General features: G+C 46.3%; 3 protein-coding genes across 5 annotated transcripts in view; 1 reads left to right on the forward strand and 2 right to left on the reverse strand.

Annotated features, from left to right (window-relative positions):
• Positions 1-18,119: 18,119 nt before the first annotated feature.
• Positions 18,120-26,378, reverse strand: FIS1 (fission, mitochondrial 1). Of its 2 annotated transcripts, none has more exons than XM_073547126.1 (5): positions 26,189-26,378; positions 21,135-21,267; positions 20,804-20,880; positions 20,585-20,690; positions 18,120-19,976 (listed from the first exon to the last, which is right to left on the reverse strand). In XM_073547126.1, the coding sequence occupies exons 1-5, from the start codon at positions 26,231-26,233 to the stop codon at positions 19,882-19,884; spliced, it is 456 nt and encodes a 151-aa protein (XP_073403227.1). In that variant the 5' UTR covers positions 26,234-26,378; the 3' UTR covers positions 18,120-19,881. The 2 variants fall into 2 exon arrangements, with proteins under 2 accessions (XP_073403227.1, XP_073403229.1); XM_073547128.1 differs by lacking the exon at positions 26,189-26,378 and adding an exon at positions 24,322-24,577.
• A 12,845-nt stretch (positions 26,379-39,223) lies between these two features.
• Positions 39,224-79,815, forward strand: LOC141050254 (phospholipid scramblase 3-like). 2 transcript variants are annotated; one of them, XM_073547130.1, is made up of 7 exons: positions 39,224-39,375; positions 54,235-54,356; positions 54,525-54,552; positions 62,825-62,982; positions 63,269-63,418; positions 63,628-63,768; positions 79,275-79,815. In XM_073547130.1, exons 1-7 carry the CDS (start codon positions 39,357-39,359, stop codon positions 79,533-79,535), a joined length of 879 nt encoding a protein of 292 aa, XP_073403231.1. In that variant the 5' UTR covers positions 39,224-39,356; the 3' UTR covers positions 79,536-79,815. The 2 variants fall into 2 exon arrangements, with proteins under 2 accessions (XP_073403231.1, XP_073403230.1); XM_073547129.1 differs by lacking the exon at positions 39,224-39,375 and adding an exon at positions 46,288-46,639.
• A 51,983-nt stretch (positions 79,816-131,798) lies between these two features.
• Positions 131,799-144,179, reverse strand: part of LOC141050255 (NACHT, LRR and PYD domains-containing protein 3-like) — a 183,265-nt gene continuing 170,884 nt past the window's right edge. The window contains exon 20 of the mRNA XM_073547131.1: positions 131,799-133,369. Coding sequence (XP_073403232.1) covers positions 133,071-133,369 — 299 coding nt within the window. The 3' untranslated portion in view covers positions 131,799-133,070. The remainder of the gene's footprint in view (positions 133,370-144,179) is intronic.

The following is a 144,179-nucleotide window of genomic DNA, read 5'->3' on the forward strand; positions in this document are numbered from 1 at the left end:
GACTTTACCAAACATATACACAATGGCTGAGCCACGAGTATCCAATCATGGTGACTGTACCAAACATATACACAATGGCTGAGCCACGAGTAACCAATCATGGTGACTGTACCAAACATATACACAATGGCTGAGCCACGAGTATCCAATCATGGTGACTGTACCAAACATATAAACAATGGCTGAGCCACGAGTATCCAATCATGGTGACTGTACCAAACATATACACAATGGCTGAGCCACGAGTATCCAATCATGGTGACTGTACCAAACATATACACAATGGCTAAGCCACGAGTATCCAATCATGGAGACTGTACCAAACATATACACAATAGCAGAGCCATAAGTATCCAATCACAACTGCACAAAACCTGTATAGGCAGATGGCTGAGCCACGAGTATCCAATCACAACAACTGTACCAAACATATACACTATGGCTGAGCCACGAGTATCCTATCATGGTGACTGTACCAAACATATACACAATGGCTGAGCCACGAGTATCCAATCATGGTGACTGCACCAAACATATACACAATAGCTGAGCCACGAGTATCCAATCACAACAACTGTACCAAACATATACACTATGGCTGAGCCACGAGTATCCAATCACAACAACTGTAACAAACATATACACTATGGCTGAGTCACGAGTATCCAATCATGGTGACTGTACCATACATATACACAATAGCTGAGCCATGAGAATCCAATCAGGGTGACTGTACCAAACAAACACTATGGCTGAGCCACGAGTATACAATCATGGTGACTGTACCAAACATATACACTATTGCTGAGCCAAGAGTATCCAATCATGGTGAATGTACCAAACATATACACTATGGCTGAGCCATAAGTATCCAATCACAACTGCACCAAACCTGTATAGACAGATGGCTGAGCCACGAGTATCCAATCATGGTGACTGTACCAAACATATACACTATGGCTGAGCCATGAGTATCCAATCATGGTGACTGTACCAAACATAAACACTATGGCTGAGCCACGAGTATCAAATCATGGTGACTGTACCAAACATAGACACTATGGCTGAGCCACGAGTATCCAATCATGGTGAAAGTACCAAACATAAACACTATGGCTGAGCCACGAATATCCAATCATGGTGAATGCACCAAACATATACACAATAGCTGAGCCATAAGTATCCAATCACAACTGCACCAAACCTGTATAGACAGATGGCTGAGCCACGAGTATCCAATCATGGTGACTGTACCAAACATATTCACTATGGCTGAGCCACGAGTATCCAATCATGGTGACTGTACCAAACATATACACAATAGCTGAGTCATAAGTATAGAATCATTGAATCGTAGAGTTGGAAGGGACCTCCTGGGCCATCTGGTCCAACCCCCTGCTCAAAGCAGGATTCTCTAAATCATCCCATTCAGATGTCTGTCCAGCCTCTGTTTGAAGACTTCCATTGAAGGAGAACTCACCACTTCTCGTGGCAGCCTGTTCCACTCATTGATCACTCTAACTGTCAAAAAGTTTTTTCTAATATCTAATCTGTGTCTCCTCCCAATCAGTTTCATCCCATTGCTTCTAGTCTTTCCTTGTGCAAATGAGAATAAAGTTGATCCTTCTACAATGTGACAGCCCTTTAGATATTTGTAGACAGCTATTAAGTCTCCTCTCAGTCTTCTCTTTTGCAAACTAAACATTCCCAAATCCTGCAACCTTTCCTCATAAGACAGGGTTTGCAGACCGGTCACCATTCTGGTCGCTTTTTTCTGAACTTGCTCCAGTTTGTTGATGTCTTTTTTAAAATGTGGCGCCCAAAACTGGACACAATATTCCAGATGAGGTCTGACCAAAGAGGAGTAGAGGGAAATAATTACTTCACGTGATCTAGACTGTATGCTTCTGTTAATACATCCTAGAATTGCATTTGCCTTTTTTGCTGCTGCATCACACTGTTGACTCATATTCAGTCTGTGATCTATTAGTATACCCAAGTCTTTTTCACATGTGCTGTCACTTAGCCCTATTCCTCCCATTCTATATATGCTTTTTTCATTTTTATTGCCCAGATGTAGTACTTTGCATTTCTCCCTGTTAAAAACCATTCTGTTAGTTGCTGCCCACTTCTCCAGTTTATTTAAATCTTTTTGAATCCTCTCTCTCTCTTCTCTAGTATTAGCTATCCCTCCTAGCTTTGTGTCATCAGCAAATTTAATCAGTTTACCCTCAATTCCTTCATCTAAATCGTTGATAAAGATGTTGAACAATACAGGGCCCAGGACAGAGCCCTGTGGTACCCCACTTGAGACATTCTTCCAACTGGATGTGCAGCCATTTACGACTACTCTTTGGGTCCGATCACTAAGTCAGTTATGAATCCACCTAACAGTTGACTTGTCCATTCCATACTTAGTCATTTTTCAATAAGGATTGTATGAGAGACTTTGTCAAATGCTTTGCTGAAGTCAAGATATACTATATCTACAGCATTTCCTTGATCCACCCAATCAGTGATTCCGTCATAGAAGGAAATTAAGTTAGTCTGACATGACTTATTAGTTACAAACCCATGCTGACTCTGTTTAATCACTTCATTCTTATCCAGGTATTGACATACATGTTGTTTAATAATTTGTTCAAAGATCTTTCCTGGTATAGAAGTCAGACTCACCGGCCTATAGTTGCCTGGGTCCACCTTCTTCCCCTTTTTGAAGATAGGAACAACATTTGCTCTTCTCCAGTCTTCTGGCACTTCTCCTGTTCTCCAAGAATTTTCAAAGATTATGGAGAGGGGTTCAAAAATTTCTTCTGCTATCTCCTTCAGTACTCTGGGGTGTAATTCATCTGGACATGGAGACTTGAATTCATTTAGGTTAGCTAAGTGTTTCCTCACTATCTTTCTGTTTATAGATATCCTGGATTCTACTATTCCCTTAATAGGACAGTGAATAACAGTTGATGTTACATTTCCTTTCTGAGAGAAAACAGATGCAAAATAGGAATTTAAAAGTTCAGCCTTCTCAACATCCTGTCTTACCATTTCATCATTTTCATCCTGTAAAAATCCTATAGCATCTTTGACTTTTCTTTTACTTTTGACATATCCCCAAAATCCTTTATTATTGCTTTTGACATCTCTTGCAAGCCTCAATTCATTTTCAGCTTTAGCTAATCTGATTTGTGCCCTGCAGGTTCTACAAACAGCATTATATTCTTCTTTAGATATGCCTCCCTCTTTCCATTTTATAAACATTTTTTTCTTCCTTTTTAGCATGTGCTTAAGTTCTGTGTTCATCCATCCTGGTTTCCTTAAATGCTTCCTATTCTTCCCTCTTTTCGGAATTGTTAACAACTGTGCTTTGAGAATTTCATTTTTCAAGATTTCCCATCCTTCCTGGACATTTTTGTCTTTAAGGATATCCAGCCATTGGATCCCTCCAATTCTTTCTGAATCCCTTAAAATCTGCCTTTCTGAAATCTAACCTTGACGTCTGAGTCTTCACAGGTCTTCCGCCTCTAGTTATCCAAAATTCTAAAATAGCATGGTCGCTACCTCCTAGGGTCCCAGCCACTTTTACCTCCTCAACCATTTCCTCCCTGTTTATAAGGATTAGATCCAAGGTAGCAGTTCCCCTTGTTTTCTCCCTTACCTTTTGGAAGATAAAGTTGTCAGCAAGAGAGGATAAGAATATCCTTGACCTGTTAGTTTTGCCTGAGAGAGATTCCCAACAAATGTCTGGATAGTTGAAATCTCCCATGACAACTATGTCATATTTTTTGGAGAACTTGGCCAATGACATCATATTTCTTTTCCTGTGTTAGTAGTTCCAATTCTGCTTGTTTGTTGCCCATGCTTTGTGCATTAGTATAGAAACATTTTAGTTTGTGATTGGTTTCTCTTTCTCCAATATTTGTATTAATTAGATTCTTTCGTCTTTGTTCTTCCTTTCCACTTCTAATAGCAGAGTTCTCAATAGCATTTGTCAGATGTATGGCTTTTTCTGGTCTTTTGCTTCCCTTCCCATGTTGTTCTAGTTTAAAGCTCTCCTTACAAGTGTAGCAAGGCGACTTCCAAATACATGCTTTCCAGTCTTCGTAAGGTGCACCCTATCTCTAGCAAGTAGTCCATCGTATAAGTAGTTCACTCCGTGATCCAGAAATCCAAATCGTTGCTGACGGCACCATCGACGTAGCCAGTTGTTCACCTGCAGAATCTTATTCCACCTCCTTGTTCCATGGCCATCCACTGGGAGGATGGAAGAGAAGACCACCTGCGCTCCCAGGTCTTTCACTTTCTTTCCTAAGTCTTCAAAGTCTCTGCAGATGGTTTCCAGGTCGTTTCTTGCGGTGTCATTTGTCAGGAATGGGTAGTCATCTGTAGGTCTGAAGAGTCCTGATATCCTGATATCCAATCACAACTGCACCAAACCTGTATAGACAGATGGCTGAGCCACGAGTATCCAATCATGGTGACTGTACCAAACATAAACACTATGGCTGAGCCACGAGTATCCAATCATGGTGACTGCACCAAACATATACACTATGGCTGAGCCACGAGTATCCAATCATGGTGACTGCACCAAACATATACACTATGGCTGAGCAACGAGTATCCAATCATGGCGACTGTACCAAACATATACACAATGGCTGAGCCACGAGTATCCAATCATGGTGACTGTACCAAACATATACACAATGGCTGAGCCACGAGTATCCAATCATGGTGACTGTACCAAACATATACACAATGGCTGAGCCACGAGTATCTAATCATGGTGACTGTACCAAACATATACACAATGGCTGAGCCACGAGTATCCAATCATGGTGACTGTACCAAACATATACACAATGGCTGAGCCACGAGTATCCAATCACGGTGATTGTACCAAACATATACACTATGGCTGAGCCATGAGTATCCAATCATGGTGATTGTACCAAACATATACACTATGGCCGAGCCACGAGTATCCAATCATGGTGATTGTACCAAAGATATACACTATGGCCGAGCCACGAGTATCCAATCATAGTGACTGTACCAAACATATACACAATGGCTGAGCCACGAGTATCTAATCATGGTGACTGTACCAAACATATACACTATGGTTGAGCCACGAGTATCCAATCATGGTGATTGTACCAAACATATACACAATGGCTGAGCCACGAGTATTCAATCACAACAACTGTACCAAACATATACACTATGGCTGAGCCACGAGTATCCAATCACAAAAACTGTATCAAACATATATACAATGGCTGAGCCACGAGTATCCTATCATGGTGACTGTACCAAACATATACACAATGGCTGAGCCACGAGTATCCAATCATGGTGACTGTACCAAGCATATATACAATGGCTGAGCCACGAGTATCCAATCATGGTGACTGTACCAAACATATACACAATAGCTGAGCCACGAGTATCCAATCACAACTGCACCGAACTTGTATAGACAGATGACTGAGCCACGAGTATCCAATCATGGTGACTGGACCAAACATATACACAATGGCTGAGCCATGAGTATCTAATTGTCGTGACTGTACCAAACATATACACTATGGCCGAGCCACGAGTATCCAATCATGGTGATTGTACCAAAGATATACACTATGGCCGAGCCACGAGTATCCAATCATAGTGACTGTACCAAACATATACACTATGGCTGAGCCACGAGTATCCAATCATGGTGACTGTACCAAGCATATATACAATGGCTGGGCCACGGGTATCCAATCATGGTGACTGTACCAAGCATATACACAATGGCTGAGCCACGAGTATCCAATCACAACAACTGTACCAAACATATACACTATGGCTGAGCCACGAGTATCCAATCATGGTGTTTGTACCAAACATATACACAATGGCTGAGCCATGAGTATCCAATCACAACAACTGTACCAAACATATACACTATGGCTGAGCCACGAGTATCCAATCACAACAACTGTATCAAACATATATACAATGGCTGAGCCACGAGTATCCTATCATGGTGACTGTACCAAACATATACACAATGGCTGAGCCACGAGTATCCAATCATGGTGACTGTACCAAGCATATATACAATGGCTGAGCCACGGGTATCCAATCATGGTGACCGTACCAAACATATACACAATAGCTGAGCCACGAGTATCCAATCACAACTGCACCAAACTTGTATAGACAGATGACTGAGCCACGAGTATCCAATCATGGTGACTGTACCAAACATATACACAATGGCTGAGCCACGAGTATCCAATCACAACTGTACCAAACATATACACAATGGCTGAGCCACGAGTATCCAATCATGGTGACTGTACCAAATCTACAATATATAGACAGATGGCTGAGCCACGAGTATCCAATCATGGTGATTGTACCAAACATATACACTATGGCTGAGCCACAAGTATCCAATCATGATGACTGTACCAAACATATACACAATGGCTGAGCCACGAGTATCTAATCATGGTAACTGTACGAAACATATACACAATGGCTAAACCACGAGTATCCAATCACAACAACTGTATCAAACATATACACAATGGCTGAGCCACGAGTATCCAATCATGGTGACTGCACCAAACATATACACAATGGCTGAGCCACGAGTATCCAATCATGGTGACTGTACCAAACATATACACAATAGCTGAGCCACGAGTATCCAATCATGGTGACTGTACCAAACATATACACAATGGCTGAACCACGAGTATCCAATCATGGTGACTGCACCAAACATAAACACTATGGCTGAGCCACGAGTATCGAATCATGGTGACTGTACCAAACATATACACAATGGCTGAGCCACGAGTATCCAATCACAACAACTGTACCAAACATATACACAATGGCTGAGCCACGAGTATCCAATCATGGTGACTGTACCAAATCTACAATATATAGACAGATGGCTGAGCCACGAGTATCCAATCATGGTGATTGTACCAAACATATACACTATGGCTGAGCCACAAGTATCCAATCATGATGACTGTACCAAACATATACACAATGGCTGAGCCACGAGTATCTAATCATGGTAACTGTACGAAACATATACACAATGGCTAAACCACGAGTATCCAATCACAACAACTGTATCAAACATATACACAATGGCTGAGCCACGAGTATCCAATCATGGTGACTGCACCAAACATATACACAATGGCTGAGCCACGAGTATCCAATCATGGTGACTGTACCAAACATATACACAATAGCTGAGCCACGAGTATCCAATCATGGTGACTGTACCAAACATATACACAATGGCTGAACCACGAGTATCCAATCATGGTGACTGTATCAAACATAAACACTATGGCTGAGCCACGAGTATCGAATCATGGTGACTGCACCAAACATATACACTATGGCTGAGCAACGAGTATCCAATCATGGTGACTGTACCAAACATATACACAATGGCTGAGCCACGAGTATCTAATCATGGTGACTGTACCAAACATATACACAATGGCTGAGTCACGAGTATCCAATCATGGTGACTGTACCAAACATATACACAATGGCTGAGCCACGAGTATCCAATCATGGTGACTGTACCAAACATAAACACTATGGCTGAGCCACGAGTATCGAATCATGGTGACTGCACCAAACATATACACAATGGCTGAGCAACGAGTATCCAATCATGGTGACTGTACGAAACATATACACAATGGCTGAGCCACGAGTATGTAATCATGGTGACTGTACCAAACATATACACAATGGCTGAGCCACGAGTATCCAATCATGGTGACTGTACCAAACATATACACAATGGCTGAGCCACGAGTATCCAATCATGGTGATTGTACCAAAGATATACACTATGGCCGAGCCACGAGTATCCAATCATAGTGACTGTACCAAACATATACACAATGGCTGAGCCACGAGTATCTAATCATGGTGACTGTACCAAACATATACACTATGGCTGAGCCACGAGTATCCAATCATGGTGATTGTACCAAACATATACACAATGGCTGAGCCACGAGTATCCAATCACAACAACTGTACCAAACATATACACTATGGCTGAGCCACAAGTATCCAATCACAAAAACTGTATCAAACATATATACAATGGCTGAGCCACGAGTATCCTATCATGGTGACTGTACCAAACATATACACAATGGCTGAGCCACGAGTATCCAATCATGGTGACTGTACCAAGCATATATACAATGGCTGAGCCACGAGTATCCAATCATGGTGACTGTACCAAACATATACACAATAGCTGAGCCACGAGTATCCAATCACAACTGCACCAAACTTGTATAGACAGATTACTGAGCCACGAGTATCCAATCATGGTGACTGTACCAAACATATACACAATGGCTGAGCCACGAGTATCTAATTGTCGTGACTGTACCAAACATATACACTATGGCCGAGCCACGAGTATCCAATCATGGTGATTGTACCAAAGATATACACTATGGCCGAGCCACGAGTATCCAATCATAATGACTGTACCAAACATATACACTATGGCTGAGCCACGAGTATCCAATCATGGTGATTGTACCAAACATATACACAATGGCTGAGCCACGAGTATCCAATCACAACAACTGTGCCAAACATATACACTGTGGCTGAGCCACGAGTATCCAATCACAACAACTGTATCAAACATATATACAATGGCTGAGCCACGAGTATCCTATCATGGTGACTGTACCAAACATATACACAATGGCTGAGCCACGAGTATCCAATAATGGTGACTGTACCAAGCATATATACAATGGCTGAGCCACGGGTATCCAATCATGGTGACTGTACCAAGCATATACACAATGGCTGAGCCATGAGTATCCAATCACAACAACTGTACCAAACATATACACTATGGCAGAGCCACGAATATCCAATCATGGTGATTGTACCAAACATATACACAATGGCTGAGCCACGAGTATCCAATCACAACAACTGTACCAAACATATACACTATGGCTGAGCCACGAGTATCCAATCACAACAACTGTATCAAACATATATACAATGGCTGAGCCACGAGTATCCAATCATGGTGACTGTACCAAGCATATATACAATGGCTGAGCCACGGGTATCCAATCATGGTGACTGTACCAAACATATACACAATAGCTGAGCCACGAGTATCCAATCACAACTGCACCAAACTTGTATAGACAGATGACTGAGCCACGAGTATCCAATCATGGTGACTGTACCAAACATATACACAATGGCTGAGCCACGAGTATCCAATCACAACAACTGTACCAAACATATACACAATGGCTGAGCCACGAGTATCCAATCATGGTGACTGTACCAAACATATACACAATGGCTGAGCCACGAGTATCCAATCATGGTGACTGTACCAAATCTACAATATATAGACAGATGGCTGAGCCACGAGTATCCAATCATGGTGATTGTACCAAACATATACACTATGGCTGAGCCACAAGTATCCAATCATGATGACTGTACCAAACATATACACAATGGCTGAGCCACGAGTATCTAATTATGGTAACTGTACGAAACATATACACAATGGCTAAACCACGAGTATCCAATCACAACAACTGTACCAAACATATACACAATGGCTGAGCCACGAGTATCCAATCATGGTGACTGCACCAAACATATACACAATGGCTGAGCCACGAGTATCCAATCATGGTGACTGTACCAAACATACACACAATAGGTGAGCCACGAGTATCCAATCATGGTGACTGTACCAAACATATACACAATGGCTGAACCACGAGTATCCAATCATGGTGACTGTACCAAACATACACACAATAGCTGAGCCACGAGTATCCAATCATGGTGACTGTACCAAACATATACACAATAGCTGAGCCACGAGTATCCAATCATGGTGACTGTACCAAACATATACACAATGGCTGACCCACGAGAATCCAATCATGGTGACTGTACCAAACATATACACAATGGCTGAGTCATGATTATCCAATCATGGTGACTGTAACAAACATATACACAATGGCTGAGTCACGAGTATCCAATCATGGTGACTGTACCAAACATATACACTATGGCTGAGCCACGAGTATCCAATCATGGTGACTGTACCAAACATATACACAATGGCTGAGCCACGAGTATCCAATCATGTTGACTGTAACAAACATATACAAAATAGCTGAGCCACGAGTATCCAATCACAACAACTGAACCAAACATATACACAATGGCTGAGCCACGAGTATCCAATCATGTTGACTGTAACAAACATATACAAAATAGTTGAGCCATGAGTATCCAATCATGGTGACTGTACCAAACATATACACAATGGCTGAGCCACGAGTATCCAATCATGTTCACTCTACCAAACATATACACAATGGCTGAGCCACGAGTATCCAATCACAACTGTACCAAAAATAAACACAAGGGCTGAGCCACGAATATCCAATCATGATGACTGTACCAAATATATACACAATGGCTGATCCATGAGTATCCAATCACAACAACTGAACCAAACATATACACTATGGCTGAGCCATGAGTATCTAATCATGGTGACTGTACCAAACATATACTCAATGGCTGAGCCACGAGTATCCAATCATGGTGACTGTACCATACATATACACTATGGCTGAGCCATGAGTATCCAATCACAACTGCACCAAACCTATACACCAATGACTGAGCCACGAGTATCCTATCACAATTGCAAAAAAATCTATACATCGATTATTGATCCACTAGTGTCTAACCGTGGTGACTGCACGAAACCTTACGCTCCTCACAACAGCCACAGGCTTATGCGGACTTGTGTAACGAGCATTTATCGTCTATCGGCTTTTCTGCACCAGATCTTATGCACTCGATCATTCTGCCGTTTCTGCACACTGATGGCAGGCCTGGGAAGAACGTGTGGGCCGCGGGTCTACTTGGCAGTCATCGGTTGACATTTCAAGCTCTTTGATCTACAGTTGTGGTTTGGGCTCGGTCCAGCCATAACATTACCAGATCCTGTTGAGGTGGAAAGCAAGGTGTCGGATGACACAATCAAGGATGAGAAGCCGGTAAGTTGGGTTTATACACATAAATTAATGAATCACGTGCGGAACGGAATCTGTGTTCTCTGTTATCGCAGAAATCTGCAGAAAGTAAATGTGTTCCTCTGAAAACGAACCTCCCTAACAAATACCTGGATGCCAGGATCCTTCCCAACCTCGAAGATTAATAGTCAATGTGGCAACAGTGAAAGCTAATAAGAAGATAAACAGGAGAGCTCCACCGGGTCTCTGCTTCTCCCGCACACGTATCTATACACAAAGGGAGGTCCAGAAATATTTGGACAGTGACGCAGGTTTTGGCATTTTAGGTGTTTACCAAAACATATTCAAGACACAGTTATATAATCACTATGGGCCTTGTGCAGACTCTCAGCTTTGAGGGTATTCATACTCCTTCAGGAGTAAGAGATTAGGAATTACAGCTCTTTAATATGTAGCTGCTTCTTTTAAAAGGGATGAAAAGTAATTGGACAATTATTTCCAAAGCTCTTTAATGGGCTGCATGGACTTTAACCTCCTTATTCCATCATCAGTAGTGATGGACGAGCATGCTCTGCACTGCTCGATACTTGATTATCTATCAAGCATCACCGAGTAACACGTGGTGATAGAGAATTTTTACGTCCTCTGGAAAAAAAATGCTGAAGTTTGCCATTCACTTCCATTATGCTCGCTACTTGAGTCGAGTACGTCTGAGCGTCCAACGTACTCAATTACAGTACTGAGCATTCGAGCATTTCAGTGCCTGATCAACAATAATTGTCAGTTACGCAGAGAAAAGGTCTTGGTCTGATTTCAGGTGTGGCATTTGCAAGCTGTTGCTGTGAACCCACAACATACGGTCAAAAGAGTTTTCAGTATAAGAGAAACATCATCATTAGGCTGAAAATAAAGAAATCCATGAGAAATAAAGCAGAAGTGTTAGGAATGGCCTAATTAACAGTTTGATCCTCTGTGCTCAGTACTGATCCTTGTGGTCCCCAGTGCTCCCAGTACAGATCACGATGGTCCCCACTGCTCCAAGTACTGATCCCATTTACGACAACTCTTTGTTTCCTGTCATTTAGCCAGTTCCTTACCCATCTGCATATACACTGCTCAAAAAATAAAGGGAACACTATAATGCCACATCCTAGATATCACTGCATGAAATATTCCAGTTGGAAATCTTAATTCATTACATAGTGGAATGCATTGACAACAATAAAATATAAAAATGATCAATGCAAATCAAAATAAATATCCCATGAAGGCCACGGTTTGGAATGATACTCAAAGTCAAAGGGTAAAATCACACTACAGACCAATCCAACTTCAGTGGAAATGCCTCAAGACAAGGTAATGATGCTCAGTAGTGTGTGTGGCCTCTATGTGCCCATATGACCTTCTTACAACTTGGGCATGCTCCTGATGAGGTAGCGGATGTTCTCCTGAGGGATCTCCTCCCAGACCTGGATTAAAGCATCATTCATCTCTTGGATAATCTGTGGTGCAACATGGCGTTGGTGGATGGAACTAGACATGATGTTCCAGATGTGTTCGATGGAATCAGGTCTGGGTAACGGCCAGGCCATAGCATCAATGTCGTCATCATACAGGAACTGCTGACACACTTCAGGCACATGAGGCCTAGCATTGTCATGCACCTACATATGGTCTCACAATGGGTCTGATGATCTCATCCCGGTATCGAATGGCAGCCAGCATACCTCTGGCTAGCACATGGAGGCCTGTGTAGCCCTCTAACAAAATGTCTCCCCACACCATTACTGACCCACTGTCACGTTCAATGTGTGCAGTAAAATGCTGGAAATGTTTTACCAGTCCGTTGTGGCAAGCGCCATCTTTTTTGCTATCACATGCAGTAGTGTGCGAGTAGCTGATGCTAATAAGCTCAACAAACTTATCAAGAAGGCAAGCGCGGCTGTTGGCCTCCATCTTGAGTCTTTTGAGGAGGTAGTGGAAGACAGGATTCAGAAGTTGTTCAGGGCTATAATGAACAATAATACACACCCACTATACGAGCTGTTCTTGAATCAGAAGAGCACATTCAGCAGCCGTCTAATCCTACTAAGGTGCAAGGAGAAATTCAGGAAATCGTTTGTACCTATTGCTATGTGGATGTATAATAATTTCCTAAGGGTGGTAGACAACAATGACTGATTGCAGGTGTACTAATGTCAATTAACAGTGACTTATACACCCGACCTACCCACATTTATTTGTTACGTAATGTTGGCATACTTGTGCAAGATTTGTGTCCTAATATTTTATGTACTGCTGTTTGTATTGCTGCTGTAATACCGTAATTTCCCCCGGGATCAATAAAGTGTATCGTATCGTAAACCGGTCATGCTGGAGGAAACTGCAGGCAGAACGTTCCCCACGGCATCTCCAGATGTTTGTTACATGTGCTCAGTGTGAACCTGCTCTCATCTGTGAAAAGTAGGGGGCGTCAGTGTCGAATCTGCCAATCTTGGTGCACTCTGACAAATGCCAATCACCCTTCAGTGTTGGGCTGTAAGCCCAACACCCACTTGTGGACATCGGGCCCTCATACCACCCTCATGGAGTCTGTTTCTGACAGTTTGAGCAGACACATGGATGTTAGTGGCCTGCTGGAGGTAATTTGGCAGTGCTATGGCACTGCTCCTCCTTGCACAAAGGAGGAGGTAGCGGTCCTGCTGCTGGGTTGTTGCCCTTTTATGACCCCCTCCATGTTTCCTGGTATCTGCTCTATGCTCTGGACACTGTGCTGACAGACACAGCTACCCTTCTTGCCACAGCTTGAATTGATGTGCCATCCTGGATGAGCTGCATTATCTGAGCAATTTGTGGGTTGCAGACACCACCTCATGCTACTGTACAGTACCTCTAGCTGTGAGAGCATTTACACTACTGAGCATCATTTCCTTGTCTTGAGGCATTTCCACTGTACTTAGATCAGCCTGTAATTTGATTTTCCACTTTGATTTTGCACATCATTCCAAATCCAGACCTCCGTGGGATATTAATTTTGACTCACATTGATCATTTTTATGATTTATTGTTCACAACACATTCCAATATATAATGAATAAAGATTTGATACTGGAATATTTCATTCAGTGATATCTAGGTTGTGAGATTTTAGTGTTCCCTTTATTTTTTTGAGTAGTGTAGTGTCACCCAGTCCTGGTTTCTGGAGCTTCAGTATAAGCATAGGCATTCTCTCTCCCGTCTGACTCCTAGTGGCTCCAGATGGTGGAGAAATTTTTTCTGGTGCTGGGTAATATATTCGACAACCCCAACCGCATCTCCCTGGCTGAGTCTGCACTACGTCAGAATCAGCAGGGAGACCAGTCGGCGGAGTAGCACTTTCGAAGGTGGTCCACTGACATTAAGTGGAATGACCCTGCCCTCTGTAGCCTGTTCTGTGAAGGGCTATCAGTAATGGTGAAGGATGCCTTAACTCTGTATTGGACTTTAGTTTCCCTTGAGGCAGCCAGGTCTCTATCCGGGTGGATCAACGTCTTTACAAGAGATATAAAGAGACCCCAATGTGCGGGAGGTCAGGGGCCAAGGTAAACCTGGTCTGAATCATCTGAGGAACCTATGCAGTTGAGTGGGGAGACTCGTTCTTGAAATCAATCTGTAGTTCAGCGCAAATGGAGAATTACTGTGGTAGAAAGGGCCTGTGTCCTTCCCTATCTCACTCTAAAGAGCCTTCGGAAAACTAAGGAGCTCGGTTTGCGGGGAGGTTAGCAGCCTAGGTGTACATACTGTATCTCCTCTGTGGGTAGGACACAATTTTTTCTGCTGGCTGAAATCCATCTGTGCAAAAATAAGGTGGTTATTTCTGCCTTTCTGGACAGTGGGGCAGGGTTTAACTTGATCAACACTAGGTTTGCCCAGGTCTACGGCCTCAATCCACATACACTGCCCAGACCTACACCCAAAATTACCATCGATTCCGCATGCTTGAGACGGGTATTTTACTCAAGCCATCCAGGTGTTACATCTACAGGTAGGAGCCATGCACTCAGAAGGTATTGATTGTTATTCACTTGAGGGTCTGCCCTCTCCTGTGGTTCTTGGACTTCCTTAGCTCAATCTGCACAACCCTGTGATAGATAATCAGACTCGGGAGGTGGTAAAGTGGAGTGAGTAATGTCAAGGACACTGGGCATCTGGCTTGCAAGGGTGGATACCCAGTCTGTGCCTAAATACCTTTCTGACTTTGAGGATGAGTTTTCGGAATAGGGGTGCGAAGAACTTCCTCTCCATCGTCCTTATTACTGCACCGTTAATCTTGTCCCTGTGGCCAATATTCCTAAGAGCAGACTATGTAATATCTCTGGTCCAGAGAGGCAGACCATGAAGGACTATGTTGTTGAAAATTTGTCAAAAGGTCATATCAGACCATCCTCAGTTCAGCTCATTTAATAGGAATTGTTCTTTTGGAATACCTGAAAAACGGTTTTCATCATCAATTACATCTGTGTGGCAAAGGGTTATTGAGAATTTGAAGATGAGGTCCAAATATAGGAGTGTGGCTGGTAGATGTGTGGTGGGTCTACTTTGGACCTATGTGTTGGTAACTGGGTGTGGTTGCACACAAGGAAAATTAAGTTAAAGGTTCGCACTTGGAAACTGGGTACCAGGTTCATCAGTAATTATAAAAATATTCAGGATTGAGAGTCCTCAGTAGTTGATACCTTTTAATGGCTAACTGAAAAGATGGTAATACATTGCAAGCTTTCGAGACTACTCAGGTCTCTTCATCAGGCTAGACTAATACAAAATCTGAAGTCACATATTTATGCACAATACAGCCTAGAAAAAATGCAATAGATAAGACAAGTGACGTGAAGCAGAACTATCTATATGGGAGAGGGAGAAACATAAATATAAACATTGGACCAGTTCATAGATAATGTTTATATTTATGTTTCTCCCTCTCCCATATTGATAGTTCTGCTTCACGTCACTTGTCTCATCTATTGCATTTTTTCTAGGCTGTATTGTGCATAAATATGTGACTTCAGATGTTGTATTAGTCAATGCCTGATGAAGAGACCTGAGTTGTCTCGAAAGCTTGCAATGTGTTACCATCTTTTCAGTTAGCCATTAAAAGGTATCAACCACTGAGGACTCTCAATCCTGAATATTTTTCTATCCACTGGCTAACACGGTACAAAGATATACATCTTTCCTGTATCAGTAATTATAAGACACTGGCCGTCCTCAATCCCGTAGCATTCCACCTTGCTTTGCCGCCAACATTTAAGATCCAAAATGTGTTTTATCGATCTCTACTCAAGAAATACTGTACCATCACCGCTACCGTCAGTCATTGTGGATAGTAATTTGGAATTTGAGATAGCAAAGATAGTTGATTATCGCTTAGTTCGTCGGTCTCTTCATCTGGTACACTGGAAGGGATATGGTCCTGAAGAGAGGATGTGGGTACCAGCATCTGACGTCCATGCGGCCAAGCTGATCCGATCTTTTCATGTGGCACACCCACTCATAGAAGGAGGGGGTACTGTCAAGGGTTTACCACAACAGAGAGGAGTCAGAAGTCTCTAGCATCTGATTTCTCCTACTCCTGCACAGATGAGAAGCACTTAGCGTTCATATTAAATGGTGCAGGTTTCTTTTAGCAGTGCAGGGGTTAAGCTGCTCAGGTGAGAGCTCCTGGAAGCTTTCCTGCATTAAGCATCTCAGCTGTGCACTGTTAGCCACTCCCATATAATCTGGACCCTGGCAAGCACTCATTGTCAGAGATAGATTATGCTGCATGGCTGGAGATTGGTGATGGTTATTATTGTAGGCGGTTGGTGGGTTTATCTGGGACTGTTGCTTGGCTTTGAGTGTATGATAAATCCCTTTCTTCTCCTACTTTGATTTAACCCTATCCTCCACTCCCTGGTGTTTACCTCTGTTATGTGTGAGTATATTTGTATGATTGGTATTTCCCTTTATCCCTGTTCGTATTAGCTTGCTAGTCTGGTTGGTGTATTACGGTACACTACTACCTCCCCTCTTCCCTGGGTGGGTGAAGGGTACAGACTGAGGGCAGATTCAGGGGCTAAGGCAAGGTACTTGGCCCAGCTTCTTCACCATCAGAAGTAATAAAGAGAACAGGGTGTGCTAGGGCACCACCTAGCGTTAGGGACAGGAAAGGTGCCCCTGGTCCCAGGACACCTTACAACAGAGTCGTGACACTATGGATGAATTATTGTAAGAGTAGGGAGACCATGGATTTTTTACTGTACAAGCAGAGATTATGGAATGCTTTACCACATGACATGGTAATGGTCAATTCCCAAACGAGCTGAAGGAGGCCCAGATGCCTTTCTTGATAAATATATTACAGGTTATGGGCACTAGATCCTGTGATGGGACGTTGATCCCGGAAACTAGTCTGATTGCTGCAAGTCGAGTTAGAAAGGAATTTTTGTGCCCTAACATGGGACATTTAGCATCTGCCTCCTGGGGTATTTTCCATCCCATGGGTGAACACATTAGGATAATTGGCTCAAGTCAATGGATTTGTGTCTTTTTCAACCTTAACGACTTGGAATCCCTTAGCTATGGGACTAGCTGAGACTAGACCCCCTCATACCATCTTATATTGTCGAAGTCTTCATGAGTACAAATGGATTTTCTCTTCATATTTCAAGCTTTTCAGCCATCGAGCAGTTATTTGTACTCCCTTTTACCTGTAAACCCCCCCCACACTTTGTACTCCCTCGTCCACCCCCAAGTCTCTACCTTACTTCCATGTCCTTATTCATTAACATTTCCTCCTAATTTTTCCATGTGACAAAGTCTGGGTGACAATCAGCAAATGTCGAAAACCCGACAACCCCACAGTGATGTTCTTCCATGTTCTGTGTTCCGGAGGCTACAAAGCCTGCAACGCGGAGAGAGACAAGGGAAGAAAAAGACAGTCGCCCCTCATCATCCCCCACCGCCACAGAAGAAAGGAGGCTTCCATCTGCTGAAATATCATTTTATTTACATTAGCTGTAAAGCAAATCTCCTATAAATACAATATGAGCATTATCGCAGCTGAAAAACCGGGTCTTCACCCCGGGGAGAAGACTTACGACTAACGCGCTTTATAAAAAAAAAACCAAAAAAAAACCAAACCACACATTAAAGTTTTTTTTAAAAAAATTGCCACCTCGCGTCTGCATGTCCAGATTATGTAGGCACCCCTTGGTTAATTACATAAATGTGGGAAGTTACATTTTTGGGACAGAACAGTGCAGGAACAGAAGACACCAAAAATCACATCTAAACATGGCGGCGCTTAGCTGCAGCGAGGCACTCGCCAACGACCATAAATCATGTTCTCTTTTGGTAGTTTCCAACCCCTTCCCTACCAGGGATGTTTCTTTTTTGTTCTTTGGTTTTATCCTCTACTGCTACCAAGTACCCTAATTTTAATTTTCTTATTTCAGTCCACGTCGCCGGATCAGTTGCAGTTTTAAATGCCAAATTTATTTTACCACATTATGTACTGAAAAAATTCCAAATTTTGTGCAATGGATAAAAACAAAAAATTTTGTGGATTGGACCTCGACATCTGAGGGTTTAACAGCAGCCAATGAGACAGATGCTGGCTGTACAAGACAGCCGGTATCTGCTGAAGTAAGCTGTGGGATCGGCTCCTCAGCCAACTCCATACACTGGCCCCCATCCTATGTCGGAAAGGGCTAGGAATGCCTATCGGGATTAATCTTGGAGCCATGGACGCTTCTTCCCTTTTTAACTTCATACAGTAAAGTAGATTGGCTTGGGCGGCAGAATTTCGGCCTTTGGTATGGCACACAACTTACAACAGGCCAAAACTCAGAGAGCCGCCATGTCATGGGATGAACCAACAATATCCAGTCGACTCAGGAGCAGCGATCGTCTACTAAACTGCGAGTCATAAATACGTAGCTGACAACCCCATCCAAACAAAACAGTCTCTACTTCGGACAGGTTTACGATCTTCATCTACCTCTCAGCCAAAAATGTTCTCGCTGAACAAACAGAATTACTGGGTTGTGCTCCGCCATTGTCTCCTCACACAACACCACCAGGTCCCCTAACAACCTGCGATCAACAAGTCTCAAAATATTTATCTGGGGTCCAGTGACTTAATGAATAGTCTGGACAAAACCCTCATTGTCCGGCCCTTTACGAAGGATTAATCAAGGAGACGACTGTCGAAAATCATTGTCGCCACCCCCGAAAGTAAAATAAAGTGTTGTGTAAAGAGTGGTGCTATTCGGATGAGGATTTCCCTGCGAAGGTGTAAAGACGTGTGGATGACAGCCTGAAAAACAAGTCTCATGATGCCCATTACTAATTGTGATCCAAGACAAACGAACCACCTGAGAAGCGGAGGAAAAACAACAATGATTATTGGCAAAATTGATTTTGCACTTGACACTAAAGCTGAGTGTACATGGGGACATCGGGAGGAGATCGGATGAGGAGGACGAGAGTCTCTGACACAAACATGGAAGAAGAATTACACGTAGATTCCATTTATTCAGCGGATGCAACATAAACTGGAGAGGAGAGTGGCCGGCGGACAAGGAGAGAGGACTCGGGCACCAGCTGGTTATCAGTGCAGGATCCGAGTCATTGATGTTAGATGATAAGTTCAGCTTCGAGGTCCAGTGACTATAAATTCTGGTATAATTATGGGCGTGATTAGTGTGCAGGGTAACGAGGACTCAGGAGCCACTTTTTCCCCCCTTTATTTAGATTTGGAAATGGCCAAACCAATGAGGCCAGCGAGACCGGCAACGCCCAAAGCCACTCCACCAACGATGGCCATGCCGACTAGACCCTCTGAAAGAGAAGCAGAAGACAAGTGAGCGTCGGCTGTGTGTCCTAACCTGGCAAGCTCTTGCCCCGAATCCTTACTCTTCTCTGTACTCCATATATTCATGCCCTTCATCTCTAAAACCCAGCACAATCACTCCTTTCCTTTACTTCTTCTTAAATCCTTGCCCTTCTTTAACTCTTTTGTTCACTAGATACATAAAATCTTTTTACTCAACTCCAGAAGATTGTTTTAAGAATCCAAGTCTGGGGTTCACCCGTACCAGGCAGGCCGCAGCAGTGTTCAATTCTCCGCCGGCAACCTTCTGCCTGGCATCCTCTATCAGTAACTGGACCTCAGAGACGTCGCAAAGGGCTAGTAAGGAACAGAGGTGCCCAAGATGCCGGGCAGAGGTTTGCTGCCCTGGTCCAGTTGCTGCTGAGGTCTTTACTAGACGTTGGACCTCTACAATTCTTTGTTACATGTCTTGACCAGACACGTTTACATCTAACCGTCATTACGCTTTACACCAAACACCTGTGCCCTCCGCTTTACCTTTTCTGTACCAAACACAGTCACAACTTTCCGATCCCCGGCTCCGTTCCAGAGGCATTTCTGTACCTCGCACTATTACCTTTTTGCATCTTCTTATCGATGATCTTCTGCAGCTCTAGGGCTTGTGTGTTCTTTGGTTCATTATTGAGAAGAGTCTTCACGTACTTCAGCGCCTTCTCATATTCCTAAGGACAGAGCTACAGTCATCACCTATCAGACATTACTCCACCAGTAGCCAAAAGTGGCGAGAAACCCCTAAAGTTCCTGGAGGTCAGGAGGAGGCCGCCGTTTCACTCACCTTTAATCTGTGGTGAGCCACGGCCAGGTAGAACAGGTAGTCTCGCTGCTCATCTTTATTGCCCTTGGGTAAGAGATCTTAAAAAGGAAACAAAGCCAGAGATTCAGGATGTTTATGGCTTGAGAAGTGTTGAAACATTGCAAATTTCAGAAAACCCACCCACCATCTACCATCTGGCAGATACAACACAACATTGCCATGTGTGTGGCTTCCTGCACGGTGTCTTACACTAGATCTCATGAATCTCTACAAGCCTGAACCTAAAACCCAAAATATATCGGCCGACCAGGATGCTTGAAAATAAACAGAAAAGTGCCAGCTGGTGGCTCACCTTCCAGAAGCAAAGCCCCTTTCTGGATGTCGGCCGTGTACTTGCTGCGGATCAAGCACCAGGCGTACTCGAACTGTGTGCTCTTGCTCAGCGATCCGGCGGACAGTTCGGCCAGATACTTCTTCTCAAACCTCTGCAAAACGCAAAAGACACAAGGAGCGAGCGTGAGGAGGCAAACAAATGAAAAAGAAGGAAAGGCGGTCGCTCTTCTTCCTAACCGTTGTTTCGCCTTCTTACAGCGGTCACTAACACAGGCTTTAGTGTAAATCGTGGTGGTTTTTATGCCGCTCTGTTAGAACGGCTGCACTGGCGGACACATTTTACAATTCCTGCCTTCACCATCTTCCTATACATGTAGGACGGAGGAAGCGAGAATCCCCAGTTATCAAATTACCGGTCACACGACAAAACTGCTGGGCACGACGACACATCGCACTTGTCCAGACTGCAGTACCCTACACGCTATGTGCCCCTACAATGTCACCTCCAGTTATAGAGAACAGACGCAAGAAAAAGAAATCAGTACGAGAAAAATAACCCAAGTTCTTGCCTCTGACGCCGTGACGTTATCCAGGGCACGTCAGATCAAAAGCCCCCATGCGGAATGGTGGAAACAGGTTTTTCTTCCGCACAATTAAACTCCAATAATACGTTAAGAAAAAAATAAAACCAAGCACTTCATAGTAAGAACGTCAAAATAACGACATAAAAAAGCTGGAAACGCCTCGCTGATTCCTAACACCTAGAAGTCATATTAAATATTTTACAGCAGAGTAAAAATACATTTTGAGGCAAATGTTTGACCAAGGAGAACTGAATGTGTCATTTTTACGGCTTCGCTCAGACGTCCGATGTTCACAGATCGGAACACGCACCCCCTTACAGTCCACGAGGCATTTCACGCACCCCAAACACTGGGGGGGTGCGGCTTTTTGTGTGTACATGAAAAACACTGAGATCTGAATGAGGCATTCGAGTTGTGCAAAAAGATTTGCAGGACCCTGCTTGAGTGGCTACATGGGTGGGCCGTGGCAGAGCCCTGCGGACCACCTCCTGCTCCCTGCGGACCACCTCCTGCTCCCTGCCGGCATCCTTTTGGCCTCTTTTCTGATCAGTAGATACGTTCTGTACGTCACACTGCTGGGCCGGCTAATCAAAAAACAGATGTCGGGGACACCGGGAGGGAGGAGGATTGCCGGACTCTGGTCCAGTAGACGCCCGATCAGGGTCATCTCCACTAAACACAAAAGATGCCAATAGTTTGTGCAGGGAGACATGGTTATCAGATCTGGTGATGTTTCCATACAGCGGCATGTCTTCACCGACCACACCCCATCACATGACCCCTGCGGGAGATTACTGGCTTCACCGGCCATGTGCATGTTGCGCCCTACAAAAACAGAACTTTACAAACCACTTGGGACAAGAGCGACCCGACCAATGCAATAGTTCTTCACGGGCAGCAAAATTCAAGGTCAGCCCCACCACAAACACCTTTGTAATTTGGTACCTTCCAGGACACTGGCACCACACTCCGAGGGCACCATAACAGCCAACCTACCACAAGCAGCTGGTAAGATCTCTGGCATGTATTGTTTCTAAACACTCAGACGGGTGAACGCCAACAACAACCAGAAGTCCCGACACCACAGCACCGTCCACGTCTCCCATATCCAGGCCAATGCTACAAGCTTCGGCTTGGTCACACGTCAATAATACATCAAGGCTAGAGAACCAGGAGGCTGCAGATGCCAGGAAACGTGCGGATCAGGTGGCTCCTACGGGTGGGCTAAACAACCAAGGAACCGCCAAAGTTACCCAGCGTTGGGCCTTGTTGTCCGGTCTGGCCCCTAAGGAAGAAGCGTCATATGTGGTCAGAAGATTAGAGATATGACATAGCTCGATTTTGTTATCTCCAGCCCCTTGATGACCCTGGTTATTACAGAGGACAATGGATGGAGGCTGCTAGCTTGAGTCTGGCTACGGTTCAGCCTCTTAGTCCATGACCAATAATGCCTGAGAAATTGTCCCTGAGTTATGGAAGATCCACACTATCGGCTCCTTGTACCCAATCTACTGAGCTACATGTATCTGATGATAACTGACTAGAGCAAAAAATGTAATCAGTGATAGGAAATCAAACAAACCACGAAACTCCATCAGACAGTGAGAGAACGCGAGAGACATTGCCAGCATGAGACAGACATCTGTCACAAGGCAACATCTCCGTGTACCCAAATCAGAGACAGGAGGCAGCCAGAGGGAGGTCCACCTGTACATGTGCCAGCCAACGGCATCATGAGGCAGGAACGATCACTGGTCCACTGTCAGATCATCTACGGGCATGTAAAGGAGGGAGCTGCTCAGATCTCGCTGTAAACCTGCAGAAATCCCACCAAGAAAACCAAGAGACATATCTGCAGGCTCTCACAACTGTACAGGGTGAAGGGTCGGCGGGCATCAATGGAAAGCCTAGGACGCCCCTTTCACAGAATGTGGGACCCTCAAGTGCTGATATTTTTTGTGCTTCTAATCAAAAAGTGCAGGATGAGGGCAGTGAACACCCGGCTGAGCCCCATCCTTGAGGGTCCCACATACACAACCGGCGGTCAGTGTAAGTGATGACAACGTGGGGGGTGGTGGTGTACAAAAAGTAGATAGGGGGGCCAGGAGAGAAGGAGCAGGAGAAATGAAAGGTCAAAAAGGTCCAAGAAGGGAAGGACAAATCCTGTATCCACGGCCCAGAGTGAGCGTGTGCACCACACGTCCCAGAAGACACGGAGCCCAGGAAACGGCTGAACGCAGCTCTCGCTGTGACTGGAGTAGACGCCGTGGTATCCACATGACGTAATGCCGAGCGCTTGCTTTGTATGTCTGTACGGGGGCTCGTTACACGGCCGCTCCCGGGGGATATCGCGGCACAAGCACGTGTACAGTCTGGCAACAAGCGCCCACAGACACAGAGACAAACCGGGGACCTCCATTCAGCCCCCTTAAATCCAAAGGCTGACAATCTATCATCCCCACACTGCTGAGGGTTTGTTACAATGTATCAGTGTAGAAAATATTGATCTCGCTCTTGACCTGACGCAACACGGAGCCACTAGATCCTACAGCTGTGTGAGGACATGGAGAAACAAGGAGCCCTCAGACATTACCGACACGCTGACGCCACCTGCTGCCTCACCATAGGAGCTGCACTCCGATGTAACCCCGCCACCACGAGGACATGAGCGCTGCTCTGCTCCGGGATAAGGGAGAGCTGCTTCTACCAGAAGGGAAAGACGAGCGGAAAATCCTCCATCCTAAGCGTCCACATCACCGGGAGCAGAGGACGAGCAAGGAAAGATCAGCGACGCTGGGATAGGTGGGAGCGCGACACCTGTCAGGAAACACCACACAGACCCCAGAGCATAGGAGCCCCCCACACTGCCGAGACACCACCAGCTCCACAGTGTCATGCTGCAGAGAGCAGGAACTGATGGGAGCCACCGGGGGGCGCTGCAGCTGTATCATCACACATGGTGGGGGTAGATGGAGGTCACAGTCAGTACGGGGGGGGGGGCGGAGGTCACACAGCCAGTACGGGGGGGCGGAGGTCACACAGCCAGTACGGGGGGGCGGAGGTCACACAGCCAGTACAGGGGGGCGGAGGTCACACAGCCAGTACAGGGGGGCGGAGGTCACACAGCCAGTACAGGGGGGGGGGGCGGAGGTCACACAGCCAGTACGGGGGGGCGGGCGGAGGTCACACAGCCAGTACGGGGGGGCGGAGGTCACACAGCCAGTACAGGGGGGCGGAGGTCACACAGCCAGTACAGGGGGGGGGGGCGGAGGTCACACAGCCAGTACAGGGGGGCGGAGGTCACACAGCCAGTACAGGGGGGCGGAGGTCACACAGCCAGTACAGGGGGGGCGGAGGTCACACAGCCAGTACGGGGGGGCGGAGGTCACACAGCCAGTACGGGGGGGCGGAGGTCACACAGCCAGTACAGGGGGGCGGAGGTCACACAGCCAGTACAGGGGGGCGGAGGTCACACAGCCAGTACAGGGGGGGGGGGGGGGGCGGAGGTCACACAGCCAGTACAGGGGGGGGGGGCGGAGGTCACACAGCCAGTACAGGGGGGCGGAGGTCACACAGCCAGTACGGGGGGGCGGAGGTCACACAGCCAGTACGGGGGGGCGGAGGTCACACAGCCAGTACGGGGGGGCGGAGGTCACACAGCCAGTACGGGGGGGCGGAGGTCACACAGCCAGTACGGGGGGGCGGAGGTCACACAGCCAGTACGGGGGGGCGGAGGTCACACAGCCAGTACGGGGGGGGGCGGAGGTCACACAGCCAGTACGGGGGGGGGCGGAGGTCACACAGCCAGTACGGGGGGGGGCGGAGGTCACACAGCCAGTACGGGGGGGGCGGAGGTCACACAGCCAGTACGGGGGGGGCGGAGGTCACACAGCCAGTACGGGGGGGGCGGAGGTCACACAGCCAGTACGGGGGGGGCGGAGGTCACACAGCCAGTACGGGGGGGGCGGAGGTCACACAGCCAGTACGGGGGGGGCGGAGGTCACACAGCCAGTACGGGGGGGCGGAGGTCACACAGCCAGTACGGGGGGGCGGAGGTCACACAGCCAGTACGGGGGGGCGGAGGTCACACAGCCAGTACAGGGGGGCGGAGGTCACACAGCCAGTACAGGGGGGGGGGGGGGGCGGAGGTCACACAGTCAGTACAGGGGGGGGGGGGGCGGAGGTCACACAGTCAGTACAGGGGGGGGGGGGGGCGGAGGTCACACAGTCAGTACGGGGGGGGAGGTCACACAGCCAGTACAGGGGGGGGGGGAGGTCACTTTCTGGTGGGGGCGCACTCGCTCTGATATCGGGTGGAGTCGCTCTCTGTTGGGGTCTGTGTAGGGCGCTCGGCGGTGATGACGCGCTGTGTGATCAGTGTCCGGCGGTTCTCTTGCCATTACTCCTCCCCCCGCAGTGACATCAGACAGACTGTGACGTCACTTCTCCACATTAAGTGAGGCGCCGCCATGACGTTATCTCCTCTCACCATCAGATCGTCCACGGCCACCAGATCGTCCAGCACGGCCTCCATCCTGCGCGGACTGCCGCAGCCCCACAACCGTCACTTCCCGTCACGAGTGTCCCCTCCTCACGGCTAAGGCGCCGCCATCTTTGCTGTGGGCAGCTCTATACGATACAGCAGCGCGGTGCTGGCAGCCTGACGGTCGGAGAACAATGACGTCACCAGAACGCGTCAGATTTAAAGGGTAATTTCCATAATGAGCGCACGAGAGACAGACGTCATTATTAACCCTCTTCTGCCCGCGCCGCCGTCCCACGCCCTCACCTGCGCCCATCTCCTCCCCGGTCAGTGTGACTCCGGATCCGCGCTGCATTTACTGCATTAGATTTCACTTTACTGTTATTTCTGTCAGATGTCGGGATTTATCCTCCATGTTCCGTGCGATGACCGGATATCGGCAACACTGTAATAAACCGAAAGATTATATTACTATTATTAACATTGTCTGCTGCCCCCCGGTGGTGACTGATATATATACACATCCGCTGCCCCCCGGTGGTGACTGTTATATATACACATCTGCTGCCCCCGGTGGTGACTGTTATATATACACATCTGGTGCCCCCCGGTGGTGACTGATATATATACACATCTGGTGCCCCCCGGTGGTGACTGATATATATACACATCCGCTGCCCCCCCCCGTGGTGACTGTTATATATACACATCTGCTGCCCCCGGTGGTGACTGTTATATATAAACATCTGGTGCCCCCCGGTGGTGACTGATATATATACACATCTGGTGCCCCCCGGTGGTGACTGATATATATACACATCCGCTGCCCCCCCCCCGGTGGTGACTGTTATATATACACATCTGCTGCCCCCGGTGGTGACTGTTATATATAAACATCTGGTGCCCCCCGGTGGTGACTGTTATATATACACATCTGGTGCCCCCCGGTGGTGACTGATATATATACACATCTGCTGCCCCCCGGTGGTGACTGATATATATACACATCCGCTGCCCCCCGGTGGTGACTGTTATATATACACATCTGCTGCCCCCGGTGGTGACTGTTATATATACACATCTGGTGCCCCCCGGTGGTGACTGTTATATTTACACATCTGCTGCCCTCCGGTGGTTACTGTTATATATACACATCTGGTGCCCCCGCTGGTGACTGTTATATATACACATCTGCTGCCCCCGGTGGTGACTGTTATATATACACATCTGCTGCCCCCGGTGGTGACTGTTATATATACACATCTGCTGCCCCCCCGGTGGTGACTGTTATATATATACACATCTGGTGCCCCCCGGTGGTGACTGTTATATATACACATCTGGTGCCCCCGGTGGTGACTGTTATATATAAACATCTGGTGCCCCCCGGTGGTGACTGTTATATATACACATCTGCTGCCCCCGGTGGTGACTGTTATATATACACATCTGCTGCCCCCCGGTGGTGACTGTTATATATATACACATCTGCTGCCACCCGGTTGTGACTGTTATATATACACATCTGCTGCCCCCCGGTGGTGACTGTTATATATACACATCTGGTGCCCCCCGGTGGTGACTGTTATATATACACATCTGCTGCCCCCCGGTGGTGACTGTTATATATACACATCTGGTGCCCCCCGGTGGTGACTGTTATATATACACATCTGCTGCCCCCCGGTGGTGACTGTTATATATACACATCTGCTGCCCCCCGGTGGTGACTGTTATATATACACATCTGGTGCCCCCCGGTGGTGACTGTTATATATACATATCTGGTGCCCCCCGATGGTGACTGTTATATATACACATCTGCTGCCCCCCGGTGGTGACTGTTATATATACACATCTGGTGCCCCCGGTGGTGACTGTTATATATACACATCTGCTGCCCCCGGTGGTGACTGTTATATACACACATCTGGTGCCCCCCGGTGGTGACTGTTATATATACACATCTGCTGCCCCCGGTGGTGACTGTTATATACACACATCTGGTGCCCCCCGGTGGTGACTGTTATATATACACATCTGCTGCCCCCCAGTGGTGACTGCTATATATACACATCTGCTGCCCCCGGTGGTGACTGTTATATACACACATCTGCTGCCCCCCGGTGGTGACTGTTATATACACACATCTGGTGCCCCCCCGGTGGTGACTGTTATATACACACATCTGCTGCCTCCCGGTGGTGACTGTTATATTTACACATCTGCTGCCCCCCGGTGGTGACTGTTATATATACACATCTGGTGCCCCCGGTGGTGACTGTTATATATAAACATCTGGTGCCCCCCGGTGGTGACTGTTATATATACACATCTGGTGCCCCCCTGTGGTGACTGTTATATATAAACATCTGGTGCCCTCCGGTGGTGACTGTTATATATACACATCTGCTGCCCCCGGTGGTGACTGTTATATATACACATCTGGTGCCCCCCGGTGGTTACTGTTATATATACACATCTGGTGCCCCCCGGTGGTGACTGTTATATATACACATCTGGTGCCCCCCGGTGGTGACTGTTATATATACACATCTGGTGCCCCCCGGTGGTGACTGTTATATACACACATCTGCTGCCCCCCGGTGGTGACTGTTATATACACACATCTGCTGCCCCCCCGGTGGTGACTGTTATATATACACATCTGCTGCCCCCCCCGGTGGTGACTGTTATATATACACATCTGGTGCCCCCCGGTGGTGACTGTTATATATACACATCTGCTGCCCCCCGGTGGTGAATGTTATATATACACATCTGGTGCCCCCCGGTGGTGACTGTTATATATACACATCTGGTGCCCCCCGGTGGTGACTGTTATATATACACATCTGCTGCCCCCCCCGGTGGTGACTGTTATATATACACATCTGCTGCCCCCTGGTTGTGACTGTTATATATACACATCTGGTGCCCCCCGGTGGTGACTGTTATATATACACATCTGGTGCCCCCCGGTGGTGACTGTTATATATACACATCTGGTGCCCCCCGGTGGTGACTGTTATATATACACATCTGGTGCCCCCCAGGGGGGGAGACTGTTATATATACACATCTGCTGCCCCCGGTGGTGACTGTTATATATACACATCTGGTGCCCCACGGTGGTTACTGTTATATATACACATCTGGTGCCCCCCGGTGGTGACTGTTATATATACACATCTGGTGCCCCCCGGTGGTGACTGTTATATATACACATCTGGTGCCCCCCGGTGGTGACTGTTATATACACACATCTGCTGCCCCCCGGTGGTGACTGTTATATACACACATCTGCTGCCCCCCCGGTGGTGACTGTTATATATACACATCTGCTGCCCCCCGGTGGTGACTGTTATATATACCCATCTGGTGCCCCCCGGTGGTGACTGTTATATATACCCATCTGGTGCCCCCCGGTGGTGACTGTTATATATACACATCTGGTGCCCCCGGTGGTGACTGTTATATATACACATCTGGTGCCCCCGGTGGTGACTGTTATATATACACATCTGCTGCCCCCGGTGGTGACTGTTATATATACACATCTGGTGCCCCCCGGTGGTGACTGTTATATATACCCATCTGGTGCCCTCCGGTGGTGACTGTGATATATACACATCTGCTGCCCCCCGGTGGTGACTGTTATATATACACATCTAGTGCCCCCCGGTGGTGACTGTTATATATACACATCTGGTGCCCCCCGATGGTGACTGTTATATACACACATCTGGTGCCCCCTGGTGGTGACTGTTATATATACACATCTGCTGCCCCCCCGGTGGTGACTGTTATATATACACATCTGCTGCCCCCCGGTGGTGACTATTATATATACACATCTGGTGCCCCCCCCGGTGGTGACTGTTATATATACACATCTGGTGCCCCCGGTGGTGACTGTTATATATACACATCTGCTGCCCCCGGTGGTGACTGTTATATACACACATCTGGTGCCCCCCGGTGGTGACTGTTATATATACACATCTGCTGCCCCCGGTGGTGACTGTTATATACACACATCTGGTGCCCCCCGGTGGTGACTGTTATATATACACATCTGCTGCCCCCCAGTGGTGACTGCTATATATACACATCTGCTGCCCCCGGTGGTGACTGTTATATACACACATCTGCTGCCCCCCGGTGGTGACTGTTATATACACACATCTGGTGCCCCCCCGGTGGTGACTGTTATATACACACATCTGCTGCCTCCCGGTGGTGACTGTTATATTTACACATCTGCTGCCCCCCGGTGGTGACTGTTATATATACACATCTGGTGCCCCCGGTGGTGACTGTTATATATAAACATCTGGTGCCCCCCGGTGGTGACTGTTATATATACACATCTGGTGCCCCCCTGTGGTGACTGTTATATATAAACATCTGGTGCCCTCCGGTGGTGACTGTTATATATACACATCTGCTGCCCCCGGTGGTGACTGTTATATATACACATCTGGTGCCCCCCGGTGGTTACTGTTATATATACACATCTGGTGCCCCCCGGTGGTGACTGTTATATATACACATCTGGTGCCCCCCGGTGGTGACTGTTATATATACACATCTGGTGCCCCCCGGTGGTGACTGTTATATACACACATCTGCTGCCCCCCGGTGGTGACTGTTATATACACACATCTGCTGCCCCCCCGGTGGTGACTGTTATATATACACATCTGCTGCCCCCCCCGGTGGTGACTGTTATATATACACATCTGGTGCCCCCCGGTGGTGACTGTTATATATACACATCTGGTGCCCCCCGGTGGTGACTGTTATATATACACATCTGCTGCCCCCCGGTGGTGAATGTTATATATACACATCTGGTGCCCCCCGGTGGTGACTGTTATATATACACATCTGGTGCCCCCCGGTGGTGACTGTTATATATACACATCTGCTGCCCCCCCCGGTGGTGACTGTTATATATACACATCTGCTGCCCCCTGGTTGTGACTGTTATATATACACATCTGGTGCCCCCCGGTGGTGACTGTTATATATACACATCTGGTGCCCCCCGGTGGTGACTGTTATATATACACATCTGGTGCCCCCCGGTGGTGACTGTTATATATACACATCTGGTGCCCCCCGGTGGTGACTGTTATATATACACATCTGCTGGCCCCGGTGGTGACTGTTATATATACACATCTGGTGCCCCCCGGTGGTTACTGTTATATATACACATCTGGTGCCCCCCGGTGGTGACTGTTATATATACACATCTGGTGCCCCCCGGTGGTGACTGTTATATATACACATCTGGTGCCCCCCGGTGGTGACTGTTATATACACACATCTGCTGCCCCCCGGTGGTGACTGTTATATACACACATCTGCTGCCCCCCCGGTGGTGACTGTTATATATACACATCTGCTGCCCCCCGGTGGTGACTGTTATATATACCCATCTGGTGCCCCCCGGTGGTGACTGTTATATATACCCATCTGGTGCCCCCTGGTGGTGACTGTTATATATACACATCTGGTGCCCCCGGTGGTGACTGTTATATATACACATCTGGTGCCCCCGGTGGTGACTGTTATATATACACATCTGCTGCCCCCGGTGGTGACTGTTATATATACACATCTGGTGCCCCCCGGTGGTGACTGTTATATATACCCATCTGGTGCCCTCCGGTGGTGACTGTGATATATACACATCTGCTGCCCCCCGGTGGTGACTGTTATATATACACATCTAGTGCCCCCCGGTGGTGACTGTTATATATACACATCTGGTGCCCCCCGATGGTGACTGTTATATACACACATCTGGTGCCCCCTGGTGGTGACTGTTATATACACATCTGGTGCCCCCGGTGGTGACTGTTATATATACACATCTGCTGCCCCCCCGGTGGTGACTGTTATATATACACATCTGCTGCCCCCCGGTGGTGACTATTATATATACACATCTGGTGCCCCCCCCGGTGGTGACTGTTACATATACCCATCTGGTGCCCCCCGGTGGTGACTGTTATATACACACATCTGCTGCCCCCCGGTGGTGACTGTTATATACACACATCTGGTGCCCCCCCCCGGTGGTGACTGTTATATGCACACATCTGCTGCCCCCTGGTGGTTACTGTTATATATACACATCTGCTGCCCCCCGGTGGTGACTGCTGTATATACACATCTGCTGCCCCCCGGTGGTGACTGTTATGTACACACATCTGCTGCCCCCCGGTGGTGACTGTTATATACACACATCTGGTGCCCCCCCGGTGGTGACTGTTATATACACACATCTGCTGCCCCCCCGGTGGTGACTGTTATATATACACATCTGGTGCCCCCGGTGGTGACTGTTATATATAAACATCTGGTGCCCCCCGGTGGTGACTGTTATATATACACATCTGGTGCCCCCCGGTGGTGACTGTTATATATACCCATCTGGTGCCCTCCGGTGGTGACTGTTATATATACACATCTGCTGCCCCCCGGTGGTGACTGTTATATATACACATCTGGTGCCCCCCGGCGGTGACTGTTATATATACACATCTGGTGCCCCCCGGTGGTGACTGTTATATATACACATCTGCTGCCCCCCCGGTGGTGACTGTTATATATACACATCTGCTGCCCCCGGTGGTGACTGTTATATATACACATCTGGTGCCCTCCGGTGGTGACTGTTATATATACACATCTGCTGCCCCCCGGTGGTGACTGTTATATACACACATCTGGTGCCCCCCGGTGGTGACTGTTATATACACACATCTGCTGCCCCCCGGTGGTGACTGTTATATACACACATCTGGTGCCCCCCCGGTGGTGACTGTTATATACACACATCTGGTGCCCCCCGGTGGTGACTGTTATATACACACATCTGGTGCCCCCCGGTGGTGACTGTTATATACACACATCTGCTGCCCCCCGGTGGTGACTGTTATATACACACATCTGCTGCCCTCCGGTGGTGACTGTTATATACACACATCTGCTGCCCCCCGGTGGTGACTGTTATATATACACATCTGCTGCCCCCCGGTGGTGACTGTTATATACACACATCTGCTGCCCCCCGGTGGTGACTATTATATATACACATCTGGTGCCCCCTCCGGTGGTGACTGTTATATATACACATCTGCTGCCCCCCGGTGGTGACTGTTATATACACACATCTGGTGCCCCCCGGTGGTGACTGTTATATACACACATCTGCTGCCCCCCGGTGGTGACTGTTATATACACACATCTGCTGCCTCCCGGTGGTGACTGTTATATTTACACATCTGCTGCCCCCCGGTGGTGACTGTTATATATACACATCTGGTGCCCCCGGTGGTGACTGTTATATATACACATCTGCTGCCCCCCAGTGGTGACTGTTAAATACACACATCTGCTGCCCCCCGGTGGTGACTATTATATATACACATCTCGTGGCCCCCCCGTTGGTGACCATTATATATACACATCTGCTGCCCCCCGGTGGTGACTGTTATATATACACATCTGCTGCCCCCCGGTGGTGACTGTTTTATATACACATCTGGTGCCCCCCGCTGGTGACTGTTATATATACACATCTGGTGCCCCCCGGTGGTGACTGTTATATATACCCATCTGGTGCCCTCCGGTGGTGACTGTTATATATACACATCTGCTGCCCCCCGGTGGTGACCGTTATATATACACATCTGGTGCCCCCCGGTGGTGACTGTTATATATACACATCTGGTGCCCCCCGGTGGTGACTGTTATATATACACATCTGCTGTCCCCCTGGTGGTGACTGTTATATATACCCATCAGGTGCACTCCGGTGGTGACTGTTATTTATAGACATCTGCTGCCCCCCGGTGGTGACTGTTATATATACACATCTGGTGCCCCCCCGGTGGTGACTGTTATATATACCCATCTGGTGCCCCCCGATGGTGACTGTTATATACACACATCTGCTGCCCCCCGGTGGTGACTGTTATATACACACATCTGGTGCCCCCCGGTGGTGACTGTTATATACACACATCTGCTGCCCCCCCGGTGGTGACTGTTATATATACACATCTGCTGCCCCCCGGCGGTGACTGTTATATACACCTATCTGGTGCCCCCCGGTGGTGACTGTTATATACACAAATCTGCTGCCCCCCGGTGGTGACTATTATATATACACATCTGGTGCCCCCCCCGGTGGTAACTGTTATATATACCCATCTGGTGCCCCCCGGTGATGACTGTTATATACATACATCTGCTGCCCACCGGTGGAGACTGTTATATACACACATCTGGTGCCCCCCGGTGGTGACTGTTATATATAAATATCTGGTGCCCCCAGTGGTGACTGTTTTATATACACATCTGGTGCCCCCCGGTGGTGACTGTTATATATAAACATCTGGTGCCCCCCGGTGGTGACTGTTATATATACACATCTGGTGCCCCCCGGTGGTGACTGTTATATATACACATCTGGTTCCCCCCGGTGGTGACTGTTATATATACACATCTGCTGCCCCCCCGGTGGTGACTGTTATATATACACATCTGGTGCCCCCCGGTGGTGACTGTTATATATACACATCTGGTGCCCCCCGGTGGTGACTGTTATATATACCCATCAGGTGCCCTCCGGTGGTGACTGTTATATATACACATCTGCTGCCCCCCGGTGGTGACTGTTATATATACACATCTGGTGCCCCCCCCGGTGGTGACTGTTATATATACCCATCTGGTGCCCCCCGGTGGTGACTGTTATATACACACATCTGCTGCCCCCCCGGTGGTGACTGTAATATATACACATCTGGTGCCCCCCGGTGGTGACTGTTATATACACACATCTGCTGCCCCCCGGTGGTGACTGTTATATACACACATCTGGTGCCCCCCGGTGGTGACTGTTATATATACACATCTGCTGCCCCCCAGTGGTGACTGGTATATACACACATCTGCTGCCCCCCGATGGTGACTGTTAGGGCAGTTTCACACGTCAGTGTCTCCGGTACGTGTAGTGACAGTTTTCTCACGTACCGGAGACACAGACACACGTAGACACATTCTAAGGGCAGTTTCACACGTCCAGATAATTCCGTACCGTGTCCGTGTGCATACGGAGGCCATCTGTGTGACATCCGTGTGCTATCCGTATGTCCGTGTTTACCATCCGTGTGCTGTCCGTGTGTCCGTGTCCGTGTATTTGAAAAATTAGTTTCAATGTTATCCCTTTGACTTTAAAAAATGCACACGGATCGCACACTGACAGCACACAGACAGCATCCGTGTGCGGTACGTGTTTACACGGACCCATTGACGGTCCGTGAAAACACGCTGACATCTGCATAGACACATTCATTTGAATGTGTCTACGTGTGTCAGTGTCTCCGATGCGTGAGAAAACTGTCACTACACGTACCGGAGACACTGACGTGTGAAACTGCCCTAATGAATGTGTCTATGCAGATGTCAGCGTGTTTTCACGGACCGTGTGTCCGTGTGCAAAACATGTCGACATGTCCGTTTTTGTGCAACAGCTGTTCGGACGGGAAGGTAAAGGAATTACGGAAGTGGAATTGAACCCGGAAGAACCCCAATACTGGCCCGGGGTATCCTCGTGGGTCCGAAACCTCCGGCACCGGCTGCAGACCCTCCACCGTATCGTCCATACAAAGCTCCAGGATCTCACTGCCCACACCCATTGACTTTCAGACTGGGGATCGGGTACTCGTGCTTGATCAATGCCCCCAAAACAAGTTAGAACCACGGTGGGAAGTGAACCCATACTGAGTGTTGCGCCGAATAAGCCCAGACGGGCCTGTGTACGAAATACAATCCGAAGGAAACAACGCACCTCTCACTCGGGTTGTGCACCGTAACATGTTACGACCCTGTACGTCTACCAACCCCCTGCCCCCGGTCTGGGACCTGGATGATGAAGAGGACTTCTCCGTCGCATCTGCGGGCTGCCCTAGTAGTGGCACTACAGTAGACCCGGGCATCCCACCAGAACCAACTATTCGACCACCCTCCACCACCCCAGAAGTCTCCACTACACCCAAGCTTCGACGCTCCAAGCGGTCAACAGCTGGCAAACCCCTGAACGTTACAAACAGGACCAGTTCGTATGGCGACAAAGACTGTCGTCCCAAAAAACTAACCCGAATCTACAAAAACCCTCGCCCGAGGACAGGCGAGCATACAGGGAGGGGGAGTGTGGGAGGAACGGCTCCCGTTGAGTATCCGGGCCGGAACCAAGGGAGCTGTCATCTGGGATCCGAGGGAAACTGTCCCCGGGGGCATAATTCGGGGACGGACCATTGTGACAGACAGATGTGTTGGGGGAGGGACCAGTATAAAGGAAGCAGGGAATTCCCGGGACGATGAGTTAGCAGACCGACACAGAGACAGCCGGAGACGGTGGGAGTGGCTGAAAGCGAGAGTGACTCACCAGTGCCAGGGAGGACGCTCACCGAGGACTCCAGAAGGACGGTACCGAGGTGATTATCTGGGACTTGCTGCCCCGCTCCAGCCCGCGGCCACTGCGGCCCCAGTTCGACCCGCGGCCGCTGCCGCCTCCCCCCAGCCCGCGGCTGCGGCCTACCCGCAGTCACCCGCGGCCGCTGCCGTCTCGCTCCAGCCCGCAGCTGCGGCCTGTTCCCCGCCACCTGCAGCCGCCCTGTTCTCACCAGTGGCCGCTGCAAGTACAGTACCGTCGGCGGCCACCACTGTCCCGCTCCGGTCCGCAGCAGGGGCCAGGCCTTTGCTGACCGCGGACTCCCCGTCGCAGCCGTTAGCTGTGCAGGTGGCCTGTCCTTTGCCATCACACTTCGCTGCTGCTTGCCCCAGGCCAGGGGCTGCGGCCCAACCGTCCAAGGACTCCGCCTGAGCCTGTGGGGCTCCAGTGTCATCAGCGCGCCGGAGTGCGCAACGACTTCATCAACGCCTCAGCAACTGGGCCCAGCAACTACTACGCCGAAAGACCACCAACCCGAACGGCGAAGGACGTCTGGACGGCTAAGTTGACTTTATAATTAAGGACCCGTAGTTGGCCATACCGCGGCCCTACAGTTGTGGCCAAAAGTATTGACACCCCTGCAATTTTGCCAGATAATACTCAGTTTCTTCCTGAAAATAATTGCAATCACAAATTCTTTGTTATTATTATCTTCATTTAATTCGTCTTAAATGAAAAAATACAAAAAAAATTGTCCTGAAGCCAAATTGGATATAATTCCACACCAAACATAAAAAAGAGGGTGGACAAAAGTATTGGCACTGTTCGAAAAATCATGTGATGCTTCTCTAATTTGTGTAATTAGCAGCACCTGTAACTTACCTGTGGCACCTAACAGGTGTTGGCAATAACTAAATCACACTTGCAGCCAGTTGACATGGATTATAGTTGACTCAACCTCTGTCCTGTGTCCTTGTGTGTACCACATTGAGCATGGAGAAAAGAAAGAAGACCAAAGAACTGTCTGAGGACTTGAGAAACCAAATTGTGAGGAAGCATGAGCAATCTCAAGGCTTCAAGTCAATCTCCAAAGACCTGAATGTTCCTGTGTCTACCGTGCGCAGTGTCATCAAGAAGTGTAAAGCCCATGGCACTGTGGCTAACCTCCCTAGATGTGGACGGAAAAGAAAAATTGACAAGAGATTTCAACGCAAGATTGTGCGGATGTTGGATAAAGAACCTCGACTAACATCCAAACAAGTTCAAGCTGCCCTGCAGTCCGAGGGTACAACAGTGTCAACCCGTACTATCCGTCGGCGTCTGAATGAAAAGGGACTGTATGGTAGGAGACCCAGGAAGACCCCACTTCTTACCCCGAGACATAAAAAAGCCAGGCTGGAGTTTGCCAAAACTTACCTGAAAAAGCCTAAAACGTTTTGGAAGAATGTTCTCTGGTCAGATTAGACAAAAGTAGAGCTTTTTGGGCAAAGGCATCAACATAGAGTTTACAGGAGAAAAAAAGAGGCATTCAAAGAAAAGAACACGGTCCCTACAGTCAAACATTGTGGAGGTTCCTTGATGTTTTGGGGTTGCTTTGCTGCCTCTGGCACTGGACTGCTTGACCGTGTGCATGGCATTATGAAGTCTGAAGACTACCAACAAATTTTGCAGCATAATGTAGGGCCCAGTGTGAGAAAGCTGGGTCTACCTCAGAGGTCATGGGTCTTCCAGCAGGACAATGACCCAAAACACACTTCAAAAAGCACTAGAAAATGGTTTAAGAGAAAGCACTGGAGACTTCTAAGGTGGCCAGCAATGAGTCCAGACCTGAATCCCATAGAACACCTGTGGAGAGATCTAAAAATGGCAGTTTGGAGAAGGCACCCTTCTAATATCAGGGACCTGGAGCAGTTTGCCAAAGAAGAATGGTCTAAAATTCCAGCAGAGCATTGTAAGAAACTCATTGATGGTTACCGGAAGCGGTTGGTCGCAGTTATTTTGGCCAAAGGTTGTGCAACCAAGTATTAGGCTGAGGGTGCCAATACTTTTGTCCAGCCCATTTTTGGAGTTTAGTGTGAAATGATCAATGTTTTGCTTTTTGCTTCATTCTCTTTTGTGTTAGATAATAATACCAAAGAATTTGTGTTTTCAATCATTTTCAGGAAGAAACTGAGTATTATCTGACAGTATTGCAGGGGTGTCAATACTTTTGGCCACGACTGTATAGTGACCGGCTGTTGCCGGGCATAGTCGTGTTCTACCCGTTTGTGTGTGTTTGTATAGAGCCCCTGCGAGGGCAGCCCGTGTTACCCCTTTGGTGATCCGGCCGGGACTGAGGAAAGTTCCCTCTAGTCTTATGAACGTTATTCTAGAAAGCACCTAATTGTCTCGCAACTCGTCACTGCATCCCGCGCACCTGCAAGCACCACACCCTCTCCCCAGGCAGGCAGGGAGCAAGTGTAGCCAGTTATGTCAGCATTCCTGAAGCCTCCCAATCCAAGGTTTCTGGGTCCGGGGCCTTTGTTAGCAGTCCTGCCGGGGACACATCCTGGTTACACAATCAGACGTCCTCCATGAGCAGGAAATAATCACAGAGTGAGAAGTCTCAGGGAGGGGTAAGAGCAGCATGTAGTGCAGCATTGGCTCCGAGCGCTCCTTCTCAACTAGAAGCAGGTCCGGGAGCAGCATCTTCATATGGATCCACATCCAGCAGGTAGGTAGCGGTATCCCTTCACATACCGGGTCACTTGCTACTTACCCTGTGAGGATCATTTCCAGCAACTGTCACTAACATCAGCAGCATGACGGCGATGGCTGTAGAATCTCAAAAGAATACGTACCAGGCCTTGTTACTAATGAGATTAACCCCGTCTTCTCCGTCGCACGGGATCTGCCTTGTGTCCCTTAGGGAGTAGACGTCATTTTAACTTTGTGCAATATATTTTATCAGAAAAACCTTCTTCTCTTCCTGGACTGATCATTTACTCTCCATGTAAAATGTGCCGTCATTGCAGACAGATTTTCGCTCCCACGTGCGACTAAATCGGACGAATGCAATCCTATTAAAAACAGCATTCGGACCAATGTTATTCTATGATTGTGTGTTCGAATCGGATCACGACCGAACTGGAAAAAAAAAAATCATAGCCTGCTGCGGTCTTATGCCGAAATCGTATCACATTCACCAATGGAAGTCAATGGGTGCGAGAAAAAAATCTCACAGCAATCGAACAATGTGAGCGCCGTCCGATTTTTACACATCGATGTCCCTGAAAAACCGACATTTCATCTACCGCATACAGTAAAATCACAGCGGGACCCAACAGGATAGAATACATATATACACATGCAATAGATGGATATAAAGATGTCAGTGACATATAGAATCAGCGCAGTGCCTGTGTCGCTTCCATGTATTGAATGAATAAATCTGTGAAAGAAATGGCATAGGATTCCCCAACATTTTATTACGCAGCAGCAGGAAAGCCGACGGCTGGGGGCAGATGTGTAAACCCTGGGAATGGGGTATGTTATGAACTCATTTTCTGCTCCACCAGTTGAGAGTTCTCCTTCCGTTCTCCCTCTGGTGGTGACAGGAGGTAGTGAGGTTGGTTTAAGTGGTAGTGATCTGCCACCTGATGAGGAGGATAACGATTGGATCTCTGGAGTATCAGACTGGATATAAGACAGCCGGTGCCCTATCCGGGTGCTGGTGATTCAGTCTGCTTCTCAGGTCTTGGACTTCAGCTCTCTTCCAGTTTTCTCAAGTTAAGTTTGTTTTTTTGCTAATGTTCACACTTGCTCTTGTTGGTCAGCTCAGTTTTTGTGTGGTCAGCCGGCCCGGCTGGGGTTATGCTGAACTTCCACTCCTATTTATCTGTATTTGCCAATTTGCCTTTTTTGTCCCTTATTAGATTGGCCTCTTTTTGCGCTGTTTCAGAATATTTCAGAGTGCTGATATAGTGGGAGAAGTCTAGTGACTTCAGGGTTAATTTTGCTATCAGAAGTGTTGGACATTATTTTGGTAGGTTTTTTGGCAGATTGCAGACAGTGGCTTTCCTTTCCTGTCCTTTCTAGTTAGTTTGGCCCCATCGTTTGCTCAGCCTATTTTCCTGCCTTTGTTTGTGTTTTCATCTTGTTTCACCGTCAATACATGTGGGGGGCTGTCTTTCCTTTGGGGTCTGCTCTGGGGCAGTTAGTTTTCCTCTTTCCCTGCTTTAGGCTTATGTAGCTCTCCGGTTGTGACGAGGCGTCTAGGACCATCGTAGGAACGCTCCGCGACTGCTGCTAGTTGTGTGGTTAAGATCAGGGATCTGCAATCTGCATAGTTACTAACCTCTCTGGTTTTCTGAGACTTAGCTTTTTGTTTTTTTTCCTCCTCGGTGACCCATTCATAACAGGGGTAATAGTATTGAGGGCATCTTATAGACGATGTCAGCTGACAATACAAAAGTGACATCAGCGCCCCAACCATCACACCGCTTGCCACCGCCACACGGCAAGTGGGAAGAGTGAGGCTAAGTGACAGATTTGGCGCATCTTAAGGCTGTGTTCACACGTAGCTTTTTTTGTGTTTTCACAGCGTTTTTAAGCGCCCCATTTTGCTGCGAAAATGCAAAAAAGCATCCCATGCATTCCTATGGCATTCCACACATGCTGTGCAAATGGAATTGCATCGGGGAAAAATACGCAGCATGTTCATTCTTTGTGCAGAATCGCGGGAAAATCCGCACACATAGGTATGCATTGTTCCGCTCACTTTCCGCATGTGGCTATGCCCACCATGCTCAAAGTAAATGGAAAATGTGCGGATGGTACCCACGGTCTGGGGGAGAGGAGACTGTCCTCCAGACTCTGGGTACCATATCCCTGTAAAAAATAGAATTCAAATAAAAAAATGGTCATATTCTCACCTTCCGATGTCCCTCGCAGCGTCACCAGGCCTCAGCGATGCTCCCGGCAAGTCCCGTTCCCAGTGATGCATTGCGACAATGACCTTTGATAACGTCAAGGTCTCACGATATCGCGACGTCATCAAAGGTCATTGTCGCAAGGTATCCCTGGAGCGGGACTTGCCGGGAGCATCGCGATGATCGGAAGCGCTGGAAGGTGAGAAAAACACGATTTTTTAATTTTTTAAATTATTTTAAACTTTATAACTTTTTACTACTGAAGCTGCATAGGCAGCCTCAATAGTAAAAAGTTTGTCACACTGGTCAAACACTATGTTTGACGAGTGTGACCAACCTGTCAATCAGTTCTCCAAGCAATGCTACAGATAGCTTGGAAAACGCTAGTATTCTGCAAGCTAATTATGCTTGCAAATTGCTAGTTTTTCTGTGGGAAATAGGCGGAAATTTAAAATGCAGTTTTCTTGCATATTTCCCGCAGAATGGAATCCCGGAATGCCTGCGGAAATTTCCGTGGGAATTCCACACTTGTGCACATAGCCTTAGGATGCACCATTTCTGGGGCATCTGAGAGCTGATGTTTTCAGTCTGGAGAGGGCCAATATCCATGGCCCTTTCATAGCTTATTAACATCAGCCCGCTGCTGTCTGCCTAACCTTTACTGGTTATTAATTATAGGTGGACCCTACGTCATTTTTTTGGGGAGTCCCCCATTTTAATAACCAGTAAAGGCTAAGTATACAGTTGTGAGCTGATATTAATAGCAGGGGAAGCTTCAGGGTATTAACCCTTTCCTAGACTATAAACATCTGCCCCAAGCTGTCTGCTTTCCCTCTGCTGGTTAAGAAAATTTCTGGGGCTCCCACGCCATTTTTTTCAGAAAATATTTTAGTAAAAAAAACATCTACAGTGAGCTACACACACAAAACACTGATTATACTATCTCGCTCATATATATATATATATATATATATATATATATATTGAAGAATATTTCCTTTGAAAACTATGTATAAATTACAGAGAATTTCTCTATGTAAAAGATCATGTTAAAATCACATTGCAGTCAGATTGCATTTGCATGTAAATCAGATGTCATTCAAGTGCTAGGTCTTAAAAATCAGATTGTACTGGCATGAAAAACACATGACTCTCATCCCACTTTTCTGGAACAAAATTGGACTGAATTTAAAATCGTTAGTGTGTCTCCCGACTTAATGAGGTAGGACAGTTGATGCTTTTAAAATTCTATAGAGGAAGAAGCTAAAGGCACAGATATTCCACTGCGAGTTCTCCAGAAACAGTAGTTACACTTCTCCATAGAACTTTATGAGCACTAACTGTCATCTCCTATCTCAGGAATGGGAAAATCTGTATTCACTGAAGATACATTTTACCTGAAGAATTTGAGAATGAATGATCAGTCAATGAGGAAGACGGATTTCTCTAACAAAATATATTATTTTTTTTTTATTCCAGTGTACTATTAATTAAAGAAAAACAAAAATATAACGACGGTTACTCTTTAAAGAGAGTTGTGATGAAGGAGCGGTCGCCATCTTAGATGTGGGGCCACATATCTGAGCTTGGCATCCATTTTGGTCTAAGTTCAGAAATTACAGGCAGCTAAAGGCTTCTATATCCCCAGGCACTGTGTACTTAGTGAATACAAGCAGGATTTAGTGTTCCAATGCTAAATCACCAGGGCATTGGTGTGATAATGAGGATAGGCCCAAAACAGAGCTTCAAAGCTCAGGTACAGAGCCGTGCCAGCAGGGGGCCAGATAAAGCCTGAAGGCTTCAATTAGAATGTATCTGCTAGCAGACACAGGAATATGCATCCTTTGTGTGTCCCAGACACTGTGGCTCCATCCTATGAACATGAATTATGAACTCATCTTTCGAGTTATGGACACATGAAAATATCCGAGTGACCCTGAGGGAATCGTGCATCTGGCAGTGTGACTCCCGAGTCGATTAGAGCACTGATTCCTGAGATATAGAGATTGGCCCTCTACAGTGACCCAATAGGGCCATGTTTGCACTCCACACGACCGGCAAAGCAAACCGCATTCACTCGTACCTCTCATGTTCTGATCCGATCATGCTGTAGAAAGTTATCCCCTTTCTTAGATATTGGAAATAAGTTCTGCAAAGAGCTAAAGGGTGGAGATTATTAGCCCACCCTCTGACACAGGGGGAGGAACCCAGCGTGTTTAAGGGCTGGCAGCCCCTGGCATTCATTCTTTCACACAGAAGATCCAGACGATGATGAGCTAAGAAGGACCTGGGGACAGACCTGCCGAGGGGAGCAGCGGCCCATGCTTTGGGGGTCTGTCCAGCAACTAAGATTCTTGTACCTGTGGACTGCAGAGCTCCCTGGCAACCGCATGCACCCTACAATACAATCTGGTAAATTGACCTCCAGCTTAATATCTCTAAGCCTTGTACCCTTATTGTTATATCTTTTCTCTGACTGCAAATTTACTGTATATTTCTGTAATTATCTAGTGCGCCCTTAAGGCAATTAAACTATAAACTTAATCTTGGGCTGATGCTTTTACTCTGATCACGAATCTTAGAACCCCCAGCAGGTAACAGGACCTCCTCCCCGGCGACCATTTGCTCTAGGTGCAGTTCCCTTACTGACCTGAGAGACAAAGGGGGGCGCCGGAGAGCTGTGCCTGTGTAGTTACGTCACGGTGGTGATGTGGGAGGAACGGGTCCGCGTGTGTGTTCCTCCACAAGAGTTCTGCTAAAAAACCTATTTATGTCAGTCATTACCAATGTTCAGAAAACCCTGGCACTCACCACGACATGTAGAAAATGTCTTTGATTACATAAAGGACACAAGAACATTTGACATAAGTGTATGTCTGAGTGGCTGTTTTGTTTAATGCAACGTCTTTGCAGCGACAGGGCCATGTCCTTCTGATCTTTGGTATAGTGTGTGGACTTATAAACTTTCATAAAGCCACCAAGCATTCCTATGAAGAGGTCAGGAAACTCGTGAGTGATTTAGGACTTCTAACTCTTAGAGATAAACTGGTGCCAGCCTTCCTTCTTCTGTTCTGTTTAAGAGTTATCTTCGGCTAGGTTCAGATTTGCGGATGTGAGAGCTGCGGAGGGCTGCGTAGCTCCTCCGTGAAGCTCCGCCCACTGCCACACCTCCTCTATTCAACTCTTCCTACATCTGCATGCGGCCTGCGTACCTATCGTTAACATTGGGCACGCAAGCTATGCGGATGTATGCGGATGCGTCCGCATGCGTCGTTTTGACACTGCGGCGACCGCAACAAAATGCAACATGTTGCGTTTGCAGGTCTCCACAGCATCAAAACGACGCATGCAGATGCATCCGCATACATCCGCATGGCCTGCGTACCCAATGTTAAAGATAAATATGCAGGCCGCATGCAGACATAGGCAGAGCTGAACGGAGGAGGTGCAGCAGTAGGCGGAGCTTCACAGTGGAACTACACAGCCCTCCGCGGCTCTCACATCCGCAAATCTGAAACCAGCCTTAGTTGTTGCTTCTTACCCCCCTCACCCGTTTCTCCATAGTGCCTAGGAATTCATCTTATATTACATTTTAATTCATGCTGGATGTAGAGTTGAGCGAAACGGGTAGGGCAAATTCAAAAATCGCCGACTTTCGCCAAAGTCGGGTTTCATGAAACAAAACCCGAGCATAGCGTGAGGTCAGCCATGAGGTCGTCGACCCGAGCGCCAAAGTCGCGTTTCAAATGATGCTTCCAGCGCCTTTTTTCAGCCAATGATGGAGGACGCACACTGTGGGCAACGCGATGACATGGGCAGCGGCCACCACCATCTTTGAGAAGCTCATGGCCTACGCTGTCTCATGCTATGACCTACCCAGTCGGCACTTCTTTTCTCGAAAAGCCATCCCAGCCCTCCACCTGCATGTGAAAGACAGCATTGTCCATGCACTCAAGCAATCAGTGAGTGGAAAGGTGCACCTCACAACAGATGCATGGTCCAGTAGGCATGGCCAGGGCCGTTACGTGTCCATCACTGCCCACTGGGTTAATGTGGTGGATGCAGGCTTCACAGGTGACAGCGGCGGTGGAGCACTGCTGCCTAGCCCACGGTATAGAAAAGTTGCCTGTAGGCTTTCGACCCTCCTCCTTAAGCGAAAGCTCGTCCACAGAGCCCAGTCGCACGAGCACTCCATCCGCAGCTGGCAGTGTTGCACACGAGGTGTCCCACTATCGAACAGCTAGTGGTAAGCGTCAGCAGACTGTGTGAAAGATGATGTCTTTGGGCGACAACAGACACACCGCGGAGGTACTGGCAGACTACTTGCAATGACAAACTGAGTCATGGCTGGGCAGTCTACATCTTGAGCCAGGCAAGGTAGTCAGAGATAACGGCCGTAATTTTGTGGTAGGCATAGGCCTTGCAAAACTCACATACCTTGCCTGGCTCACACTTTGAACCTGGTGGTGCAGTGCTTCCTTAATTATCCGGAGTTAACATCCCTGCTCCATAAGGTGCGAAGACTGTGCTCGCACATCCGTCGCTCGCCCGTACACTCCAGTCGTATGCAGAAGCTGCAGCGATTGCTCCACCTCCCCAAGCACCGCCTAGTTATAGACGTTGCAACAAGGTGGAACTCCACCCTGCACATGGTTGAGAGGCTGTGCAAACAGAGGCAGGTTGTAATGCATTTGTGGGAGGATACACGGGCAGGCAGTTTGAGGGCAGACATGGAATTGTCGGGTGTGCAGTGGTCAAAGCTGAAAGACCTCTGTAAAGTCCTTCAGTGTTTTGAGGTATGCACATGGCTGGTAAGCGCTGATGACACCATCATAAGCATGAGCATGCCACTTATGCGTCTGCTCATGCAAAGTTTGACGCACATTAAGGAACAGGCATCTGCAGCGGAGGAGGAGGAGGGAAGCCTTGCTGACAGTCAGCCATTGTCTGGTCAGGGAACTGTCCTTGACGAGGTGGAGGAAGAAGAGGAAGAGGAGGAGGATGATTATTTTGGGCAGGAGGATGCTTCTCAGGGGGCAAGAGAAAATGTTGGCGTTCCAAGATCAGGTACAGGGTTTGTGCGTGACTGTAGAGATGAGGATTTGCCAGAAAGTGCTCCTCCACCCAGCACTCGCAGTGCATTATTGACACCTGGTACATTGGCCCACATGTGCGATTATGCCTTGCGGATCCTAAAAAGGGACCCCCGCATTGCCAAAATGATGAAGGATGACGACTACTGGCTGGCCAGCTTCCTCGATCCACACTATAAAGGCAAATTACACAACATCATGCCACAGGAGAACCTAGAGCTAATATTGGCTAACAAACAAGCAACTCTGGTAAATCGTTTGTTTGAGGCTTTGCCAGCACACAGCAGCAGTGCTGTTTCTCCCACGAGCCGTAGCGGGCACAATGGAAGTGTCATGGTTTGCTCAGCTTGTGGGATTAGGTAGTGCAGAGGTTAATGTGGACGGCCTCACTCTGAGATTCTGGGAGGCTTTTTATAGCCTCATTGTGGGCTCATTCCTCGTCACTTATACTCAGACCCTTGGCCGAGTGTGTGACCCTGGTGTGCTTTGTGACTGTGATACTTTGTGCTTGCTTGGTTTTGATCCGGTTCTGTCCCTGTTACGAGTGCTGCCTGTTCCTTTTGTACTGCTCTGCTATTCCTGTTATATGACTCTTTTGCCTTGGACCTGACTACTCTCTGACTGCCTCCCTTGTACTGCATTGCTATCTCTGTGTATGATTCATTGCTTACGTTTTGACTATTCTCTGCTTGTCCCTCTGGTACCGCGCCGTCCTCCCCTTGTATGACCCCCGTTTGTCTGACCTGAGTTTTTCCTAGCCTTTGCTCCAGGATTCCTGTAATAGAACCCTATCCTGCAGCAGGATGCTAAGCCACGCCCCCTGTGGTCACATGATCGTAGGTCCTTGTACTGCTAAACTACTTTCAGTGTCGCAGGTCCTGTTGTCTGAACACTCCCTGCAGTATCGGACTCCGGGCCCTCCCGTAGTCTGGGTGAGTTACCCTGTTCAGCCGCAGCAGTCCGCCGGCGCTGACAGGATCCTGATAGGAAGAGGTGTTCATGGTGCACACAGCAGAAGTGGCATTGGAGACAGGGGTTTCATGACCATGTTGAGGACTGATCTCTCAAGTACCGCTCACACGACTGCTAATACTGCATCTATTAAAAGTGACAGGAGATAGCAGTTGTCAACTATGGTTACAAACTACTTTTCCTCCCATATTGATGTTCTCCCTCACAGCTCATTCCCCTTTGACTATTGGGCCTCTAAACTGGACACCTGGCCTGATTTGGCACAATATGCCTTACAGGAGCTCGCTTGTCCTGCTGCTAGTGTGTTTTCTGAAAGAGTCTTCAGTGCTGCTGGATCAATCCTGACAGAAAAAAGGACCCGTCTGTCGACCCAAAATGTGGATGATCTAACCTTCATTAAAATGAACCATGCATGGGTTTCAAAGGATTTTGTCCCACCTTCCCCTAATGACACATAGGTTGCCAGAAAACTGCCTCGCTTTTGTTCTCCTCTTCCTCGGACTTGCCCAATTCTGCCATTTGCAGGTGCTGAATGTCCAGCCTACACATCAACATATGCCATTTTTTAAACCTCTCTAACTGGGCTGCCCCCCCCCAAGGGCTGGGGTCAACACCTGGCGCACCCGGGCAAGTGCTGTTGCTCTGAACAGGTGGATGGGCCCACTGATGGCCGACTGCACTGGCACAGGGCCCCTCATAGTACAACACAGTGTCTCTGACGGTGGGGGGGCCCACTCGCCGTCAGACACGCCAGCGTACTATGAGGGGCCCTGTGCCAGTGCAGTCACCCACGATTGTGCCCCCTGCTTGGTCATGGCCACAGCACTTGCAAGTTGCAATACTTACCTCTCCGTGCTCCACCGCTGTGTAGTCTGGGCAGTTAAATCCTTCACAGGAACAGCCACCATAAATTTGGTGTATTGATCGATGATGGTTAAGATGTAGCTATGGCCTGTCCTGCTGGCCTCTACCTTCAGATGATCAATGACTACCATTTGTAATGGACGTCAGCTTACAAGCAGATGCAGTGGTGCTTTATGATCACCTTTCACAGTTGTGATAGTCACAGACATGTGACATTCCTGCAACCATTTTTCAATGTCTCCTCTCATGCCAATCCAATAGAATCGCCTACGGCCTGTGGCTTCTGTCTTTTGCCCTCAAAAATGACCAGACACATCATGATAGGCAGTGAGGACCATGTCTACATCTCTCCCTGTGATCACAATTTGATGTAGACGAGTAACGGTGATGTGATCCACGCTACTGCGATAAAGCAATCCTTTCTTCACAAAGAACCTTTTTCGCTGTCTCCACAGACACAGTAATTGATGGTCTGCATCGCCTCTGCAACATCTTCCGGGAGGTTTTCACGCGATGACTAATTCCCAAATGTCTGCAAACACAACTTTCTGTCTGTACTTTTATCCATGTACTTTCCAGTAGTGGAGAGTCTGGACTGGCTTACTGAGATTGAAATATATACGAAGATTTAAAAGCACCACAACACTGTATACTGATGAATGCTTCAAATACCTTTCCCTTTTTCTACTTTTTAAATTCTGGTGTAATACATAATGAGCCTGTGATTGTCTGTGTCTGACTCCGGAAGTGTAGACAGAAATTTTCAATTACCCTTAGACTGGATACACCTGCTCTGTGCTGATACAGTACCTTTGTTCCAAATTTTTTAGTAAGGTATCATCCATAGTGAGTGAGCATGTGTGGTTTACGCCTTCTATATGTACGGTGAATCGGAGATACCAATTTTTACCCTATACTCTATACAGCTTGTATCTTGTTATACAGTACCATTGGTCGACATTTAGTGTTACGGTCAAATCCATACTGAGTAAGCGTATGAGAGTGACTACGGGACTATGTATACAGAGATTTCAATTGTACCCTATAATATATATACTTGCTATCTTGTTATCCAGTACCTTTTTAACAACATTTTTATTATGGTCAAACCCAGACTGAGTGAGCGTCTGAGGGTGACTACGGAAATATATACCAAGATTTCAAATTTGGCCAACACTGTATACAGCAGTACGCTTCTGATACAGTAACCTTTTTTGCTATTTAGATTCAGGTGTAATCCATAATGAGCCTGTGAATGTCTGTCTGTTACTCCGGAAATATATTTGGAGATTTAAGATTACCCCAACACTGTATACAGCTGTCCGCTTGTGTTACATCACTCATTTACAGTTTTTCATATTGTTGTGTAATCCATGCTGGGCCTGAGAGCATTTGTGTATGCCTCCTGAAATACGGAGATTCAGAATGTTTACACTATACTATATATACCTTGTATCTGGTGATATTGTACCCTTTTGTAAATTTATATTTTATTGAGCCTGTGAGCGTCTGTGTATGACTCATGAAATATATACAGAGATTTACTGTTATCCGTAGACTGCATAGAGCTGTACGCTTCTGATATAGTACCAGATATCTGCTGGTATTTTGGGTCCATTTTTCAAAACATGAGGAAGTATGGTGGAAGAGGACGCGGGCGTGGGGGGCCACCTGTTAGTGATGGTGGTGCATCTGCTGGTAGTGCCAAAAACACAATACTAACTAGGGCAGGAGGTGTTGAGCCTGCGTCATGGTGTAGCTCCAGAAGGCCTGTAAGGCTCCCTTTTCTGTGAGTAGGTAGACTGCTTTTAAAGCCGGAACATCAGGTACTGTTTTTGGCTTACATTGCTGAAACAGCCTCCAGCTCTATTGCCTCCTCTTCAGAAGTTTAAAAAAATGCAAGCACTGAGTCGTCAGTGCAGGCTTCTTGACAGGAGCAATCCCTTTCCTTGTGTCCTTCACCCACACCAAAAAGGAAGGATGCGGAAGCACACACTTCAGATAACTCCATGGACCTCTTTTCACATACCATGCCTCGGTTCATTAAAAATGAGTCCCATCATATACTGGAGCATTCCAAATGGGGGACATCAGACACTGGAGCAGCATTTACAGGGCCCATTATACACTGGAGCATTAGGAATGGAGCCCATTGTACATGGAGCATTATTAGGGCCCATCATACACTGGAGCATCATCCATGAGGCCCATCATATACTGGAGCATTCCAAATGGGGGACATCAGACACTGGAGCAGCATTTACAGGGCCCATTATACACTGGAGCATTAGAAATGGAGCCCATTGTACATGGAGCATTATTAGGGCCCATCATACACTGGAGCATCGTCCATAGGGACCATCATATACTGTAGCATTATGTGGAGCTCATCATATACTGTATGGAACATTATATGTGACCAATTATTCTGTATGGAGAAATATATGGGGCTCATTATTCTGTATGGCGCACAATATGGTGGCCATAATACTGTGGAGTAATATACTGTCCTTTTTTTGAGCTATTGTAGGATTTAAAATAGATCAGTCATGTCATGTCATGTAAGCAGTGAAGTATTTGTCATTGTACTATACCTATATTTCTGTGCCGTATCGGAGCATCATGAGTTGTGCTATGTGTTAAAGGGGCTTGCATTTGGTTTGGTTTTTCAGTCGGACCCCGACATTTTCCTATAGTCTGACGATTTCGTTCGACCCGACTTTTGTGAAAGTCGGGTTTCATGAAACCCGACTCGACCCTAAAAAAGGCAAAGTCGCTCATCTCTAGCTGGATGACATCATATAAAATCTCAGTTCATATCTGCTGTAAGCATGGTCTTACCCCTGTGCACAGCTCTGATCAGTGACTTCTTATCTTACCTGCAAACAGCAACTTGAGCTAAGATAGGACCTGCAGCTTTTAACTTTTGCCGATAGAGAAGGTTTCTCCACCTATTATTTCAATTGTTCAGTAAGTGGACATTGTGCTTAATAGAAAAATTTGTCCAGGTTTTGGACATTGCCCTTTACAGAATATTTTGTGTGGTATGTGGATATTCCCCTTTACAGAATACTTTGTGTGGGATGTGGACATTGCCCTAAATAGATTAATTTGTCCTGAATGTGGACATTCCCCTTATCAGAATATTTTGTCTGGGTTGTAGACATTGTTTTTAGTGGATTGTCTGATCAGGTACATCGATGACGAATTTATGGGCTGTACCATTACTGTCTGATCTGTAGGGGTGGGGGTTTAACCTCATGTCTCCTCTTTTGGGTGGAGGGCATATTTTCTTGGACTATTGTCATATTTTATGGTTACGGGCTTCCTTGCAGGTGACTTGCCTCTGTATTATTACATCAAAATTGCAGATCTGTATAAAAGACAGACAAAACCGAAGATAAAATCATAATAAGCAAATACCCTGCAGTAAATAGACTGCAGCAGTGCATGAAAATAATATGGAGTGCTATGTTAACATAATTTTGATTAAAAAAATGTAAAAGCCATCCCACCATATCAAGGTGACCAAATTCAGGACAGTCTTAACCTCTAGTATTAAAACCTTACCATTTGTCAAGTGACGTATATGTGGATAAGGGCTGAGAAGGACAGTCCCGGCTGATGCAGACTCATTCCAGTTCACTTCTTTAGTTTTTCTTTATTTCAGTTTCTTTGCAGTCTATATAAGTAAGGCTAAGTGCACACGTACCGGAACTCTCGCGGAAATTACCGCGAGAATTCCGGAATTCCATTCCACGGGAAAATCGCATTTTAAATTCCCGCGATTTTCCCACGGAAAAACTAGCATTTTGCAAGCGTATTTAGCTTGCAAAATGCTAGCGTTTTCCAGGTGATCTGTAGCATCGCTTGGAGAACTGATTGACAGGTTGGTCACACTCGTCAAACATAGTGTTTGACGAGTGTGACCAACTTTTTACTACTGAGGCCGCCTTATGCAGCATCAGTAGTAAAAGATAGAATGTAAAAAAAAAAATAAAAAATAGTGTTATTCTTACCTTCCGACGTCCCGCGCATCCGTTCCCAGTAATCCTTTGCGAAAATGCCCGCGATGGCGTCCGTTCTCGCGGGATCGCGATGTCTCGCGGTAATTCGCGACGACGTTGCGCAAATGACCGCGAGACTTCGCGATCCCGCGAGAACGGACGCCATCGCGGGCATTTTTGCAAAGGATTACTGGGAACGGAAGCGTGGAGAGAGGCAGGAATGCTGCGCGGGATGCCGGAAGGTGAGAATAACAATATTTTTTATTTTAAATTCTATTTTTTACAGGGATATGGTACCCAGAGCCCGGAGGACAGTCGCCTCTCCTCCGGACCATGGGTACCATCCGCAATTGTTCTGCTTACTTTCCGCATGGTGTGCACAGCCACATGCGGAAAGTAAGCGGAACAATGCATTCCAATGGGTGCGGGATCGCTGCGATTCCGCAAATTAATGAGCATGCTGCGTTTTTTACCGCGAAGCGATTCCGCCGCGGTAACAACTGCAGCATTAGCACAGCATTGCGGAATCCCATAGGAATGCATGGGATGCTTATTTTTCGCGTTTTCGCGGCAAAATCGCGCGGTTAAAACCGCCGCGGAAACGCGAAAAAAACGCCACGTGTGAACTCAGCCTAAAGGTGTGACATGCATCTTCTTTGAGCTGGACATTACATTCATGTAGTTCCCCATGCCTGGTTGCCCTTCTCAGCCCTTATCCACATGTTCATCACCTGACAAATGGTAAGGTTTTAATACTAGAGGTTAGGACCATCCTGAGTTTGGTCACCTTGACGTGGTGGGATGGCATTTACATTTTATCAAAATTATATTAACTAAGTACCCTATATTATTTTCATGCACTACAGGGTGTTTGCTTATTATGTTTTTATTTTGAGTTTAGTGGCCAGTATGAACGTGCGCCTACACATTGAATGTACAATAACTCGTAATCCAGTTCATCTCTTTAGGTTTTCTGTATAATGGACACCTGTACAGTTTCCTTACTACCGAATTACAGCTCACATGTGACTCTTGTGCCATTTTCCATTCTCCCACACACGTGACATTTCACACAACACAAATGAGGTTTTATAATTACCTGGCATACTACAGCATTTCCGGGGTTAAGCATAGACAAGTGTTGTAATCTAAGGTTGTAAAATGTGGTAATAATCATATAACACAATTGCTTCTCTATTGCTTTCTGGTATTAGCCATTTCAGACTGATGAGAATCTGACTATAGGACAATGCATTGTTCTCTGCCGTCAGCCAGTTCAGGTCTGAGGGAGCTCACTGCAGGCTTGGAGACAAATAAATTCAATCTACTGTTATCTGTTATCACCCAGTGTGGGCTGGGGAGAGGCTGATTACAGTCTACTGTTCCTTGGTATCTGCCATTTTAAAAGTGTGGAGAAGCTGACAATTGGCTGGGTAAATACAATGCATATCTTTTGTTGTCAGCCCAACCCGGACCCTACCGACACATTCCCCAATTACCAACCACCTCTCCCAAAATGACATTAAGTATGGTGATGCCATCAGTCTCTCTGCTACAAGTGATGGCTGGGGGAAGAGACATCACACCTTGGCTCTTCCTTTATCTCTAGCAGCTCCAGCATTAAAGTTTTTGCTCTCAGGCCTCTCTAGATTCTGTGTAAAGTCCAGAGCTCCATATCTTGTGTTTATGACCTGATGTAACTTTCTGTATGTGATCCTTCATGCAGGACAACCCCGGAACAATCATTATGCTCTTGTCCAGACCCAACCTCAATGGCAGAACGCACGCTCCCTACAGGTGTATAACCCTCGGGCGGTGGTGCCCCCGGGACTCACGTGTCTTGTAGAGGTAGGACATCATCCAAATCATTGAAGGCTGTAAGTTAATGGCCTCATATACAATGTAACAGCGGAATATGCCTAAGAATATATCGTCATGTGATCAGCTATGTTGGCTTTGGATTACTTTTCTGCATTATTGGTGTGGTGAATAATTCATCTGTTTCTTTACGTCTAGGTAGAAGAGGTCACCCTGCATAAAAAAGGTGAGAGGTGCAATCATAAGGGCTTTATCACTACCCCTTGAACGGGTTATCCAGGTATTTTGTTTTACTTTTTTTGCCATTTGCCACAGAGCTTACAGGCATGTAGTTGGGAACTTCCTGCCTGTTCTGCCCTGCACCGATCTTTTCCATCTTAGTCAGCAATTCTCCCGCTTCTAGTGATGTCATATTGACACAGCAGCTTCTTCTTTTCAGGTCTTCTCTGTCAATGGGGCATCACTGCTTAACTGCAGGAAGCTAGCTGTCAAATAGCATGACAATGGCAGTAATGTCCTCTCAACAGAACTGCCCATAAGAGAACAGCATAAGGTCAAAGGAAGCTGGAGAAATCGGCAGAAAAGATCATCGCAGGACAGAACAGGCAGGAACCTGCTGGTAAGTTCTGAGCCCCGTAGCCAAAAAATCCCCAAAGTCCCAGAAAAACTCCTTAAAGTGAGTTATTACAGATCCCCTGCCTAGGCACAAAGTTAAAGTATACCTTTCATTTCAGGGGATTTTATAGTATAAATTGTCATTACGAATAAACCTGTTTCTGGTCTCTATATGACCTGTTGTCTCTGAGCTAGTGGGTTAGAAACTAGTTTCAAAGATGCCTCCTATACACAGCACACACACAGGAATAAGGGATTCCTGCTCTACCTGCATGCAATGTAGCGTATGACTTGAAGCAGGAACAGCATGAAGAACAATTTTCATCAGTACTGATTAGTGTGGTGAGATGAAACACTTACTAGAAAGCCGTGATCCTGTGTCTTTGCCTCTCGCTCTGACTCTGCCACTCCCACTCTCCATAGACATCACTAGACAGCTGTAATCTGATTCCTCGGAGAGGTGGCAGTCCAGATTGGAGCAGTTTTTAGAGTAAATTCAGGCTGCAGGGAAAGAACTAGAAGGATACAACTTATTTGCAAGAAACAGACTTGATAAACGAGGAGGGGGTGTCGTATTGTATGTTAGAAACGCGTATATCTGCACAGAGATTGAAGCTTCAGAGACGGGGAGTTCTGTGGAAACTGTTTGGGTAAGAATACAAGGACAGAACAATGGAAAGGACACCATTGTAGGCATTTACTACAGGCCGCCTGTGCAAGCTGAAGATATGGATGAATTCTTTATGCATCAAATGGCCAAGTTCTCCAAAAAATATGACATAGTTGTCATGGGAGATTTCAACTATCCAGACATTTGTTGGGAATCTCTCTCAGGCAAAACTAACAGGTCAAGGAAATTCTTATCCTCTCTTGCTGACAACTTTATCTTCCAAAAGGTAAGGGAGAAAACAAGGGGAACTGCTACCTTGGATCTAATCCTTATAAACAGGGAGGAAATGGTTGAGGAGGTAAAAGTGGCTGGGACCCTAGGAGGTAGCGACCATGCTATTTTAGAATTTTGGATAACTAGAGGCGGAAGACCTGTGAAGACTCAGACATCAAGGTTAGATTTCAGAAAGGCAGATTTTAAGGGATTCAGAAAGAGAATTGGAGGGATCCAATGGCTGGATATCCTTAAAGACAAAAATGTCCAGGAAGGATGGGAAATCTTGAAAAATGAAATTCTCAAAGCACAGTTGTTAACAATTCCGAAAAGAGGGAAGAATAGGAAGCATTTAAGGAAACCAGGATGGATGAACACAGAACTTAAGCACATGCTAAAAAGGAAGAAAAAAAATGTTTATAAAATGGAAAGAGGGAGGCATATCTAAAGAAGAATATAATGCGGTCTGCAGAACCTGCAGGGCACAAATCAGATTAGCTAAAGCTGAAAATGAATTGAGGCTTGCAAGAGATGTCAAAAGCAATAATAAAGGATTTTGGGGATATGTCAAAAGTAAAAGAAAAGTCAAAGATGCTATAGGATTTTTACAGGATGAAAATGATGAAATGGTAAGACAGGATGTTGAGAAGGCTGAACTTTTAAATTCCTATTTTGCATCTGTTTTCTCTCAGAAAGGAAATGTAACATCAACTGTTATTCACTGTCCTATTAAGGGAATAGAAGAATCCAGGATATCTATAAACAGAAAGATAGTGAGGAAACACTTAGCTAACCTAAATGAATTCAAGTCTCCATGTCCAGATGAATTACACCCCAGAGTACTGAAGGAGATAGCAGAAGAAATTTTTGAACCCCTCTCCATAATCTTTGAAAATTCTTGGAGAACAGGAGAAGTGCCAGTAGACTGGAGAAGAGCAAATGTTGTTCCTATCTTCAAAAAGGGGAAGAAGGTGGACCCAAGCAACTATAGGCCGGTGAGTCTGACTTCTATACCAGGAAAGATCTTTGAACAAATTATTAAACAACATGTATGTCAGTACCTGGATAAGAATGAAGTGATTAAACAGAGTCAGCATGGGTTTGTAACTAATAAGTCATGTCAGACTAACTTAATTTCCTTCTATGACGGTATCACTGATTGGGTGGATCAAGGAAATGCTGTAGATATAGTATATCTTGACTTCAGCAAAGCATTTGACAAAGTCTCTCATACAATCCTTATTGAAAAAATGACTAAGTATGGAATGGACAAGGCAACTGTTAGGTGGATTCATAACTGGCTTAGTGATCGGACCCAAAGAGTGGTCGTAAATGGCTGCACATCCAGTTGGAAGAATGTCTCAAGTGGGGTACCACAGGGCTCTGTCCTGGGCCCTGTATTGTTCAACATCTTTATCAACGATTTAGATGAAGGAATTGAGGGTAAACTGATTAAATTTGCTGATGACACAAAGCTAGGAGGGATAGCTAATACTAGAGAAGAGAGAGAGAGGATTCAAAAAGATTTAAATAAACTGGAGAAGTGGGCAGCAACTAACACAATGGTTTTTAACAGGGAGAAATGCAAAGTACTACATCTGGGCAATAAAAATGAAAAAAGCATATATAGAATGGGAGGAATAGGGCTAAGTGACAGCACATGTGAAAAAGACTTGGGTATACTAATAGATCACAGACTGAATATGAGTCAACAGTGTGATGCAGCAGCAAAAAAGGCAAATGCAATTCTAGGATGTATTAACAGAAGCATACAGTCTAGATCACGTGAAGTCATTATTTCCCTCTACTCCTCTTTGGTCAGACCTCATCTGGAATATTGTGTCCAGTTTTGGGCACCACATTTTAAAAAAGACATCAACAAACTGGAGCAAGTTCAGAAAAGAGCGACCAGAATGGTGACCGGTCTGCAAACCCTGTCTTATGAGGAAAGGTTGCAGGATTTGGGAATGTTTAGTTTGCAAAAGAGAAGACTGAGAGGAGACTTAATAGCTGTCTACAAATATCTAAAGGGCTGTCACATTGTAGAAGGATCAACTTTATTCTCATTTGCACAAGGAAAGACTAGAAGCAATGGGATGAAACTGAATGGGAGGAGACACAGATTAGATATTAGAAAAAACTTTTTGACAGTTAGAGTGATCAATGAGTGGAACAGGCTGCCACAAGAAGTGGTGAGTTCTCCTTCAATGGAAGTGTTCAAACAGAGGCTGGACAGACATCTGACTGGGATGATTTAGCGAATCCTGCTTTGAGCAGGGGGTTGGACCAGATGGCCCAGGAGGTCCCTTCCAAATCTACGATTCTATGATTCTATGATTCTATGAACAATTGGCTCATAAGTGGCTCTGATAATATATATAGCAAAGTTTTATATAGATTTACTTAGATTACAGATTCATGCAAAGTTTGCTAAAATGAGCTTGACCATTAAAAAAGTATAAGTGCATTTTTTTTAAACATTTCGTAGTGAAAATGAACTTGTTATCTGATTTCAGAAAACTTTCTTCTTTAGGCTATGATCCGATTTTGATCTATCATCTTAGTATGATCTGATTCTCTTGAATGAAAAAATCTTAGAACTGGTGAGGAGAAGACAAGAGAAAAAAATTTCTCCATCTTCTCCATTGTATGAGTCCTCCGGATGTCATCCGAGCGCAGTCCCATGATTTCCATGCACCTATAGACTTGAATGGGCATGTGCCATTGGATTGGCATGACAAAACAATCGGGTGTCAGCACTGCCCCATTGAATAAAATTGGTGTCATGATTCTGTTGTTTGGTGTCCCGGGACCAGGGGCTCCTTCCCTGTCCCTAATGCTAGGGGCACCCTAACTCACCCTGCTCACCAGATTACTTTTGATGATGAAGACGCCGGGGCCACGTACCTTGTCTTAGCTCCTGAATCCGATCTCAATCTGTACCCTGGAAAGAAAGTAGTAGTAGTGTACCATAATACACCAACCAGACTAACAAGATAATGCAAACAGGGATAACGAAAAATACCAGTCATACAAATATAGACACAAACAACATGTCACGGAGTGACTGACCCAGTGTGACACGACCCAACAGTTGGTTGGTCACCAAACGGCACAACACACAAGGGAACACCAAGGAAACTATAACAGCGGTGGGCCCTGCCGATAGGGAATGGACACCTCCTGCACTCATCTGAGGTTGTGCCCTGATCTCACTATCATCCCTAAATCCTCGTTAACACCAACAGTCAGCTGATGCATCAGGTGACCTCTTGAAGGATGGTGGGTGTGACGAGCGTCAGCTTACCCTGAGTCGTTTTTTCCTTTTTAAAGTGGACCCTCTGGGCTGTGGCACCCACCCACCTAGGACGAGCTGACCTAGTGAGAATCGACCCCCTATACAGGGAGTGTCAGGGGCAAGACCAAGGGGGTGAGCCACCACAGCAGCTGGACCAGACGGCCAGCTCAGGAAGACACTATTGAGTGTCTGGCAACAGGACGGACAGGATACGAAACACAAAGCGAAGTCACAGGGTTTCCTCTGCACAACGTGGTTACACACTTTATTCAGGTGCAAGGCATAAACAGGGAATCAGGTGCAGGCACGCCAAATGTTCCTGACATAACACGTGCAGGAAACATACCAGGGTCCAGGGCAGGGTGCGTGTTAGGGGACACACCAGAGTTCCTAGGAAGGATGCGTGCTAGGACACGCTAGAGCCCAAGACAAGGTGCGTGCTCGGAGACACGCCAGAGTCCAAGGCAGAGTGCGTGCAAGGAGACACGCCAAGATCCAAGACATCGGACTCCGGACCTCTGGCAACGATCGACATGATCAGGGCATCAGGCTGCGGACATCAGCTCCGGACATCAGGCCGCAGTCATCAGGCTTTTGATCTCTGGCAGCGATCGGCAGGTTCCGGGCATCCAGCAGGCAAACCAAGGTTCCATGCAAGGAGACAAGACAAGTTAGCAACACGATGCGTGTTAAGGAACACGCCAGGGTCAGACTCAAGGACGGAGGCCTGCGCGTGCAGAGAGACACGCCAGGGTCAGGCAAGACAGAGTCCTGCGCATGCAGAGAGGCACGCCAGGGTCAGGCGAGGCAGAGTCTTGCGCGTGCAGAGAGGCACGCCAGGGTCAGGCGTGGCAGAGTCCTGCGCGTGCAGAAAGGCACGCCAGGGTCAGGTGAAGGCAGAGGCCTGCGCATGCAGAGAGGCACGCCAGGGTCAGGCGAGGCAGAGACCTACACGTGCAGAGAGGCACGCCAGGGTCAGGGTTCAAGGACAGGGTTAGGACCTGTGCGTGCAAGAGGGCACGACAAGGTACATGGCAAGACCTGCGTGTACTTTTACAGAAGCACGGAGAGGTATGCCAAGGAGCAGGCGAGGGCCTGCGCGTGCTTTAGAGAGCACGTAGAGCACAGTGCAGAAACAGCATGAGGTGCAAGGGAGCACAGAGAGCACGGCTGAGGCACTGGCTAGCTGATCGGGCTGCGGCAATGACAGACGGGCAAGACTCCAGCGAACCCGGCTGAGGCATGGCGGGCGACACAGCTGTCACTGACCGATGAGCACGGCTGAGGCACAAGCAGGCGGGCACGGCTAGGGCGGGCACGGCTGAGGCACAAACAGGAGGCTAGGAAGGCCAGGCGCATGCAAAGAGCACACAAAGCAACAAGGCAAGGCGAGACGAGAAACAAGACAGAGCTTAGGCACAGTACGGAACCAGGAATGGAAGCATAGGCAGAAACACGAAATCAGGTCAGAGCAAGAACAGAGCTAGCAGCGGAGCGTAGGCCGAAGCCCAGAGCCAGGCCAAGGCAGAGCCTTGGGACTAGACATGGAAAAGAGCACCAAAAGTAAGAGAGGAGGAATGATGCGTGTGCCAGGGAGCACTACAGAGCATCATTGGAGAGAGCGAGGCAGAGCAAGCAAAGACAGAGACCATAGGGAGGAACCAGGCAGAGCAAGACAAGGTACGGAACAAGGAACGGGAGCTAGACTGGAGCACAGAACGGAATCAGAGCAAAGAAGGACTACAAGGCAAAGCAGAGCAGAGTCAAAACATGGCACGAAGGACAAACACTAGACAAGGCACAGGACAAGAGACGGAGTACAAGTACAGAGCGTGTGCAGAAACGCACGACAGAGCAAAGTGCAGGGGCACAGAATAGAGGGAGCGACCCAGCAGACCAAGCAGCCATGCAGGGAAGCAACACAATACTCAGGCCCTGAGCATAGGAAGGGGCGGTCTGATATAGGGCATTAGCACCTCCACTTCCGAGTCAGGACCAGGGGAGAACTTCCAGTTCAGCTCCTCCAGGATCACAGAGAGCGGTCACATGATCAGGGGTTTCAGACATGCAGAGATGATCACAGAAGACAGATCAGAAATGCAGGCATCTTGCAGGCCAACAGTCATGAGGTGAGTGTGCACACTGCTCTAGAGAACATGCAGAATAGCAGACATGGGATGCGCGTGCACACCGCTCCAGGGGTCATGAGGCAAAACAGACATGGCGGACATAACAGACATGGCGAGCATGACAGTGGGAGTGGTCACCACACACATCAGCAGACCCAACAGCTATGCAATTACACCAGCAGGCCAGTGGGGGAAAAACTGACATTAACCCCCGATGGCCTGAAAGGAAAAAAGTTTTAATCTGAGAAACCAGATCTGCCACAGATCCAAAAATGGATTGTGACAACAGAGGAAAACACTGGGGAGAGAAGAATGGGGTAAAACACCCAAACACACACCCAAAACCTAGCAACAGTCACAGATAAATCCGACAAATGCTTTCTCCTATAACCACCAACAATCTCCAGCCATGCAGCATAATCTAGCTCTGACAATGAGTGCTTGCCAGGGCCCAGATTATTTAGAAGATGGGAGTGGCTAACAGTAGGCAGCGGAGAACCTTAAAGCAGGAAAGCTTCCAGGAGCTCTCAAGTGAGCAGATTAACCCCTGCAATGCTGAATGAAACCTGCACCGTTTAATATGAAGGTGAAGTGCTTCTAATCAGTGCAGGAGTAGGAGAAATCAGACACTGCGGTGTTCTGGCTCCTCTCTGTTGTGGTAAACCCGTGACATTTGGTCCAAGTGCTATTTGATATTTTATGGAAATGCTTGTGAGTGAGCCCATGAAGTGAGTACTATGTACAGGTGCTTCTCACAAAATTATATCACCAAAAAGTTAATATATTTCAGCTCTTCAATACAAAAAGTGAATCTCCTATATTCTATAGAGTCATTACACACAGAGTGATCTATTTCATGTGTTTATTTCTGTTAATGTTGATGATTATGGCTTACAGCCAATGAAAACCCAAAAGTCATTATCTCAGTAAATTAGAATAATTAACAAAAAACACCTGCAAAGGCTTCCTAAGCGTTTATAAAGGTCCCTTAGTCTGTTTCAGTAGGCTCCACAATCATGGGGAAGACTTTTACCATTAAATCTATGGCTTGGAGCCTTAGTGGCAATGCTTCATTGGAAACGTACTCAAATTATCTGTTCTCTTGAATAAAATATATCTGTATCTCACTAGTGTCACTTATTGGAGTTAACTACACAATAAGTCAGTCTCCGACTCTTAATAAGTCTTGCAACGTGTCTTGGATAATTAACTAAGCCAGCCACAATCTACGTCCATTTGTTAGGGCTCGGACCCTCATCAGTGTAGAGTTCACGTTCACCAATTGAATCAAACTTTGTATTGTATCTTATGAGTAATGGCTGTTACTCTCTAACCTGTAAATCCCGGACAATATGAAGCAGTAGAAGATATTGATAAAAGTTTTTTTTAAAAAGTTGGCTGAGAAACAAGAGGTGGGCTTTAGTTTTTGGCAGGGGTGGGAGATCCTTGATAAAACTTGTTCTCTTGCTCTTCTCCCATACAACCAAACCCATCAAATGTCAATCCAGTATTGTGCTGACCACTTGAGGAATTGTTCTTCACATTTCCAAGCCTTACTAAGAATATTGTTCAGCTTTCTTCACCAGATCGAAGCAAACTCTCTTCACGATACGTCGGGAGTCAGAGTGTTGTGGACCAGCCTTCAATCTGATCTTGCAAGATCCTAAAAAGAGAGATGTGGTTTCATTATGTACTAACTCCGGGGAAGGATGTTGCGGAGGAGACACTCACGTAAGCTCCAAGTACACCAACCCAGACCACATTAAGCCTGGTCCCGGAGGTGATCGGGGTAATACTGTATACAAATGCTCTAGCTTGAGAAAGATGTCTAATTTCTAAATAAAACATTCTCAAATCTAGTGAATAGTTGTCATATAAAGCTCGATTTCTTAGGACATTCTAGGAGGCAGGACCTCAGATATCAGCTGATCACAAGGGCAAATACGTAAAAATTATCTGTAGACAAAATCTGTCACAAGATGCCAATGTTTGAACAGAATTTCTTCTCATTCCTTAGCTGAACATCATGGTTCTCCCTTCGCATATGATTGGTTTTGTCCAAATAGTAAATTCCTCTCGGAAAATGCGCGTCTCAATCCAGATGAAGTTTGGAGAGCCGGCCTTCACTGCCGAGTTGCCCTTATCCGGCTCAGAAAACACCATTGAGGTGAGATATAAAACCTGAAGGACACATGTAGCAGAGCATTGTTTTCTTCAGTCAGTAGTTGTGATTCTCTCACATTTCTTGGTTGCATCATCCAAGCTGTATAATGCATGTTGAGGTCCATGAATGCAGAGACAGGGGCCATTGTATGGGTATGTGGTTAACTTCTCCTGATTGTCCTTCAGCAATTGCATCCATATCCTTTTCCCCAGATACTCAGTGTAAATGGGTCTTGTCCTGTGGCCAAAATAATCAAACAAGGAAAAAGGGAGTCGTCCAAAGTCATCTTCCAGTTCCCAATGGACATGGAGGCAACACTGAAAACTATAATTTTGTCTGCATTCCTCTACATGGTGAGTCCTAGATATAAGAGATAAACATTTACATCTCGCTTAGGTAAGACTCCCTGCCTTACGGGAAAAAAGATGGGTGAGAGAGACAATGCGCCAGAGACAATGTACGAAAGAAAATGTACGAAAGAAAATGTACGAGAGACAATGAGAAAGACAGTGTGTGAGAGACAATGTGCGAGAGACCATGTACGAGAGACAATGAGAAAGACAATATACGAGAGACAATGTACAAGAGACAATGTAGACAATGTGTGAGAGGCAATGTGTGAGTGACAATGCGTAAGAGACAATGCACGAGAGACAATGTGTGAGAGACAATGTGTGCGTGACAATCTGAGAGACAATTTGAGAGAATGTGCGAGAGACAATATACGAGAGACAATGCACAAGAGACAATGCGCAACAGACAATACAAGAGACACAATGTGCGAGAGACAATGTATGAGAGACATTGTGAGAGACATTGCGCGAGAGGCAATGTACTAAAGACAATTTGTGAGAGTCAATGTGTGAGAGTCGAGACAGTGTACGAGAGACAATGCGCGAGAGACAGTATGGAAGAGACAATGTAGAAGAGGCAATATTCGAGAGACAATACACGAAAGACAATGTGCTAGATACATTATTCGAGAGACAATGTACGAGAGACAATATTCGAGAATATTCGAGAGACAATGGACGAGAGACAATATTCGAGAATATTCAAGAGAATTTTAAAGGGACAGGATTAGAGAGAGAGAGACTTTTCAGTGCCAGAACGGCTTTTGGGGTTAAATTAAATGAAGAGAAATTGTTCTGGGCATGCTCAGTTTGAAAAAACAGAATCTGGCGATGGATTACGTCATATGATGGACGGCGACGGATCCATCACCCATAGGCATTCATTCCAGCAGACGACGGACGGCGACGGATCCGTCACTGTCAGACTTTTCAATGGAGACAAAAAACCTTCATATGTACGTTTTTTCCAGCTGACGGACACCTATTTGCCGACGGATCCGTCACACAACGGACTAAACTGATGGCCATCCGTCACAATCCGTCGCTAATACAAGTCTATGGGGAAAAAGATGGATCCGCCAGGAAAATCCGTTTTTTTCTGCAAACGACGGATTTTGACTGATGCCAGGAAACTCAAGTGTGAAACAGGCCTAAGAGGGAGAACTGTGTTAACATCAGGAGAGCACTAGGACCCTGCGGGGTTTGCCTGCTGGAGCTAAGAGCAGGTTATGCCCAGGAGATTGCCATGTGAGATGCAGCGTGAGGCAGCTGATGAGAAGTGAGAAGTCTGGACTCTGTAAAGACTGTTTGCTGCCAGCGTTTTGTGAAGGTGCTAACTCCTTTTGCTTGTGAACCTGTGGTTCTGCTGTGAAACAAGGACAGAGCATTTCTGAGAGCTGTGTGACTGTGGAGCTCTGTGGAATCCCTGCTCTGCTGAGCTGAAAAAGGACTGAAAACATCGTTCCTGTGCAGATTCAGGCGATCTGCTCCCAGGGGAAACTGGAAAAATTGAGTCACCAATTGCTGCATAAATAGACACAATTTTATTAATTACAAAAGGACATATATTGGGACGAGACAAACTTCATAAAAATAGTCACATAATAAGTGCAAAATGATGGGAGAATAATGACCATTACCCGGAAAAGAAAGGCTGGTATAGCCCTATTGTCAGTAACCTCTGGGTAGAGGCATGCTGAGGCTGGTCAGATTGCCAGACGGATAGGCGACTTGCAACCAGAAATGACAGGTAGTAATGCATGTGTAAGGGGATAGGCACCCTGCCATACCAATTAGATATCGACCACTAGAAGTCAAAGAAAGGCCAGGCTCAGCACACAAATGAACAGCTAGTAGCCACCGAAGGGTTACACAAAATAACATATGAAGTGGGGCAGAAAAAGCCTCTATATAATAAAGCAATGTTGGAAAATTCCCCGATAAAAAAAGAGACTTGACCGCACAACCCCCAGGAAAATCATAAACACCAGCCACTTTGGAGTTTCTTTGTCCCAGGGGAAACTGGTAGCGACTGTTAAAGGAGAGATGGTATCCTGTATCATCCACATTGAGAGGGATCCCCACAAGCCCCGTTGAAGTGCTGTCCTGGATCGTATCTTGAGGCTTCAGAACTGTTAGGCTACTTTCACACATCAGGTTTTCGGCATCAGGCGCGATCCGGCGTCGTGCCGGAACGCCGGATCCGGCAAATGTTTAGTAAAACCGGATGTGACGGATCCGGTTTTCTGCCGGATCCGTCTTTTTCTTGACAGACAAAACCGGATCCGTCTCATCCGGTTCATCCGTTTTTCTATCCGTTTTTCTATCCGTTTTTCGACGGATTACGCCGGATCCGGTTTTTAAAATTGACCCTTGTGGCCTTCCGAACGGGATTGGCTACTGGAAAACTAGATATAGCATGTTCCCACAGCCCTTCTTTGACAGGTTGTAGAGAAGAAAGTGCAGGTTGGAGAGAAGAGCAAGTTACTGGCGAAGATGGATGTTGTCATTGGAAATATTACCACTAGAAGTTCTGTGACGGTTTCAGGGACAATTTTGCACTATACTTTATGTCACCTCAAGGCAGAGTACACTGGCAGGATGACAGAGTGTGAAAGATTTGTGCCCTAAACTTGTGTACCTTCTGGACCAACAGTATATACCTTTGCCAACCAAAGTTGGCTATCTTGTCATGGTCTCTATTTTTAGCTTTAGGCCACAGGTGTGTACCTGGTTGTGTTTTATGCAAAGTATTTCACCTTTTAACAAAAGTTGTGTACATTGTTAGGAAATCACCAACAATAAACACAACTTTTTAGGTGAAATACTTTGCTTCAAACACAACCAGGAACACAACTGTGGCAAAAAGCTAAAATTTAGCCACAGTTATATACCTGGTTTTGAATACCTTTTTACCTTTGAAATACCCTGTATTTAACCTTTTTTTAAAACATAGTTCGCCGCAGAAAGAAATGACAGACAACCATTGTGAAACGATAATTTAACTTTTATTTAAATTTTTTTTTTTTTATGTTTTTAAAGTGCAAAAAACTTTTTTAATAAAGGTTTTAAACCCAATGGGCATTTTTATTACACAAAAAAAAAATTACAAATCTGTGTACTGTGGGGTGGAAATACTGCTGGAGGGGCTGCGGGACACTTCGACACTGGGTGTGTGGAGAGAGGACTGGGATCGTGGTGGGGAAGGAACAGTTAGAGGTGAAGGTGTGGAAAAAGCTACAGAATGGGTGGACATGTGGGAGGCAGAAGAGGTGGTGGGCAGGGGAGTGGAGGGTTGGGCAGGGACTGTAGGAGCAGATGATGTTGATGGAAAGTTGTATGGGGAAGGAGTTTGGTACGGGGAAGGAGTTTGGTATGGGGCAGGTTGCTGGAAGTGGGGAGATGTCTGGTACTGGTGAGGTTGCTGGTATGTAATAGGAGGGGGAGGATGGAAAGTGGCTGGAGGGGGTGCAGATGTAATAGGAGGGGGAGGATGGAAAGTGACTGGAGGGGGTGCAGATGTAATAGGAGGGGGAGGATGGAAAGTGACTGGAGGGGGTGCAGATGTAATAGGAGGGGGAGGATGGAAAGTGGCTGGAGGGGGTGCAGGTGGAGGAACTACAGTGGTGGGAGGTGGAGGTTGGGAGGTAACCTGCTGTAGAGCACCGTGGCACGAATGCATTACATGCATCTGCTGGGTAGGAGATAGTGTTGCCATGCGCTCCACAACAGACCTGAAAAAGGTGTGGTTTGGCGAAGATCTTGCTTCTGAATGCATGGTTTGCAGAAGTGTCTTCACCTCCAGAATGCTGGAGTTGATCTGCTGAAAGCCTGCGGAGATTTGCTCTGACAAGACTTTTAGACAGTTCTGGAAAGATGCATTCAGATGCAAGAACTCTTGCGCATAACTCTTTTCCTGACCCCTCTGCCGCTGCCGCCCAGTACCCGCAGGTGTACTAGAGGTGGCAGGGGCAGAAGGGTGGGGTAAAGGGAAAGCGATCTCCTCACCAGCAGCTTCATGTAATGTAGGCGGCCACGATGCTCCTGTGCTGGTGGATGGGACAGATGGGTCGAATGTGTGGGAAGGCTGGGAAGGTGCAGATGTACCGGGGCGGTCGAAGTGTCCCTCGGTGCCGGTCTCCTCAGGGATCGCCTCAGAAGGGTCCAATCGTGCAGGCTTCCGAGTGCTGCTCACCATGCTGTGGAATAAAGAGAAAAAAAAACAATTAAAATACTGACATGGTATGGCCCTGGCTGAAAAAAAAAAGTTACATCTAACATTTTTTTCACATGTGGTGTGTAATATTTACCTTCTAGTGACCATTGTTTCCCGGAGGAACGACAGGGCTTGTGCGTACTTGTACTTGCTCCTGCGTCCTCCAGATCCACTCGGGGCCCGCATCTCTTTATTGAACTCCTTCTTGAAACGATCCCTCACAGACCGCCACCGATTACAATTCTGTTCCCTGAAACGAGAAAGGAGTGGTTAGTATACAACATCAGTGTTTCACAAACTCCAGTCCTCATGGTCCCCAGGGGTCATGTTTTCAGGATTTCCATAGTAAATAGAAATCCTGAACACATGATCCGTGGGGACCACGAGGACTGGAGTTCGGGAAACACTGGTTTACATCAAGCAACCGGTACTGTATATACTTACGCTCTTTAATCTGGGCCCGAGCTTCGAGGTCCTCCCAGCGGCCCACAAGGAGAGAACAGATTTCCTCCCAGAGTCGTCGGGTAACGATAAGGTCAGCGTGGCGGCGGTCAGCCATATTCCAGAGCGGCTCCCTTTCTCTGACGAAATCGATGAGGTGGTCCACATCAAGTCCTCCATCCTCACCGTCAGAGTCGGGAGCACGCTGTGAAGGCTGTTAAAGAAATAGACAAAAATAACATAATTAGCCTCCACAAAAGAAATGAAATAAAAAGTGCAAAAAAACAAAGCAAAAATATTTATACTTACACGCTGGTGACCGCCGCGTTGCTGTCGCCGACGACCCTGGGAGGCACTGCGAGGACCTCTTGGCCGAGCACCAGATTGGGAAGACTAGAGAAGAAAACAAAAAATGTTATGTCTTTGGATGTAGGCATTTGTTTGCTGTGTGTGGTCTGCAGAACATTGTTTTCTATGTGTTGTGTGTAGTGTGATGTTGTGTTTCTGCGTTTGATGCAAAAAACTTACCAATTGTGAGCCCACTCCAGGTGTCTGTCCACCCCTTCCTTCTTCTTCTGGGAGCTCCTCTTCATCTTGTGATTCCTGTTTTGAAATAAAAGGCAATGAATAGACATATATTACAGAGATGATGGATTTTGGAAATAAAAACTTACCGTCAAACGCTGACGATGCGAGGGAGGGCTCCCAGAAGAAGATGTGCTGTCCTGTTGATGGCCAGACTCCATGGCTGTGGGTATTGCTGCTGCCAGTGATGCCATTTCTGCTGCTGCTGCTGCTGCTGCATCTCTTTGGCGGCTGTTGAATAAAGAGAAACAAAGGGCCAATGAATATCTTGATATTCCATGGCCCTAGTTTGGAGGAATGGGGGATTTGATAATTACCGTCTCTCATCTGCTGCTGGCCTCCCCTCCTCAGCATGTTCTATTTGCTGCTCCATTTGGGGTGGTGGTGGTGCTGATGGTGCTGCAGTGGTCTCCTACCTTCTCCTGCTTCGCTTGGTTGCTTTCTTGGGTGGTATGTTGGGTGTGGCTGTGGGTCCCACTGTCTTGCTTTTATATATGTCTTGTGGGCAGAGCTACTGAGCATGCTCAGACCAAAAAAACCGGATCCGGCCACCGGATCCGGCTTTCGCCGGATCCGGCGCATTGCGGCGCTCATAGGCTTTCATTGTGTGAAAAAGCCGGACGCGCCGGATCCGGCGTGTCCGGCTTTTTCGCCGGAGACAAAAAACGTTACAGTAGACGTTTTTTCCAGACGCCGGATCGCGACACATTGCGACACATTGCCGGATCCGGCGAAAACCGGATGAAACGCATGGCCATCTGGCGCGATCCGGCGCAAATGCAAGTCAATGGGGGGGAAACCGGATCCGGCATTGCATTTCGCCGGATCCGGTTTCTGTCAAAAGCGCCGGATCGCGCCTGACGGCGAAAACCTGATGTGTGAAAGAGGCCTAAGTCCCCGGCGTGTGGGCTCGGCAACGGCTGTCAAGACACAGAGCTTTGTTTTGCTGTAACTGTTTAGCACCGAAGATTTTGAGACTGGCTTTACATATATATTCATATTGTTGGTATTTGATAAGTTATAGTCAGTGTGCCATGCCAGAGTCTCCCATAACACCTCTCCATCAGATTTACACCTGCCTTTCAGATAGTTTACTAAAAGACTTTGTTTAACCTAGTGGTTAGGTAAATTACTTCAGTGTAATGCTCATAATTTGGAGATTTTGTGATTGGCACGTTGATTTCATTCCTATCTGATTGAGTGTAAATAATTGTGAAATCTCAGACTGTTTCAGATAATCTTGAATTTCATCTCAATTCCTATTCCAGTAAAGGGAGTGTTGATATTTCCATCTCCGCCTCAGTTTGTGACCCACTGGATCATATTAAGACCTCTGGTCATTACATTTTTGGCATAGTCGGCAGGATCCAGGGTTTGTCATGGATGGAGGCGAGGAAAGAAATGACCCCGCTGCACCAGCATCCCCCTCAGTGGTTGCGGATCCCTGGCAGCCGCAGCAATTCCGGGAGGGTATGTGTCGGTAGGAGCTTTACTCCAGCACATGCCGAAATACGACAGGTGTATCATGTCATTGCAGGATTGGGCTATGAGGGTTTGGAGTATTCTGTGTATGTGTAATCTGGCCCCCCCCGCGTTACGCACTGAGCTGGCATTAAATGCACTAGAGGGTGACGCTAGGCAAATGGTACGTCCAGAATCAAAGAGAGATACGCTAGAAAAGATTTTGGAACTGTTAGAGGGGAGTTCAGGAGGCCAAGCTCGTGTGGCCCAGCTTTGGTCCCTGTTCTTTAATCGCCCCCAAAATAAATGTGAGTCTCTGAAGCAGTACTCTAATATCTTGCTGGAGACATTGAATGAGGTGCAGCAACTAGACCCAGGGGCTATGGGGCCTTCCGAGATGTAGACCGCTTGCTCCGGGATCAATTCATCACCGGGTTAGCTAATAGACTTCTCCGAGACAAACTGATGGAGATGTCCCAGTCTGCACCGGAACTATCTTTCTGGCAGATTTATCAAGCTGCAGTGGAAAGGGAGGAGGAGTCTGCGCTGGTGGCCGAGGGGTCAGTGAACAGTGCACAGCTGGACGGAAACCAGCTGTCAGTGTCAGGAGAGGAAGGGGTGGTAAACGTGGTACAAGCTCTGCATGCCTAGCTGTAGGAACTGAAGCTTGAGGTATCTAAACTTAGAGCTGGGCCGGTCTCTACCTCTGCAGAGGGGCCATCTGCCACGTCCACTGGAATGGTGATTCCTCAGGCGGCCAGGTTGACCTTCTTGAATGAGTCAAGTCCTCGTCCACGAGGAGCAGTCACCTGCTGGAAGTGTGGACGCCGGGGACACATCTCTCGTTACTGTCAGACACCTGCAGCCCCAGAGGTCCCTTAGCTGGCTTTAAACTTCCAGACACTGCCATGAGAGGGAGAACAGCAGCAGCCCACCCCCCACAAAGCCCTCAAGATTTGTGTGCATGCAATCCAGTGTTGGAAGCAGAGTTTGAAGGACGGACGATGAGGTGCTTGGTCGACACAGGATCCGAATGTACCATAATGCCTTTAGAAGTGTATGAGAAATACTTCAGTCAACTAGTGGCACCTGAAGATGGTCGAGTGATACGACTTACCGCCGCTAACAATGGCCAACTGACAGTTAAGGGGATCGTGTGAATGCAAGTGAAAATGTTTGGTCAAGAGCTGGGTCAGAAAGGGATAGTGCTGGTGGACCACCCCGCTAGAAGAGGGATGGAAGTGACGCTCAGAATGAATGTGCTGTGAGATTTGAATCACCAGATGTATGCCAGTGAGGGACCCTGATACTGGACCTGTGCTACAAGCCACTGACCCACACAGAGAATGTTACACCATCTAGTGCTGAGCTGCGACCTACTGAAGAGTGCGATCACAGGGGGCCGAGTGGGCCTGGTTCGAGTACAATCGCGGACCACAATCGTGCTGGCACCCAGACAAGAGGAACTATTAATGCTGCCAGTGGGGACTGCGCAGAGATTGAATGGGCTTGAAGTACTTTTCGAGCCAGCTCCAGAGAAGTCCTCATTTGCCAAGGTACACGTGGCCCGGTCTCTGACGATAGAGAAGAATGGATGGGTGCCGGTCTGATGCATCAATGTTTTAGATGAGGCTGTTACAATTGCTGCTAGGACCATTCTGGCTGAACTGTTTGTGTCGGTGGTGAAGGTACCCGACAAGGCAGGATTTGAACTGTGCCCAGACCAACAGTCATCCTGGACATATGCGGTCAAGGTAGGCCAGACCGAACCCCCTACCGAAGATTGGAATAGACGTGTGATCATGAATCAGATGGGAGTGGATTGGGAGAAACTGACCTCCGTGCAGTTGGAGAAAGCTTTGTGGGAGCATCAAGAGACCTTTTCACGACATGGGGAGGACTTTGGATGTACTCGGACGATTGAGCATGAGATTCCAACGGGGGTTACTCCTCCCATTAGCGAATGATATCGTCAAATTCCCCCAGCACTCTATCAAGAGGTGAAAGGCATGGTGTCCAATATGCTTGACAATCAAGTGATCTGAGAGAACCAGAGCCTCTGGGCAGCTCCCGTAGTCTTGGTCCGAAAGAAGGATGGGACCCATTGATTTTGTGTGGACTATCGAAAATTGAATGTCCACACGGTATGAGACGCATACTCTTTACCTCGTATTGAAGAATCCCTTTCGGCATTGGGTCTGGGAAGTATTTCTCGACATTGGATTTGGCAAGTGTCTACTGGCAGGTACCAATGGCCAAAAAAGATCGGGCCAAGACGGCATTTATTTTACCAATGGGGTACTTTGAATTCAAACGGATGCCCTTCAGGCTCACTAAAGCCCCGGGAACCTTCCAATGTCTGATGGAACATTGCTTAGTCAATCTGAATTTTTTCTCAGTCCTGATATGTCTAGATGACATCGTGGTGTTCGGGACCTCATTTGAAGATCATTTTGAGAAGCTGCGTCAAGTTCTCCGGCGGCTCAGTCGCTACGGCGTGAAAATAAAGCCAAAAAAGTCAACTGTTACAGAGCCAGATTAAGTAATTGGGACATGTGGTGACCCCGGATGGAGTTCTACCTGCGGCCAGTAAGGTTAAGGCTGTACAGGATTGTCCGCCTCCCTGCGACCTGCAAGAGTTGCAGGCCTTCTTAGGTTTAGTGGGGTACTATCAGCGATTTGTGCCTAAAGTCTCACAAGTGGTGGGTCCCCTGAATTAACTTTTAAGGGGTACAGCGCTGGGTCCTCAAAATTGCCCTATTCAATAGGGACCCCATTTGATGTCGTGAAAACCACCCTAACGAGTGCCCCGTTGTTGGCATATGCCCGGTTTGACACCCCTTTTCTGTTGTACACAGATGGTAGCCTTCATGGGTTGGGGGCGGTACTAGCACAGGTCCAGGATGGCCGGGAGCGAGTGATTGCCTATGGCAGCAAGTCTTTAAGAGATAGCGAGCGTAATCTGGCTAACTACAGCTCATTTCGGCTGGAATTACTGGTTCTGGTGTGGGCAATGACAGAACGCTTTGCTGAGTATCTAACAGGAGCTGAGGTGCTAGTCATGACAGATAACAACCCGCTGGCTCACTTAGAGAATGCAAAACTGGGAGCGTTGGAGCAGCAGTGGGTCACCCGCCTTGCCAAATTTAATTATCGCATTGTTTCACTCTGGCCGAGAAAATGGAAATGCAGATGCATTGTCAAGGGTATCCCTTGAGTCCTTGGGGGAAAATGTTGATAACCAACTTGACAATGAAACTCTGGCCTTGGGGCAGGTACCTATTTTCCGAAGTGTGGTACACTTAAGTGGGGTGGCATTAGGGATGCCTTGTGTCCTGGGTAAAACGATCTCAGATTGGGCAAAAGACCAGGACGAGTGCCCAGACATTGCACTTGTGTGCTGTTGGGTACAAAATGGGGTCTGGCCCTGTGCAGCAGACAAAGCTCAACTGTCCACTGAAGGAATGAAACTACTGCGACAGTGGGACAAATTGTGTGTGGAACAGGGCCTTTTGTATCGTAAGGTGAACCTGCTATCCGAGCTACCACACCGGTACCAATTGGTAATCCCTGGACGGATAGGTCCAGTGGTCACTCGTGAGGTACATGAGAAGGGAGCCCACTGTGGAAGTGAAAAGACACTTCAGTGGTTACCGCGCATCCTCTATTGCCCTGAGTAGGGAGGGATAGTGGCAGATGCTTGTCGGCAGTGTTGGGTCTGTTGACTTAGTAAAAGCACTGAGCAGCGGGCTCCCACACAGTCTTTTAAAGCTTCCGCTCTATTAGAGCTACTCATGATTGACTATGTTTTGATAGGGTACTCTACGGCTGGGTACTCCTATTGCCTGGTAATGACAGATCAATTTACCAAGTATGCTGTAGCGGTGCCAATAAGAGATCAAATGGCAAAGGCAGTGGCTGAGGCCATGTGTCAACATTTTCTCCAAGTGTTCAGGTGTCTGCAGAGAATACACTCGGATCAAGGAGCATACTTTCAGGGAACGCTGAAGAAGGAGTTACACCAGTTGTATGGTATCGAACAGTCGATAAAAACACCTTATCACCCTCAGGGTAACGGGGGCATGTGGACCCTGTTGCAGATGTCAAGGACAATAGAGGATCAACAGCAGGTACGCTGGCCTGAGTATCTCCCCGAATTGATGAGGACCTACAATAATAGAGTGCACAGCACTACTGGCTATTCACCACATAAGCTGATGTTTGGGAAGCCCGGCAAGGACATTGAGGACTTCAGCATGCTGGATCCCTCCCTCAATCCCCCTCGGACTGCATCCGAATGGGTACAAGAGCACCGGCGGTGATTGAGGGTGGTGCATCAAGTGGTGGGTGATCGCCTTTGTCAGGTGGCCAATAGGGACTCGCGACCCATTCAAAGAGAGCTGTTTTCTCCAGGGGATAGAGTGTTGGTGAGAGTCAAAAGACAGCCAGGGATGCTGAGTGACTGGTGGGAAGCAACTCCGTACCTGATAAAAAAAACAGGAGAACCCTGAGATTTCAGTCTACTAGGTCGAGCCGGGGGGACAGGGGGACCAACCCGTAATCTGCACCGTAACATGCTAAAACGGTGCTGGTTTGAAGATTTGGTCCCCATTCCCACAGAGCCAGAGGCCGCGTCAAATGGGGTGGGTACTCCTAGTGATCTTCAATTTGATGGTGTGCCTTCTCCCGCACTTGCTTTCTTGCCATCTGTGGTCAATCTGTCCCCATGTGGAGAGAGTGTTCAGAATGTGGTATGTCCTGCTGAGGAGGGAGAGTCAAGTCAGTCACTTGACCCGGGAGCTGTGTCACAGGGCACCGCACCTCAGGAGGAAGCAACCTCATTTTCTCGTCTGGATGATGTCATGGAAGAGGCTCCCACTCTCTTTGGGACTGAGCCTGTTGGAGTAGGTCTCAGGAGAACTATCCGATCTATGGCGGGACTACTGCCTCAGCGCTATGCTCAGTACGATTTTGAGTGGGAAGGTATGTAGGGAACGCCAACCTCTAGCGGGGTGGCATGTAAGAGGGTGAACTTACATAGTTCCTGTGCTGATTCAGGCGATCTGCTCCCAGGGGAAACTGGTAGTGACTGTTAAAGGAGAGACGGTATCCTGTATCATCCACATTGAGAGGGATCCCCACAAGCCCTGTTGATGTGCTGTCCTGGATCGTATCTTGAGGCTTCAGAACTGTAAGTCCCCGGCATGTGGGCTCGGCAATGGCTGACAAGACGCAGAGCTTTGTTTTGCTGTAACTGTTTGTCGCTGAAGATTTTGGGACTGGCTGCAAGCCGATGCAAGACTCACCTCAGGTTAACGGTATCTTAGTAATAGATACCCAGGTATCCCTTGATTAACTTGTAAGGTAGCGCTTGTTATTCAGATAGGGGATACTCGCTAGGCAGCTGATAAATCAGGTCCGGCACAGGTTTCTCAACATAAACTCAGTCCATTCGGTTTATTATGCAGCATAAACCTTCAACAGCAGCGGAAAGTTCATATCACATCAGCATAGCCTCCATGACAGAGCTCTGCTCTGTTATCCTGTGGTCACACAGGCTCTCGTTATGTCCAGTACACAGGCTCTCTAGCCTCAAAGTTATATCCCCTCTCCGGGTTACCTTCTCATAGCTGCTTCTCAGTCCTGACGTTCATTCCCCCTCCTGGGAACTCTCAGACATATGCAGCCATTATACACAGCCTCTCCACGTGCTGTCAGGAAGGCAGCCACATCAGCCAGACGAGACCTTCCATATGGACCAATCGGGTCCTAGCATTCACTCATGTGACCTACCCTTGCCATCTTATATGGTCCGTAGCTACACCCACCGGATCACATGGCTATGACCTCATCCTTCAATAATTCACACACATATACTTTACTATGGCGTTCTATACACCCACCACTAGGTGGGCTTGTAGGTGATTGATCCCACCTGTCTCACCAATCACCTGAAGGCTTCTCCCTAACACATTGAAATGGAACATCAGCTCGGCTGATCATCACATAATCAAGCCTTCATCCCAAGGCTACCCACCTTGGGATACATAACGGTCATTTAGGACCCTGCTCCTGTTACCCCTCTGGACATGGCTATCTGTCTGTCCTGGGACACCCACACAGCGCCCCCTAGTGGACACAGTGGTCACTACACCACAAACTGTATAAGAACGGTTGTTATATTTACATATATATTCATATTGTTGATATTTCATAAGTTGTAGTCAGTGTGACATCCCAGAGTCTTCCATAACACCTTTCCATCAGATTTACATCTGCTTATCAGATAGTTCACTAAAAGACTTTGTTTAACCTAGTGGTTAGGTAAATTACTTCTGTCAATTCAGTGTAATCCACTATAATTTGAAGATTTTGGGATTGCCACGTTGATTTCAGTCCTGTCTGATTGAGTGTAAATAATTGGGGAATCTCAGACAGACTGCTTCAGATAATCTTGAATTTCATCTCAATTCCTATTCCAGTAAGGGACTGTTGGTATTTCCATCTCCGCCTCAATTTGTGACCCACTGGATCTTATTAGGACCTCTGGTCATTACACAATGTACGAGAGATATGCACAAGAGACACTGTGCCAGAGACAATGTACGACAGGCAATGTGTGAGAGACAATGCACGAGAGACAATGTATGAGAGACAATGCGTGAAACAATGTACAAGAGACAGTGTGCGAAACACAATGTATGAGAGAAAATATTCGAGAGAAAATGTACAAGAGACAATATATGAGGGACAATGTAGACAATGTGCGAAAGACGGTATGCAAGAGACAATGTTCGAGTGACAATATGCAGGAGACATGCGCGAGAGACAATGTGCGAGACCATGCACGAGAGAGAATGCGCAAGAGACAATATGCAGAAGACAATGTATGAGAGACAATATGAGAGAGACAATTTGCAAGAGACAATGGAAAATGTTAATCTGACCATTGGAACAATAGTTTTGTTTAAACTGGGAGATACTCTTCGATATTGACTGCCACTGCTTGCACCAACATCAGTATTATACGATCTTGACACCTGGGGTACAGAATAATGACACTGACACTTGGGGTGCAGGATAATGACACTGACACTCGGGGTAAAGGATAATGACACTGACACTTGGGGCACAGGATAATGACGTAAATAATGTCTTCGCCCTATCTTGGATAGCGTCATACCTAACAGACCAGACATTCAGTGTCTCCCACTCGCACACCACCTCTTCACCTCCCCCCTATCTGTCGGAGTTACGCAAGATTCAGTCCAACGGCCCCTGCTCTTCTCCATTTACACCTTCAGCCTTGGACAACTCATAGAGTCCTACGGCTTTCAGTATCACCTCTATGCTGATGACACTCAGATCTACCTCTCTGGACCAGATATCACCTTCCTACTAGAGTTGAGCGAATTTGTTTGGGTCCCAGCTTATTCGGCAAGTTATAGTGCTTACCAGATAATCTACAGCGGGAACCCGGATACATGGATCGCTCCGGCTGATCGGCGCCGCAAGCTGCATGTGTCGAGGCTGTGTCACATTCACAGCACATGCATGTAGAGCCCAACACACAGGCTCTTCATACATGTGCTGTGACTGTGACACAGCCTCGACACATGCAGCTGTGGCACTGATCAGCTGGAGCGATCCATGTATCCGGGTTCCCGCTGAAGCTTATTCGGTAAACACTATAACTTGCTAAATAAGCTGGGACCCAAACAAATTGCTCAACTCTCCTCCCTACTAACCAGAATCCCAGTGTCTGTCCGCTAGTTCACTCTTCTTCTCCGCTAGATTTCTAAAACTTAATATGGACAAAACAGAATTCATCATCTTTCCCCATCTCACTCGACACCCCCAACAGACATATCCATTAAAGTAAATGGCTGCTCACTCTCCCCAGTCCCACAAGCTCGCTGCCTTGGGGTAATCCTTGACTCTGATCTCTCCTTCAAACCACACATCCAAGTCCTCTCCACTTTGTGCCGACTTCAACTCAAAAATATTTTTTGGTCCGTACATTCTTCAACCAAGAATCTGCAAAAACCCTAGTCCATGCCCTCATTATCTCCCGCTCCGACTATTGCAACCTCCTGCTCTGTGGCCTCCCCTCAAACACTCTCGCACACCTCCAATCTATTCTAAACTCCGCTGTCCGACTAATGCACCTGTCCCCCAACTATTCCCCGGCCTCTCCCCTCTGTCAATCCCTGCACTGACTCCCCATTACCCAGAGACTCCAGTTCGAAACCCCAACCATACCATACAAAGCCATCCACAACCTGTGTCCTCCATACATCTGTGACCTCGTCTCCCAGTACTTACCTATACGCAACCTGCGATCCTCAAAAGATCTCCTCTACTCTCCTCTTTCCACAATCACATACAAGATTTCTTCCATGCTTCCCCCCTACTCTGGCACTGTGAACCCCAACATATCAGACTCTCGCCTACAATGGAAACCTTCAAATGGAACCTGAAGACACCACTTCTGACAAGCCAGTAACCAACAGTAACCACCAATCCACCGAACCACCAGCTCTACCCTCACCTACTGTATCCTCACTCAGCCCTTGTAGATTGTGAGTCCTCGCGGGCAGAGTCCTCTCTCCTCCTATTCCAGTCTTGACTTCTTGACTTGTATTATTTAAGATTATTGTACTTTTTTATGTATACCCCTCCTCACATGTAAAGTGCCATGGAATAATTGGCTCTGTAATAATAAATAATAATATGTAGGACACTGGTTACTTTATGTTCTTGTTTTAATCATACCTTTTCATGTCTTTTTTTTCCTAAACAGAGATACCAACTGAATAAGGCATCTGACAGCAGCTCCTCGGATTATGACAGTGGGTGGAACGATGCAGGTGGAGTTCTCTTCTTTAGCGATGACCATGGTGGATTTTCAGATCATGGAGGTGGAGGAGGAGACTGGGGAGGTGGAGGAGGAGACTGGGGAGGTGGCGGAGGAGATTGCGGTGGAGGAGGTGGAGATTGCGGTGGAGGAGGTGGAGATTGCGGTGGAGGAGGAGGGGATTGCGGTGGAGGAGGAGGGGATTGAGGTGGAGGCTGTGACTAGTTGTAACTCTTTATCTATTATGATCACAGTTTCTTGAAACTGTTTTTCTCATGTTATGATTTTCGTCCAGTCCTACTTTGACATCACCAAAGTGCTCGTCTTACACCAAGGTTTTCAGAAGATTTTCGGTAACTCTTGAATATGATAATGTAATATTCTTAAATTTCAGTATTAAAGGTTATGTTCTTAACTAAATCAAGCCTAAAAAAGCTTTATCCAGCTCAAAGGATGAAAAGAAATAAAACTTCTTTGAGTTTTGTGACTTTTTTTGCTTTATGGCTTTTGAGTCGGTTTATTCCAAGGTATAGCTGCAGGTAATTAGAGACGTCTACGTGTTTAGAGCAGGTGTAAATGAGCGGCACTGTTTCCTGGAATTTAACCTTGGAATGAAGTTTTAAAAAAGAATTCAATAAAGTTATATTGCATCAAATCCTACAACCTGTAAACCGAGCAAAATCAAAGTCAAGTCGTGAGCACAAGACTCAGAACACATAAACAATGGTCCTGGTCACCAGAGTCTATGGACTTTTGTCATAAAGGCAGAATGTACAAGCTCCTGCCATACTGCTGCTGCCATACTGCTGCTGCCATACCGCTCATTCCATACCGCTCCTGCCATACCACTCATTCCATACCGCTCCTGTCATACCGCTCCTGCCATACCACTCCAGCCATAGTACTCTTGGCATACTGCTCCTGCCATACCGCTACTATCATAAAGCTCCTGCCAGGCATTTGGAGACAAGAAGCTCGGCCTTCATTGGTCTTATACTCATTAAAATGGGACCCTGCCTTGGAACTCAAGGTCAAGGAAAAAGCTGTAGACATGGACACAAATAAATATGGCCATTCCTTGTTTGCATATCCTGGCATAATGAAAGGCCTGGTTTGATCTTTTCTTTAGGGCTTTCTCACTTCAATATCTGCATCTTACTTCATATAGTCCTTTTCTACTACAGCTTTGGTAGCCAGTGCTGCTTCTTGATGTCTTAGTCATGTTGTCCCACTGCAAAGTCTTCATGTGTGTCACCCTGGATGAGGAAGAAGTAAAGTGTACAACAATGGGGAGAGGGAAGGGGGAGCCCAAACACTAAGGACAGAGGGAGTGGAAACATCTAACCACACCCTGTCTCTTCTGATGTGCCTAAATAGGTTCCACACCCATAGCCAAGCAGGAACCTTATCCATGCCTGAACCTAGCAATAGGCCCTGGATAGGGAGGGGATGGGGTATGCACTAGTCAGCCCCCTACAACTAAAGACAAAGAGGATCGATGAGCGAGGGCATACATTTAGCTTGAGAAGACCACGCCAGCATTCCTCCAGGAGTTCTATGAGAAGTCACTAGACGACTGCTTGTACTTCCAACAAACAGAGAGGGAAATTGATCTAACACCAGCACCATGCTGCAGAAATTGAATGTATTTAAACCATCAGCAAAGGTGTGTAATTAGCAGCAGAAGGTAATGGTAACTGTTGGGTCCTTGAGGCAGAAAGATATTGCTCCATAACAGAGGCGCAAAAATCAAGAAGGTGCTTGAGCTAATGGCAATGACCTTCTACAGCCGGATCCAGGATGACTGTCTGTGACACCTGACACACCGTGACAATGTGTCCAAGTGGCCTTCCACCATGTTAACCAAAATTTGTGAAAAAAGGGCAGTAGTGGATGAAAATGAAATCAGTGGTATGTATGTAGAGATGGGGACCACATCTGGGAGGAGTATGTCTGCGTAACGGGGCCAGGGTGGTAGCCAAATTATAGAATAAACGAGAGTTGAGGATGTGTGTGTATGCCAGCAGTGTTGCTTTGGGTACCTTCACCTTCAAGCTGGTCCTGTTCCACTTCTCACCAGGTTTATTAGAATCACCAGGCGCATGCATAAAAACAAGGCACTTTTTACTTGGCATCACACTTAGTTACACAAGGCAAAAGTAAGTACACTTGACAACTTGTTCTGTCTCATACAGAGGTAGGTTCTTATCGGTTTTCGGCAATGGCACTTAACATGTGGATGGTAAACAAGCAGAGCACATCAGATAAACTTCCATGTTTCCGGTGCAGGGACACGCGGATCTATATATTACGCTTTGAACCCTGCACTCAAACACCAGTATGTGATCTGTTAATGAGGGCCCCTCTTAGGCTAGGTTCACATTAGCGTTCAGGGGCTTTGCGGAGGGCTGCGTACTTCCTCTGTTAAGCCCCACCTACTTCCGCATGCATCCTGCGTACCTATCTTTAACATTGGGTACACAGGACATCTGGATGTATGTGGATGTACGCGGATGCGTTGTTTTGACGCGCCCGCTAACCGCACGGGAATGCAACAAGTTGCGTTTTGCACAGACAACGGGCTCGTCAAAACAACGCATCCGCATACATCCGCATGTCCTGCTTACCCAATATTAAAGATAGGTACGCAGAGCACATGCAGAAGTAGGCGGGGCTTAATGGAGGAAGTACGCAGCCCTGCGCAAAGCCCCCGAACACTAATGGGAACCTAGTCTTAGAGCGGCTTCCCTCTACCGTGTCCTCAGCTGGGCAAGACCCTTCTCTTCAGGGCCTCCCACATATGGCCAACACTAGACTCACTTCTTCCTTTAATTCTCCAACAAATAGGTTTCACCCAATTGCCTGCTGAGTTGGATCTCAGTCATCACTAAAGTTCCTATATGGTCTTTTTGCCTTGTGCCTCCCATCTAACACTGTACTAGTTCTCTTCCTACCTAGATCTCTGCATGCTCTCCTCCCCTACATCACTACCTTCTAACAGGAACACAATCACCTTTTCCTGCAGGGTACCTTCCAAACATTAAGGCCGGGGTCACACATGCAAGAAACACGGACAGGTCTCCCATTTTAACACCCAGCACTGCCGCCAGCACTCGGGAGCGGAGCGTGTGGCTGCATAGAAATACCTGCAGCCGCACGCTCCTATTAAGATGCAAGAATCGTCTGCATTTCTCGCAAGTGTGACCCCGGCCTGTCTGCCCCAGCAGTCTGTTGCTGGACAGACTTAACCTTTCACCTACATTCTAACACCCAACTTGCATTACTTTCCTACTTTAACATTACATTACATCTTACAGTGGCATTGATGTCTTCTGGTGGGAACATGGCAGCTGGTCCAACTCCGCACATCTGGGTAGCAGCACGAAACACCGCTGATGACATCGCGCTCACGTGAGAGTGACGTCATCTCCGGCCAATCTTGCTAAACATTACTGGGACCGGAAGATGCCGGGAGTGTGGTGAGAGGCGGGACAGAGTCCGGGGGCCGTCGGAAGGTGAGGTTATAACTATTTTTTATTTTAACAGAGACTCTAGAATACCCGATGCGATAGAATCGGGCCACCATCTAGTGTATTATACTCCTGTTACACCTGGAGCTGCTGTCACTGTTCTGCTGTTACCTAATGTATTGTACTCCAGTTACAGCCAGAGCTGCAGTCACTGTTCTGCTGTTACCTAATGTATTGTACTCCAGTTACACCCAGAGCTGCTGTCACTGTTCTGCTGTTATCTAATATATTGTACTCCAGTTACAGCCAGAGCTGCACTCACTGTTCTGCTGTTACCTAATGTATTGTACTCCAGTTACACCCAGAGCTGCTGTCACTGTTCTGCTGCTATCTAATGTATTGTACTCCAGTTACTCCCAGAGCTGCAGTTACTGTTCTGCTTTTACCTAATGTATTGTAGTCCAGTTACAGCCAGAGCTGCAGTCACCGTTCTGCTCTTACCTAATGTATTATACTCCTCTTACAGCCAGAGCTGCAGTCACTGTTCAGATCTTACCAAATGTATTGTACTGAAGTTACACCCAGAGCTAACTGCCTCGACCAATCAGCAAGGCGGGATTTCCATTACAGACAGACAGACAGAATTAGACAATTATATAGTAGATACAGTATATATATATGTATACTGCTCAAAAAAATAAAGGGAACACTTAAACCACGAAATGTAACCCCAAGTCAGTCACACTTCTGTGAAATCAACACTGATTGTTATTCAATTTCTTCTGCTCTTGTGCCAATGGAATAAACAGGTATAAATGATAGAAAGGTCATTAACATCCATGTGTCTGCTCAGTAAGAGTGTCTAGTGTTCCCTTTATATTTTTGAGCGGTATATATATCTATATATAGTGGGGCAAAAAAGTATTTAGTCAGTCAGCAATAGTGCAAGTTCCACCACTTAAAAAGATGAGAGGCGTCTGTAATTTACATCATAGGTAGACCTCAACTATGGGAGACAAACTGAGAAAAAAAAATCCAGAAAATCACATTGTCTGTTTTTTTTTCATTTTATTTGCATATTATCATAGAATCATAGAATCATAGAATCGTAGAGTTGGAAGGGACCTCCTGGGCCATCTGGTCCAACCCCCTGCTCAAAGCAGGATTCGCTAAATCATCCCAGTTAGATGTCTGTCCAGCCTCTGTTTGAAGACTTCCATTGAAGGAGAACTCACCACTTCTTGTGGCAGCCTGTTCCACTCATTGATCACTCTAACTGTCAAAAAGTTTTTTCTAATATCTAATCTGTGTCTCCTCCCATTCAGCTTCATCCCATTGCTTCTAGTCTTTCCTTGTGCAAATGAGAATAAAGTTGATCCTTCTACAATGTGACAGCCCTTTAGATATTTGTAGACAGCTATTAAGTCTCCTCTCAGTCTTCTCTTTTGCAAACTAAACATTCCCAAATCCTGCAACCTTTCCTCATAAGACAGGGTTTGCAGACCGGTCACCATTCTGGTCGCTCTTTTCTGAACTTGCTCCAGTTTGTTGATGTCTTTTTTAAAATGTGGTGCCCAAAATTGGACACAATATTCCAGATGAGGTCTGACCAAAGAGGAGTAGAGGGAAATAATTACTTCACGTGATCTAGACTGTATGCTTCTGTTAATACATCCTAGAATTGCATTTGCCTTTTTTGCTGCTGCATCACACTGTTGACTCATATTCAGTCTGTGATCTATTAGTATACCCAAGTCTTTTTCACATGGGCTGTCACTTAGCCCTATTCCTCCCATTCTATATATGCTTTTTTCATTTTTATTGCCCAGATGTAGTACTTTGCATTTCTCCCTGTTAAAAACCATTGTGTTAGTTGCTGCCCACTTCTCCAGTTTATTTAAATCTTTTTGAATCCTCTCTCTCTCTTCTCTAGTATTAGCTATCCCTCCTAGCTTTGTGTCATCAGCAAATTTAATCAGTTTACCCTCAATTCCTTCATCTAAATCGTTGATAAAGATGTTGAACAATACAGGGCCCAGGACAGAGCCCTGTGGTACCCCACTTGAGACATTCTTCCAACTGGATGTGCAGCCATTTACGACCACTCTTTGGGTCCGATCACTAAGCCAGTTATGAATCCACCTAACAGTTGCCTTGTCCATTCCATGCTTAGTCATTTTTTCAATAAGGATTGTATGAGAGACTTTGTCAAATGCTTTGCTGAAGTCAAGATATACTATATCTACAGCATTTCCTTGATCCACCCAATCAGTAATACCATCATAGAAGGAAATTAAATTAGTCTGACATGACTTATTAGTTACAAACCCATGCTGACTCTGTTTAATCACTTCATTCTTATCCAGGTATTGACATACATGTTGTTTAATAATTTGTTCAAAGATCTTTCCTGGTATAGAAGTCAGACTCACCGGCCTATAGTTGCCTGGGTCCACCTTCTTCCCCTTTTTGAAGATAGGAACAACATTTGCTCTTCTCCAGTCTTCTGGCACTTCTCCTGTTCTCCAAGAATTTTCAAAGATTATGGAGAGGGGTTCAAAAATTTCTTCTGCTATCTCCTTCAGTACTCTGGGGTGTAATTCATCTGGACCTGGAGACTTGAATACATTTAGGTTAGCTAAGTGTTTCCTCACTATCTTTCTGTTTATAGATATCCTGGATTCTTCTATTCCCTTAATAGGACAGTGAATAACAGTTGATGTTACATTTCCTTTCTGAGAGAAAACAGATGCAAAATAGGAATTTAAAAGTTCAGCCTTCTCAACATCCTGTCTTACCATTTCATCATTTTCATCCTGTAAAAATCCTATAGCATCTTTGACTTTTCTTTTACTTTTGACATATCCCCAAAATCCTTTATTATTGCTTTTGACATCTCTTGCAAGCCTCAATTCATTTTCAGCTTTAGCTAATCTGATTTGTGCCTTGCAGGTTCTGCAGACAGCATTATATTCTTCTTTAGATATGCCTCCTTCTTTCCATTTTATAAACATTTTTTGCTTCCTTTTTAGCATGTGCTTAAGTTCTGTGTTCATCCATCCTGGTTTCCTTAAATGCTTCCTATTCTTCCCTCTTTTCGGAATTGTTAACAACTGTGCTTTGAGAATTTCATTTTTCAAGATTTCCCATCCTTCCTGGACATTTTTGTCTTTAAGGATATCCAGCCATTGGATCCCTCCAATTCTCTTTCTGAATCCCTTAAAATCTGCCTTTCTGAAATCTAACCTTGACGTCTGAGTCTTCACAGGTCTTCCGCCTCTAGTTATCCAAAATTCTAAAATAGCATGGTCGCTACCTCCTAGGGTCCCAGCCACTTTTACCTCCTCAACCATTTCCTCCCTGTTTATAAGGATTAGATCCAAGGTAGCAGTTCCCCTTGTTTTCTCCTTTACCTTTTGGAAGATAAAGTTGTCAGCAAGAGAGGATAAGAATTTCCTTGACCTGTTAGTTTTGCCTGAGAGAGATTCCCAACAAATGTCTGGATAGTTGAAATCTCCCATGACAACTATGTCATATTTTTTGGAGAACTTGGCCATTTGATGCATAAAGAGTTCATCCATATCTTCAGCTTGCACAGGCGGCCTGTAGTAAATGCCTACAATGGTGTCCTTTCCATTGTTCTGTCCTTGTATTCTTACCCAAACAGTTTCCACAGAACTCCCCGTCTCTGAAGCTTCAATCTCTGTGCAGATATACGCGTTTCTAACATACAATGCGACACCCCCTCCTCGTTTATCAAGTCTGTTTCTTGCAAATAAGTTGTATCCTTCTAGTCTTGTATTCCAATCATGTGTATTGTCCCACCAAGTTTCAGTGATTCCAATGACATCATATTTCTTTTCCTGTGTTAGTAGTTCCAATTCTCCTTGTTTGTTGCCCATGCTTTGTGCATTAGTATAGAAACATTTTAGTTTGTGATTGGTTTCTCTTTCTCCAATATTTTTTTTAATTAGATTCTTTCGTCTTTGTTCTTCCTTTCCACTTCTAATAGCAGAGTTCTCAGTAGCATTTGTCAGGTGTATGGCTTTTTCTGGTCTTTTGCTTCCCTTCCCATGTTGTTCTAGTTTAAAGCTCTCCTTACAAGTGTAGCAAGGCGACTTCCAAATACCTGCTTTCCAGTCTTCGTAAGGTGCACCCCATCTCTAGCAAGTAGTCCATCGTATAAGTAGTTCACTCCGTGATCCAGAAATCCAAATCGTTGCTGACGGCACCATCGACGTAGCCAGTTGTTCACCTGCAGAATCTTATTCCACCTCCTTGTTCCATGGCCATCCACTGGGAGGATGGAAGAGAAGACCACCTGCGCTCCCAGTTCTTTCACTTTCTTGCCTAAGTCTTCAAAGTCTCTGCATATGGTTTCCAGGTCGTTTCTTGCGGTGTCATTTGTCCCCACATGTAGTAGCAGGAAAATAAGTATTTGGTCAGAAACAAAATTTCATCTCAATACTTTGTGATATATCCTTTGTTGGCAATGACAGAGGTCAAACGTTTTCTGTAAGTCTTCACAAGGTTGCCACACACTGTTGTTGGTATGTTGACCCATTCCTCCATGCAGATCTCCTCTAGAGCAGTGATGTTTTTGGCTTTTCGCTTGGCAACACGGACTTTCAACTCCCTCCAAAGGTTTTCTATAGGGTTGAGATCTGGAGACTGGCTAGGCCACTCCAGGACCTTGAAATGCTTCTTACGAAGCCACTCCTTCGTTGCCCTGGCGGTGTGCTTTGGATCATTGTCATGTTGAAAGACCCAGCCACGTTTCATCATCAATGCCCTTGCTGATGGAAGGAGGTTTGCACTCAAAATCTCACGATACATGGCCCCATTCATTCTTTCATGTACCCGGATCAGTCGTCCTGGCCCCTTTGCAGAGAAACAGCCCCAAAGCATGATGTTTCCACCACCATGCTTTACAGTAGGTATGGTGTTTGATGGATGCAACTCAGTATTCTTTTTCCTCCAAACACGACAAGTTGTGTTTCTACCAAACAGTTCCAGTTTGGTTTCATCAGACCATAGGACATTCTCCCAAATCTCCTCTGGATCATCCAAATGCTCTCTAGCAAACTTCAGACGGGCCCAAACATGTACAGGCTTAAGCAGTGGGACAAAAACCAGGGGAAGAGTCTTGAGGAGATCATTTGCATATTCCCAGTGCCTTCTGGGATAAGTGAAGAGTCTCCGCGAGCTCTACGATCACTGGGTTTTGGCCGTTGCAGCTGAAAAGAGGAAATCGGAAAACCAGGGGAAGAGTCTTGAGGAGATCATTTGCATATTCCCAGTGCCTTCTGGGATAAGTGAAGAGTCTCCGCGAGCTCTACGATCACTGGGTTTTGGCCGTTGCAGCTGAAAAGAGGAAATCGGAAAACCAGGGGAAGAGTCTTTCATCGTTTTTAAGAAATCTCAAGATGGAAGAGGCCAGGAGCCATTTGGTGAGCTGCATTTCTTGCTACATGTTCACAGACTTACCAGTGGAAAAGCCAAATTTCACATGCCACAAATGCAAGCTTGTGTCCCTGTTGGAGGAAAAGTTGCAAAATCTCGAAGAGAGGTTGGCTACGTTGAAGATCATTAAGGAAGGTGAAGAGTTCTTGGACAGAGCAGAATTATCTCTTCATGTTACAGAAAGAGAAGAAATTCGAAGTGCACCTGAAGAAACAGAGGAATGGAGACATGTGACCCAGAGAAGCAGGAGGATCAGGAGGCAGTCAGCACCCATACTGCTCAGAAACCAGTACCAGGCTCTCACGCAGGAAAATGATGAAGAAATACATCAGGATAAGACTTTGCCAACAAACAGCAACCTTGTACGCCTTCAGAGTCCTCCTGGATGGAGAAAGAAAAATGTTGTGAAGAAGAAACGGAGAGTGGTGGTCATGGGGGATTCCCTGTTGAGAGGAACAGAGGCCGCTATCTGCAGACCGGATATAACTTCAAGAGAAATGTGCTGTCTTCCAGGTGCAAAAATTAAAGATGTGTCTGACAGGATATCAGGACTCTTCAGACCTACAGATGACTACCCATTCCTGCTACTACATGTGGGGACAAATGACACCGCAAGAAACGACCTGGAAACCATCTGCAGAGACTTTGAAGACTTAGGCAAGAAAGTGAAAGAACTGGGAGCGCAGGTGGTCTTCTCTTCCATCCTCCCAGTGGATGGCCATGGAACAAGGAGGTGGAATAAGATTCTGCAGGTGAACAACTGGCTACGTCGATGGTGCCGTCAGCAACGATTTGGATTTCTGGATCACGGAGTGAACTACTTATACGATGGACTACTTGCTAGAGATGGGGTGCACCTTACGAAGACTGGAAAGCATGTATTTGGAAGTCGCCTTGCTACACTTGTAAGGAGAGCTTTAAACTAGAACAACATGGGAAGGGAAGCAAAAGACCAGAAAAAGCCATACACCTGACAAATGCTATTGAGAACTCTGCTAATAGAAGTGGAAAGGAAGAACAAAGACGAAAGAATCTAATTAATAAAAATATTGGAGAAAGAGAAACCAATCACAAGCTAAAATGTTTCTATACTAATGCACAAAGCATGGGCAACAAACAAGGAGAATTGGAACTACTAACACAGGAAAAGAAATATGATGTCATTGGAATCACTGAAACTTGGTGGGACAATACACATGATTGGAATACAAGACTAGAAGGATACAACTTATTTGCAAGAAACAGACTTGATAAACGAGGAGGAGGTGTTGCATTGTATGTTAGAAACGCGTATATCTGCACAGAGATTGAAGCTTCAGAGACTGGGAGTTCTGTGGAAACTGTTTGGGTAAGAATACAAGGACAGAACAATGGAAAGGACACCATTGTAGGCATTTACTACAGGCCGCCTGTGCAAGCTGAAGATATGGATGAACTCTTTATGCATCAAATGGCCAAGTTCTCCAAAAAATATGACATAGTTGTCATGGGAGATTTCAACTATCCAGACATTTGTTGGGAATCTCTCTCAGGCAAAACTAACAGGTCAAGAAAATTCTTATCCTCTCTTGCTGACAACTTTATCTTCCAAAAGGTAGGGGAGAAAACAAGGGGAACTGCTACCTTGGATCTAATCCTTATAAACAGGGAGGAAATGGTTGAGGAGGTAAAAGTGGCTGGAACCCTAGGAGGTAGCGACCATGCTATTTTAGAATTTTGGATAACTAGAGGCGGAAGACCTGTGAAGACTCAGACGTCAAGGTTAGATTTCAGAAAGGCAGATTTTAAGGGATTCAGAAAGATAATTGGAGGGATCCAATGGCTGGATATCCTTAAAGACAAAAATGTCCAGGAAGGATGGGAAATCTTGAAAAATGAAATTCTCAAAGCACAGTTGTTAACAATTCCGAAAAGAGGGAAGAATAGGAAGCATTTAAGGAAACCAGGATGGGTGAACACAGAACTTAAGCACATGCTAAAAAGGAAGAAAAAAATGTTTATAAAATGGAAAGAGGGAGGCATATCTAAAGAAGAATATAATGCTGTCTGCAGAATCTGCAGGGCACAAATCAGATTAGCTAAAGCTGAAAATGAATTGAGGCTTGCAAGAGATGTCAAAAGCAATAATAAAGGATTTTGGGGATATGTCAAAAGTAAAAGAAAAGTCAAAGATGCTATAGGATTTTTACAGGATGAAAATAATGAAATGGTAAGACAGGATGTTGAGAAGGCTGAACTTTTAAATTCCTATTTTGCATCTGTTTTCTCTCAGAAAGGAAATGTAACACCAACTGTTATTCACTGTCCTATTAAGGGAATAGAAGAATCCAGGATATCTATAAACAGAAAGATAGTGAGGAAACACTTAGCTAACCTAAATGAATTCAAGTCTCCAGGTCCAGATGAATTACACCCCAGAGTACTGAAGGAGATAGCAGAAGAAATTTCTGAACCACTCTCCATAATCTTTGAAAATTCTTGGAGAACAGGAGAAGTGCCAGAAGACTGGAGAAGAGCAAATGTTGTTCCTATCTTCAAAAAGGGGAAGAAGGTGGACCCAGGCAACTATAGGCCGGTGAGTCTGACTTCTATACCAGGAAAGATCTTTGAACAAATTATTAAACAACATGTAAGTCAATACCTGGATAAGAATGAAGTGATCAAACAGAGTCAGCATGGGTTTGTAACTAATAAGTCATGTCAGACTAACTTAATTTCCTTCTATGACGGTATCACTGATTGGGTGGATCAAGGAAATGCTGTAGATATAGTATATCTTGACTTCAGCAAAGCATTTGACAAAGTCTCTCATACAATCCTTATTGAAAAAATGACTAAGTATGGAATGGACAAGGCAACTGTTAGGTGGATTCATAGCTGGCTTAGTGATCGGACCCAAAGAGTGGTCGTAAATGGCTGCACATCCAGTTGGAAGAATGTCTCAAGTGGGGTACCACAGGGCTCTGTCCTGGGCCCTGTATTGTTCAACATCTTTATCAACGATTTAGATGAAGGAATTGAGGGAAAACTGATTAAATTTGCTGATGACACAAAGCTAGGAGGGATAGCTAATACTAGAGAAGAGAGAGAGAGGATTCAAAAAGATTTAAATAAACTGGAGAAGTGGGCAGTAACTAACAGAATGGTTTTTAACAGGGAGAAATGCAAAGTACTACATCTGGGCAATAAAAATGAAAAAAGCATATATAGAATGGGAGGAATAGGGCTAAGTGACAGCACATGTGAAAAAGACTTGGGTATACTAATAGATCACAGACTGAATATGAGTCAACAGTGTGATGCAGCAGCAAAAAAGGCAAATGCAGTTCTAGGATGTATTAACAGAAGCATACAGTCTAGATCACGTGAAGTCATTATTTCCCTCTACTCCTCTTTGGTCAGACCTCATCTGGAATATTGTGTCCAGTTTTGGGCACCACATTTTAAAAAAGACATCAACAAACTGGAGCAAGTTCAGAAAAGAGCGACCAGAATGGTGACTGGTCTGCAAACCCTGTCTTATGAGGAAAGGTTGCAGGATTTGGGAATGTTTAGTTTGCAAAAGAGAAGACTGAGAGGAGACTTAATTGCTGTCTACAAATATCTAAAGGGCTGTCACATTGTAGAAGGATCAACTTTATTCTCATTTGCACAAGGAAAGACTAGAAGCAATGGGATGAAACTGAATGGGAGGAGACACAGATTAGATATTAGAAAAAACTTTTTGACAGTTAGAGTGATCAATGAGTGGAACAGGCTGCCACGAGAAGTGGTGAGTTCTCCTTCAATGGAAGTCTTCAAACAGAGGCTGGACAGACATCTGACTGGGATGATTTAGCGAATCCTGCTTTGAGCAGGGGGTTGGACCAGATGGCCCAGGAGGTCCCTTCCAACTCTACGATTCTATGATTCTATGATTCTACGTCTGGCACTGCAGGATCTGAGTCCATGGTGGCGTAGTGTGTTACTTATGGTAGGCCTTGTTACATTGGTCCCAGCTCTCTGCAGTTCATTCACTAGGTCCCCCCGCGTGGTTCTGGGATTTTTGCTCACCGTTCTTGTGATCATTCTGACCCCACGGGGTGGGATTTTGCGTGGAGCACCAGATCGAGGGAGATTATCAGTGGTCTTGTATGTCTTCCATTTTCTAATTATTGCTCCCACAGTTGATTTCTTCACTCCAAGCTGGTTGGCTATTGCAGATTCAGTCTCCCCAGCCTGGTGCAGGGCTACAATTTTGTTTCTGGTGTCCTTTGACAGCTCTTTGGTCTTCACCATAGTGGAGTTTGGAGTCAGACTGTTTGAGGGTGTGCACAGGTATCTTTTTATACTGATAACAAGTTTAAACAGGTGCCATTACTACAGGTAATGAGTGGAGGAAAGAGGAGACTCTTAAAGAAGAAGTTACAGGTCTGTGAGAGCCAGAAATCTTGATTGCTTGTTTCTGACCAAATACTTATTTTCCACCATAATATGCAAATAAAATGAAAAAAAAACAGACAATGTGATTTTCTGGATTTTTTTTTCTCAGTTTGTCTCCCATAGTTGAGGTCTACCTATGATGTAAATTACAGACGCCTCTCATCTTTTTAAGTGGTGGAACTTGCACTATTGCTGACTGACTAAATACTTTTTTGCCCCACTGTATATACTAGCTTAAGAGCCCGGCGCTGCCCGGGCATAGTAACTAACTGTGATTAGTTATAACAAATTATAATTATCCTCCATCCCATAGTCCTGTGCCCATATATTCATCATACATATCCACGATCCCATAGTCCTGTGCCCATATACCCATCATACATATTCGCCATCCCATAGTCGAGTGCCCATACACCCATCACACATCCTCCATAATAATAATAATAATAATAATCTTTATTTATATAGCGCCAACATATTCCGCAGCGCTTTACAGTTGAACAGTTTCAAACACAACAGTCATAAGTAACAACGTTAACAATACAATAATTAAAGCGAAATAAGACGACCCTGCTCGTGGAGCTTACAATCTACAATGAGGTGGGGGGGATACAAAGCACAGGTTTGTATTTACAATGATGTATTTACAATGACGGTCCAGCCATCTTCAGGGGGTGGGGGTTAGATGGAGATAGTGAATGGGCTACACACACACAAACATGACTTTGATTACTGAATGTGATAGGCCGCTCTGAACAAATGTGTTTTGAGCGAGCGCCTAAAACTATGCAAATTGTCCATCCCATAGTCCCGTGCCCATATACCCATCATACATATCCTCCATCCCATAGTCCCGTGCCCATATACCCATCATACATATTCACCATCCCAGAGTCCCGTGCCCATATACCCATCATACATATCCTCCATCCCATAGTCCCGTGCCCATATACCCATCATACATATTCGCCATTCCATAGTCCCGTGCCCATATACCCATCACACATCCTACATCCCTTAGGCCCGTGCCCATATACCCATCACACATCATCCATCCCATAGTCCCGTGCCCATATACACATCATACATATCCTCCATCCCATAGTCCCGTGCCCATATACCCATCATACATATTCACCATCCCATAGTCCCGTGCCCGTATACCCGTCATACATATCCTCCATCCCATAGTCCAGGGCCATATACTCATCACACATCCTCCATCCCATAGGCCCGTGCCCATATACCCGTCATACATATCCTCCATCCCATAATCCAGTGCCCATATACCCATCACACATCCTCCATCCCATAGTCAACCATTATGACATCATAATGAGCGGCGGGGCTTGCATCCTATGATGACATCAGTGTCGCCATGGCAACCATTATGACATCATAATGAGGGGCGGGGCTTGATACACACACACTTTTTCCCCATTATGTAGATAGGGGCAAAATTGTTTGGTGAATTGGAATGCGCGGGGTTAAAATTTCACCTCACAACATAGCTTAGAACACTCTCGGGGTCCAGACGTGTGACTGTGCCAAATTTTGTGGCTGTAGCTGTGACGGTGCGGATGCCTATTCCAGACATACACACACACACACATACATACACACACACATACATGCATACACACACTTGAGCTATTAGATTGTGAGGTAGCGCTGTTATTCAAGTAGGGGATACTCGCTTAGCCGCCACAAAACCAGATCCGGCACGGGTTTTCCATAAACAAACATAGTCCATGCGGTTTATTCAGCATCATAAACCATCAAAGCAACAGGAAACAGCATATAGTCAGCATAGCGTCCATTACAGAGCTCAGCTCTGTTATCCTGTAGTCATATAAGTTATGCACTGTTCAATGCGCATGCTTCCTAGCCCCAAGTTATCTCACCCTGTCAGGGTTTCCTCATGCTGCTTCACCATGCTGCACATGTTCATTCCCTCCAGGGAACTAACAGGCACACCTCGCCATTACTCACAGCCACTTCACAGGCTGTTAGCCACGATGCCCCATGCCCGCGGGACCTTCCACACTGGACCAACCGGGTCCCAGCATTCACCACATGTGACCTACCCTGGCCACCATATATGGTCCGTAGCCACGCTCACAGGGTCACATGGCTATGACCTCATCACAGGTCCTTGAACCATTCTCAGACACTTTTATCACAATGTTGTTATGGATGAGTCACCGAAGGAGGAAAAAACAAAAATACAAGTAAAGTCCAGAAAACCAGAGAAGTTGGAAGCTATCGGATTGCAGACCCCTGAACCTATCCACAACAACTAGCAGTAGCCGTGGGGGGTTCCTACGGTGCCCTAGACCCCTCTATCACAGCCGGCGAACTAAATTAGCCTAAAGACAGAAAGGGGAAATCTAAACTGCCCCAGAGCAGACCCCAAAGCAATAGGCAGCCCCCAACATATAATGACTGTGAAGCAAGATGAAAAACACTAACACAGATAGAAAGATAGGTTGAGCAAATGATGGGGCCCAAGCTAACTAAATAGGACAGGATAGAAAAGCTGCTGTCTGCAATTCGCAAAAACCCTATCCAAAAATGAACCAACAGACTGATAGGAAAAACAGGCCCTGAAGTCGCTAGGCTTCAAAAAGACTATATCAGCACTCAGGTATATTCTGAAGACAGAGTCAGAGATCAACAGATCAGAGACAAAAATGCAATTCAGCTCACCCCCGGCCAGGGATGGCTGAGCTCCAAAAAACAAGGCAAACAAAACAGAACTAAAGTGTACAAAAGGCAAAGGAAAACTTAGCTTTGAGAAGCAGAAATCAGACTGGTCTCCAAGAATCCAGCAGGAAGATCACCAGCAAGGCAGCAGGGCGTCGGCTGCCTTATATCCAGTCATCAGTTCCTGTGACCCAGTCATCATCTACCTGCTCAGCTGTTTGGTAATCAGCCTCACTACCTTCCTTCGCCAGAAGAGGGAGTTCATCAGACCTCACTGGTGAAGGGAAAAATGAACTCACAACAGTACCTCCCCCTTGAGGAGGGGTCACCGAACCCTCATCCATGCCACCAGGGCGATCAGGGTGAGCCCGATGAAAGTCACGCACCAATCTTTCGGCATGAATATCAGAGGCAGAGACCCAGGAATTATCCTCCTGCCCATAACCCTTCCACTTAACCAAATACTGGAGTCTCCGTCTAGCCAGACGGGAATCCAGTATCTTCTCTACCTCATACTCCATGTTACCTTCAACCAATACAGGGTCAGGAGGTGCCACCCCAGGAACTACTGGTTCAACAAACCTCTTCAACAAGGACTTATGGAACACATTATGAATCTTAAACGTGACAGGAAGAGCCAACCGAAAAGAGACCGGATTAATAATCTCCAAAATCTTGAAAGGTCCAATAAATCTAGGCTTAAACTTAGGAGAAGCCACCCTCATAGCGATATTTTTTGATGACAACCAAACCATATCACCCACCTTAAACTGGGGACCAATGGTCCTATGCCGGTTGGAAAACCGCTGGGCCTTTTCCTGGGAGAGAGACAACTTATCCACCACTTGGTCCCAGATCTGGTGCATTCTCTCCACCACAGTGTCAACACCTGGGCAGGCAGACGGCTCCACCTGCCCTGAAGAAAATCGAGGATGAAACCCAAAGTTACAAAAAAAAGGTGACATCAAAGTGGCAGAACTAGCTCTATTATTTAAAGCAAATTCGGCCAAGGGCAAAAATGAAACCCAATCATCCTAATCAGCCGAAATAAAACATCTCAAATACGACTCCTTAATATAGGATCGCATAGCCTCGTGCTCGGGTACAGATAAATTGAAAAGCCGACCCTTGGGAAATTTACACTCTGGGCTCAGCTCAATTGCACAGTCATAACTCCTATGAGGAGGCAAAGACGCAGACTCATTGTCATGATCCCAATGCAGGTTTTTGAGCTGCACACCGGGGGTTAATGTCTGGAGCTCTGTGCAGGTTTTGACCTGCACACTTGGGGTTAATGATTGTGGCCTCTTTCTGGTTCTGGGAGAGCTTCATAAACCTCTGGGTAGCTTCAATCCCTGCCAGTTATACTTTTGCCTTTGGCCTAGTGTGCTGACCCCCGTGTGCCTGTTTGTTGCTATTGCTTGTTTATATGGTTCTGACCCGGCTCTGTTTTCCATTGTGAGTTTGCCTGTTGATTTTGTACTGCGTTATTATCTGTGTATGACTCATTGCCTGTGACCTGACTACTCTCTGCTCGCCCCCTTTGGTACCTTGCAGCTATCTCTGTGTGTGACTCATTGGCTACGTCCTGACTATTCTCACTGTCTATGCCCCTGGGTAACTTTGTCTCGCAGTTACTCTGCTAGGAATTGTCTTGCAGCTCCTAGCTCTGTGGAGTTTAGGCCACGCCTCTAGCAGTCACGTGCTTCAGGTCCTGCAGCTCTGAAGTACGCATCTATTCGGTTGCTGCCCGCTCCACAGGTAGCTTTGAGCACACTTTCGCTTACTCGGGGCACGCACACTTGCTCTGTGAGCAAGTTCAGTGCGGTGTCTCTGACATTATAACTGGCCTGCAATTTTTTTTTCTCTCCTCACTTCTGCAGCATGGACCCAATATGTGCTTTATCTGAGCAGGTGAGAAGCTTGACTCAGTCACTGCAGAAGCTTAGTTTGGAACACCAAGCTCTGGCCCAGTCCCAACGGCGGGTTGAGGACTCAGTTCAGGGGGTGCTTTCCGCAGGCTTCCAGCAGGTGGGGAATAGAGATGTCATTTTAGTCCCACCTGAATCCCCGGTTAAATTGCCAGATATATTTTAACTGGTAACAAGGATGATTTCAGGGCATTTAAGGAGGGCTGTAAGCTTTTTTTTTTCTTTGAGACCCTGCTCCTCTGGGGATGAGAAACAGAGGGTGGGGGTGGTGATGTCCCTGCTTAGGGGGTCCCCACAAGACTGGGCATTCTCGCTTTCCTCTTCTGCCCCTGAGAGAATGTCTGTGGATGCATTTTTTGAAGCCTTAGGGCTTATTTATGATGAGTGCGGTTGGCTGAGGACAAAGTAATGAGTGTCTGTCAGGGGGAGCACTCGGCCGAATGGTTCTGTACTGAATTCAGACGTTGGGCAGCAGAGATTTACTGGAGTGACGCCGCCCTGCGGGGGCTGTTCCACAGAGGCCTGTGTGAACGTCTGAAGGATGCTTTGGCACTTCATCCTCCGCCTGACTCCCTGGAGGATGCCATGGTCCAAGCGGTTCGCATGGATCGCAGGCTGCGGGCTAGAGGCATTATGCAATGGGAAACGCCCTTATTCTTCAGTGGAGATGAGACCCAGACTCTTCCTATGGCTATGGAGGTGAACGCTGTCACCTGTGAGGGAAAGGAAAGAAGACGCCGTCGGGAAAAGCAGTTGTGCTTCTATTGCGGGAAATCTGGACATTGGAAGAAGGACTGCCCCTCCTGTCCGTCATCCTCCAAGATGACGGGAAACGACTAGGTCTGGGTAGTAATCGAGGAGGCTACCCAGACCTTCAGGTACAATTTTCCTCATGTGCAAAAATGGTGCTGCAGGTGGAACTGGAACTTGGTTATGGTCCTGTTCAGACTACTGCTTTTATTGACTGCGGTTCGGCTGTGAACCTGATTGATACCAAGGTTATGACTCTTTATAAGATAGGGACAGTCAGGCTTCACGATCCTGTTAAACTTGTGGCAAATGACTCATCTCCTCTTACCCAAGATGGTATCTGTTGCAGGTCTGAACTTTTTTCTCTAAAAGTGGGTTCCACTCATGTGGAGAAACTAAGTTGTCTGGTGGTAGATAACTTGCCTGCAGGACTGGTACTGGGGATTCCTTGGCTTCAACGCCATAATCCTACCATTGATTGGGTTACAGGGGAAATCACTCAATGGGGATGCAATAGTAAATGTGGTAACCGGGGACATCTTGTTAACACTGTTAAATCAGTGTCTGTGTCGTCTGTCGATCTGGAAGGTATTCCAGAGTACCTGAAAGATTTCGAAGACGTTTTTTCCGAAAGTGAGGCTGAGGCGCTGCCACCACATAGACCCTATGATTGTGCCATTGATTTGGTACCCGGAGCCAAGTTACCTAAGGCTCGATTGTTCAATTTGTCTGGGCCTGAGCGCCAAGCCATGAAGGAGTACATAGCTGAGAGTCTCCGCAAAGGGCATATCAGGCCTTCTGTGTCACCTGTGGCAGCGGGGTTCTTCTTTGTGAAGAAAAGAGATGGTGGTTTGCAGCCGTGCCTCGACTTTCGGGAACTGAACAAGATAACGGTTAGGAACTCTTACCCACTTCCCCTCATCCCAGACTTATGTAACCAGTTAGCTGGGGCCCAATGGTTCTCCAAGTTGGATCTGTGGGGGGCCTACAATCTGATAAGGGTTCGGGAAGGGGACGAGTGGAAAATGGCATTCCTCACATCAGAGGGACTCTTCGAGAACCTGGTAATGCCATTTGGGTTAACTAATGCACCCGCTATTTTCCAAAATTTCATCAATGTTGTGTTTTCTGATCTGATAGGCCGTTTTGTTATTATTTATTTGGATGATATTTTGGTGTATTCCCCGGACAGTCAATCTCACTTGCAACATCTAAAGACTGTTCTCCAGAGACTCAGGGAGAACCAATTGTTCGCCAAACTGGAAAAATGTTCGTTTTTTGTACAGGAGTTGTCTTTTTTGGGGTTGATTGTGTCCTGTGAGGGGTTTCGTATGGATCCTAAGAAGGTGCTGGCGATCGCTGACTGGGTTCAGCCTCGAGATCTCAAGGGGCTCCAGCGCTTCTTAGGATTTGCGAACTATTACCGGAGATTCATTAAAGGTTTCTCACAAGTGGTTAAACCACTCACGGATCTTACTCAGAAGGGAGCTGATGTAAAAAATTGGTCTGTACTCACTAAGGAATCCTTCTCAGCAATTAAGAAATGTTTTATGTCTGCCCCGGTGTTGGTGCAACCTGACCCGTCCAAACCATTCATTGTGGAGGTGGATGCTTTTGAAGTGGGGGTGGGGGCTGTGCTGTCCCAGGGTCCGGCCACCCTTACCAATCTTAAACCCTGTGCCTTCTTCTCCAAGAAGTTCTCTTCAGCTGAGAAAAACTATGATGTAGGCAATAGAGAACTTCTTGCGGTCAAGCTGGCATTTGAGGAATGGAGGCACTTTTTGGAAGGGGCGGCTCACCCTATCACGGTTGTCACGGATCACAAAAATTTGGCATACCTTGAATCTGCTAAGAGGCTTACTCCTAGACAGGCCCGTTGGTCACTTTTTTTTTCACGATTTCAGTTCTCAATTACTTTTTGACCAGGATCCAAAAATGTTAAAGCGGATGCCCTGTCCAGAAGTTTTGATCCAATGTCTCCCCCTGAGCCGCCGTCCTCCATTCTTGGCGGGGGTCTCAACTGAGTTGGAACAAGAAATCCTAAGGGCTCAGGCACTAGCTCCGGCAACCAGGCCAAGCGATAAACTGTTTGTTCCAGATTCATTGCGGCCTAGACTTCTGCAGGAGTTTCATGATTCTAGGCTGAGTGCTCATCCAGGTATCACGGCCACTAGAGAGGCAGTAACCAGGGGTTTTTGGTGGCCTTCATTAAGGGCCGATGTCAAGGAATTTGTTTCTGCTTGTGGCATGTCTGCCCGTTCCAAAAGCTCGCATAACCGACCGGCTGGGGAACTCATACCTTTACCGGTTCCTGATAGGCCATGGACTCATCTTTCCATGGATTTTATTACCGGTCTTCCACCTTCCAGGGGCAATACCGTGATCTGGGTGGTGGTGGACAGGTTTTCTAAACAGGCCCATTTCATTCCCTTGGCAGCATTACCTTCAGCAGAAACATTGTCAAGGTTGTTTGTGCAGCATGTGGTCCGATTGCATGGGGTACCCCTGAATGTTGTGTCTGACAGAGGTGTGCAGTTTGTGGCCAAATTTTGGAGGGCGTTCTGTATGAAATTGGGCATCTCACTCTCCTTCTCGTTGGCATATCACCCGGAGAGCAATGGTCAGACGGAACGCACCAATCAATCCCTGGAACAAATTCTCAGGTGTCTGACCTCCGCCAGACAGGAGGATTGGTGTGATGCGTTACCGTTGGCTGAATTTGCTTTTAACAACCGGGTGAGTCAGTCCACCAACATGTCTCCATTCCTGATTAACTATGGCTTTAATCCGCATTTTGGGGAGTTTTCTCGGGTGGATTCCGGTTGTCCAGGAGCAGAGGGGTCTGTTCAACGGTTAAAAAACCTCTGGGCTGAAGTCCGGCGTAATATGTCTCGGGCCCAGGGGAGATACAAATATTTTGCGGACAAAAAGAGAGCCTCGGGAGACATGTTTCAGGTGGGAGAGAAGGTTTGGCTCTCCACGCGTAACATCAACTTGAAGGTACCATCAGTTAAGTTGGGACCAAAGTTCCTTGGTCCGTACGAGATTATGGAGATAGTCAACCCTGTGGCATATAGGTTGCGTCTCCCCGCCTCCTTAAAAATATCTAATGTGTTCCATAAGTCTCTGTTGAAACCAGCAGGATCTGTCAAAGAGAACTCTGAGACTGTTGTTCCTCCAGTGCTGGTGGAGGGTCAATTGGAGTATGAGGTCGGACATATTGTCGACTCTCGGCGGGTGCGCAGTACCTGGTCCACTGAAAGGGATATGGACCAGAAGAGCGCTCATGGGTCCCTGCTCATTCGGTACATGCGGATCGCCTGGTTCGGGCGTTCCATGCCAAGTACCCGGGAAAGCCTGGGGGTCCAGAGGCCCCCCGTTGAGAGGGGGGTACTGTCATGATCCCAATGCAGGTTTTTGAGCTGCACACCGGGGGTTAATGTCTGGAGCTCTGTGCAGGTTTTGACCTGCACACTTGGGGTTAATGATTGTGGCCTCTTTCTGGTTCTGGGAGAGCTTCATAAACCTCTGGGTAGCTTCAATCCCTGCCAGTTATACTTTTGCCTTTGGTCTAGTGTGCAGACCCCCGTGTGCCTGTTTATTGCTATAGCTTGTTTATATGGTTCTGACCCGATTCTGTTTCCCGTTGTGAGTTTGCCTGTTGATTTTGTACTGCTTTATTATCTGTGTATGACCCATTGCCTGTGACCTGATTACTCTCTGCTCGCCCCTCTTGTACCTTGCAGCTATCTGTGTATGACTCATTGCCTGTGACCTGACCACTCTCTGCTCACCCCTCTGGTACCTTGCAGCTATCTCTGTGTGTGACTCATTGGCTACGTCCTGACTATTCTCTCTGTCTATGCCCCTTGGTAACTTTGTCTCACAGTTACTCTGCTAGGAATTGTCTTGCGGCTCCTAGCTCTGTGGAGTTTAAGCCACGCCTCTAGCAGTCACGTGCTTCAGGTCCTGCAGCTCTGAAGTACGCATCTATTCGGTTGCTGCCCGCTCCACAGGTAGCTTTGAGCGCACTTTCGCTTATTCGGGGCACGCGCACTGGCTCAGTGAGCAAGTTCAGTGCGGTGTCTCTGACACTCATTCTCACTAAATACATCATACAAGTCAGCCAAATAGTCAGGAACATCATGCGACTGGGGAGAGGTGGAGAAAACAGGAGCATCACTAAGGGAACACCGACAACCCCAACTCACCACAGACACAGATTTCCAATCCAAAACTGGATTATGGTGTCATGGTCACGTGTGTCCGGTCGCAGATGATGCCGCAAGGCGAACCCATAACATACGTGACCCTGGATACACCGCCTCCAGTGGGGCGAATTTAAATAATAGAACGTGCAGGTGGATACGCCGCCTCCAACTGGCGAATTTAGGCACTACACGTCATACATATACATTTCTGGAAACACCGCCTCCAGTACGGCGAATTTAAATAATAAGGGGGGAACCTGGGTAACTTTAACAATGGTGGGCCCTGCGATAGGGAATGGGGACATGGAGACCTCCTAAGCTCCCCTGAGCCAGTGTCCCTGCACTCCTAACATTCCCTATACAGGCTCCGCGCCTGTCGCCGCACGCGTGCCTCAAAACCCTGGCTCGCCCTGCGCCTAAACCCTCACTAGGGAATAGGTCGGTGCGGAGACTAATCCCACCACTGCACTAATAACACACATGAGGAAAGAGACAATACAGGGGAAACACCACTTATCTTTGCTCTGTTGCGTACGCTCCTAGCAACAGAGCCCACCACCTGTGTGCATCTTCTCCTCCACCCTGATCCATCACCATAACCGGATCCATCACCATCGTGCAGCCTGGGAGCAGAGTCCATCACCACTTGGTCCAGTACACAGAGTCCCAAGATGAGTCCAGCCTCTGCCAAGAATCCAAGCATGCTCGAGTCCAGTTCTCAGCAACCAAGTCGAACATGCTGAGTGCAACTCTCTTCCAAGTCGCCACTCCTCTAAGCCATGCCCGCACTTCCCGCCGACACCATAAACTGCGACTCCACCAGGCCATGCCAGTCCTTCCTGCAGACACCAATAGCTGGCACTCGTTCTCTCTGGCTGACTGCGCAGGACTCCTATCCAGCTCCATCCTTCCACCAGGCTCTCCAACAACCCAGCAAGGAATATCACCAGCCGTGAGTGAACACCCTGAGACCCATTTATAGAGCCCCACACCTGAACCATAATTAAGTGCAACCTAACCTAAGGTGCAATACCACTAACCACCACCGGGGACAGTCAAAACACCTATGAACTTAACCAAAGTAAAAAAAGTTCACTTTGTGCTTTTAATACCGCCAGATCCAACACTGGATCATGACATATGGATTTGCAACCAGGGAAACCCCAGAACAATGGTATCATGCAAATTATGCAACACCAAAAATCTGCAATTTTCTTGATGGTCTGGGGCGACCCGCATTACCACCTGGGTCCAAAACTGAGGTTTATTTTTCACCAAAAAGTCGCATCAATACCCCTCAAAGGGATAGGCGTCCGCAAAGGCGTCATAGGAAATCCACAACGTTTAGCAAAATCCAAGTCCATCAGGTTCAGAGCTGCTCCCGAATCCACAAAAGCCTTGGCGGAAAATGTGGACAGGGAGCAGATCAGAGTAATTGCCAGAAGAAACTTAGGTTTAACACCACCAACAGAAAACGTGTGACCACAACGTTTCTCTCGTTTAGGGCAGACAGAAATAATATGCGAGGTATCTCCACAAAAAAAACACAGCTTATTATGCCTTCTGAACTCCTGACGTTGCGCCCTGGACAAAACTATCACATTGCATAGGTTCAGACATTTGTTCAACAGGTGGCAACACCTCTCGTGCAGTCTTGCGTTCACGCAAACGCCGATCAACCTGAATGGCTAATGACATAGAATCGTCAAGACCAGAGGGAACAGGAAATCCCACCATAGTATCTTTTACAGTTTCTGACAAACCTTTCCGAAAGAGAGCTGCCAAGGCATCATCATTCCAGGTAGTAAGGACCGCCCACTTTTAGAATTTTTGACAGTACAACTCTGCAGAATCCTGACCCTGGCTCAATGCCAACAGGGCCTTTTCAGCCTGATCAATAGCATTAGGTTCATCATACAACAACCCCAAGGCTTGAAAAAATGCATCCACATTATTTAGAATAGGATCATCAGGTTTCAAAGAAAACGCCCAATCCTGGGGATCGCCGTGCAGCAAAAAGATGACAATTTTAACCCGCTGCGCGGAGCTCCCCGACGAGTTAGGCTTCAAGGCAAAAAATAATTTACAATTATTCTTGAAATTCAAAAATTTAGATCGATCCCCAAAAAACACATTAGGAATGGGGATCTTTGGTTCAGCAGCATGTGAATGAGTAAGATAGGCGGAAATTCCCCGCACTTCCGCAGCGAGCTGCTCCACACGATCAGACAATTGCTTCATCTCCATTGAGAGAGAAAAAAAAATTCCCCCTACGGCCTCAGAGACCTAGAGGAAAAAATATACACAAAGAAATTCTGACACCTTTTTTTTTTTTTTTTTTACAATTCTTCCCTGCTATTGAGTAGCCTAGGATCTGCGGTATGGCTGGTGATTCTGTTATGGATGAGTCACCGAAGGAGGAAAAAGCAAAAATACAAGCTAAGTCCAGAAAACCAGAGAAGTTGGAAGCTATCGGATTGCAGACCCCTGAACCTATCCACAACAACTAGCAGTAGCCGTGGGGGGTTCCTACGGTGCCCTAGACCCCTCTATCACAGCCGGCGAACTAAATTAGCCTAAAGACAGAAATGGGAAATCTAAACTGCCCCAGAGCATACCCCAAAGCAATAGGCAGCCCCCAACATATAATGACTGTGAAGCAAGATGAAAAACACTAACACAGATAGAAAGATAGGTTGAGCAAATGATGGGGCCCAAGATAACTAAATAGGACAGGATAGAAAAGCTGCTGTCTGCAATCCGCAAAAACCCTATCCAAAAATGAACCAACAGACTGATAGGAAAAACAGGCCCTGAAGCCGCTAGGCTTCAAAAAGACTATATCAGCACTCAGGTATATTCTGAAGACAGAGTCAGAGATCAACAGATCAGAGACAAAAATGGAATTCAGCTCACCCCCAGCCAGGGATGGCTGAGCTCCAAAAAACAAGGCAAACAAAACAGAACTAAAGTGTACAAAAGGCAGAGCAAAACTTAGCTTTGAGAAGCAGAAATCAGACTGGTCTCCAAGAATCCAGCAGGATGATCACCAGCAAGGCAGCAGGGCGTCGGCTGCCTTATATCCAGTCATCAGTTCCTGTGACCCAGTCATCATCTACCTGCTCAGCTGTTTGGTAATCAGCCTCACTACCTTCCTTCGCCAGAAGAGGGAGTTCATCAGACCTCACTGGTGAAGGGAAAAATGAACTCACAACACAATGTTCTCCAACACACCCCCCCGGGTGGGTTTGTAGGTAACTGGGACCCCCGTCTCCCCAGTTACCTGGAGACTTCTCCCTGACACATTGAAACAACACCTCAGCAATATCATTGCTGATCAACACACACACATAAGTCTCCATCTCAAGGCCACCCACCTTGAGATACATAACGGTCCTTCAGGATTCTGCCACTCTTCCTCTCTCTTGGGACATCCACACAGCGCCCCCTAGCGGACACAGTGGTCACTACACCACTATATATATATATATATATATATATATATATATATACTGTGTGCATATATATATATATATATATATATATATATATACAGTGGGGCAAAAAAGTATTTAGTCAGTCAGCAATAGTGCAAGTTCCACCACTTAAAAAGATGAGAGGCGTCTGTAATTTACATCATAGGTAGACCTCAACTATGGGAGACAAACTGAGAAAAAAAAATCCAGAAAATCACATTGTCTGTTTTTTTTTCATTTTATTTGCATATTATGGTGGAAAATAAGTATTTGGTCAGAAACAAAATTTAATCTCAATACTTTGTGATATATCCTTTGTTGGCAATGACAGAGGTCAAACGTTTTCTGTAAGTCTTCACAAGGTTGCCACACACTGTTGCTGGTATGTTGGCCCATTCCTCCATGCAGATCTCCTCTAGAGCAGTGATGTTTTTGGCTTTTCGCTTGGCAACACGGACTTTCAACTCCCTCCAAAGGTTTTCTATAGGGTTGAGATCTGGAGACTGGCTAGGCCACTCCAGGACCTTGAAATGCTTCTTACGAAGCCACTCCTTCGTTGCCCTGGCGGTGTGCTTTGGATCATTGTCATGTTGAAAGACCCAGCCATGTTTCATCATCAATGCCCTTGCTGATGGAAGGAGGTTTGCACTCAAAATCTCACGATACATGGCCCCATTCATTCTTTCATGTACCCGGATCAGTCGTCCTGGCCCCTTTGCAGAGAAACAGCCCCAAAGCATGATGTTTCCACCACCATGCTTTACAGTAGGTATGGTGTTTGATGGATGCAACTCAGTATTCTTTTTCCTCCAAACACGACAAGTTGTGTTTCTACCAAACAGTTCCAGTTTGGTTTCATCAGACCATAGGACATTCTCCCAAAACTCCTCTGGATCATCCAAATGCTCTCTAGCAAACTTCAGACGGGCCCGGACATGTACAGGCTTAAGCAGTGGGACACGTCTGGCACTGCAGGATCTGAGTCCATGGTGGCGTAGTGTGTTACTTATGGTAGGCCTTGTTACATTGGTCCCAGCTCTCTGCAGTTCATTCACTAGGTCCCCCCGCGTGGTTCTGGGATTTTTGCTCACCGTTCTTGTGATCATTCTGACCCCACAGGGTGGGATTTTGCGTGGAGCACCAGATCGAGGGAGATTATCAGTGGTCTTGTATGTCTTCCATTTTCTAATTATTGCTCCCACAGTTGATTTCTTCACTCCAAGCTGGTTGGCTATTGCAGATTCAGTCTTCCCAGCCTGGTGCAGGGCTACAATTTTGTTTCTGGTGTCCTTTGACAGCTCTTTGGTCTTCACCATAGTGGAGTTTGGAGTCAGACTGTTTGAGGGTGTGCACAGGTGTCTTTTTATACTGACAACAAGTTTAAACAGGTGCCATTACTACAGGTAATGAGTGGAGGAAAGAGGAGACTCTTAAAGAAGAAGTTACAGGTCTGTGAGAGCCAGAAATCTTGATTGCTTGTTTCTGACCAAATACTTATTTTCCAACATAATATGCAAATAAAATGGAAAAAAAACAGACAATGTGATTTTCTGGATTTTTTTTTCTCAGTTTGTCTCCCATAGTTGAGGTCTACCTATGATGTAAATTACAGACGCCTCTCATCTTTTTAAGTGGTGGAACTTGCACTATTGCTGACTGACTAAATACTTTTTTGCCCCACTGTATATAAAATTATCAAGACACCCTCAAAAAAGGAGTGGTTCTCTAGGTGGGGACCACAGACCACATCTCAGTAGCAAAGCTTTCTGGCAGATGTTTTGGTCACTTTTGAATATTGGTTGTGCTTTCACACTCGTGGTAGCATGAGACGGACTCTACAACCCACACAAGTGGCTCAGGTAGTGCAGCTCATCCAGGATGGCACATCAATGCGAGCTGTGGCAAGAAGGTTTGCTGTGTCTGTCAGCGTAGTGTCCAGAAGCTGGAGGTGCTACCAGGAGACAGGCCAGTACACCAGGAGAAGTGGAGGGGGCCATAGGAGGGCTATAACCCAGCAGCAGGGCCGCTACCTCCGCCTTTGTGCAAGGAGGAACAGGAGGAGCACTGCCAGAGCCCTACAAAATGACCTCCAGCAGGCCGTAAATGTGCATGTGTCTGCACAGATAGAAACCAACTCCATGAGGATGGTCTGAGTGCCTGATGTCCACAGATGGGATGTTTCTGGGCTGTGTATCTAACCCTATCCTGTGTGATAATGTCTGCTGAGCTGTGTACCTAATCTTCTCCTGTGTGATACTTTCTGCTGAGCTATGTATCTAATCCTATCGTGTGTTACTGACTGCTGAGCAGTGTATCTAAGCCTATCCTGTGTGATACTGTCTGCAGAGCCGTGTATCTAACCCTCTCCTGTGTGATACCAACTGCTGAGCCATGTACCGAATCCTATCATGTGTGTTACTGACTGCTCAGTCATGTATCTAATCCTATCCTGTGTGATACTGACTGCTGAGCTATGTATCTAATGCTATCCTGTGTGATACTGACTGCTGAGCTGTGTATCTAATCCTATCCTGTGTGATACTGACTGCTGAGCCATGTATCTAATGCTATCCTGTGTGATACTGATTGCTGAGCCGTGTATCTAATCCTATCCTGTGTGATACTGACTGCTGAGCTGTGTATCTAATCCTATCCTGTGTGATACTGACTGCTGAGCTGTGTATCTAATCCTATCCTGTGTGATACTGACTGCTGAGCCGTGTATCTAATGCTATCCTCATAGAATCATAGAATCATAGAGTAGGAAGGGACCTCCTGGGCCATCTGGTCCAACCCCCTGCTCAAAGCAGGATTCGCTAAATCATCCCAGTCAGATGTCTGTCCAGCCTCTGTTTGAAGACTTCCATTGAAGGAGAACTCACCACTTCTCGTGGCAGCTTGTTCCACTCATTGATCACTCTAACTGTCAAAAAGTTTTTTTCTAATATCTAATCTGTGTCTCCTCCCATTCAGTTTCATCCAATTGCTTCTAGTCTTTCCTTGTGCAAATGAGAATAAAGTTGATCCTTCTACAATGTGACAGCCCTTTAGATATTTGTAGACAGCTATTAAGTCTCCTCTCAGTCTTCTCTTTTGCAAACTAAACATTCCCAAATCCTGCAACCTTTCCTCATAAGACAGGGTTTGCAGACCGGTCACCATTCTGGTCGCTCTTTTCTGAACTTGCTCCAGTTTGTTGATGTCTTTTTTAAAATGTGGTGCCCAAAACTGGACACAATATTCCAGATGAGGTCTGACCAAAGAGGAGTAGAGGGAAATAATGACTTCACGTGATCTAGACTGTATGCTTCTGTTAATACATCCTAGAATTGCATTTGCCTTTTTTGCTGCTACATCACACTGTTGACTCATATTCAGTCTGTGATCTATTAGTGTACCCAAGTCTTTTTCACATGTGCTGTTGCTTAGCCCTATTCCTGTGTGATACTGACTGCTGAGCAGTGTATCTAATCCTATCCTGTGTGATACTGTCTGCTGAGCAGTGTATCTAATCCTATCCTGTGTGATACTGTCTGCTGAGCAGTTTATCTAATCCTATCCTGTGTGATACTGTCTGCTGAGCTGTGTATCTAATCCTATCCTGTGTGATACTGACTGCTGAGCCGTGTGTCTAATCCTCTCCTGTGTGATACTGACTGCTGAGCCGTGTATCTAATCCTATACTGTATGATACTGACTGCTGAGCCGTGTATCTAATCCTATCCTGTGTGATACTGACTGCTGAGCCGTGTATCTAACCCTATCCTGTGTGATACTGGGCTCCCCCTGCAGTCTGTGTCAGAGGGTGGTCTGTGTTGGCATGGTAATAAATTGTGTTATTTCCAGCTTTACAGAAAGACGATAACACCATAGAAATGATAAGAATATTAGGCCTCAGTTACCACAACCGTCTACAAAGAAAACTGTTGCTGATAGCGACCAATCACAGCTCATTTTTCATTTTAAACAGCTCTGGGACAGCGTGGCGAGTTTTGAGTGGCGACTTTTGTGTTTGGACTTTTATGTGGTGAGGTTCATGTATGTGTGGTGAAATGTGTGCTGAGGGTGGTATGTGTGGTGAAGCACGTGTTAGTGTGTGGCGCATTGTGTGTGTGTGTGTTCATATCCCCGTGTGTGGTGAGTATCCCATGTCAGGGCCCCACCTTAGCGACTGTACGGTATATACTCTTTGGTGCCATCACTCTCATTCTTTCAGTCCCCCTTGTTCCCATCTGGCCGCTGTCAATTTGCCTCCAACACTTTTCCTTTCACTTTTTCCCCCAGTATGTAGATAGGGGCAAAATTGTTTGGTGAATTGGAAAGCGCGGGGTTAAAATTTCACCTCATAACATAGCCTAGGACGCTCTCGGGGTCCAGACGTGTGACTGTGCCAAATTTTGCAGCTGTAGCTGCGACGGTGCGGATGCCAATTCCGGACATACATACATACACACATACATACATACACACATTGAGCTTTATATATTAGACAGCCCCAATGCATTATCTGAATTTTTCTTTAAGTCACTTTCCCTTTCAGTCTTGTGCTATGGTATGCAGTTTTTTTGTGCCAAATTTTGTGCAAAGTAAAAAATGGTCTTTTTTTCTGTCTTTAACTTGATTTCTTTTTGCAATGAAAAATTGCAGATTTTGCAAAATGCTGCAAAAACTGGGCCAAAATACTGGCAAAGCTGGAGTGGAGCTAGTCAATCTTCAGTACACAAAGAGGAGATGGACCTCGAAAACGCGTTGTCTTTGTATGTACCATGAAATAAAGCATTGATATTGGAACCTACTCCTAGAATCGACTGGATTTCCTCCATTTGAGGGTTGAAGCATAGCAGAGCGGGAACCAGGTGTTTTTTTTCCCTTTTGGGATCTCCTCTTTGAGTAATGGAAGCAGACACTGTCTGCCTACACCCTCCTGCTGCAGCTCCATTATATGGGATTGAGCGTATTTAGTAGTTGTGGCGTTACACAACCTCTGAGGGTGAGTACCCTGAACAATTCAATTTTTACTTATTATATCTGGTAAAGCCCTATGGGCGCGCGTTTGTGGTTTCTTTTATCTTTATAGTCAATCTTCAGTGTAAGTGGAGCTCCCCGCGGGGCCTGGGAGTACTCGGTACCGGGCCCGTCAACTTCCATGGGGGACGGTGTCACGGCGGCGGCGACCCGGTCCGTGGCCCAGAGGCGTCCAGTAATAAAATAGGGGAAACTTGTGTGGTATTTATGTGGTAAAAATGAAAATAAAGTTATTAGATGGTGAAATACGTGACGCCACCTGTGGTATTCTGGTCAGAGGTGACCAGCGCTGCGGTGTTGTTCCTCTGGGATGGATGTTGGGCACAGCTATGATGTTGTAGCCCTCCACAGGTAGGGCTGTAGTCCCAGGGCAAAGATGTTAAATAAATAGTAAAAGTGGCTGTAAACGTTGGGGTGCAGATAAATGAGAGAAAGACGCAGAGAGGTGCAGTTTGTGCTGTTCCATCTAAGGTTATGATTGTATGCTTATATAATTGTGTTATGTTACCTTTCTTTGTGTTCAGTTTTGCATTTGGTCTGCTGCCACCTGCTGTCTTTTTCTGTATAGCAGACGGCAGCTAATTAATTCTAGTACATGCCTCCCACTTCCAGGTCAGGTGACTCCTCTTCCTGCCGGTGGCCATTACTAGTTTCTTTTTCACTCGGGAGAGACACGCTTACCAGGCTGTGGAAGGCATCAGTTTTTTGACCACACACACACAGTTTTGCTAAATTTGCTGAATCATCTTGCTGCATTCCTTGCTGCACACATCTTGCTGTACCACCTGGGTTGTTACACCTGCATTTCTGGAGAAGTACTGCATTACCAATCATACGCTGTATGTCCAGATTTCCAATAAACAAGTCTGGACTTCACAATATCTGATGTGTATCATCTCTCCGGACGCATGAACAGCAAAACAGCAACAATGGTCCTGTCTGCTCTGCATCGAGGAAACGGAAGGTAGGAATCTCTCCCAGCCCCACTCAACTACACCTCCATTCACCTCATGTGGGGACAGAACACAGTTTCTTCACCTTTTACTGGTAATAGGTTGCAGTCCAGAGTACCACATACAGGTGATGGAATGAGTCCGGCTCGCCACTGTCATGATCTGACAGTTTTAAATTGCATTGGGTGAACTTTTTTTACTTTGGAAAGTTCCAAGGTGTCTTGACTGTCCCCAGTGGTGGTTAGTGGTATCGCACTTTAGGTTTTTGTGCACGTAATTATGTATCAGGTGTGACACCCTATAAAGGTGTGCTAGGGGTGTGCAATCACTGCCTGTGATATTGTGAGATTGTGTTCACTCTGAGTTTGAGAGCCTGGTGGAAGGATGGAGCTGGAGAGGAGTCCTGTGCAGCTTAGCCAGGGGGGATGTGTTTCAGCTATGGTGTCTGGACGAAGGGCTGGCATGGCGTGGTGGGGTCGCAGTGATGGTGTCGGCGGGAAGTGTCTGCATGGACTGGTGGAGTGGCGACTATGGAGAGTGGCACTCACCATGTGGGACTTGGCTGCTGAGCTGGACTCAAGCATGCTTGACTTCGTGGCAGAAGCTGGACTCATCTTGGGGACTCTGTTACTAAGCAGCAGCAACTGGTGGTGGACTCTGCTCCAAAGCTGCACTAAGGTGAAGGATCCTGTTATGGTGATGGATCCAGGTGGAGGAGAAGATGCACGCAGGTGGTGGGCTCTGTTGCTAGGAGCGTACGCAACAGAGCAAAGCTAAGTGGTGTTTCCCCTGTATTGTCTTCTTTCCTCATGTGTGTTGTTAGTGCAGTGGTGGGATTAGTCTCCGCACCGACCTATTCCCTAGTGAGGGTTTAGGGTCAGGGTGAGCAAGGGTTTTAAGGTACGCGTGCGGCGACAGGTGCGGAGCCTGTATAGGGAACGTAAGGAGTGCAGGGACACTGGCTCAGGGGAGCTTAGGAGGTCTCCACGTCCCCCATTCCCTATCGCAGGGCCCACCATTGTTAAAGTTTCCCAGGTTCCCCCTTTATTATCAGATTATTGTATAACGTGTAATACCTAAATTCGCCAGGTGGAGGCAGCGTATCCACCTGCACGTTTTATTATTTAAATGCGCCCCACTGGAGGCGCTGTATCCAGGGTCACGTGTGTTATGGGTTCGCCTTGCGGTAACCGCTGCGTCCAGAGACACGTGACCGTGACAGCCTGGAGGCATTCAGGGGATCCACCTTGCCAGGTGGGGATTTAGGACCTTCCTTTCTGCGCTATGTGTGTGGGTCTCTGCTGTATATAACTATGCTGCGACTCTCTATTCGTGATGGCTTCACTAACCTGTATGGCTGTCAGCGTGAGCCTATTCCACGGGTACCGTTCTCTTCACCATCAGCCCCGGGCTCTTTATCCGCTGACGTGCACTCAGCTGTTCAATATGCACAGGAATTTACAATCCCCTGTACTTTCAGATTCGGCTATCAGGGCGTACAGCTCCTGTCAGCCTAGGACTCTGATGTCCCTTCACTCCGGGGTTTGCTAAATGCAGTATTTTAGCTTCCCTAGAGTCTTCTCAGTCTCTGCTCATGTCCTTTCCTTCTTTACAGATCAGCTCTGCCTATTGAGCTCCTCACCGATCAGCTCCCTGTCTTGAACTGACAGAATCTTCCAGAAAGCTCTCTTTACCTCACATCCTCACGTTTAACTGTCATTTTTCCTCACAGCTCATAGCTGCTTCGTTTCCATGACAACCCCCTCAGCTGACTTCTAGCTGACTCACCAACCCCCTCTGCTGGCCAGAATTTATACGGAATCTCCCTTATCTGACCTGCAGCAGGAATTGTGATTTTTAATCTCTGTTACCTGGCATGGGGGTCCCTTTCTGCATCCAAGCATGACTTCACCTCTTAGAGGGAGGCAATGTCACTGTGACAACCAGACTCTGGGGTGTCACATAAGCACATAAGAATGCAATATATATTTTCTTGCACACAGCATCCAAAGTAATTCTGGTACATTGTAACAGATCTACTGCCATATGGCAACCTTTTGAGTCAGCAGCATTAGGATGGGTGCCAGGATACCACACTTAGTGAGGTCATTCCTTGAGATTTTAATCAATATTTCACTGAGCACAAAAACAATTTCCATACAGTTAACAATTCTGAGTTTCATAGAACATTTTTTAACCCATAATATGAAGGCAAGTTTAATATATCTTTCATTACAAAATTACTCAAATTAATTGCTGCAAAATGCGCACACTCCACATCAAAAACTGTTACATCTAGTATTTTGTTTGTCCTCCATAATGTTAAAAGACAATAAGTCAACAAGACATGTCTTCTAGGAGGCCTGGAATGAACATGTAGGTGACATATTACAACATATGTCTTGTGTTGTGTTACGCCGGCCCCACAAACGCTTTTTAAGTACTCACCGTGTGTTTCGCTCTGCTCCACCCAGTATCTGACCATCACTCTGAGTTGTCTTGTGCTGGTTGTGAGTCTTAGGGGGTCACGACCAAACTCTACAGGAATTTATATCCACGCTGTCCTGCAGCGATCTGCTACCCCAGCCTATAATCTGCTAGCAGGTGATATATCAGGCTACTCCACCCTCCATTCCTTGCCCGACTGTTGGTTCCTACTAGTACCCATTTATGCATTTGGCTTGTTTACCCATCATGGCTGACCTCTCTGCTCCTGACCTCAGCTAAGTGTATCACGCCTGTGCTTCCTGCCCTGAATTTGGATGCTGGTTGGAGAGCGATGACAACTTGTCTCTTCAGAACTCCCCCGTAGGTGCTTGGATAGGCTCAGGTCAGGAGACGCTTGGCCACTTATGCCCTGTTCTTCAGAAGTGCAATTGACGTGTGTTTTGGATTATTGACTTGTTGGAATAGTGAACATCTACCAAGTGAACAGAGTGATGGCAGCATTTTCTCTCTCACTTTAGAGCAGTACATCTGTGAAGTCATGATACGATTAATTGTGACATTAGTCACTACTACTCATGAACTTACCATGACACAGGACAGCCAAGAGGTCCAAGGTCAGTAACAAGAGGGCTTGTAATAGACAAAGAGGAAAGTACTAAGCATAGTCAGGTAACAGTCCAAGGTATCAGGAAGGTAGTGGATCAAGACAAAGGGGTAAGTCAAACAAATGGTCAATTGGTAATTCTAAGGTTGTCAGTGGAGATCAGGATATAACTCACAACCCAGCGGACACACACCACTTGCTTAATATCCCTGAAATCACCCAGAACAGATGACACCTGGAGGAGATCCCACAGATCCATCCAGATAGTATGGCTGAGCTGTCAATCACAATACTCACATCTCTGCCTGAGATCCTGACAGCTCAGCCATCACTTCATCCCATAGGGCACTGTGGGTGCTGGAATCGTGACATTAATAATACGTAGCCTCCATCACTCTCATGCACCCCACATAAGGACACTGCCACCGCCATGTTTCACTGTCGGCATCATGCATTTAAAAAAAATAAAAATTTAGAAAATTGCATGGCGACTCCAGGGAAACATGGTGGAGGCAGTGTCCTTATGAGGGGCTTCATGAGTGCTGATGGTTGGGGAGCTACTGTATATATATATATATATATATATATCAGTGTATCATGCAACCCGGGTGAAGAAGTGATATTTAAATCTGTTTCGGCTCCGACAATGAGCCATTTAAGTCATCTTGGAGCCAAAACATTGTACAACATCATAAAACTTTCTTTGCTTTGCTGAAATTTAGAGATGAATGAATAAATTATAGTGGAAATGAATTCTACTTGAAATTTGCAAAAATATGAAATTTTCCAAAATGCGTATTTTTTGTAATTTGGTTTTGCATCGAGTCAGAAAAAGGCGTCTACAGGCCACTGTTTTTCTGATCCATAATGGGCCATCTAAACTTAAAAAAAATCCTTACATTCACCTCTCTAGCACCTCCGCTTCACAGCACTACATGTCCGGTCTTCTGCCTCTCATACTGTTCCAGACTTACTGGTGCCAAGATGCCCAAAAGTGTTCCATGCATTTGAGCATGAAGGTCACAGATCACGTTGTAACGTCATGAAGCTGTTGACCTCCCATTCACTTATCCAGAAGTCTTTCAAAAGCCATGACACCTTAATGTCCGGCACAGAATGAGAGGCCTGAAAAAAGTCCAATGTGAACAGTGGATGGATCGAAAATATGGTGAGGAACGGACGGGTGGAGGGGCTGGAGAGGTGAACAGAGGTTGAGTACCGTATAACTTTTTTACATTTTTTTACATAATACATTTATTAAGTTCTGGGTTTCAGGGACATTTCACTTAAAAGTCAGTTATGCTGGTCTTCCAATCATATATCTTCCTGCTTACTTTCTGTAGACATCTCAAGTGATGACGCCTCTCTAATTCTGTAACCTCACTACTAAAAATACAAGGGCAATGTAAACATTGGCAATGTTGTTCCTACAGGAAGTCAAATATGCAAATTGTCTCTTCAGAGAGGAAGAAGACTGGAACTTTAGCACCACTTATTGAAAGCACTGCTAAAGTTCTTGACCCCTTCCTCTCTGAAGAGACAATTTGTATATACAATTTCCCAGAGTAGCATTGCATGGCTAATAAGTCTCCTCACTCGGACATGCCAGGCTTCGTATGTCAATCTCCACAAGAAGAAATGTTACCTCTTAAACCACAGGAAGTCAGAAATTAGTCTGTGACTAATAACTAAAGATGAGCAGATCAAGCAATCCTTGGATCTTCTCATCGCCACTGTGAGTATTGAAAAGATGCTCTGATGAGGCTCGTCATGGCATTAGTACGTGTGCCGTGTCCCTATGTAGGTATGCACAAAACTGTCCCAGACCTCAGCAAAGCTGGAAGTGCCGGACTCGTCTCAGAGGCCCGGGAATTTCAGCGATCATGATCAGAAAATGTGACAAGCACTGGACAGGTGACAGTGAGGAGCGGTGGGGCCAGGGAGGTAAGTGGCAAGATGAGTATAAGTAATTTCATTTAAATTTTCAATTGCCATTTACGGTTCTGAAAAATTGCTAGATCCATGTGCAAGCAAATTACAACAAATCTACATTTTGGTGACAGATTATTTTTGTAAAATTTTAATAGAATTTATTTCCACTCCAATATATTAGCTCATCTGTACCAATAGCACAAAGCATGGTGTATCCTAAACCTAAGGAGCAAGTCTATACTTAATTCCCTCCCTCTGCCATGCTACAAGCTTCTGGGAGAACATATAATTCAGTAAACCGAGCTGCTTCTCCGTAATTACAATGGAGCCAATCCCAGCTTCGATAGATGTTTCCTGTTCAAGATAAAATGTTGCTCTATCAACTAAAGAATATGAGTTTGGCATCAGAAGGTGCTAGTCTGGGGCGTGGCTATGTAGCGACGGAGAGAGGACATGCTTCGTGGGAGCTCCTGCCATCCTGAAGTATCCGGCCAGCAGACCCCTGCCTCGGCAACATATTTGCTTGTCTTCTGACCCCTCTGGACTCGGGGCCGCTCCTGGACCCCCGCAGGAGAGCGGGGCTAGATTCTTGGGTGCCTGCGGCTGTGGAGACTTAGGCAGCCGGCGGGGCCTGTACGGGGCGGCGGCCATCTTGGAGGCGCGCGCTCTGCCTGTGAGAGATGCGGCGCCGGGCTCCATCACTGCAGCGCTGAAGGAGGAGCAGGACGGTGAGCAGACAATCTGACTAATTGTGAGGGACAAGCGGTGTGTGTCCTGGAAGATTGAGCCCCACATCCCCCTCTTTATTATATCGCCTGCCCTGCCAGCGCCATTATTATAGGGACTTGGATTCCTCTCTGGCTGTTGTCCCTGTGGGGTCTTGGGGGTCTCTCCCTGGGCTATAGGAGCCCTTGTCTGCTGCCTGGAGCTGGACACTGCCTCCCTGTGTGACGCGGCGGGTCTGTGCTGCTCCTGGGACCCTGCAGCCACCATTTGATCATTATGCACTGTTTCTAATACCCGGCTGTGCCCTATTGCTACTAAAATGAGTCATTCCAAGGGGTCTGGAACAGCGGCTGAAAAGCTAAAGGAATATGCCAGAGTAGACCATGCTGAAGGCTCAAGATCTATTACAAATAATCCCTCACAGGCTCAGCGTAAGAACCGCCCCTCTGAGGGTGGGAAGGAGAGCGAGCAGGAGGAATTAACCCTCAAGCAGGCGTCTGAACAACTCATGCAGGCCATCTCCTTGACCAGGACGTCTCTGTCTGGGAAGATAGAGGACGTGTACACCGAGGTGGGACGCCTCCGACAAGATATGCAAGCCATGAAGGGTCGCATTACGGAGGTGGAGACACAGGTATCCCAGGAAAAAGACACCGTCACACCCATGGAAGCTAAACTAATGAAAGTGGCAGGCTCCATGAACGCATGGAGGCAAAAAGCAGATGACCTGGAGAATAGAATGCGTCGGAATAATATCCGAATTATTGGTCTGCCGGAGCGTTCGGAAGGGTAACACCCAGAGCAATTTCTAGAAGATTGGCTTAAAACCACTTTCGGCAATGAATTCTCCCCAATCTTTGCGGTGGAAAGGGCTCACAGAGTCCCTACTAGGCCTCTTCCTCCTGGAGCCCCACAAAGACCTTTTCTGGCGCATCTCCTGAACAGCAAGGATAGAGACGTGGCTCGACGTCTGGCACGGCAAAAGAGTCCCATTAAGTTCAACAATGCCACGATCTCAGTTTTCCCAGATTTCTCTATGGAACTCCAGAAACAATGGGCGCAGTTTAAGGAGGTCAAAAGACATCTACGGGAGAGGAATGTTGTGTACTCAATGATTTACCTGGCCTGGCTCCGGGTGATTCACGAGGGTTCTACTTTGTTTTTTACGGACCCAGCGGAGGCGGCGGAGTGGCTGCGGTCTCACGGAGGGTCTGCTGCAAAAGAATCCTAATGTTTCTATTGCTAGTTGGTATTTTTTCTATTAATCGGCTGATTGGAGCTCTGCTCGAAAGCGTCCAGGTTACCAATAATACCGGACACTGGGCTCAGTGATGGTATCCCCTTGTTTGCTTTGTGATGGGAGCACAGGTCTCTGCTCCAGCATTGTTTGTTGTTTTTTCACTTTGTTTTTTTACCGTTGTGGTTTTTTGTATTTTTTAGGTAACTAATAATCTCAGTCGACAACAATTTCTGTCTCTAGGTGATGTCTCTAAATTTTGCCCGGGTAATACTATCCACCATGTTCAGCGGAGTTAATATGTATGATATGGAATGTGAGGGGTATAAAAACTCCTCGAAAAAAGATCAAGGTTTTCTCACAGGTCAGACATTATCGCCCTCACATTGTGGCCTTGGTGGAGACGCACCTGACTAGGGATACAGCGCGGTGCGTGCAGAAGCCCTGGGTACAATGGTCTGCCCACACATTCCATACCAGCTACTCGAGAGGGGTCTCGCTGTTGGTACATAAAGACGTCAGATGGGAAGCGAGAGAGACTCGGAGGGATCCTGAGGGTCGTTTTATTTTCGTCCATGCATTGATAAATACCAGGAAATATGTGGTCTTATGTATTTATAATCTCCCTCGTATATCCATTCTGCAGAAGGCAATGAGTTTTGCCATTAATTACCCAGACACAGATGTTATTTGTATGGGAGACTTTAATATGGTCATGAACAACTGCCTTGATAAATTGAGGTTGGATGATGGAGCGGCTGGGGGGTCCTTTCCACTGACTACAACCCTGTTGTCATCATTTATGGGGGGTGGCGGGTGGTTGGATTTGTGGAGGGTGCGTCACCCTGAGTTAAGGGAGTATACCTGCCAATCATCCACTAAACGCTCTCTATCACGCATAGACTATATATTCGGTTCTAGTGGTCTGGCAATGTGGGTGGCTGATATAGAGCATGGAAATAGGGGGATCTCAGACCATAGTCTGGCCATCCTTAATCTCAAACATGGGCAAGTAAACAATGGGATAGCTTGGAAGTTGAATCCTTTCTGGTTAAAACTGATGGTGTCTCCGTACAGAACGACTGATCAGTTGAATTGCTTCATCGCGTCCCATCCGGAACCTCAAGATATAAATTTACTTTGGGATGCCCTTAAGGCATACCTGAGGGGCTGTTTGTCCTCCACGATTTCTTATATTAAGCGGGTAACCTCAAGAAAGGATGACGAGGTGGAGCAACGACTGAAAGACGCAGAGGCAACATATATATCTAACCAAACCAACGGGAACAGGATTGAGTGCTTGGCTGCCCAGAGGTTATATACTCACATGTGGATACTAAGTCCAAGCTCAAACTATTCTTCACCCGTCAATCCTACTTCGAATTGGGGAACCAGACGGGCAAATTCTTGGCCTATCTGGTTCGCCAACATAGCACCTCTAATATGATATTACAGATTCGCAGAGTGGACGGTACATTGGTGTCTTCGACCGAGGAGATTCTTGGCTGTTTTCAGGACTACTATAGGTCACTATATGAATCTAAAAATGACTTTGAAACTTTGGGGTGTTTAGACTATTTGTCAGATATATCATTCCCCACATTAGATTCTGAGCAGCGGGCCCTTATGGACGCTGTGTTCACCGCAGAGGAGATAGATAATGCTATGATAGACATGGCTTCTGGGAAGGCCCCTGGACCTGATGGTTTCCCTGTTGAATTATATAGGAAGTACTAGGATATATTGACGCCACTTTTGGTGAAAGTATTTCGGGGAATATGGGAAGGGAATTCTATGCCTGAGTCCTTTTATGAGGCTAACATCATAGTGCTTAGGAAGGAGGGGAGGGACCCTTTGGAATGTGGATCCTATCGTCCCATTTCGTTAGTAAGTGTGGACTATAACATTTTCACCAAGATTCTAGCTACCAGACTGAATTAAATTATATTGAACCTCATACATCCAGATCAAACGGGCTTTATGCCTGGTAAAAGTACTTCCATTAACATCAGAAGAGTCCAGTCAATAGTCCAATATAGCTCCCTGGTACCAGACAACAGATGGACATTAGCATCGTTAGATGCTGCCAAGGCTTTTGACTCTCTTGAATGGCCTTTCCTCTCCGCATGTTTGCAAAGATATGGCTTTGGCAATAAATTTATGACATGGATCAAAATATTATATATGAAACCTAAGGCCCGTATTATAATAAATAACTCTATATTTGAGTCTTTTGCAATGCATAGGGGAACTCGTCAGGGCTGCCATCTTTCCCCGGCCCTCTTTGCCCTTGCGATTGAGGCACTAGCAATACGCATAAGGTCCTCCCCTAATATCCAGGGTATAGATATAGCAAGTCGGGTAGATACCATAGGCCTATATGCCGATGACATGGTGATATTCTTGAATGATGTGGAAGAAACTTTGCCACAGGTGATATCCCTTATAGATAGATTCAGTAAATATTCAGGTTTACATATAAATTGGGAGAAGTCTGCCCTGTTACCTCTTTCCCATGCCCTGATGCCCCAGCTGTAGGCTCTCTCCTCGCTGTCTATTGAATCTAGTTTTAAATATTTGGGCATCAACATATCTAACAATAGTACGCTTGATTTACAACTTAATGTCCACCCGTTGCTGGAGCTAGTTAAAGCTAAATTTGCGTCTTGGAGTAGGCTCCCATTATCTGTGGAGTGGACACATTAACCTGATTAAAATGATATTACTCCCTAAATTTGGCTACTCGCTCCAGCACAGTGCGGTAGCGGTGCCCAAGTCCTATTTTTGTTAATATCAATTCCCTGGTCACGTCCTTTATTTGGGGGAAAACTAGGCCCAAACTTAAACTGTCCACTTTACAAAGACCAAAGAAGGGAGGTGGGACGGCGTTGCCAGATTTTAACCTATACTACCTAGCTGGGCAGGCTAAAGCTTTAAGTAAATGGATGCCGGGTAATTGCCTCCCCAATTCTGAAAGCCACTTGCTTAACGCTGCACAAGCGGATTGCCCATTAGGTTTCCTGGAGTTGGAGAAAGCTAATGTCCCTTGTCTGCTGCCCCTGCTCTGGCTGGCATGATTAATATGGAGACAAATCAAGAACGTCTGTGGAGAAAATCCAATCTACACGAAGATTTCATCCATTTTAAGTTTATGCTTAGAACATACAACACTGCCCTTCACCTCTCCAAACAAGCCTATTTCAATACCCTCATCACCTCACTGTCCAATAACCCGAAATGTCTCTGACACTTTTCATTCTCTACTCAACCCAAGAGTACAGGCCCCAACCACGGAGCTCCGAGCTGACGATCTGGCCAATTACTTCAAAGAAAAAATTGACCAGATTCGACAGGAAATTATCTCCCAATCACCTCATACCATGCACTGTCCTCCCTCCCCCACTGCATCTAGCTCACTCTCTTATTTTGAACCAGTCACAGAAGAAGAAGTAAGCAGGCTCCTTGCATCTTCTCGCCCAACCACTTGCACCAGTGACCCATTTCCGTCACATCTCCTCCAGTCCCTTTCCCCTGCTGTGACCCCTCACCTAACTAAAATATTTAACCTCTCTCTCTCTTCTGGTATTTTTCCCTCCTCATTTAAGCATGCCATCATACATCCACTACTTAAAAAACCATCCCTCGACCAAAACTGTGCCGCTAACTATAGACCTGTCTCTAATCTTCCCTTCATCTCTAAACTCCTGGAACGCCTGGTCCACTCCCGTCTTATCCGCTATCTCTCAGAAAACTCTGTTCTCGACCCTCTCCAATCCGGTTTCCGCTCTTTACACTCCACTGAAACTGCCCTCACTAAAGTCTCTAATGATCTGCTAACAGCTAAATCAAATGGTCATTACTCCATGCTAATTCTCTTGGATCTCTCTGCAGTATTCGACACTGTGGATCATCAGCTCCTCCTCACTATGCTCCGTTCCATTGGCCTCAAGGACACCGTTCTCTCCTGGTTCTCCTCCTGTCTCTCCGACCGCTCCTTTACTGTATCTTTTGCCGGTTCCTCCTCCTCTCACCTTCCCCTTACTGTTGGGGTCCCTCAAGGATCGGTTCTAGGCCCCCTCCTCTTCTCCTTGTACACTGCCCCTATTGGTTAAACAATCAGTAGATTTGGTTTCCAGTACCATCTCTATGTAGATGACACCCAATTACACTCCAAAGACCACTCCTCTCTGCTTCACACCTGACTGCACTTAGTTGTACATATATTGCAGAGCACAAGTCTGCATAAAGACTTCAGTCTGCAGTGTGATTGCTATAAGTGTGTGCTAGAAGTGTGAAGATTAATTTAAGAATTAAAACCAGAATTGAACCAGAAGGGAACTGAAGGTAACTGTACACAGTCACTGTAAACAATGTTTCTGTTTGTTTTCACTTTCACCCCTATAATCCTTCACTTTCTGCTAATTCCCCTAATCCCTACTCCTAGTAAGGAACTGTTCATCTCTTCTTCAATCCTCCCCATCCACCTCACCTTCGTCTCAAAACTGTTCCTTACCATACAATCATCTGTCTCCAAACACAGACAGCCCCCTCATGCCCTCTCCTGCTCCCACCTGCTAACACTTTCTCTGCTCCTTCTCACTGCTGGTGATATCTCCCCAAATCCTGGTCCTCACCACATTCCCACAGTCATTTCTACCTCCCATCCACGCTCTATCACAACCTTCCGTAACCTCTCCAACCTTATACCCATTCACCCAGCCCCCGCTTCCCCAGTCCCACTAACAGGAGCTCTGTGGAACGCTCGCTCTATCTGCAACAAGCTTTCCTACATCCATGATCTTTTTGTTACTACCAAACTTTCCTTCCTCGCCATCACCGAAACCTGGCTCACCCCTTCTGACACAGCCTCTCCTGCTGCACTTTCGTATGGCGGCTTCCACCTTTCTCACACCCCCCGCCCCAGCAGCAAACATGGCGGAGGAGTTGGTTTTCTCGTGTCAGATACCTGCTCCTTCACCCCAATCCCACTGCCACCCTCTGTTACCCTCCCTTCCTTTGAGGTGCACTCTGTGCGCATCTACTCCCCCTCCAACATCCAACTGGCTGTCATCTACCGCCCCCCAGGGCCAGCCACCACCTTCTTTGACCACTTCACCACCTGGTTACTTCATTTCCTTTCCACGGACATCCCTACTAATATCATGGCCGTCTTCAACATCCCCATTGACACTTCCCTCTCAGCTGCCACTAAACTCCTATCTCTCACTTCCTCCTTCGGCCTCACTCAATGGTCTTCTACAGCCACCCACAAAGATGGCCACACACTGGACCTCATCTTCACCCGCCTCTGCTCCCTATCTAACCTCTCTAACTCACCTCTTCCTCTCTCTGACCACAACCTTCTCACATTCTCTTCCCTCTTCACTCCATGTCTACAATCCCCACCCCACAAACTTTCACACCCTCGCAGGAATCTTAAACACCTTGACCTACACTCATTCTCTGAATCCCTCCTCCCTCTTACAGATATAAGTTCCTTACACAATGCGGATGATGCTGCCGCTCTATATAACACCACAATAGCTGTAGCTTTGGAATCCGCTGCCCCACTTACACATACCAAAACTCGCAAAATCAACAGACAGCCCTGGCACACCAGCCTGACCAAAGAGCTGAGGCAAGCTTCCAGGGCTGCTGAGCGCAGATGGAAAAGATCCCACTCCAACGAGCACTTCATCGCATTCAAACAGTCCCTCACTACTTTCAAGACCACACTCGCCACAGCTAAACAAACCTACTTCTCATCTCTCATATCCTCCCTGTCTCACAACCCTAAACAGTTATTCAACACCTTCAATTCTCTCCTCCGCCCCCCAGCACCTCCTCCCTCCCCACTCATCTCAGCTGAAGACTTTGCCTCATTTTTCAAGCAGAAGATTGATAACATCAGAGACAGTTTTGGTCAACAACCCCCAGAGCCCTTCCCCCCAACTTCCCAGCCCTCCACCTTCAAAACCAACTTCTCCACCATTACAGAAGATCGACTCTCCACTCTACTCTCAAGAACACATCTCACCACCTGTGCACTCGACCCGATCCCATCCCACTTCATACCAAACCTCACCACAGTCTTCATCCCAACCCTAACCCATCTCTTCAACCTATCACTAACAACTGGTGTTTTCCCCTCAAGCTTTAAACATGCCTCCATCACACCTATCCTCAAAAAGCCCTCTCTTGACCCATCCTCTGTATCTAGCTATCGCCCTATATCACTTCTCCCCTACGCCTCCAAGCTACTGGAACAACACGTCTACCTTGAACTGTCCTCCCATCTCTCTTCTTGCTCCCTCTTCGACCGCTTACAATCTGGCTTCCGGTCACACCACTCCACTGAAACTACCCTTACTAAGGTCACCAATGACCTCTTAACCGCCAAGAGCAAGCGACACTACTCTGTCCTCCTTCTCCTGGACCTGTCGGCTGCCTTTGACACAGTGGACCATTCCCTATTATTACAGACCCTCTCATCCCTCGGCATCACAGACTTGGCCCTATCCTGGATCTCATCATACCTAACAGACCGGACATTCAGCGTCTCCCACTCACACGCCACCTCCTCACCTCGCCCCCTATCTGTCGGAGTCCCACAAGGTTCAGTCCTTGGGCCCCTGCTGTTCTCTATTTACACCTTTGGCCTGGGACAGCTCATAGAATCTCATGGCTTTCAGTATCATCTCTACGCTGATGACACACAGATCTACATCTCTGGACCAGATATCACCTCCCTACTAACCAGAATCCCTCAATGTCTGTCCACTATTTCATCCTTCTTCTCCACTAGATTTCTGAAACTCAACATGGATAAAACAGAATTCATCATCTTTCCCCCATCTCATGTGGCCCCCCCTACGAACCTATCAATTACAGTAAATGACTGCCCACTCTCCCCAGTCCCACAAGCTCGCTGTCTCGGAGTAATCCTTGACGCTGATCTCTCCTTCAAACCACATATCCAAGCCCTTTCCACTTCCTGCCGACTTCAACTCAAAAATATTTCACGAATCCGTTCATTCCTCATCTAAGAATCTGCAAAAACCCTAGTCCATGCCCTCATCATCTCTCGCCTTGACTACTGCAACCTCCTGCCCTGTGGCCTCCCCTCAAACACTCTCGCTCCCCTCCAATCTATTCTATACTCTGCTGCCCGACTAATCCACCTGTCCCCCCGCTATTCCCCAGCTTCTCCCCTCTGTCAATCCCTTCACTGGCTCCCAATTGCCCAGAGACTCAATTACAAAACCCTAACCATGACATACAAAGCCATCCACAACCTGTCTCCTCCATACATCTGTGACCTCGTCTCCCGGTACTTTCCCGCACGCAACCTCCGATCCTCACAAGATCTCCTTCTCTACTCCCCTCTTATCTCCTCTTCCCACAATCGCATACAAGATTTCTCTCGTGCATCACCCCTACTCTGGAACTCTCTACCACAACATATCAGACTCTCACCTACCATTGAAACCTTCAAAAAGAGCCTGAAGACCCACCTCTTCCGACAAGCCTACAACCTGCAGTAACCACCGATCGACCAAACCGCTGCACGACCAGCTCTACCCTCGCCTTCTGTATTATCACCCATCCCTTGTAGATTAGATTTCGGAATAAATTCTTGGACTTTTGTGCGCTACCAGATAAATTCACCAATCCAGTATTTAGGAGAAAGATTAATCCATTTATTTCCCAACGTGTTTCGAAATGTGTACCATTTCTTCTTCAGGGGATGACATATATGATCAAACAGAACTGTCACAGATTATATACAACAGGAATTCAAAAAACGGCGCCAAAGGGTCACATGTCATCTGGTGCAAATGTCAGAGTTCAAAGTACCACAGTTGAACTAATGTATTAGTTAATCTAAATTCATTAAAAACATATTATTTTTATTATTTCATAGATAAAAAGAAAAAGAAGAAGAAGGAAAAGATAAGAAGACGAAAACACGGGATATGTATAAAACAGGGGAGATACATATGAAAAACGAACTCTTGACATCTGAAAGTAAAAATGGCACAGTGGGTATCTTAGATCACTGAACCACAGTCAGGTCGTACCTGACAAGAAAGAAGAAAAGGACTTAAGGAAAAAAATGATAAAAATAAACAAGTTATTGATTAAAATGATATGTATGATTCATACGACAATAAAAGAAACTCTTTCTTTTTATTAAAAATGTGTATGAATCATCAATTAAAAATATATAAATGTGGTTAGTTAATATATGGCCGAAAATAATCAATCAATGCGATCGATTATAAGAAACTCACACATCACTCAAGAGGGAGGCGTTGATTTCATTCACAAATCCTCAGAGTATTTGATGGGAAATGAACAAAGACACCGACTATGAAGAGCTCAAGCAGCGCTCAATGAAGAAACCAGGATCGCTTACCGCGATGTCCCAGCACAAAGGGGGGAAAAATGAAGGAGGAAAAAAAGGGGGACCGCTCATCTTCAATACAACAAAACTGACATTATTTTCTTGGAACACTATAGTATAAAAATATATAAAAGAGATGTGCACATTGAATAAAACGTATAAGAAATATAAAAAAAATATAAAAAAAGGAAGAATAAATTAGTTCAACCACATTACAGGAATAAAAATATAGGAATAAAAAGTCGCATACAGAAAAGGGGTTAACCATGCAGGATATGACAAAAATCATTATAAATAACATGGGTACATAATTAAAAATTATTAAAAGAGAAAATCATTGAATTTATCCCATTTTAAAGAAAAACCTCTGTAATTTCGTTCAAACCATATGGCTTGAGTGTATTCAACCTGTAAATCCAAAAAACTTCTTTTCTATTTAGTTGCCCTACTCTATCAGGAATATCAACAGGGATATTCTCAATTGGACTGATTTTTAGTCCACTTAGATCCTTATTATGTTTAATAGCGAAATGTCTAGAGAGACCATGTTGTAAGAAACCCCTCTTAATGTTATATCTATGTGAATTAACCCTTAGATGTAAGGGTTGGGTTGTTCTTCCAACATACTGTTTTTTACATCCACATTCAATTAGATATATCACAAATTCCGTAGTACAGCTCAAATAATTTTTTATAGGAAAGATTTCATTGGTGGTAGATGATTTTACAGATTTTTCTCTGTGTGTAATAATATTACAACAGAGACAATTTCTCCTTCCACATTTATAAATCCCTTTTAAAGGGGCATGAATTGAATTCAATGTAGATTCAGTTTTTTGTCGACTAGGGGCCACCAGTCCCTTAATAGTTGGTGCCCTTCTAAAAGTTATTCCTGGATTGCTAGGTAAAAATTTCTGTAAAATAGGATCACTTAAAAGTATATACCAATTATCACATAAAATTTTCCGTATTCTTGTGTGTTCAGCACAATATTGGGTGATAAAATTAGTCATGAATTTTTTATTATCTGGTTTAACTATTTTTTGTTCATTAATGAGAGTGTCTTGTGATATGTTGACACACCTGTTATAGGCACTTTTGATTAGATTATTGGGGTATTTTTTATCCACGAACCTATTTTTTAAAATATCAGCTGGGTCCTTAAAGTCCTCAAAGCTAGAACAATTTTTTCTGATCCTCCTAAACTGATTCTCTGGAATATTCCTCAGCCATTTTCCAAAATGTCCACTATTAAAAGGAATATAACTATTAATATCCACATTTTTAAAAAAGGTTTTAGTTAAAATATGTAATGGGATGTAATGTAATGTAATGGGATAGGTTACTCGTTAGTGAGCCTATACCTGAGATAATCGGTCTCCCTGGGGACCGATTATCTCAGGTATAGGCTCACTAACGAGTAACCTATCCCATTACATCGATAGAATTATGGTTACCAATGTTCCGCTTTTAAAACTTGGGGTTAGCCTGTTTTAACAAGATTCTAATCAGAGACAATAGGTTGTCTAAAGACCAAAAGAAGTTTTTATTAAAAGGTATGGATTTTATTCTGAGGAACAATTATTTTACATTTGATGGATATTTATACCATCAGAAGCTCGGGACCGCGATGGGTTCAAAGGAAGTCCTAGTGCTCATGTGCTGTATCAGGCTACCTCTTCATATGGGAGGTGCCTGATTATTGTTGTGCTTCCTGGCTTAGTCTGCTTGGTCCTTGCCTGGCTGTGCTCTGTATTCGGTTCCTCTGCCTTCTGCTCTGTTGTGCCTCCTGGCACATGCTCTGTTCCTATATTCTGCCTCGTGCTCTTTCGTGTCTCCTGGCACATGCTCTGTTCCTGTACTCGGTCTAGTGCTCTGTTCCTGCACTGTGTTCAGTCGTGCCTCTCGGCACATGCTCTGCTCTATGCTCTGTTCTGCCTCCTGGCACACCTTCTGCTTAGCCTTGCACTCAGGCGTGCTCTCTGCGCACGCTCTAACTCTGTACTCTGACGTGCTCCTTTGCATGCGCTCTGCTTTGCTCGCTCCCGGGCGTGCTAGTCGGTGCACGCCATACGTGCTCTCGTGTACCCATCTTGCACTATCCTGTATCTAGCGCACTCCCATATACACGCCTTGTATTCTCCAGTACTCTCCGTGCTCCCATACATTCGCCCTGTACCCTCCTGTACCCTGCGTGTCCCTGTGTCCACGCTTTGCACGTTCCTGCAGACACACTCACGCGTGTCTCCTGTGAGCCGGCCGCCTGGTGCCAGCAGTCGTGGTACCTTACCCCCTTGGGCTTGCTCCTGACATTCCCTGTATAGGAGGTTGTCCTCACTAGGTCAGCTCGCCCTGGGAGGGTTGGTGCCACGACCCAGAGGGTCCACTCCAGGAGTCGTCACATCAACTCTCTAATTTTGATAAAACTGCTGTTGTCACCCCGTTCCAGCTTAAACACAAGACCATGATTGATTAATTCGAGAAATAAATAATTAATGGGAAGAGAAATAAATTCAATAGTGACAAAATGGACTTTAATAAAGGGCGAGCTTTTATCTGCAATAGGCATCGTTTCGAGTGTGGAAATTAGAAAAAATACACAGGTAATACACCAGACACATAGCTGATGCCACAATAAATGGACTTGTCTGCAGTGTGACAACCAAAGTAAACTGTATTGAGGGGACCTTGTTGTGTCACTGATGGGGAAAATATATAAAACCCTTTATTTTTGTTGGTACAACACTCCTAAAATACTCCTGGCACTTTGGAACAAATCATTACTTCCCTCTTCTACTCTTGAACACCAAGAAACATGCACAACTGTAGACCATGAACATTACCTCCTCCACATCTTTGCATCAGCAGAATAGTTTCAATATTAACATTTTTTCCTTTTTTTGCTGTCGAAACCCGGGGACATCTTTTAGTCCGAAAAATATGGTAATTCTGTGATACCTTACAGATAACTTCTCACTGGGCAGATACCACTGAAAATAAATTCACGGCTGTTAGGATCCCGCTATGTTCTGCTCTTAGTAAATGCAGAATTGGACAAAAAGGAGAAAAGCACAGTCAAGATAGAATTTTGAGAAATCAGCCAAATTACCAAAAACAGGCCACATAAAAAAGATCCCCTGTAATCATGGGTGCCAGCTCAGTTGTAGACCTTCAACAATAATCAATTGGAGAAAAAGAAATTGAAGACAAAAACACTGAAAATACAAAAGACTTGCTTCTTCTTTATTAGAAATTGAAAAGGTATAAAAAATGTAATCACCATTGTTTACAGACTTACATGTGTGTCTCATAAAGTTAGAATATCATCAAAAAGTTAATTTATTTCAGTTCTTCAATACAAAAAGTGAATCTCATATTCTATAGAGACATTACACACAGAGTGATCCATTTCACGTGTTTATTTCTGTTAGTGTTGATGATTATGGCTTACAGCCAATGAAAACCCAAAAGTCATTATCTCAGTAAATTAGAATACTTTATCATACCAGCTTGAAAAATGATTTAAAAATCTGAAATGTTGGCCTACTGAAATGTATGTCCAGTATATGCACTCAATACTTGGTCGGGGCTCCTTTTGCATCAATTACTGCATCAATGTGGCGTGGCATGGAGGCGATCAGCCTGTGGCACTGCTGAGGGATTATGGAAGTCCAGGTTGCTTTGATAGCAGCCTTCAGCTCGTCTGCATTGTTGGGTCCAGTGTCTCTCATCTTCCTCTTGACAATATTCCCCAGATTAAGGTCAGGCGAGTTTGCTGCCAATCAAGCACAGTGATACTGTTGTTTGTACACCAGGTATTGGTACTTTTGGCAGTGTGGACAGGTGCCAAGTCCTGCTGAAGAATGAAATTTCCATCTCTAAAAAGATTGTCAGCAGAGGGAAGTATGAAGTGCTCCAAAATTTCCTGGTAGATGGCTGCGCTGACGTTGGTCTTGATAAAACACAGTGGACCTACACCAGCAGATGACATGGCTCCCCAAACCATCACTGATTGTGGAGACTTCACACTAGACCTCCAGCAGCTTGGATTGTGGCCTCTCCACTCTTCCTCCAGACACTGGGACCGCGATTTCCAAATGAAATGCAAAATGTACTTTCATCTGAAAACAACACCTCGGACCACTGACAACAGTCCAGTTCTTTTTCTCCTTGGCCCAGATAAGACGCTTCTGGCGTTGTCTATTGGTCATGAGTGGCTGACACAAGGAATGTGACGCTTGTAGCCCATGTCCTGGAGACGTCTGTGTGTGGTGGTTCTTGAAGCAATGACTCCAGCAGCAGTCCACTCCTTGTGAATCTCCCCCAAATTTTTGAATGGCCTTTTCTTATCAATCCTTTCAAGGCGGCGGTTATCCCGGTTGCTTGTGCACCCTTTTCTACCACACTTTTTACTTCCACTCAACTTTCCATTAATATGCTCGGATACAGCGCTCTGTGAACAGCCGGCTTCTTTGTGGAGTGTGTCAATGACTGTCTTCTGGACATCTGTCAAGTTAACAGTCTTCCCCATGATTGTGGAGCTACTGAAACAGACTAAGGGGCATTTTTAAGCACATAGGAAGCATTTGCAGGTGCTTTTTGTTAATTATTCTAATTTACTAAGTTAATTAATTTTCGGTTTTCATTGGCTGTAAGCCATAATCATCAACATTAAGGGCCCATACTCACTTGCAAGAGACTTGCACGATTTTTGTGTGAGTCTCTCGCATGAAAACCTAGCACTGCCGCCGGCACTGGGACCGGAGCGTGCGGCTACATGCCTTTCTATGAAGCCGCATGCTCCCAGTGCCGGGTTTTCATGCGAGAGACTTGCACAAAAATCGTGCGAGTCTCTCGCAAGTGAGTATGGGCCCTAACAGAAGTAAACAATTGAAATTGATCACTCGGTTTGTAATGACTCTAGTCTATATAATATATGAGTTTTATTTTTTGTAATGAAGAACTTGAAATAAATTCACTTTTGATGATATTCTAATTTTGTGAGAAGCACTTGTACATGTTAGGATACAGCTACAGTATGTCCTGATCTTATTAAATGCAGCATTGGACATTTGAGAGCACAGCCAAGATGGAGGCAGTCACCACCCTATATGTACAATGCATGTAAGTTGTGTGCTGCTTTTTTTCTACCCTATCTGGTTTTCAGTCTCAGTTTCATCCTTGTTTTGACAGGATAGTATTGATATGTATTGTTTTGGTTATTAGCTTCAGTGATATAAAAACCCAGAAGCTTTCCTCTAGTACATTTTGTGCTGCAACGGGGTAACAACCAATTAGTTTAAAGGGCTGAGTTTTTGTGGTCAACTATAGAGCGAGTGGGAGGATGTCCACCTTATCTCCACCCCATGGTGTGGTCTGGGACTTAAATAGCTGGCCTCCAGAGGCAGTCATTGTTCAGTAGGACTGTAGAGAGGACCTCTAGTGTTTTGTGTCCTGAGAAGCAAAAACTAATGCCATTGTATTGTTGTTATCCTGAGTGGGTGGATCCCCACAAATGCAGAGACTGTACCCCATTTTATTATGTTTTCTTGTTTTACTCAGAGGGCTGTGTTTATTTTCTCTTCATGTTGGATTATGCCAGCTGTACAACAAACTAACAGAAGATTTAAGGAGACAGAGTACCTGAGTACCTCTGTGTGCATCTGAGTGAGACGATCCATCACAACATATATTGTAAATATACATTATTATTGATTTATAGTTCATGTTTCCAAACCCTAAATAAATAAAAACTCAAGAAAAAAGCAATCTGGTCCAGTTTGAACTCCGCATGGGCTTTTCTGTTGTTGCCGTGCCTGATCTTCATTATTCTGTAACAAGCCGGCCCTCCCATGAGGATCTGCTCAGGAAGAACTGGTCTAATGCTGACCGTCTATCAGTAATATGTTATTCTGTTTATTTTTGCTGAATTTTCATTGGACTTTTCATGTAATGATATCAGCCAATGTATGAGATTCATTCTAGTCTTCCAGGTCTTTATTTTTCAGCTTCTTGATTACGGGGTAGTGATGAGTTTTTAGACTCCTGTAGACTTTGTCTTTGTCCTCATTGCTGAAGCTTCTTATATAGTAATAAACTTTCCTCATCTTTTCTTCGGGGGTTGTTTGGCTGAGCACAGAGTTATATTGTTCATTGTTCAATAGTTGTAGATCAAGTAGATCATCTAGAAATTGGTTTGTCTCAGGGATGAGGCTGATCAGATCTGCTCGGTATTTAGTCAGAAAATGGACACTTTGTGCTGGGGGAGGTCTGAAGTGTCCTATAATGAGAAATGATCTATTGTTACAATAGGCCCCTATTAACAACCGTGTTGTATCCACCCATACGTCTTAAATACTGATTAACATACAGTATTTGCACCCTCAACTACTGACGATCCATCTCCCCATCCACCAGTCACACCTTCATATTAAATAGTAAAAAATAACCTATTGTGAAACATCGGAAACCAGTTACGGTAATATATTCTAATTTTCTTTTAGCTGTACAGATGTCATAAGTTTATACTGTAGTTCTATGGAGCCCGATGATGTGGGTCAGAAATCAAGACAGACACGGTATATCACAGTTCAAGCTGTATATATATTGCAGAGATATGCACTTCAGCTGACAGATGCAAAGCAGGTAATAAGACAATCGCAGTAGTATGCACAAATCATAGTACAGACCGAGGATGCGACTACCAGTCCAGCAATGTGGAGTCCAGGATCCAGAGCCCGGCCCTAATGGAGGGCAGACCGTAGAAGAGGTGGGTGATGCGTAGATCCGACAACAAGCAGGGTATCCCGACGTGTAGAAGGGGCAAGCAGGTTGCTAGTCCTTCCAGCTTGGCAGCAAGTAAAGAACAAGATACACAAGCAATGCATAGTGTGCAGAGTTCCCTTATGTATTTAGCAAACAGGAAACAAGGAGTCTCAGACAGGAAACAAGATGGCCCCCGTGAAGCCAACAACTCCATCTTGGTTCAGGGCAGAATTCATCAGAAGTAAGGGCAAGAGCAGACACAACAGAAACACAGTCCAGTCCTTACATTACTCTCCTCTTTAAAGATGTCCTCTGGATGATCTTACATCTGGTTTATTGGGGTATTTTCTGTGGAACTGCCGGATCAGACGAGGAGCATGAATATTCTCCAGAGGTTCCCAGGAATTCTCTTCAGACGAGTATCCTTGCCATCTTACCAGATACTGAAGTCATCCCCTGTGGATCCGGGAATCAATGATCTTCTCCACGATGAATTCCTCCAGCCCGTTCATGAGATTTGGATCAGGCGGAGCAGAGGTGCGCCTGGAGAAAGAGTTTGCCACTACCGGTTTAAGCAGAGAAATGTGAAAAACAGGGTGTATTTTTAAAGAACTAGGCAACTTGAGACGACAGGCTACAGAACTCACAATGCTGCTGATTTTGTACGGACCAAGATATTTCTGCCCCAGTTTTGATGTTGGAGCCTTGGGTTTCAAATTTTTCGTTGAAAGCCAAACCATGTCTCCTACCTTGTATGGGGTACTGGTTCACGGAATTTGTCTGTTGCCAGTGTCTGCTTCAGAACTTCCAGATTCTTCTGGAGAGATGCAATACGGCCGGCTACCGCAGGCACAGACCTGTTTATCGGAGGTCGAGGATGAGATTGCAATAGTCCAGTAGGTGAGGTGCGAGGGATCTTTGACCTGGCACATACCTCACATGATGACACATACAGTCGTACGTCTTCCTGGATCGTTGGCCACCAAAAGAAGCGAGACACAAATTCTTGGGTTTTCTGAATTCCTCTATGACCGGCAAACTTAGAGTTATGCATTAGTTTCAATACCCTTAATTTTATTGTTTCCAGGACATACAGACGTTGTCTCTGAAACCAAAGGCCGTTTTTTAAGATTAAATTTACCTGAGTAGATGGTTGAATCAGAAGTGGATCTGTGGCATAGGCCTCTTTCATATCTTTTAATAGGTCCTGATTGTGCGGTACACTTACGAGTTTTCGTTCTGACAGTAGGGTCCTTGGAGGCAACGCCGAGGTCACGTCATGCGAAGGAATCCTGGACAGAGCGTCGGTCTTCCTATTGCGAGAGCCTGGTCTGATTGAAGTTAAATCTCCAGATGGTGTCTGTTTACCTGGAAACTGCAATTCTTTTGTCCTCCAATCGATAGTGGGGTTTTGCCGCTGAAACCATGGTAACCCTAGAATTATAGGAAAGTTAGGGGAGGAATGCAATTCTTTTGTCCTCCAATCGATAGTGGGGTTTTGCCGCTGAAACCATGGTAACCCTAGAATTATAGGAAAGTTAGGGGAGGAAATTAGCAAGAACGACAGATTTTCAGAATGACCTGCCCCCATGCGAATCTTCAGCGGGGTAGTTTGAGAGTCTACCGGCCCGGATACCAACGGAGACCCATCTATAGTTTTCATTAACACCGGTGAACGTTTCTTCTGCGAGTGTATACCGTGTCTTTTAACAAATGCAATGTCCATGAAATTGCCGCTAGCTCCGGAATCAATCATGGCTGTACTAGTAATCCAACGGGACTGCACCCAGACTTCAATAGGAATAGTACAAAGTGTATCCTTTCTGGCTTCGCCTGAGACTGTCACAGCAGTACTTATTGAGAGAAGCTCCTCACCCTCAGAAGACAATGCTTCTGAACTCGAGTCAGGGAAGTCTGGGGTTTCATCTGCCATTACTCTCCTGCAAGTATTTAACTGAGAACCAACAGAAGATACATCAGAAAAGTCACATTCGATTCCCGCAGCTGCGGACTTGCGATCCTTTCCGGGGCAGGCCGAAATGTAGTGACCCGATTTTCCGCAGTAGAAGCACAAATTTTCTCGAAAGCGATGTTCCTTCCAGGTGTCAGCTGTACTCCTACGAACCGCATCAATCTGCATAGGTTCATCCTCTGCCGGGGAAGACGACTTGTTTTAAGTTTCTCCGGAGGAAGATGGGAGGAATATGGGGTTTTTACGATTGGCCTCAGCCCACTTCTGCCGGCGTTCCGTGAGACGAATATCTATTCTGATACAATGATTTATAAAGTCAGTTAGATTAGCAGGTGATTCACCCCGAGCCAGTTCATCTTTAATAGTTGCAGACAAACCCCTCCTTAACACTGCATATTTTGCTGAGTCGCACCATGTAGTGTCCAGCACCCACCTCCGAAATTCCATAGCATATTCCACCACAGGATGCTTTCCTTGACGAAGTGTTAATAATGCAGCTTCTGCCGTGATATTACGGTTGGGATCATCGAACATCTGACACATGGCAGCAATAAAGTCATTTAAAGAATTTAAACATGCGTCATTGGTTTCAATCAGCCGATTTGCCCAGGATAATGCTTGGTTCGTTAGCAGCATTATCATAGTTAACACTTTGTCCCGTTCAGTTGCGAACTGAGCTGTATGTGCAGAAAAATACAAGTGACACTGATTCAGAAAGCCACAAAATTTCTCTCTTTCTCCACCAAACCTGAATGGTGGGAGTTTGGGAAAAACCGGACCTGGAGGTGGAACGGGGGCAGTAACCGCAGCTGCGGCTGTAGTCTCCAAATTTGAGAGGCGAGAGGCTATAGCCTGAATAGGAGCATCAGCCACACTTGCATTGTGATTAGTTTGAGACTCTCTTGCCCCCCAGCTTAGTCTTAATTGCCTGAAGCTCCCCGTGCAATCCTGTGACAAATGAGCACAGCTTTTTCACTCGTGTCTCCATCGTATCTGACCCAGTGAGCTCCAGTTTTTTTGAAGCTTGTGTATTCTGTCATAAGTTTATACTATAGTTCTATGGAGCACGATGACGATGAGGCCAGCAACTCCATCTTGGTTCAGGGCAGAATTCATCAGAAGTAAGGGCAAGAGCAGACACAACAGAAACACAGTCCAGTCCTTACAACAGATGACAGGTTTTCTGTGTTGATCTACTGTTGATCAGAACACAAACTAATACAAAAGCTATGCAAAGAAACAATAACACAGCATTGACCAGTATCAACCAAGTACCCGAACAAAAAACGTATTCAGAACATCCAATCAGATCACTTCTGCAAGCAGAGAGAAAATCCCTTCAAGTAACCATACACATTAGGCAGAAGTAAGTTGCTGGTTGATCAGAAGTTAAACAAATATTCTCATGAAGAACAATTATTCTGCAGATACAGCCATTCACATTTTAGGCATTACACTCTACAGGAGAGAGAGGACCCCACTGACCATAAGAGCTTACACTCTACAGGAGAGAGAGGACCCAACTGACCATAAGAGCTTACACTCTACAGGAGAGAGAGGACCCCACTGACCATAAGAGCTTACACTCTACAGGAGATAGAGAGAGAGAGAGAGAGGACCCCACTGACCATAAGAGCTTACACTCTACAGGAGAGAGAAGAACCCACTGACCATAAGAGCTTACACTCTACAGGAGATAGAGAGAGAGAGAGAGAGAGAGAGAGGACCCCACTGACCATAAGAGCTTACACTCTACAGGAGAGAGAGAGGACCCCACTGACCATAAGAGCTTACACTCTACAGGAGAGAGAGGACCCCACTGACCATAAGAGCTTACAATCTACAGGGGAGAGAGGACTCCACTGACCATAAGAGCTTACACTCTACAGGAGAGAGAAGAACCCACTGACCATAAGAGCTTACACTCTACAGGAGATAGAGAGAGAGAGAGAGGACCCCACTGACCATAAGAGCTTACACTCTACAGGAGAGAGAAGAACCCACTGACCATAAGAGCTTACACTCTACAGGAGATAGAGAGAGAGAGAGAGAGAGAGGACACCACTGACCATAAGAGCTTACACTCTACAGGAGAGAGAGGACCCCACTGACCATAAGAGCTTACACTCTACAGGAGAGAGAAGAACCCACGGACCATAAGAGCTTACACTCTAAAGGAGAGAGAGTACCCCACTGACCATAAGAGCTTACACTCTACAGGAGAGAGAGGAACCCACTGACCATAAGAGCTTACACTCTACAGGAGAGAGAGGACCCCACTGACCATAAGAGCTTACACTCTACAGGAGAGAGAGGACCCCACTGACCATAAAAGCTTACACTCTACAGGAGAGAGAAGAACCTACTGACCATAAGAGCTTACACTCTACAGGAGATAGAGAGAGAGAGAGAGAGAGAGCGAGAGAGAGAGAGAGGACCCCACTGACCATAAGAGCTTACACTCTACAGGAGAGAGAGAGAGGACCCCACTGACCATAAGAGCTTACACTCTACAGGAGAGAGAGAGGACCCCACTGACCATAAGAGCTTACACTCTACAGGAGAGAGAAGAACCCAATGACCATAAGAGCTTACACTCTACAGGAGAGAGAAGAACCCACTGACCATAAGAGCTTACACTCTACAGGAGATAGAGAGAGAGAGAGAGAGAGAGGACCCCACTGACCATAAAAGCTTACACTCTACAGGAGAGAGAAGAACCCACTGACCATAAGAGCTTACACTCTACAGGAGAGAGAGAGAGGACCCCACTGACCATAAGAGCTTACACTTTACAGGAGAGAGAGAGGACCCCACTGACCATAAGAGCTTACACTCTACAGGAGAGAGAAGAACCCACTGACCATAAGAGCTTACACTCTACAGGAGAGAGAGAGGACCCCACTGACCATAAGAGCTTACACTCTACAGGAGAGAGAGAGGATCCCACTGACCATAAGAGCTTACACTCTACAGGAGAGGACCCTACTGACCATAATAGCTTACACTCTACAGAAGAGAGAGAAGATCCCACTGACCATAAGAGCTTAAACTCTCCAGGAGAGAGAGAGGACCCCACTGACCATAAGAGCTTACACTGTACAGGAGAGAGGATCCCACTGCCCATAAGAGCTTACACTGTACAGGAGAGAGGACCCCACTGACCATAAGAGCTTACACTCTACAGAAAAGAGAGAGGACCCCATTGACCATAAGAGCTTACACTCTACAGGAGAAAGAGAGGACCCCGCTGACCATAAGAGCTTACAATCTAAAGGAGAAAGAGAGGACCCCACTGACCATAAGAGCTTACATTCTACAGGAGAGAGAGAGGACCCCATTGACCATAAGAGCTTACACTCTACAGGAGAGAGGGAGAGGACCCCACTGACCATAAAAGCTTACAATCTACAGGAGAGAGAGGACCCCACTGACCATAAGAGCTTACACTCTACAGGAGAGAGAGAGGACCCCACTGGCCATAAGAGCTTACACTCTAAAGGAGAAAGAGAGGACCCCACTGACCATAAGAGCTTACATTCTACAGGAGAGAGAGAGGACCCCACTGACCATGAGAGCTTACACTCTACAGGAGAGAGGGAGCTCCCCACTGACCATAAGAGCTTACACTCTACAGGAGAGAGAGAGGACCCCACTGACCATAAGAGCTTACACTCTACAGGAGAGAGAGAGGACCCCACTGACCATAAGAGCTTACACTCTACAGGAGAGAGGGAGCTCCCCACTGACCATAAGAGCTTACAGTCTACAGGAGAGAGAGAGGACCCCACTGACCATAAGAGCTTACACTCTACAGGAGAGAGAGAGGACTCCAATGACCATAAGAGCTTACACTCTACAGGAGAGAGAAGAACCCACTGACCATAAGAGCTTACACTCTACAGGAGAGAGAGGACCCCACTGACCATAAGAGCTTACACTCTACAGGAGAGAGAGAGAGGACCCCGCTGACCATAAGAGCTTACACTCTACAGGAGAGAGAAGAACCATCTGACCATAAGAGCTTACACTATACAGGGGAGAGAGAGGATCCCACTGACCATAAGAGCTTACACTCTACAGGAGAGAGAAGAACCCACTTAACATAAGAGCTTACACTCTACAGGAGAGAGAGAAGACCCCATTGACCATAAGAGCTTACACTCTACAGGAGAGAGAGAAGACCCCATTGACCATAAGAGCTTACAGTCTACAGGAGAGAGAGAGGACCCCACTGACCATAAGAGCTTACACTCTACAGGAGAGAGAAGACCCCACTGGCCATAAGAGCTTACACCCTACAGGAGAGAGAGGATGCTGCTGACCGTAAGAGCTTACACTCTACAGGAGCGAGAAGAACCCACTGACCATAAGAGCTTACACTCTACAGGAGAGAGAGGACCCCACTGACCATAAGAGCTTACACTCTACAGGAGAGAGAGAGAGGACCCTGCTGAACATAAGAGCTTACACTCTACAGGAGAGAGAAGAACCCTCTGACCATAAGAGCTTACACTCTACAGGAGCGAGAAGAACCCACTGACCATAAGAGCTTACACTCTACAGGAGAGAGAGGACCCCACTGACCATAAGAGCTTACACTCTACAGGAGAGAGAGAGAGGACCCTGCTGAACATAAGAGCTTACACTCTACAGGAGAGAGAAGAACCCACTGACCATAAGAGCTTACACTCTACAGGAGAGAGAGAGAGGACCCCACTGACCATAAGCGCTTACACTCTACAGGGGAGAGAAGAACCCACAGACCATAAGAGCTTACACTCTACAGGAGAGAGAAGAACCCTCTGACCATAAGAGCTTACACTATACAGGGGAGAGAGAGGACCCCACTTACCATAAGAGCTTACACTCTACAGGAGAGAGAAGAACCCACTGACCATAAGAGCTTACACTTTACAGGAGAGAGAGGACCCCACTGACCATAAGAGCTTACACTCTACAGGAGAGAGAAGAACCCACTGACCATAAGAGCTTACACTCTACAGGAGAGGGAAGAACCCTCTGACCATAAGAGCTTACACTCTACAGGAGAGAGAGAGAGGACCCCACTTACCATAAGAGCTTACACTCTACAGGAGAGAGAAGAACCCACTGACCATAAGAGCTTACACTCTACAGGAGAGCGAGGACCCCACTGACCATAAGAGATTACACTCTACAGGAGAGAAAGAGGACCCCACTGACCATAAGAGCTTACACTCTGCAGGAGAGGACCCCACTGACCATAACAGCTTACACTCTACAGAAGAGAGAGAAGACCCCACTGACCATAAGAGCTTACACTCTACAGGAGAGAGAGAGGACCCCACTGACCATAAGAGCTTACACTCTACAGAAGAGAGAGAGCTCCCCACTGACCATAAGAGCTTACACTCTACAGGAGAGAGAGAGAGGACCCCACTGACCAGAAGAGCTGACAGTCTACAGGAGAGAGAGGACCCCACTGACCATAAGAGCTTAAACTCTCCAGGAGAGAGAGAGGACCCCACTGACCATAAGAGCTTACACTGTACAGGAGAGAGGACCCCACTGACCATAAGAGCTTACACTCTACAGAAAAGAGAGAGGACCCCATTGACCATAAGAGCTTACACTCTACAGGAGAGAGAGAGGACCCGCTGACCATAAGAGCTTACACTCTAAAGGAGAAAGAGAGGGCCCCACTGACCATAAGAGCTTACACTCTACAGGAGAGAGAGAGGACCCCACTGACCATAAGAGCTTACACTCTACAGGAGAGAGAAGAACACACTGACCATAAGAGCTTACACTCGACAGGAGAGAGGGAGGACCCCACTGACCATAAGAGCTTACACTCTACAGGAGAGAGAGGACCCCACTGACCATAAGAGCTTACACTCTACAGGAGAGAAGGAGCTCCCCACTGACCATAAGAGCTTACAGTCTACAGGAGAGAGAGAGAGGACCCCACTGACCATAAGAGCTTACACTCTACAGGAGAGAGAGAGGACCCCACTGACCATAAGAGCTTACACTCTACAGGAGAGAGAGAGGACCCCAATGACCATAAGAGTTTACGCTCTACAGGAGATAGAGGACCCCACTGACCATAAGAGCTTACACTCTACAGGAGAGAGAGAGAGGATCCCACTGACCATAAGAGCTGACAGTCTACAGGAGAGAGAGGACCCCACTGACCATAAGAGCTTACACTCTACAGGAGAGAGAGAGGACCCCACTGACCATAAGAGCTTACACTCTACAGGAGAGAGAGAGGACCCCACTGACCATAAGAGCTTACACTCGACAGGAGAGAGAGAGGACCCCACTGACCATAAGAGCTTACATTCGACAGGAGAGAGAGAGCTCCCCACTGACCATAAGAGCTTACACTCTACAGGAGAGAGAGGACCCCACTGACCAGATGAGCTGACAGTCTACAGGAGAGAGAGGACCCCACTGACCATAAGAGCTTAAACTCTCCAGGAGAGAGAGAGGACCCCACTGTCCATAAGAGTTTACACTGTACAGGAGAGAGGACCCCACTGACCATAAGAGCTTACACTCTACAGAAAAGAGAGAGGACGCCATTGACCATAAGAGCTTACACTCTACAGGAGAGAGAGAGGACCCCGCTGACCATAAGAGCTTACGCTCTAAAGGAGAAAGAGAGGACCCCACTGACCATAAGAGCTTACACTCTACAGGAGAGAGAGAGGACCCCACTGACCATAAGAGCTTACACTCTAAAGGAGAAAGAGAAGACCCTACTGACCATAAGAGCTTACACTCTACAGGAGAGAGAGAGGACCCCACTGACCATAAGAGCTTACATTCAACAGGAGAGAGATGACCCCACTGACCATAAGAGCTTACACTCTACAGGAGAGAGGGAGCTCCCCACTGACCATAAGAGCTTACAGTCTACAGGAGAGAGAGAGGACCCCACTGACCATAAGAGCTTACACTCTACAGGAGAGAGAAGAACACACTGACCATAAGAGCTTACACTCGACAGGAGAGAGAGAGAGGACCCCACTGACCATAAGAGCTTACACTCTACAGGAGAGAGAGGACCCCACTGACCATAAGAGCTTACACTCTACAGGAGAGAAGGAGCTCCCCACTGACCATAAGAGCTTACAGTCTACAGGAGAGAGAGAGAGGACCCCACTGACCATAAGAGCTTACACTCTACAGGAGAGAGAAAGGACCCCACTGACCATAAGAGCTTACACTCTACAGGAGAGAGAGAGGACCCCAATGACCATAAGAGCTTATGCTCTACAGGAGATAGAGGACCCCACTGACCATAAGAGCTTACACTCTACAGGAGAGAGAGAGAGAGGATCCCACTGACCATAAGAGCTTACACTCTACAGGAGAGAGAGGACCCCACTGACTATAAGAGCTTACACTCTACAGGAGAGAGAGAGGACCCCACTGACCATAAGAGCTTACACTGTACAGGAGAGAGAGAGGACCCCACTGACCATAAGAGCTTACACTCTACAGAAAAGAGAGAGGACCCCATTGACCATAAGAGCTTACACTCTACAGGAGAGAGAGAGGACCCCGCTGACCATAAGAGCTTACACTCTAAAGGAGAAAGAGAGGACCCCACTGACCATAAGAGCTTACACTGTACAGGAGAGAGAGAGGACCCCACTGACCATAAGAGCTTACACTCGACAGAAAAGAGAGAGGACCCCATTGACCATAAGAGCTTACACTCTACAGGAGAGAGAGGACCCCATTGACCATAAGAGCTTACACACTACAGGAGAGAGAGAGGACCCCGCTGACCATAAGAGCTTACACTCTAAAGGAGAAAGAGAGGACCCCACTGACCATAAGAGCTTACACTCTACAGGAGAGAGAGAGGACCCCACTGACCATAAGAGCTTACACTCGACAGGAGAGAGAGAGGACCCCACTGACCATAAGAGCTTACATTCGACAGGAGAGAGAGAGGACCCCACTGACCATAAGAGCTTATACTCTACAGGAGAGAGAGGACCCCACTGACCATAAGAGCTTACACTCTACAGGAGAGGGAGCTCCCCACTGACCATAAGAGCTTACAGTCTACAGGAGAGAGAAAGGACCCCACTGACCATAGGAGCTTACACTCTACAGGAGAGAGAAGAACACACTGACCATAAGAGCTTACACCCTACAGGAGAGAGAGAGGACCCCACTGACCATAAGAGCTTACACTCTACAGGAGAGAGCGAGGACCCCAATGACCATAAGAGCTTACACTCTACAGGAGACAGAGGACCCTACTGACCATAAGAGCTTACACCCTACAGGAGAGAGAGAGAGGACCCCTCTGACCATAAGAGCTTACAATCTACAGGAGAGAGAG

The sequence above is a fragment of the Dendrobates tinctorius genome, unplaced genomic scaffold (assembly GCF_039654945.1).
Source record: "Dendrobates tinctorius isolate UK_male_01 unplaced genomic scaffold, ASM3965494v1 ptg000151l, whole genome shotgun sequence".
Classification (NCBI taxonomy): Eukaryota; Metazoa; Chordata; class Amphibia; order Anura; family Dendrobatidae; genus Dendrobates; species Dendrobates tinctorius.

Bases quoted from the DNA above. Each gene is read 5' to 3' on its own strand.
- FIS1 (XM_073547126.1), bottom strand. From the start codon at position 26,233: ATGGAGGCCGTGCTGGACGATCTGGTGGCCGTGGACGATCTGATG. The intron at 21,268-26,188 runs GTGAGAGGAGAT...TGCGTTTTGCAG, and splicing joins TGGCCGTGGACGATCTGATG to AGGTTTGAGAAGAAGTATCT. The intron at 20,691-20,803 runs GTGAGTGAAACG...CTCTGTCCTTAG, and splicing joins TGGCTCACCACAGATTAAAG to GAATATGAGAAGGCGCTGAA.
- LOC141050254 (XM_073547129.1), top strand. From the start codon at position 46,303: ATGGAATTGTCGGGTGTGCAGTGGTCAAAGCTGAAAGACCTCTGTAAA. The intron at 62,983-63,268 runs GTAAGCTCCAAG...CTCATTCCTTAG, and splicing joins GTTGCGGAGGAGACACTCAC to CTGAACATCATGGTTCTCCC. The intron at 63,769-79,274 runs GTGAGTCCTAGA...TTTCCTAAACAG, and splicing joins TGTCTGCATTCCTCTACATG to AGATACCAACTGAATAAGGC.